General features: G+C 44.1%; 1 protein-coding gene, 1 long non-coding RNA gene and 1 pseudogene across 2 annotated transcripts; 1 reads left to right on the forward strand and 2 right to left on the reverse strand.

Moving 5' to 3' along the window:
• Positions 1-30,298: 30,298 nt before the first annotated feature.
• LOC123410653 (serine/threonine/tyrosine-protein kinase HT1) lies at positions 30,299-32,476 on the reverse strand. The gene is made up of 3 exons (XM_045103594.1): positions 31,369-32,476; positions 30,813-31,268; positions 30,299-30,699 (listed from the first exon to the last, which is right to left on the reverse strand). The coding sequence occupies exons 1-3, from the start codon at positions 31,849-31,851 to the stop codon at positions 30,448-30,450; spliced, it is 1,191 nt and encodes a 396-aa protein (XP_044959529.1). The 5' UTR covers positions 31,852-32,476; the 3' UTR covers positions 30,299-30,447.
• Positions 31,850-101,857, forward strand: LOC123409240 (annotated as a pseudogene).
• A 5,229-nt stretch (positions 101,858-107,086) lies between these two features.
• LOC123413658 lies at positions 107,087-107,437 on the reverse strand. The gene is made up of 3 exons (XR_006613793.1): positions 107,415-107,437; positions 107,216-107,265; positions 107,087-107,121 (listed from the first exon to the last, which is right to left on the reverse strand). It is a non-coding gene; the product is annotated as an uncharacterized LOC123413658 (long non-coding RNA).
• Between the last annotated feature and the right edge of the window lie 36,517 nt (positions 107,438-143,954).

The raw sequence follows: 143,954 nt of genomic DNA on the forward strand, positions 1-143,954 counted from the left end.
CCTAAGAAACTTGGTGATCCCGGAGTGCCCACTATACCTTGCTCCATTAAAGGAAACTATGTAAGAACTGCCTTATTGTTGGGGAACGTTGAATGGGAAACAAAAAATTTCCTACGCGCACGAAGACCTATCATGGTGATGTCCATCTATGAGAGGGGATTTCCGATCTACGTACCCTTGTAGATCACACATCAGAAGCATTAGTGAATGCGGTTGATGTAGTGGAACGTCCTCACATCCCTTGATACGCCCCGCGAACCGTCCCACGAACCGTCCCGCGATCCGTCCCACGATCTAGCGTCGAACGGACCGCACCTCCGCATTCAGCACACGTACAGCTCGATGATGATCTCGGCCTTCTTGATCCAGCAAGAGAGACGGAGAGGTAGATGAGTTCTCCGGCAGCGTGACGGTGCTCCGGAGGTTGGTGGTGATCTAATCTCAGCAGGGCTCCGCCCGAGCTCCGCACAAACGCGATCTAGAGGTAAAACCGTGGAGGTATGCGGTCGGGCTGCCTTTGAAAAGTCGTCTCAAACCAGCCCTAATAGCTCCATATATATAGGAGGAGGGAGGGGAGGCTTGCCTTGAGGCTCAAGGAGCCCCAAGGGCTGTGCACCAAGGGGAGGAGGAGTCCTCCTCCAATCCTAGTCCAACTAGGATTGGAAGGTGGAGTCCTTTTGTCCCTTCCCACCTCCTTTTTTTTCTTTTCTCTTTGATTTTCTATCTATGGCGCATAGGGCCTTCTTGGGCTGTCCAACCAGCCCACCAAGGGCTGGTGCGCCACCCCCAAGGCGTATGGGCTTCCCCGGGGTGGGCAGCCCCCCCCCCCCGGTGAACACTCGGAACCCATTCGTCATTCCCGGTACATTCCCGGTAACTCCGAAAACATTCCGGTAATCAAATGAGGTCATCCTATATATCAATCTTCATTTTCGGACCATTCCGCAAACCCTCGTGACGTCCGTGATCTCATCCGGGACTCCTAACAACATTCGGTAACCAACCATATAACTCAAATACGCATAAAACAACGCCGAACCTTAAGTGTGCAGACCCTGCGGGTTCGAGAACTATGTAGACATGACCCGAGTGACTCCTCGGTCAATATCCAATAGCGGGACCTGGATGCCCATATTGGATCCCACATATTCTACGAAGATCTTATCGTTTGAACCTCAGTGCCAAGGATTCATATAATCCCGTATGTCATTCCCTTTGTCCTTCAGTATGTTACTTGCCCGAGATTCGATCGTCAGCATCCGCATACCTATTTCAATCTCGTTTACCGGCAAGTCTCTTTACTCGTTCCGTAATACAAGATCCCGCAACTTACACTAAGTTACATTGCTTGCAAGGCTTGTGTGTGATGTTGTATTACCGAGTGGGCCCCAAGATACCTCTCTGTCACACGGAGTGACAAATCCCAGTCTCGATCCATACTAACTCAACGAACACCTTCGGAGATACCTGTAGAGCATCTTTATAGTCACCCAGTTACGTTGCGATGTTTGATACACACAAAGCATTCCTCCGGTGTCAGTGAGTTATATGATCTCATGGTCATAGGAACAAATACTTGACACGCAGAAAACAGTAGCAACAAAATGACACGATCAACATGCTACGTCTATTAGTTTGGGTCTAGTCCATCACGTGATTCTCCTAATGACGTGATCCAGTTATCAAGCAACAACACCTTGTACATAGTCAGAAGACCCTCACTATCTTTGATCAACTGGCTAGCCAACTAGAGACTTGCTAGGGACAGTGTTTTGTCTATGTATCCACACATCTATATAAGTCTTCATTCAACACAGTTATAGCATGGATAATAAACGATTATCTTGATACAGGAATTATAATAATAACCATATTTATTATTGCCTCTAGGGCATATTTCCAACAGTCTCCCACTTGCACTAGAGTCAATAATCTAGCCCTCACATCACCCTGTGAATTACATTGTAATAAATCAAACAACCATACAGTTCTGGTGTTGATCATGCTTTGCCCGTGGAAGAGGTTTAGTCAGCGGGTCTGTTACATTCAGATCCGTGTGCACTTTGCATATATTTACGTCCTCCCTTTCTACGTAGTCGCGAATGAGGTTGAAGCGTCGTTTGATGTGTCTGGTCTTCTTGTGAAACCGTGGTTCCTTTGCTAAGGCAATGGCACCCGTGTTGTCACAGAACAAGGTTATTGGATTCAGTGCGCTTGGCACCACTCCAAGATCCGTCATGAACTGCTTCATCCAGACACCCTCCTTAGCCGCCTTCGAGGCAGCCTCGTACTCCGCTTCACATTTAGAATAGGCTACGACGCTTTGCTTGGAACTGCACCAGCTTATCGCACCCCCATTAAGAATAAATACGTATCCGGTCTGCGACTTAGAGTCGTCCGAATCTGTGTCAAAGCTTGCATCGACGTAACCCTTTACAGCGAGCTCTTCGTCACCTACATACACGAGAAACATCTCTTCGTCAGGATATTCTTGACCGCCGTCCAGTGATCCACTCCTGGATTACTCTGGAACCTGCCTGTCATACTTATGGCCAGGCTAACGTCCGGTCTAGTGCACAGCATTGCATACATGATAGATCCTATGGCTGAAGCATAGGGGACGGTGCTCATATGCTCTCTATCTTTATCAGTTGCTGGGCACTGAGTCTTACTCAATCTCGTACCTTGTAAAACTGGCAAGAACCCTTTCTTGGACTGTTCCATTTTGAACCTCTTCAAAACTTTATCAAGGTATGTGCTTTGTGAAAGTCCTATCAGGCATTTCGATCTATCCCTGTAGATCCTAATGCCTATAATGTAAGCACCTTCTCCTAGGTCCTTCATAGAGAAAGTTTTATTCAAGTAATCCTTTACGCTCTCCAAAAACTCTACGTTGTTTCCAATCAGTAATATGTCATCCACATATAATATTAGAAACGCCACAGAGCTCCCACTCACTTTCTTGTAAATACAAGATTCTCCAACCACTTGTATAAACCCAAATGCTTTGATCACCTCATCAAAGCGTTTATTCCAACTCCGAGATGCTTGCACCAGTCCATAAATGGATCGCTGGAGCTTGCATACCTTGTTAGCATTTTTAGGATCGACAAAACCTTCGGGTTGCATCATATACAACACTTCCTTAAGGAAACCGTTAAGGAACGCCGTTTTGACATCCATCTGCCAGATTTCATAATCGAAGAATGCAGCTATTGCTAACATGATTCTGACGGACTTAAGCATCGCTACGGGTCAGAATGTCTCATCATAGTCAACTCCTTGAACTTGTGAAAAACCATTTTCCACAAGTCGAGCTTTATAAACAGTCACATTGCCGTCAGCGTCCGTCTTCTTCTTACAGATCCATTTGTTCTGAATAGCCTTGCGGCCCTCAGGTAGTACTTCCAAAGTCCGCACTTTGTTCTCATACATGGATCCTATCTCGGACTTTATGGCCTCCAGCCATTTGTTGGAATCTGGGCCCACCATTGCTTCTTCATAATTCGCAGGCTCATTGTTGTCCAACAACATGATTGATAAGACGAGATTACCGTACCACTCTGGAGCAGCACGTGGTCTCGTCGACCTGCGTGGTTCGATAGGAACTTGAATCGGAGTTTCATGATCATCATCATTAACTTCCTCCTCCACCGGCGTCGCAACGACAGGGGTTTCCCCTTGCCCTGCGCCACCATCCAGAGGGATTAGAGGTTCGACAACCTCATCAAGTTCTATCTTCCTCCCACTCAATTCTCTCGAGAGAAACTCCTTCTCGAGAAAAGCTCTGTATTTAGCAACAAACACTTAGCCCTCAGATTTGAGATAGAAGGTGTACCCAACTGTCTATTTTGGGTAACCTATGAAGACACACTTTTCCGCTTTGGGTTCTAGCTTTTCAGGCTGAAGCTTTTTGACATAAGCATCACATCCCCAAATTTTAAGAAACGACAACTTTGGCCTTTTGCCATACCACAGTTCGTATGGTGTCGTCTCAACGGATTTTGATGGTGACCTATTTAAAGTGAATGCAACTGTGTCTAATGCATAACCCAAAAGATAACGGCAAATCGGTAAGAGACATCATAGATCGCACCATCTCTAATAAAGTACGATTACGACGTTCGGACACACCATTGCACTGTGGTGTCCCAGGCGGTGTCAACTGTGAAACAATTCCACATTGTCTTAAGTGAGCACCAAACTCGAAACTCAGATATTCACCCCCACGATCAGACCGTAGGAACTTGGTCTTCTTGTTATGATGATTTTCAACTTCACTCTGAAATTGCTTGAAATTTTCAAATGTTTCAGAATTGTGCTTCATTAAGTAGACATAACCATATCTACTCAAATCGTCAGTGAAGGTGAGAAAATAACGGTATCCGCCGCGTGCCTCCACGCTCATCGGACCGCACACATGGGTATGTATGATTTCCAACAAGTCACTTGCACGCTCCATTGTTCCGGAGAACGGAGTTTTAGTCATCTTCCCCATGAGGCATGGTTCGCACGTGTCAAGTGAATCAAAGTCAAGTGACTCCAAAATTCCATTGGAATGGAGTTTCTTCATGCGCTTTACACCCATATGACATAAGCGGCAGTGCCACAAAAACATGGCGCTATCATTGTTAACTCTAACTCTTTTGGTCTCAATGTTATGTATATGTGTATTATCACTATCAAGATTCAATATGAACAATCCTCTTACATTGGGTGCATGACCATAAAAGATGTTACTCATAGAAATAGAACAACCATTATTCTCTGACTTAAAAGAGTAACCGTCTCGCAATAAACAAGATCCAGATATAATGTTCATGCTCAACGCAGTCACTAAATAACAATTATTCAAGTTCAGAACTAATCCTGATGGTAACTGAAGTGAAACTGTGCCGATGGCGATTGCATCAGCCTTGGAACCATTTCCTACGCGCATTGTCACTTGATCTTTCGCCAGCCTTCGCATATTCCGCAGTTCCTGTTTCGAGTTGCAAATATGAGCAACAGAACTGGTATCGAATACCCAGGCACTACTACGAGAGCCGGTTAAGTACACATCAATAACATGTATATCAAATATACCTGATTTTTCTTTGGCCGCCTTCTTATCAGCCAGATACTTGGGGCAGTTGCGCTTCCAGTGACCCATACCCTTACAATAGTAGCACTCTGTTTCAAGCTTAGGTCCAGCTTTTGGTTTCTTCATCGGATTGGCAACAGGCTTGCCGCTCTTCTTTGAATTACCCTTCTTCCCTTTGCCGTTTATCTTGAAACTAGTGGTCTTAATCACCATCAACACTTGATGCTCTTTACGGAGTTCAGACTCTGCGACTTCCAGCATCGCAAACAACTCGCCGGGTGACTTGTTCATCCCTTGCATGTTGTAGTTCAACACAAAGCCCTTATAGCTTTGCGGCAGTGATTGAAGAATTCTGTCAATGATAGCCTCTTGCGGGAATTCAATCCCGAGCTCAGCTAAACGGTTTGAGTACCCAGACATTTTGAGCACACGTTCACTGACAAACGAATTCTCCTCCATCTTGCAAGCATAGAATTTATCGGAGGTCTCATACCTCTCGATCCGGGCGTTCTTATGAAAGATAAACTTCAACTCCTGGAACATCTCATATGCTCCTTGACGCTCAAAGCGACGTTGAAGTCCCGGCTCTAAGCCATACAAGACTGCACATTGCACTACTGAGTAGTCCTCCTTATGTGTTAACCAAGCGTTCTTAACATCTTGGCCAGCCGTAGCGGGTGGTTCATCTCCTAGCGCAACATTAAGGACATAATCCTTCTTCCCAGCTTGTAGGATCAACTTAAGATTACGAGCCCAGTCTATAAAGTTGCTTCCATCATCTTTCAACTTATCTTTCTCTGGGAACGTATTAAAATTCAGGATGACTGTCGCGTGAGCCATGATCTACAACACAAATATATTCAAAGTGGACTTAGACTATGTTCAAGATAATTAGAGTTTAACTTAATCAAATTACTTGCTAAACTCCCACTCAAAAAATAAATCTCTCTAGTCATTTGAGTGGTTCATGACCCACTTACACTAGCTCAAGTCCGATCATCACGTGAGTTGAGTATAGTTTCAGTGGTAAGCATCCCTATGCTAATCATATCAACTATATGATTCATGATCGAACTTTCGGTCTAATGTGTTCCGAGGCCATGTCTGCACATGCTAGGCTCGTCAAGCTTAACCCAAGTGTTCCGCGTGTGCAACTGTTTTGCACCCGTTGTATGTGAATGTTGAGTCTATCACACCCGATCATCACGTGGTTTCTCGAAACAACGAACTGTAGCAACGGTGCACAGTCAGGGAGAACACAATTTCGTCTTAAAATTTTAGTGAGAGATCACCTCATAATGCTACCGTCGTTCTAAGCAAAATAAGGTGCATAAAAGGATTAACATCACGTGCGATTCATAAGTGACATGATATGACCATCATCACGTGCTTCTTGATCTCCATCACCAAAGCACCGGCACGATCTTCTTTGTCACCGGCGCCACACCATGATCTCCATCAACGTGTCTCCATCGGGGTTGTCGTGCTACTCATGCTATTACTACTAAAGCTACATCCTAGCAATATAGTAAACGCATCTGCAAGCACAAACGTTAGTTTAAAGACAACCCTATGGCTCCTGCCGGTTGCCGTACCATCGACGTGCAAGTCGATATTATCTATTACAACATGATCATCTCATACATCCAATATATCACATCACATCGTTGGCCATATCACATCACAAGCATACCCTGCAAAAACAAGTTAGACGTCCTCTAATTGTTGTTGCATGTTTTACGTGGTGACCATGGGTATTTAGTAGGATCGCATCTTACTTACGCAAACGCCACAACGGAGATATATGAATTGCTATTTAACCTCATCCAAGGACCTCCTCAGTCAATTCTGATTCAACTAAAGTTGGAGAACCGACACCCGCCAGTCATCTTTGAGCAACGGAGTTACTCGTAGCGATGAAACTAGTCTCTCGTAAGCATATGAGTAATGTCGGTCCAAGCCGCTTCGATCCAACAATACCGCGGAATCAAGAAAAGACTAAGGAGGGCAGCAAGACGCGATCACCGCCCACATAAACTTTTGTGTTCTAGTCGAGATTACATCTACGCATGAACCTAGCTCATGATGCCACTGTTGGGGAACGTCGCATGGGAAACAAAAAATTTCCTACACGCACGAAGACCTATCATGGTGATGTCCATCTACGAGAGGGGATTTCCGATCTACGTACCCTCGTAGATCGCACAGCAGAAGCGTTAGTGAACGAGGTTGACGTAGTGGAACGTCCTCACGTCCCTCAATCCGCCCCGCGAACCGTCCCACGAATCGTCCCGCGATCCGTCCCACGATCTAGTGTCGAACGGACGACACCTCCGCGCTCAGCACACGTACAGCTCGACGATGATCTCGGCCTTCTTGATCCAGCAAGAGAGACGGAGAGGTAGATGAGTTCTCCGGAAGCATGACGGCGCTCCGAAGGTTGGTGGTGACTTAATCTCAGCAGGGCTCCGCCCGAGCTCCGCAGAAACGCGATCTAGAGGTAAAACCGTGGAGGTATGTGGTCGGGCTGCCTTTGAAAAGTCGTCTCAAATCAGCCCTAATAGCTCCATATATATAGGAGGAGGGAGGGGAGGCTTGCCTTGAGGCTCAAGGAGCCCCAAGGGCTGCGCACCAAGGGGAGGAGGAGTCCTCCTCCAATCCTAGTCCAACTAGGATTGGAAGGTGGAGTCCTTCTTTCCCTTCCCACCTCCTTTTTTCTTTTCTCTTTGATTTTCTATCTATGGTGCATAGGGCCTTCTTGGGCTGTCCCACCAGCCCACCAAGGTCTGGTGCACCACCCCCAAGGCATATGGGCTTCCCCGGGGTCGGCTGCCCCCCCCCCCCGGTGAACACTCCGAACCCATTCGTCATTCCCGGTACATTCCGAGTAACTCCGAAAACCTTCCGGTAATCAAATGAGGTCATCCTATATATCAATCTTCGTTTCCGGACTATTCTGCAAACCCTCGTGACGTCCGTGATCTCATCCGGGACTCCGAACAACATTCGGTAACCAACCATATAACTCAAATACGCATAAAACAACGTCGAACCTTAAGTGTGCAAACCCTGCGGGTTCGAGAACTATGTAGACATGACCCGAGTGACTCCTCAGTCAATATCCAATGGCGGGACCTCGATGCCCATATTGGATCCCACATATTCTACGAAGATCTTATCATTTGAACCTCAGTGCCAAGGATTCATATAATCCCGTATGCCATTCCCTTTGTCCTTCGGCATGTTACTTGCCCGAGATTCGATCGTCAGCATCCGCATACCTATTTCAATCTCGTTTACCGGCAAGTCTCTTTACTCGTTCCGTAATGCAAGATCCCGCAACTTACACTAAGTTACATTGCTTGCAAGGCTTGTGTGTGATGTTGTATTACCGAGTGGGCCCCAAGATACCTCTCCGTCACACGGAGTGACAAATCCCAGTCTCGATCCATACTAACTCAACGAACACCTTCCGAGATACCTAGAGCATCTTTATAGTCACCCAGTTACGTTGCGACGTTTGATACACACAAAGCATTCCTCCGGTGTCAGTGAGTTATATGATCTCATGGTCATAGGAACAAATACTAGACACGCAGAAAACAGTAGCAACAAAATGACACGATCAACATGCTACGTCTATTAGTTTGGGTCTAGTCCATCACGTGATTCTCCTAATGACGTGATCCGGTTATCAAGCAACAACACCTTGTACATAGTCAGAAGACCCTCTCTATCTTTGATCAACTGGCTAGCCAACTAGAGGCTTGCTAGGGACAGTGTTTTGTCTATGTATCCACACATGTATATAAGTCTTCATTCAATACAGTTATAGCATGGATAATAAACGATTATCTTGATACAGGAATTATAGTAATAACCATATATATTATTGCCTCTAGGGCATATTTCAAACACTTATGTGACCTTGGAGCCGGTGTTAGTGTTATGCCTCTCTCTCTTTATCGTAGACTTGAATTGGATAAGTTGACACCCACCAAAATTTCTCTGCAAATGGCCGACAAATCAACTACTTTCCCTATCGGCATTTGCGAGGATGTGCATGTTGTGGTTGCTAACACCACTATCTTAACAGACTTTGTTATCTTGGATATTCCTGAGGAAGATGCCATGGCTGTCATCCTCGGAAGACCCTTTTTAAACACTGCAGGGGCTGTTATAGATTGCAACAAAGGTAATGTCACTTTCCATGTCAACGGTAATGAGCACACAGTGCACTTTCCGAAGAAACGATATCAAGTACATTGCATCAATGCTATCGAAAAGACTTCATCGATTCTTATTGGGAGCTTTGAATGCCCTATTCATCGTGTCAAGATGAAGTATGATTTGCTTGTTGGGGAGATACATATCCCCATTGAGGTGACTTAGTGGCTATTCGAAAATTCTCCGTTCTCTCTTGCGATTCGAGAAGGTTTTGTCATGAGGATTTGATCCCATTGATGGATTTCTTTTGATAACCATGAAATGGATGAATCAAAGAGTCACATACCTCTGTTTTAAGCTTTCACTTTCTGTTGCTTAGAAGAAAAATGATAGATTTAGTTTAGTTTTTCCTGTTTTCTGTTTTTGCGTCCCGGAGAAAAATACCCCGAAAATAATAGTTCTCCGATGGTCCTGAAAATTTAATATGATTTTTTCTGGAATATTTGAAAATTACTGGGCCTGAGAGCTGGCCTGGGGGCCAGACCAGTGGGCCACAAGCCCTGCAGCCGCCGCCCCCCTGGTGGCGGCTAGCAAGCTTGTGGGGCCCACAGGGACCACCTCCACTCATTCCAGCTCCCATCCTCTTCTTCCACCTCCAGAAAAAAAATCGTAGCTCAAACCCGTGATCTTGCTCATTTGGCTGTGATTTTCGATCTCCTTGCTCAAAGCACCATTCTCCGAACCGCTTTGGGGAAATTACTCCTTGGTAAGTGACTCCTCCATTGGTCCAATTAGTTTTTGCTCTAGTGCTTTATCCTTCGCGTATTCTTTCTACCTTGGTGACCCTGTTCTTGAGCTAGAAATGTTGATTTTAGCTGGTCCCAAGTAGTTTTAGCGCGTGATACGGTCTCTAGGCACTAGTAGGAGTAGCTGCTACAAGGTGTGGCTGGTCTTCATTCACTTTTCTCTTGAACTTTAAAAAAATTCAGCAAAAGGAAATTATGTTCAGGAGGAAGTTTCATGGTGGTTCCTCAAGTAAGAAGGGTCCCCGTCTTTCTTTTTGGGAGCCCGAACCTTATCAACTAAGGGACGCACCGGTACAACCATGTGAATGGCCTTCCGATGAGTTCATGATCGAAGCAGGTTTCAAGGATGAGTTTGATACACTTGTTTGATCTGTACGATAAATCCTACGCCATGGATTTGGAGGATTTCAATAGGATTTACAAGATACCCGATGAGGGTAGTATTAATGATCCTTCTAAGTCTTCGGTCAAGGACTTTGTCTCCAGTATAACTGTTGGAGAAACCAGAGATATCACGCAAGCCACCATGGGAAGCATCCATTTCCCTGCCTTGCACTACTTTGCCCTCTTCATAGGTAGGTGCATTAACGGCAAGGGTGCACATTGTCACCTATGAGCTTCCGACCTTAGTATCCTTAAAAGCGCAGTAACAGGTGATAGGAGCTTCAATATGGGAACTATAATAGCAAGGAGGCTTTATAATAATGCCATTGAGGGGGATTTCTTTGGTGGAATTTATGCTACACGCTTAGTAGATTTTCTTGGAGTATCCATCGTTCAGAAGACCCTCCTCTCCGTACAGCCTACCTTGATCGTGTCGCTCTAACAGGATACCAATTCCTTGAGAGGGATCATGGATCCCTCTTATACCGCTTGATATTTAACTGGCAACGTGTTTTCCATATTACCCTTCCTGCTCCGGCTTTCTTTGACTTTCAGGTAAAACGAAGATACTACATAACCATAGGAGAGGCAGAGGAGTATGAGAGGGAGGCGACGGCTGCTCGACTACGTGAGGCAGCTATTCAGGCAGTGGCTGCAGCACTCCCGTATAACACCCATTATGATTTTGGGTTTCGCTAGGACCATCCTTGGGAGTAGACCAAGCTAGGCCAAAAGCCTAAGCTTGGGGGAGTACGTGTTCTCACCGACCTTACATTCATGCTTATGCTTTCACTTTGTTAGCCGGTGTTTACACTTTGCCACTGTATTATCCATGCTAGTTTATTTTCGCTTTCTTGTTTTCTTGTTTTGTGTCCTTTTGAGAAAACCCAAAAAGATTTTTCTTTCTTCTTTTGCTTGTTGGGAGCTTTCCCGTGTAAATAGTTTTCTTTTTCTTTGGGTCAAGGTAGAAGATATTGGTTACAACGTTTAGTGGTTCTTGCATGCATACCTGCTTAGCTTTCAAAGAGCCATATTACTTTGTCTTCTCCTTTGTGTTTGCGTGCAGACTCAGCTTAGTCCATTGCACGAGCACTCTTATTTTCGTTCACATCGTTCGATTGTGCAAATGAAAGGCAATAATGATGATATATGATGAAGTGACTGAGACAGGAAAAGCTGGTATGAACTCTATCTATTTTGTTTTTGTAAATATGACTAGCTTGTCATCCCAGATTCAGCTTTGTTGTGAGAGAACCATGTTTGCAATGACAACTTAGAGATCATAGTTTCTAATGCCATGCTTAACTAGCTGAGAGCTTATAATGGTTTATCTTCAATGCCAACATAGATTTTGAGATGACTATGATGTAGTATGATAGGATGATATTCTCCTTTGAATGATTCAAGTGGCTTGACTTGGCGCATGTTCATGCATGTAGTTGAAACAAAATCAACATAGCCTCTATGATGTTCGTGTTCATGGTGATTTATATCTTGTTCATGCTTGCATTCAATGTTAGTCAAACTCATTGTATCTTGATGACTGTTGTCGCTCTCTAGTTGGTCACTTCCCAGTCTTTTGCTAGCCTTCACTTGTACTAAGCGGAATACTGCTTGTGCATCCACTTCCATAAACCCAAAAGTTTTTCCATGAGAGTCCACCATACCTACCTATTTGCGGTATCTACCTGCCGTTCCAAGTAAATTTGCATGTGCCTTTCTCTAAACCTTCAAGAAATAATCTGTTTTGCATGCCCGAACCGCTCATGTGGTGACAGAGGGCTATTGATATCTTCCATGTTAGGCGTGTCATCCTCGACATGTGTTTATTCATTGTCATTCACGAGAAAGGGCCCGGTAATTGGAATGCCCAGTTCCACGCTTAAATCGAAAACATAACTGTAAACAAGACTCCCCCCGGATTGATATTAGTATGGACGGTACCCGAGGATTCGGCTAGCCGTGGAGTGTGATTGATTGGTGGTGGGGGAGTTAAAACTTTACTTTTCTGTTTGGGAACCGCCTATAGCATGAGTAGCATGGAAGATATTGAGAACTCTTGGTCATTGCGTTGACAATGAAAGCATGCCACCCAAAATTATTATCTCTGTTTTGAAAGCTTGAGCTCTGGCACCTCTGCAAATCAATGCTTCCCTCTGCGAAGGGCCTGTCTATTTATTTTCCTGTTGAGTCATATTCCTCTTATATAAGCACCAATTAGAGAGCACCTCTGTCATTTTTATGCTTTGCTTTTGATTGATATTGAGTATGACTATGACCAGATCTTCGTTGCTATGAATTACAATGTTTAGTCAGCCCTTGATCTTTGGAAGTGCTCTGTATTTATGTTTTGCGTTCTCAGAAAGAGCTAGCGAGATACCACCTATTCATATTGCTTCATGCTTGTTTTGATTGAAGTGTTGGTATTTGAAACTCATTATTATTTGCTCGTTAGCTCATTATGCCAGTGATATTAGTTTACCGTGAGACCTTTGTGTCACTTGCTTATGTGGTTAACTTGTGATCTTGCTGAAATTCTGGTTATGAGTTAGAAATAGTTGCAACAACAAGATCAAACAGAGTTTGTCAAAGTTTTTCTTTCTCTCTCAGTTTGTTAACTGAGTTGCTTGAGGACAAGCAAGGTTTTAAGCTTGGGGGAGTCGATACGTCTCCATCGTATCTACTTTTCCAAACTCTTTTGCCCTTGTTTTGGACTCTAATTTGCATGATTTGAATGGAACTAACCTGGACTCACGCTATTTTTTGCAGAATTGCCTTGGTGTTGTTTTTGTGCAGAAATGAAAGTTCTCAGAACGTCCTGAAAATTTACGGAGAATATTTCTGCAAAATATGAAAAATACCTGCGCAAAGATCGACCTGAGGGGGTGGGCCAGTGGGCCACAAGCCCTGTAGTCGCCACCCCCTGGTGGCGGCTAGCAAGCTTGTGGGGCCCACGTGGCTCTGCCGCCCCCAATCTTAGCTGTATAAGTTCACTTTCGTCCCAGAAAAAATCAAGAGAGAAGATTTCGTCGCGTTTACAATACGGAGGCACCGCCACATCGTGTTCTTCATCTGGAGGGCAGATCTGGAGTGCGTTTTGGGCTCCGGAGAGGGGAAATCGTCGCCATCGTCATCATTAACCTTCTTGCCTCTCCAATTCCATGAAGCTCTTCATCCTTCGTGAGTAATCTATTCGTAGACTCGCTGGGCGGTGATGAGTAGGATGAGATCTATCATGTAATCGAGTTAGTTTTGACGGGGATTGATCCCTAGTATCCACTATGTTCTGAGATTGATGTTGCTACTATTTTGCCATGCTTAATGCTTGTCACTAGGGCCCGAGTGCCATGATTTCAGATTTGAAATTATTATGTTGTCACCAATATATGTGTATTTTAGATCCGATCTTGCAATTTGTAGTTACCTACTATGTGTTATGATCCGGCAACCCCGGAGTGACAATAACCGGAACCACTCCCGGTGATGACCATAGTTTGAGGAGTTCATGTGTTCACCAAGTGCTAATGCGTTGGTCCGGTTCTTTATTAAAAGGAGAACCTTAATATCCCGTAGTTTCCTTTTGGACCCCGCTGCCACGGGAGGGATGGACAATAGATGTCATGCAAGTTCTTTTCCCTAAGCACGTATGACGACACACGGAATGCATGCCTACATCACATTGACGAACGGGAGATAGCCACATATCTCTCTGTGTTATAACTGTTGCATGATGAATATCATCCAAACAAATCACCGACCCATTGCCTATGAGTTTGTCCAACTACTGATGTTACTTGTCTTGCTCTGCTGCTACTGCTGTTACTAATGTCGCTTGTTACTGTTGCTACTTGCTACTGCTGTCACTACTGCTATTCCTTGCCACTGCTATTACTCGTTACACTGCTGCTACGTGCTACAATTTTGATTCGCTGGTCGTTGATGAGAACAGACAATTTCCGTGAACGGGCAACTTCTGGCGCCATTGATACAATCATTAGGAATAGTCTGCCGTCAACAGATCGTTTCTGACACCATTGTTATCATACTACTTAGCTGATGTCTCTTTGCTTGCAAATACTAATCTTTCAGGTGCGGTTGAATCTGACCCATTCAGCTGCTAATACTTGAGAGTATCCTCTCACCTCCTATTGGCGTATCAACAAATTTGGGTCGAATACTCTACCCTCAAAAACTGTTGCGATCCCACGCGCTGGTGGGTCGTCAACAACATTCTTCTAGTTTCGTTGTCGGGGAGTGCTAGAACCATTCTTCTGGTGCCGTTGCAGGGGATGGTCTGTTGTCATGGAGTCAGGTATGTGCTTTGTGAAAGTCCTATCAGGCGTTTCGATCTATCCCTAAAGATCTTAATGCCTAGAATGTAAGCAGCTTCTCCTAGGTCCTTCATAGAGAAACTTTTATTCAAGTAATCCTTTATGCTTTCCAAAAACTTCATGTTGTTTCCAATCAGCAATATGTTATCCACATATAATATTAGAAATGCCACAGAGCTCCCACTCACTTTCTTGTAAACACAAGAATCTCCAACCACTTGTATAAACCCAAATGCTTTGATCACCTCATCAAAGCGTTTATCCCAAATCCAATATGCTTGCACTAATCCATAATTTGATCGCTGGAGCTTTTACACTTTGTTAGCATTCTTTGGATAGCCTTGCGGCCTTCAGGCCTTCAGGTAGTACTTCTTCTTAAAGATCCATTTGTTCTGAATAGCCTTGCGGCCTTCAGGTAGTACTTCCAAAGTCCACACTTTGTTCTCGTACATGGATCCTATCTCGGACTTCATGGCCTCCAGCCATTTGTTGGAATCTGGGCTCACCATTGCTTCTTCATAATTTGCAGGTTCATTGTTGTCTAACAACATAATTGATAAGACAGGATTACCGTACCACTCACGAGCAGTACATGATCTTGTCGACCTGTGAGGTCCGGTAGGAACTTGATCCAAAGTTTCGTGATCATCATCATCAACTTCCTGCTCAACCGGCGTCGCAATGACAAGGGTTTTCCCTTGCCCTGCGCCACCATCCAGAGGGATTAGAGGTTCGACAACCTCATTAAGTTCTATCTTCCTCCCACTCAATTCTTTCGAGAGAAACTCCTTCTCAAGAAAAACTCTGTTTTTAGCAACAAACACTTTGCCCTCGAATTTGAGATAGAAGGTATACCCAATTGTCTCTTTTGGGTAACCTATGAAGACACACTTTCCTGCTTTGGGTTCCAGCTTTTCAGGCTGAATCTTTTTGACATAAACATCACATCCCCAAACTTTAAGAAACGACAACTTTGGTCTTTTTCCATACCACAGTTCGTATGGTGTCGTCTCAACGGATTTTGAGTGTGCCCTATTTAAAGTGAATGCAGCTCTCTCTAATGCATAACCCCAAAACGATAACGGCAAATCGGTAAGAGACATCATAGATCGCACCATATCTAATAAAGTACGATTATGACGTTCGGACACACCATTACGCTGTGGTGTTCCAGGCGGTGTCAACTGTGAAACAATTCCACATTGTCTTAAGTGAGCACCAAACTCAAAACTCAAATATTCACCCCCACGATCAGACCGTAGGAACTTGATCTTCTTGTTATGATAATTTCCAACTTCACTCTAAAATTGCTTGAACTTCTCAAATGTTTCAGACTTACGCTTCATCAAGTAGACATAACCATATCTACTCAAATCGTCAGTGAATGTGAGAAATTACGATATCCGTCGCATACCTCCACACTCATCGGACCGCACACATCGGTATGTATGATATCCAACAAGTCACTTGCACGCTCCATTGTTCCGGAGAACGGAGTCTTAGTCATCTTTCCATGAGGCATGGTTCGCACGTGTCAAGTGAATCAAAGTCAAGTGACTCCAAAAGTCCATTGGAATGGAGTTTCTTCATGCGCTTTACACCCATATGACATAAGCGGCAGTGCCACAAAAACATGGCGCTATCATTGTTAACTCTAACTCTTTTGGTCTCAATGTTATGTATATGTCTATCATCGCTATCAAGATTCAATATGAACAATACTCTCACATTGGGTGCATGACCATAAAAGATATTACTCATAGAAATAGAACAACCATTATTCTCGGACTTAAATGATTAACCGTCTCGCAATAAACAAGATCTAGATATAATGTTCATTCTTAACGCATGCACTAAATAACAATTATTTAAGTTCATAACTAATCCCGATGGTAACTGAAGTGAAACTGTGCCGACAGCGATTGCATCAACCTTGGAACCATTTCCCATGCTCATAGTCACTTCATCTTTCGCGAGCCTTCGTTTATTCCGCAGTTCCTGTTTCGAGTTGCAAATATGAGCAACAAAACCGGTATCGAATACCCAGGCACTACTACGAGAGTTGGTTAAGTACACATCAATAACATGTATATCGAATATACCTGATTTTTCCTTGGCCGCCTTCTTAGCAGCCAGATACTTGGGGCAGTTGCGCTTCCACTGACGCGGTCCCTTGCAATAATAACACTCTGTTTCAGGCTTAGTTCCAGCCTTGGGTTTCTTCGTCGCATTGGCAACAGGCTTGCCGCTCTTCTTGGAGTTACCCTTCTTGCCTTTGTCGTTTCTCTTGAAACTGGTGGTCTTATTGACCATCAACATCTGATGCTCTTTCCGGAGTTCTCACTCTGCGACTTTCAGCATCACGAATAACTCGCCGGGTGACTTGTTCATCCCTTGCATGTTATAGTTCAACACAAAGGTCTTGTAGCTTGGTGGCAGTGATTGAAGAATTCTATGAGTGATAGCCTCTTGCAGGAGTTCAATCCCCAGCTCAGCTAGACGGTTTCAGTACCCAGACATTTTGAGCACATGTTCACTGACAGACGAATTCTCCTCCATCTTGCAAGGATAGAATTTAACGGAGGTATTATACCTCTCGATCCGGGCGTTCTTCTGAAAGATAAACTTCAACTCTTGGAACATCTCAAATGCTCCATGACGCTCAACGCGACGTTGAAGTCCCGGCTCTAAGCCATACAAGACTACACATTGAACTACTAAGTAGTCCTCCTTACGTGTTAACCAAGCGTTCTTAACATCTTGGTCAGCCGTAGCGGGTGGTTCATCTCCTAGGGCAGCATTAAGGACATAATCCTTCTTCCCAGCTTGCAGGAGCAACTTAAGATTACAAGGACTTAGGCTGTGTTCAAGATAATTAGAGTTTAACTAATCAAAGTACTTGCTAAACTCCCACTCAAAAATTACATCTCTCTAGTCATTTGAGTGGTTCATGATCCAAATTCATTAACTCAAGTCCGATCATCATGTGAGTTGAGAATAGTTTCAGTGGTAAGCATCTCTATGCTAATCATATCAACTATACGATTCATGCTCGACCTTTCGGTCTCTTGTGTTCCAAGGCCATGTCTGCACATGCTAGACTCGTCAAGCTTAAACGGAGTGTTCCGTGTGTGCAACTGTTTTGCACCCGTTGTATGTGAACGTTGAGTCTATCACACCCGATCATCACGTGGTGTCTCGAAACGACGAACTGTAGAAATGGTGCATAGTCGGGGAGAACACAATTTCGTCTTGATATTTTAGTGAGAGATCACCTTATAATGCTACCGTCGTTCTAAGAAAAATAAGGTGCATAAAAGGATTAACATCACATGCAATTCATAAGTGACATGATATGGCCATCATCTTGTGCTTCTTGATCTCCATCACCAAAGCACTGGCACGATCTTCTTGTCACCGGCGCCACACCATGATCTCCATCAACGTGTCGCCATCGAGGTTGTCGTGCCACTTATGCTATTACTACTAAAGCTACGACCTAGCAATATAGTAAACGCATCTGCAAACACAAACGTTAGTCTAAAGACAACCCTATGGCTCATGTCGGTTGCCGTAGCATCGACGTGCAAGTCGATATTAACTATTACAACATGATCATCTCATACATCCAATATATCACATCACGTCATTGGCCATATCATATGAAAAGCATACCATGCAAAAACAAGTTAGACATCCTCTAATTTGTTGTTGCAAGTTTTACTTGGCTGCTATGGGTATCTAGTATGATAGCATCTTACTTACGCAAAACCACAACAGAGATGTGCAAATTGCTATTTAACCTCTCCAAGGACCGCCTCAGTTAAAACCAATTCAACTAAAGTTGGAGAAAGCGACACCCGCCAGTCATCTTTATGCAACGAGGTTGCATGTCAATCGATGAAACCAGTCTCTCGTAAGCGTACGAGTTATGTCGGTCCGGGCCACTTCGATCCAACAATACCGCCGAATCGAGAAAATACTAAGGAGGGCAGAAAATCGAACATCACCGTCACAAAACATTTTGTGTTCTACTCGAGATAACATCTACCGTGAAACTAGATCATGATGCCACTGTTGGGGAACGTTGCATGGGAAACAAAAAATTTCCTACGCACACGAAGACCTATCATGGTGATGTCCATCTACAAGAGGAGATTTGGATCTACGTAACCTTGTAGATCGCATAGCAGGAAGCGTTAAGAAATGCGGTTGATGTAGTGGGACGTCTTCATGTCCCTCCAACCGTCCCACGAACCGTCCCGCGATCCGTCCCACGATCCGTTCCGATCTAGTGCCGAACGGACGACACCTCCGCGTTCAGCACACGTATAGCTCAATGGTGATCTCGGCCTTTTTGATCCAGCAAACAAGACAGAGAAGTAGATAAGTTCTCCGTCAGCATGATGGCGCTCCGGTGGTGGTGATGATCTACTCCTGCAAGGCTCCGCCCGAGCTCCGCAGAAATCCGATCTAGAGGTAAAACTACGTTGTATAGGTTTGAGTTGCACATGGCGAAGTTGTGTCTCAAATCAGCCCTAAACCACCAATATATAGAGGAGGGAGGGGGAGGGATAGCCTTGAGTCACAAGGCCTCAAGGGTGCGCCGGCCAAGGGAGGAGGAGCACTCCTCCTCCAATTCGGTTTGGGAAGGAAGAGTCCTCCTCTTCCTTCCCACCTCCTTCTTTCCCTTTTTCTTTTATTTTCTTTTGGTATTTTCTTATGTGGCGCCATGGGCCCCTTGGGGTGACACCACCAGCCCACTAACGACTTGTGGCGCCACCCTAATGCCTTGGGCTCACTCCCGGGTGGGTGGGCCCCTCCCGGTGAACTTCCGGAACCCATTCGTCACTCCCGGTACACTCCCGAAATTGCCCAAAACTTTCTGGTGACCAAATGAAACCATCTTATATATCAATCTTCGTTTCCGGACCATTCCGGAAACCCTCGTGACGTCCGTGATCTCATCCGGGACTCCGAATAACATTCGGTAACCACACATATAACTCAACTATACTAAAACATCATCAAACCTTAAGTGTGCAGATCCTGCGAGTTTGAGAACTATGTAGACATGCCCCGAGGCACTCCTCGGTCAATATCCAATAGCGGGATCTGGATGCCCATATTCGATCCCACATATTCTCTGAAGATCTTATCGGTTGAACCTCAGTGTCAAGGATTCATATAATCCCGTATGTCATTCCCTTTGTCCTTCGGTATGTTACTTGCCCGAGATTTGATCGTCGGTATCCGCATACCTATTTCAATCTCGTTACCATCAAGTCTCTTTACTCGTTCCATAATACAAGATCACGTGACTTACACTTAGTCACATTGCTTGCAAGGCTTATGTGTGATGTTGTATTACCGAGTGGTCCCCGAGATACCTCTCTGTCACACGGAGTGACAAATCCCAGTCTTGATCCATGCTAACTGAACTGACACCTCCGGAGATACCTGTAGAGCACTTTATAGTCACCCAGTTACGTTGCGACATTTCATGCACACAAGGTATTCCTCCGGTGCCAGTGAGTTATATGATGTCATGGTCATAGGAACAAATACTTGACACGTAGAAAACAATAGCAATAAAACGACATGATCAATATGCTATGCTCATAGTTTGGGTCTAGTCCATCACATGATTCTCCTAATGATGTGATCCAGTTATCAAGTGACAACACTTGCATATAGTCAGAAACCCTTGACTATCATTGATCAACTGGCTAGCCAACTAGAGGCTTTCTAGGGACATTGTTTTGTCTATGTATCCACACATGTATCTATGTTTTCATTCAATACAATTATAGCATGGATAATAAACGGTTATCTTTAAACAGGAAATATAATAATAACTATTTATCATTGCCTCTAGGGCATATTTCCAACACATACACGCTCCTTCGGTCCAGGAAGATCCATTAACTGAAGAACCTCCTCAGCCTGCAAGTACATCTGATCCGACTGAAGTTGAAATCCCAGCAGTTGTTGATCTGATCATGGAGATTCGAGTGGTCACGCCCGAGTGGACAGTACCCTATATTGCATACATCCTGAGGCGAGAGCTACCCGAAGATAAAGTCAAAGCTAGACAGATCGTCCACAGGTCGAAGGCCTTCACAGTGATGGGAGATCAGCTCTATAAGGAAAGTGTGACTCGCGTAGCTCAGCGGTGCATTTCCCTTGAGGAAGGCCGACTGATTTTGGAGGAAATCCACTCGGAAACCTGTGGTCATCATGCATCCTCCAGAGTCATCGTTGCCAAAGCATTCCGAGCTGGATTCTTATGGCCACGTGCGAGTGATATGGCCAAAGAAATTGTGGACCACTGCGAAGGCTGCCAGTTTTACTCCAACAAATCGCACAAGCCAGCGTCTGCTCTGAAGACAATCCCCCTCTTATGGCCATTTGTTGTGTGGGGCTTGGACATGGTCGGACCCTTCCGAACAGGACAGGGTGGATTCACTCATTTGCTGGTTGCAGTCGATAAATTCACCAAGTGGATAGAGGCCAAGCCAATCAAAAAGCTAGATGCACATACTGCAATCAAGTTCATGAGGGAAATCACTTTCAGATTTGGAGTTCCGCACAACATCATCACGGACAATGGATCGAACTTTGACTCGGATGAATTCAATAGTTTTTGCTCCAACCAAGGAACCTGAGTGGATTACGCATCCGTTGCTCACCCCCAAACCAACGGCCAGGCTGAACGGGCGAATGGACCCATACTTCAAGGATTAAAGCCTCGTCTCATGCGAAAAATTGGACACACTATAGACGCTTGGGTCACCGAGTTGCCTTATGTGCTCTGGGGACTCAGAACGACCCAGAACAAGTTGACTGGGTGGTCTCCGTTCTTTCTCGTATACGGAGCATAAGCTGTCCTTTTGAGTGATTTACTTCACAATTCTCCCCGAGTCGAACTCTTCTCAGAAGCTGAAGCTGAACAAGCTCGACAGGACGGAGTCGGTCTTTTGGAGGAGGAGCGCGAGATGGCCCTAATTCGATCGATGATCTACCAGCAAGACTTACGGCGGTTCCATTCAACACACGTTAGGATTCGGACGTTCCAAGCACGTGATTTGGTGCTCCGAGTGCATCAGCAGAGACCACACAAGTTAGCTCCCGCCTGGGAAGGACCCTTCATCGTCTCCAAGGTGATGAACAATGGAGCCTACCGACTCTACAATCTCGAGAAAAGGATCGACGAGCCGCGGATGTGGAACGGAGATTTACTTAAGAGTTTTTATGCCTGATTAGCGACTGTTTTGATGTAACGAACAAGATTCCCAAAAGAAATTTACTTGCCACAAGTTTTGATTACTTCAATATATTTGTTGATTCCGGTCTAGAAAACTTCTCTGAATGAAGAGCTACCCTCTCACTTGGGGCTTAGCCACGAACAAGATTTGCCTAAGCTAGAAAACCTCTCCGAGTGAAGAGCTACCCTCTCACTCGGGGACTTAGCCGCGAACTAGATTCGCCTAAGGTAAAAAAGTTCTCTGAGTGAAGAGCTACCCTCTCACTCGGGGACTTAGTCGCGAACCAGATTCGCCAAAGTTAAGAAACTTCTCCGAGTGAAGAGCTACCCTCTCACTCGGGGGCTTAGCCGCGAACCAGATTTGCCTAAGTTAGAAAACCTCTCTGATTGAAGAGTTACCCTCTCACTCGGGGGCTTAGCCGCGAACCAGATTCGCCTAAGTTAAAAAACCTCTCCGAGTGAAGACCTACCCTCTCACTCGGGGGCTTAGCCGCGAACCAGATTCGCCTAAGTTAGAAAACCTCTCCGAGTGAAGAGCTACCCTCTCACTCGGGGGCTTAGCCGTGAACCAGATTCGCCTAAGTTAGAAAACATCTCCGAGTGAAGAGCTACCCTCTCACTCGGGGGCTTAGCAGCGAACCAGATTTTCCTAAGTTAAAAAACTTCTCCGAGTGAAGAGCTACGCTCTCACTTAGGGACTTAGCCGTGAACCAGATTCGCCTAAGTTAAAAACTTCTCCGAGTGAAGAGGTATACCCTCTCACTGGGTGACTTAGCTACGAACCAGATTCGCCTAATTTAATAAAATTCTCCTAGTGAAGAGCTACCTTCTCACTCAGGGACTTCGCCGCGAACCAGATTTGCCTAAGTTAAAAAACATCTCAGAGTGAAGAGCTACCCTCTCACTCGGGGGCTTAGCCGCGAACCAGATTCGCCTAAGTTAAAAAACTTCTCCGGGTGAAGAGCTACGCTCTCACTCGGGGACTTAGCCGCGAACTAGATTCGCCTAAGTTAAAAACTTCTCCGAGTGAAGAGCTACCCTCTCACTCGGGAACTTAGCTGCGAATCAGCTTCGCCTAAGTTAAAAAACTTCTCCGAGTGAAGAGCTACCCTCTCACTCGGAGACTTAGCCGTGAACGAGATTCGCCTAAGTGACGAAACCGAGCCCAACTATGAATCAGACTTCGCTTAACCCCAACCCAACTTCGAATCAAGCTTCGCTTAGGTGGGAGACTTTATGTATGCCCAGAGTATCCCCAAAAAGAAAAATTCAGTCGACAAAAATGAATTCAAATTCAGTCGAAGTGAGCAAATTAACGATACCAGGCGCAGATCAAGGTTATCCGCGCAGGACAAAAGCACTCGGGTTATTACCCGAACGAAGTTTAAAGTGTTTAAAGAACCACTCGGCATACTGAGGCAAATCAAAGTTTCTTATCACGAATATTTGTCTTCCTCACGACTCACCTGGACTGGCCGGTTCCACGAAGGTGTCGAGGTCGATGACGTTGGTGATGCGCGTTGCAGTATGGATGAAGGTCTCCATGAAGTCTTCAAACCAAAGCTTTTTTGTGTTTGCAACCTGTAGCATGCCGCGGCAACAAAAGTCCTTCCCTGGCGCGTAGGAATTCTTCTTGTCACTTATGTGGTTTGCGTCGATTTTTCCCTTGAAGAGGAAAGGGTGATGCAGCACAGAAGCAGTAAGTATTTCCCTCAGTTTGAGAACCAAGGTATCGAACCAAAAGGAGGGCCTCGTCAAGTCCAAAGTACGTGCGCAAAAACAAACAAGCTTGCACCCAACGCTTGAAAGGGGTTGTCAATCCCTTCAAGATTATTTGCAAAGTGATATCTAAATGTGGAAAGTGCAACGAAGTGAGAAGCGTAAGGCTGAAAATATGGTGTGGAGTAGACCCTCGGGGCCATACTGTTCACTAGAGGCTTCTCCCAAAATAGCAAATATTACGGTGGGTGAACAAATTACTGTGGAGCAATGGATAGAACCGCGCAATGATCTAGCATATAGGCATCACGTCCGAGACAAGTAGACCGATACTTTCTCCATCTACTACTATTACTCCACACATCGACCGCTATCCAGCATGCATCTAGTGTATTGAGTTCATGACGAACAGAGTGACGCTTTAAGCAAGATGACATGATGTAGAGAGATAGTCTCAAACCAATGATGAAAACCCCATCTTTTTACCCTTGATGGGAACAACACGATATGTGCCTCGCTACCCCTTCTGTCACTTGGTGAGGTCACCGCACGGTATGAACCCAAAACTAATAACTTCTCCCATTGCAAGAATCATAGATCTAGTTGGCCAAACAAAACCCACAACTCGAAGAGAATTACAAGGATATGAAATCATGCATAAGAGAGATCAGAAGAAACTCAAATAAGATTCATAGATAATCTGATCATAAATCCACAATTCATCGGATCTCGGCAAACACACCGGAAAAGAAGATTACATCGGATAGACCTCCATGAAGATCATGGAGAACTTTGTATTGAAGATCCAAGAGAGAGAAGAAGCCATATAGTTACTAGCTATGGACCCGTAGGTCTATGGTGAACTACTCACGCATCGTCGGAGAGGTCATGGTGTTGATGGAGAAGCCTTCCGTGTCTGAATCCCCCCTCCGGCAAGGCACCAGGACGTGCCCCAGATGGGATCTTGCGGAGACAGAAGCTTGCATCGGTGGAAAAGTGATTACGATGCTCCCCTGATTTTTTTGGGAATATTTGGGAATTTATAGGCGCAAGATCTAGGTCAGGGGACCTCCAGGGGGCCCACAAGCCTGTATGGCACGACCCCCCGTGGCCGCGGGGTGGGGGCTTGTGGAGGCCCTGGGGCTCTTCTGGCTTGGCCCCCAAGCTCTCCGATCTTCTTCCATTCCAGAAAAAATCTTTTCGGGGATTTTCTTCCGTTTGGACTCCGTTTCAAAATCTCCTCCGAAAGGGGTAAAAAACATGGAAAAAACAGGAACTGGCACTTGGCACTGAGTTAATAAGTTAGTCCCAGAAAATAAATAAAAGGCATGCAAACATCCAAAGTTTGACAAGATAATAGCATGAAACCATCAAAAATTATAGATACGTTGGAGACGTATCACAGCGCCTTCAGCTTCTCCTCCCGAGTTTCCATACAATGGACCGTGACGAGTGACAAAGCCACGTCAGCCCCACACCAAGCGGCAGACTTCTTCCACGCTCGAACCCGCTGAGGAATCTGCTCCATACGAGACATTATCGCCTCCAAGTCATTCTGGAGATCATCCTCTGGCCATAGCTCCTTGTCGATCTTGATCACAGCCGCCCTCAGTCGCGTGACGTACTTCTCCACCTTCGTCAGTCGGGAGTTCACACGGAATAGATAAAGAGCTGGGCCATCACCCAGTGGAGTATTGATAGGGTCAAGCGAAGGCTCGACCTCCCCAGTTTCCTTCCCCGAGTCTTGACATAATTCTGTAGGTAAGAAATTTCAAGGTCATCATCCAAATAACACACAATCAATCATAAGATTCATTCGACAAGACACTTACCAGTGAGTAACCCCAACATCTTGGTGGCAAAGTCTCCCACGTATTTTTTTTAGCATTCGCCCTCTTGCTCATATCCTTCAACTGGTTCATCCACTTGTACCGCTCTTTCTGCATCTTCTCCACCTCCACCTGCAAGCTCTTACTGGTAGCCTCGGCCTCCACCAATGCTTTGTCCTTCTCCTCCAGCATTTTCTTCAAAGCAGCTACTTCATTTGTAACTGCCTCCAGGTTCGCAGCTAGTTGTGTCTTCTCTGCAGCCAAGGTAGCATACGCAGAACCTACTTCACAAGCTTTCTGAAAGGATCAGAAGACAAACATCAGTCGACGTATATCTCACTTCCGAGGGATATACGGTCAAAGTTAATTCACTTCGGAGTGATAAAAACTTAATTCGATTGAAGAAAAAGATATGTTTTTGATCAGACCCCTGCCGATGCAAGCACTCGACAGCGGTCTCAATGAATACACCCAGTGGGTTCACTCGGCGTGACCCCACTGGTTTATAACTCGATCAGGTCTGTCCTGACGAGCCAAAAAGATTATACTACCTCCATCACAGTTTATAAGGCGTGCACGTGTACCTAGGTTGTCAAATTGACTTATATAAAATATATTGTTTAACATAAAAATTATATCATTGGAAAATTGAACATCTAAAGTTTCTAATGATATATTTTTTGTAATATATGCCTCTTATTAAGTTGATCAAATTGACGACCTAGATACACGTGTCGGACTTATAAACTGAAACGGAGGGAGTACATTCAAGTGCTTAAGACTATTATCATTCACTACCGATTAATAATAGTCTTGGGGACTACACCCAGTGGGTGCACTTAGCGTGCCCCCACTAGATTCAACACTCAACCAGATCAGCTCTGGTTGACTGCAATCAACAAAAAAGAAAGTTTCTACTGATTAAGACCCCTGCGAGTGCAAGCACTCGACAGTGGTCTCGAGGACTACACCCAGTGGGTTCACTCGGAGTGTCCCCACTGGAACAAACATAAAACAAGGATATTTCTACAAAACCACCCATTGGGTGTGAGTCGGAATTCAAACTTACTTTCACACTTACTCAAACGTTTTCTTGGAGCACCACGCAGTTGTTATACACCGAGACGATGGCGTCATAAGCTCCTTTCGCTTGCTGCGTCATCAGCTCTGCCTCGATCATAGCCTCCTTCACGGCATCAGTCTGGTCTTCAGGAATTCGGCATGTGGTGTACACGAACGTAGGCGACATCAACCCTGAGGTTGCAGTAGAAACAACTGGAGCGCCCGACTGTAACCCAGTCGGTGTTGTGGTGACAACAACCGAACTGACAGGCGAAGCACTCATCACAGGCATCTCCGCCACAGGCACCTCAGACACAATAGGTTCCGCCTCAGCAGCAGGTTGCCTTTGATCATCTTCATTCAGTTGGATGACCTCTGTTGGCGGTGTGGATAACAGACGGAAACGCCAGAAGTTACAGCCAAAAAATTATACACATGGAAGAGTAACGCGGAGTGAAAAATAAGTTATACCTAGCTGTGAAGTGGGTGCGTTCGCGGTATCAACCTCCATGGGGTCTTTGCCCCCTCGCGGCAGCGACATCACAGAGGTAGCAGATCTGTCAATGCAATTCCACTCAGTCATCAACAACCAGAAAAGTTCACTCGGTTTAGATGGGAAGATTGAATACTTACGCAGAGGCGACTCGCACGACGATCCTCATTCTAGGCAGAGCCTTCCGAGGTTTGGGTCCGCTGGGCTTGGACACCTTTGCAGGCTGCTCCACCGGTTTGCCAGACGATCCCCTGACATGTTTGGCACTCCTGCCACTCAACGCCAAATGCTTGCTCGGAGTGCCCGCGGGGTCATGACACTGCTTGTACCAGGGCTCGTGGCGAGAAGGTGATGAGTCTTCCTCCTCGCTTTCATCTGACTCCTCCTCCTCGGTCTCCTCACTGTCTTCAACGTATTCCTCGCTCTCCACTCTGTCCTCCATGCTCCCCTCCTCGATGTTGAGTGCGTTGCTGTTCGGGACCGGAGAATACAAGTTCGTTCATGCCTACAAGATGCAACTCACAAGCTCAGTCGACAAGGAAATCGCAAGCACTCGGTCATAGTGCAAAGGTACTCAACAGAGCATAACTAGGGGTTTGAGCAGAGAAGGGGTTAGAGGGGCTGTTCCCCACTTGGCTGCACCCTAGGGCTTGGAGGGGTTGTTCCCCACACCCCAAGAGAACACATGAAGCCCTTGGCGCCTCTCTCTCTCTCTCTCCCTAGATCGATTTCTCCTCTAGATTAGTTCGGTAGAGCTCGACGAAGCCTTGCCTGATTAGTTCACCACCACCGCCACCACGTCGTTGTGCTCCAGGATAACTCATCTACCTCTCCACCCTCGCTTGTTGGATCAAGGAGGTGGAGATCGTCATCGAGTTGTACGTGTGCTGAACACGGAGGTGCCTTCCATTCGGCACTAGATCGTGATTAGATTGCGGGACGGCTTGTGATTTGGATCGTGAAGACGTTCGACTACATCAACCGCGTTTCTTAATGCTTCCCGCTTAGTAATATACAAGGGTATGTGGATCTGATCTCTCCTCTCGTAGATGGTCATCACCATGGATAGATCTTGTATGTGCGTAGGAATTTTTTTGTTTCCCATGCAACGTTCCCCAACAAAGGGCTAGTTGTATCCAATATTCACGCTTTCATTGACAATTCGCTATATGGGATAAGAAGGGCACCATTATAAATATTGCTTTCAAATGGTGTTGTCACATTGGCTTTTCCATCAATCTTCTTCCGTGTTAGAAAGTCCTTCCACATGTGCCCTCAATCCTTACAATAGTAGCATTGAAGCCCTTCTCTTTCTTGTTCGTCTTCTCCCGCTTCACATCTTGGGTGTACCTGACTGCTATGCCCACAATTTCACATGTTCAAGCACCCCTGGTAAGAGAAACTTTGATGATTTTCCCATTGCAAATTCCCGCAATACTTTCATCATGCATTGCGTATACATTGACAATGACATGGTAATCTGGCTTAAAATGTCGTGGAAAGCTGGCTTAAATTGCGAGATGATATCCCCGCCGACATCACTTCAAACGATCTCATGGGATATGAGAGTGGGTGTCAAAATCGGTGGATCTCGGATAGGGGGTCCCGGACTGTGAACCTTGGATCGATGGGTTGCAGGGGACGAATGAGATAGTGTTTACCTAGGTTCGGGCCCTCTTGAGGAGGTAAAACCCTACGTGTTGCTTCATTATATTGATATGTATGAGGATTACAGAGTCGAGCTAACTCGAGAGCGTATGAGTTAAAACCCTAGATGAGTCGACCTCTCTATATAGAAGAAACCCTCTGGTTTATATAGACATCAGGGGTCCCTAGGGTTACATACAACCGACCTCAAGTCGGGGACAGAGGCACCGACCTAGACTACTAAACTTGGATGATACATCAGTCTTCGGAGCTTTCTTTCTTGAATACGAAGTCGTCATGCAGCCGGTCTTCAATAATACGACACATATAGCCGGCCTCTAAGAAATGGGCCGACCATCCGAGGACCCCTTAGTCCATGACTCCCTCAATGACTAGTTGAATCAGCGGCTTCACCACCCCATGTGTTCTTCTCCTTCCCATGTGGACCTACAATGAAGAATCCTTGACATTCTCTTGTGAACAAACACCGCAAACCTAATTGCTTGGGTTAATGCAACCGGACCGACCCAGGCTTCTCTTTCAGTTGAACAAAGTCTTCTCCATGCTCATCGCTTGCTTCAGAACTTCGTGATCGATATTTGGGCTAGGAATTTCATGTGCTCTTTGATCCATTGTGTTTTTCTTTTTGACCTCCTAACACCCCTTCACCCACGCTTCGTACTTTGTTTCTGCCTCCTTCCTCCACTCGCTGAGTCGTTCCTACGGAAGCATGTCTTTCCTTTAGAACGTACATCACCATATTGTGTTGTTGTTGTCCTCACCTTCGTCTATATCGTCTGCACCATGATTCAATTTAAAACCTCGCTCTGAGACCATTTGTTAGACTTTACGCGGTTACATAATTGTAGAAAAGTAGAGTCAAAGACGAATATTTATCAACGAGGTTTATCGATCAACACATGCATTCTCGTGGCATGACTACTATGTCCCCCTCCCTTGCGTAGTAAAGGCATAATCAATGTCAAAACACGGACATCAAGATCGTCCTTTCGTTATCTTGTGTGTAGCCTAGTTACCACCTTCATCTACTCCCTCCGTCACGGTTTCAAAGGCATGCATGAAAATTTTCTAGAACCTGGTGGTTATTGATTGGCTGTGAAATGAGTTAAAAAAATAGCATTCATACTATGCATGCATATAGAAATAGTATAATGGAGTACTAATTACATGTTATGAGTAATGCAATGCGCCTTAAACCTTGTCTATTATGGAGATGCACCTAAATTTAACTGTGTCTTCTAAACCGTGACGAAGGTAGTAATTTATTTTTGCATTCATATATTAGGCCCATGTTTATGGGTTTGACTCAAATACACATCCATCCACATATCTGACACAAATTCCAATAGTTTCAAATGGAATCCGCCGTTTCTTTGGGTTTTAGTGAGAAATATAAAATTTACAGACTTGCCTTTGTACCTAAATAATTATAATTGAAAGAACCAAGTAGTACATTGTTGGGTCTTGATCTCCATGTGAAATTAAACCATTCAGATCGATAGCTTCTTGTCAGATAAATCGCATATTAATTAACAGCTAGCAGAAGGGCATATACATACGAGCGCATAGTTACAATGCAATATCTTTGTCTGAAACTCAGAATGCGTCTGTATTATGGATCAATGTGGTGGGAACTGATCAAGAATGCACCGGTATGGACAAGTTGTTGGCGATGCACCCCATCCTGAAGATCTTGGCGAAGGAGCTCCATATCCTGAGCTCCTGGTGCACCATCATCGGTGTCCCATCCTTGACGCAGTGGTCGTACTTGTCCAGCACCGACACGATGTAGCTGAACTCGGGCCGCCTCGCCGGGTTCGCCGACCAGCACCTCTTGATCAGGTTGTTCAGCAACGGCGGGCACGAGCTCGACAACGGCGGCCTCAGGTTCTGACACACCGATCACCGCAGACACAGACAAGAAATTGTCAGATTCATTTCAGAGTGGCATATCGAGTGGAGCATGCATGGGAGAGACGACCGGAATATGTGGACGGACGGACCTTCTCTGCGGCGGCGTAGGCGGCCTGGACGGGGGTCATGCCCTGGAAGGGCAGGAGGCAGGTGGTGAGCTCCCAGAGCACGATGCCGAAGCTGTAGACGTCCACCTTGCGGGTGTAGGGCTTCTCCTTGATCATCTCCGGCGCCATCCAGCGGTAGGTGCCCTTGTTGCCCTTGGTGGCCTGGCACCGCGTCTCCAGGCAGGAGGTGCCGAAGTCGGCCACCTTGACCCGCATCTCGTCGTTGAGCAGCAAGTTCTGGGACTTGAGGTCGCGGTGCATCACGCCCTGCGCGTGCAGGTACTCCATCCCGCGCGAGATGTCCAGCGCCAGCTTCAGGATCGTCTCCGGCGACAGAGAGTAGGGGTCCTTCTTGTTCAGGTACATCCGCAGCGTCCCCTGCGACATGTACTCCGTGATTATGCAGTACACCGGCGGCTTCTTGCACGCCGCGATGAACTGCAACAGTCAGATCAGATTCATCTCCAGTGTAAGCTATCCGATGATCATTCCGATGTACAGTACAGTATGTATGAGAGGAAGAAGGAGAGAGATGGACCTGGACAATGTTGGGGTGGTAGAGGCGGGAGAGGAAGGCGACCTCGGAGTTGAACTGGTCCTCGAGGACGGCGCGGCGGGCCTCGTCGCGCTCGGGGATGCGGACCATCTTGACGGCCACGGCGCGCTGCTTGTAGATGCCGCGGTAGATGCGGCTGTTGGCGCCGGCGGCGAACTTGTTGCCGATGAAGAGGTGGGAGAGGTCGGCCATCCACTCCTCGCGGCGGCCGCTGTCGCGGGACGAGCCCTCGCCGCCCGAGGAGGCGCCCATGGCCGTGTCCAGTAGCATGGACCACGACTCCATGCTGTCCCAGCGCTTCTTCTCCATGTCGTCCGGCTCCGATGGCCACGGGTTCTTGCCCGACGTCGACGGTGACGACGCGAACAACAGGCCGGTCGCGAACGGCAGTGCCGGCCGCCGGGTCGACGCGCCCTCCTGGCTCGCGTCCCCTGCCGGCCGCGGCTGCCGGAAGCAAGAAAGCATGGGCGTGAGGGTTATCAAGACTCGCACGACGACCAGCAGCAACACCTCATCCCAGCAGCAGGGAGCACGCAGCCTCGCCGGCGACGGAGCGACGACAGCACGCCGGAGCAACCCCGAGCCACGAGCATTGCTTGCCGTACGTACCAACCGTAGACACTTACGAGCTTGTACTATATGACACGATCCGAGGCAAGGTATCCGTGCCCATGAGTGAAACCTCCCTCCCTACGGCCTACTCTCGGTGTAGTCTGTACGATACCTTATCCGAATGATGCACCTAACCTACACCGAGAATACAATAGCCGATGCTCCTCGCACGACACAAATGGCAAAAACTAAAGGCGATGGAGCTCACGATCGAATGACTCCTTCCTCCTCTCCTCCGTCCTTGCTCTTACCAGCTAGACCAGCAGGTACGGTGCCTAGCTAGCCAGTGCTCTCGGGAAGCAAAGTGAGACGCCGGCGCTTCTGACAGTGGAGATAAGCCATGGACGGACGGAGGAGACTAATTAAAGGCGCTCAAGGATGTCTCGTGAAGAAGCAGTTCAGGAAAAGGCGCCAGTTGCATGCAGGAGTGGTAGCTAGGCCAGGCATGCATGCATGCACGCTCCCCGGATCGAGGGAGGGGATGAGGCGCGCACCTACAATATCTGTATCTGTAAAAGAGAAAAGGTTTCGTGTGACATGACAAGCAGTGAGACGGATGGATATTAGGGGGGAGGGAAAGGTGTGTGGCGTCTGAAAGTTACGGGTCCATGCATCAGGGGCTGTGCACTTTTACGCTTTGTTTGGGAAGGGGGGCGTTTCTGTGGTGGTGGTGGTGCCGTGGTGGTGGTGGTGGTGTGTGTGTGTATGAACGGGTGATCGGGCCGCCGCCGCCGGTGTGCGTCTACTGGTATGGTATGACATCACCAGCTGCGTCATTTTTAACCCGGAAATCGGTTGACGGAGGTTGAAGAGGCTGAAATGTATGCACGGGGTTGGCTGAAATTCCACTGTATGGCAGGGCCGATTTGTTTTGGGTTGTAAGAGCATGGTTAATAGTATAGCCAACTGTTGGCTATAAACAGTCTTATAGTCCATTTTATAACTAGCTTCTATAATAGTTAGCTATAAAAGAGTATTACTTTATCATATAAGACCCACCTTTCATTCTCACAAAGCACCTAGAAGCACGTGCTAGAGCTGGCTCTTCACGAAGAGCCCGCTTCCCTTCTCTCTTCTCATCTCTCTCATCCAACTCAACAAAAATATAACATTTTAATCCTTACAGCCTGTTGATTGTATTTTATTGTACTTGCTCTAATAGGCCAGAAAATCTGCCGACAATCTTGCCTAACACTGGCCCAGTTTCCACACGTGAATGGCTCCCAAATTTTTTGCGGCGATTTGGCTCAAAAAAAAATTACTAGTAGATAGAACACAAATGAATCGAACAAATGATTAAGATTGTCTTTGGGCCATGGAGGGAGGGGGAGGGGGGAGGTGGGATTGGCCTTCGCCAGCGGGAAGTACTCTGTTCTCGTTTTTATTAGGATCAGTGTTTTGATTGGGGTTGTATGACATCAGCGATGTCTCTGAGTAGGAACAATGTCTCCCATGTGGTCCATAAATCGCAACTCTTTGTTTAGACTGGGAACCCTATTGGCGAACTTCGTCCAAACCCTGCTAGGCAAAGAAAATGATTACTTGATATCAGGAAATTGACGAAAGTTGCATACCGATATGGTCTTTGTATATTGACTGAACTTACTTCTTGAGCATTACAGTAATGTCCTCACAATCCTCTTCGGCTTTACGTCTCGAGTCTAAGACATTTACTAGTGCCCTGCCAACGTCAATGGATAACAGAATAAAGTGGTCTCTGCGCACGCATATATAACTCATCAATTACATTACTTAATTAACCTCGAGTAAGCGAAACCGACTTTACAGAGAAGACAGTGTTGGAAATATGCCCTAGAGGCAATGATAAAATAGTTATTATTATATTTCCTGTTACAAGATAATCATTTATTATCCATGCTATAATTCTATTGAATGAAAGCATAGATACATGTGTGGATATATAGACAAAACAATGTCCCTAGTAAGCCTCTAGTTGACTAGTCAGTTGATCAAGGATGGTTAAAGTTTTCTGACCATATGCAAGTGTTGTCAGTTGATAACTGGATCACATCATTAGGAGAATGATGTGATGGACAAGACTCAAACTATGAACATAACATGTGACCGGGTCATTTTGTTGCTATTGTTTTCTGCGTGTCAAGTATTCATTCCTATGACCATGAGATCATGTAACTCACTAACACCGGAGGAATAACTTGTGTGTATCAAACGTCACAACGTTACTGGGTGACTATAAAGGTGCTCTACAGGTATCTCTGAAGGTGTCCGTTGAGTTAGCATGGATCAAGACTGGGATTTGTCACTCCGTGTGACGGAGAGGTATCTCGGGGCCCACTTGGTAATACAACATCACATATAAGCCTTGCAAGCAATGTGACTCAAGTGTTAGTCACGGGATCTTGTATTACGGAACAAGTAAAGAGACTTGTTGGTAACAAGATTGAAATAGGTATAGGGATACCGACGATCAAATCTCGGGCAAGTAACATACCGAAGGACAAAGGGAATGTTATACGGGATTATATGAATCCTTGGCACAGAGGTTTGCTACCTCTTGAGCATGCGTTGGTTTTTCCCTTGAAGAGGAAAGGGTGATGCATCACAGTAGCAGTAAGTATTTGCCTCAGTTTGAGAACCAAGGTATCAATCCAGTAGGAGTATCAAGATGAAGCACCGATGTACCTGCGCAAAAATAGCAAACTTGCACCCAACGCTACAAAGGGGTTGTCAATCCCTTCACGATTGATTGCAAGGTGAGATCTGAAGGCGGAAAGTGCAACAAAGTAAAAGTGTAGGGCTTAAAATATGATGTGAAGTAGACCCGGGGGCCATAGTGTTCACTAGAGGCTTCTCTCAAAATAGCAAATATTACGGTGGGTGAATGAATTACTGTCGAGCAATTGATAGAACCGCGCAAAGTCATGACGATATCTAAGGCAATGATCATACATATAGGCATCACGTCCGAGACAAGTAGACCAATACTTTCTGCATCTACTACTATTACTCCACACATTGACCGCTATCTAGCATGCATCTAGTGTATTGAGTTCATGACAAATAGAGTAACGCCATAAGCAAGATGACATAATGTACAGGGATAAATTCATGCAATAGATATAAACCCCATCCTTTTACCCTTGATGGCAACAACACGATGCGTGTCTCGTTACCCCTTCTGTCACTGGGTGAGGTCACCGCACGGTATAAACCCAAAACCAAGCACTTCTCCCATTGCAAGAATCTTAGATCATGTTGGCCAAACAAAACCCACAACTCGAAGAGAATTACAAGGATATGAAATCATGCATATAAGAGACCAGAAGAAACTCAAATAAGATTCATAGATAATCTGATCATAAATCCACAATTCATCAGATCTCGACAAACACACCGCAAAAGAAGATTGCATCGGATAGATCTCCATGAAGATCATGGAGAACTTTGTATTGAAGATACAAGAGAGAGAAGAAGCCATCTAGCTACTAGCTATGGACCCGAAGGTCTATGGTGAACTACTCATGCATCATCGGAGAGGCAATGGTGTTGATGAAGAAGCCCTCCGTATCCGAATCCCCCCTCCGGCAGGGCACCAAAACGTGCCCCAGATGGGATCTTGCAGAGACAGAAGCTTGCGGCGGCGGAAAATTATTTTCGTGGATCTCTCCCGTGGTTTTGTATTTTTTGGGGATTTATATGCGGAAGAAGTAGGGCAGACGAGCCACAGGGGGCCCACAAGCCTGCTAGGCACGGGCCCACCTGGCCGCACCTAGGGGGCTTGTGGCCTCGCCTGGTGGCCTCTGCCTTGGTTCCCAAGCTCCCTGCGTATCTTCTGCTCCGGAAAAAATATTTTCGGAGGTTTTATTCCGTTTGGACTCCGTTTAATATTCTCCTCTGAAAAGGGTCAAAAACACGGAAAAAACAAGAACTGGCACTTAGCACTGAGTTAATAAGTTAGTCCCAAAAAAGATATCAAAGGCATAAAAACATCCAAAGTTTGACAAGATAATAGCATGGAACCATAAAAAATTATAGATACGTTGGAGACGTATCAAGCATCCCCAAGCTTAACTCATGCTCGTCCTCGAGTAGGGAAGTGATAAAGACTGAATTTTTGATGTGGAATGCTACCTAGCATATTTGTCCTTTGTAACTTCTTTCATGTGACATGAATGTTCAGATCTGTAAGGTTCAAAACAATAGTTTGCTATTGACATGAAAACAATAATACGTCAAGCAAACTAGCAAGGTAATCATGAACTTTCAAAATAACAAGGCCAAAGAAAATTATCCCTACAAAATTGTATAGTCTGGCTATGCTCCATCATCCCCACACAACTAATTTAAATCATGCACAACCCCGGTATTGGCCAAGTAATTATTTTCGCACTCTTACTTTCTCAAACCTTTTTCAACTCTCACGCAATACATGAGCGTGAGCCATGGATATAGCACTATAGGTGGAATAGAGTGTGGTGGAGGTTGTGAGACAAAAAGGAGGAGATGGTCACATCGACTCGGCGTATCAAAGGGCTATGGAAATGCACATCAATAGATATCAATGTGAAAGAGTAGGGATTACCATGCAATGGATGCACTTAGAGATATTAGTATATGAAAGCTCAAAAGGAGAACTAGTGGGTGTGCATCCAACTTGCTTGCTCACGAAGACCTAGGGCAATTTTGAGGAAGCCCATCATTGGAATATACAACCAAGTTATATAATGAAGATTCCCACTAGCATATGGTGGTGACAAAACAAGAGACTCTCAATCATGAAGAACATGGTGCTATTATGAAGCACAAGTGTGGAAAAAGATAGTAGCATTGTCCCTTCTCTCTTTTTCTCGCTTTTTTTTGTTTGGGCACTTTGGCCTCTTTCCATATATTTTTTTCCTTTTTTGTGGGCAACTTTGGCCTCTCTTTTTTTTATTTCCTCACATGGGACAATGCTCTAATAATGATGATCATCAACACTTTTATTTACTCAAAGCTCAATGCTTAGAATGATGATGACTCTATAGGAAATTCCTCCGGCAGTGTACCGGGATGTGCAACGATCTAGCTTGGCGTATGTCGTTGAAACATCTCGCTAGCTATCTTACGATCATGCAATGGCAATATGCAAGTGGCTGCACAAGTCATGAGAAGGAACGGTGGGAGTTGCATGGCAATATATCTCGGAATGGGTATGAAAATGCCATAGTAGGTAGGTATGGTGGCTGTTTTGAGGAAGGTATATGATGGTTTTGTGTACCGGCGAAAGTTGCGCGGCACTAGAGAGGCTAGCAATGGTGGAAGGTGAAAGTGCATCTATACCATGGACTCACATTTGTCATGAAGAACTCACATACTTATTGTGAAATTTTTATTAGTAATTGAAACAAAGTGCTAAACACATACTCCTAGGGGAAGGGTTGGTAGGTGTTAACTATTGCGCGATGCCGACCACAACACAAAGGATGACAATCAATTAATAAATTATGCTCTGACTTCCTAACATAGCGGTTCACCATACGTGCATGTTACGGGAATCACTAACTTCAACACAAGTATTTCTAGATTCACAACACCCTACTAACATAACTCTTAATATTACCAAATCCATGTCTCAAAACTAATGAGAGGAATGAAACTTCTCTTTCTAATCAATGCACAAGAAATTGGAAGTTCTATTGTATCCTCTTTGGGCGCCTATCATCTTTGGGACTACTTTCATAGCACAAGCGAACTACCAAGTTACTCAGAGAGAGCACTCTCAAAAAGATATAAGTGAAGATCAAGAGTTCTTATTTCTCCAAAATATGACACCACCGTGCTCTAAAAGATCTAAGTGAAGCACTTAGAGCAAAGTTATCTAGCTCAAAAGATATAAGTGATGCACATGTGAGCTAAATTGCCTAACTCAAAACATATAAGCGAAGCTCAATGAGTATTCTAGAAAATTCACGATGAGTGCATGTCTCTCTCAAAAGGTGTGCAGCAAGGATGATTGTGACACAACAAAAAGAAAAGACTCCTACGATACAAGACGCTTCAAGCAAAACACATATCATGTGGTGCATAAAAATATAGCTCCAAGTAATGTTACCGATGGATTGAAGACGAAAGAGGGGATGCCTTCCCGGGGCATCCCCAAGATTAGGCTTTTTGGTGTCCTTTAATTTGTCTTGGGATGCCTTGGCAATCCCCAAGCTTGAGCTCTTTCCACTCTTTATCCCTTTGTCCATGAGAACATCACCCAAAACTTGAAAACTTCACAACACAAAACTTAAACAGAAACTCGTGATATCATTAGCACTAGAAAACAAACTATCACCTCTTTAGGCACTGTCGCAAACTTGATTTCTATTTATATTGGTGTTAGATTACTGTATTCTCACTTTTCCAGGGCTAATCCTGTTGGGGAACGTCGCATGGGAAACAAAAAATTTCCTACGCGCACGAAGACATATCATGGTGATGTCCATCTACGAGAGGGGATTTCCGATCTACGTACCCTTGTAGATCCCACAGCAGAAGCGTTAGTGAATGCGGTTGATGTAGTGGAACGTCCTCACGTCCCTCGATCCACCCCGCGAACCGTCCCACGAACCGTCCCGCGATCCGTCCCACGATCTAGTGCCGAACGGACGGCACCTCCGCGTTAAGCACACGTACAGCTCGACGATGATCTCGGCCTTCTTGATCCAGCAAGAGAGACGGAGAGGTAGATGAGTTCTCCAATAGCGTGACGGCGCTCCGGAGGTTGGTGGTGATCTAATCTCAGCAGGGCTCCGCCCGAGCTCCGTAGAAACGCGATTTAGAGGTAAAACCGTGGAGGTATGTGATCGGGCTGCCGTGGTAAAAGTTGTCTCAAATCAGCCCTAAAACCCCACTATATATAGGAGGGAGGGAGGGGAGGAGGCAGGCTCAAAACCTAAAGGTTTGGCCGAAATTGGAGGTGGAGGATTCCTACTCCAATCCTACTTGGAGTAGGATTCCACCTTCCCACTTGGAAACTCTTTCCACCTTGTGTTTTTCCCTTCTCAAACCTTATGGGCCTTAGTGGGAACTTATTCCAACCCACTAGGGGCTGGTTTATCTCTTCCCATAGCCCATGAGACCCCTTGGGGCGTGACACCCCTCCTGATGGTCCCCGGCACCCCTCTCGGCACACCCAGTACACTACCGATGAGCCCGAAACTTTTCCGGTAATGCACGAAAACCTTCCGGTAACCAAATGAGGTCATCCTATATATCAGTCTTCGTTTCCGGAGCATTCTGGAAACCCTCGTGATGTCTGTGATCTCATCCGGGACTCCGAACAACATTCGGTAACCAACCATATAACTCAAATACGCATAAAACAACGTCGAACCTTAAGTGTGCAGACCCTGCGGGTTCGAGAACTATGTAGACATGACCCGAGAGACTCCTCGGTCAATATCCAATAGCGGGACTTGGATGCCCATATTGGATCCTACATATTCTACGAAGATCTTATCGTTTGAACCTCAGTGCCAAGGATTCATATAATCCCGTATGTCATTCCATTTGTCCTTCGGTATGTTACTTGCCTGAGATTCGATCGTCAGTATCCGCATACCTATTTCAATCTCGTTTACGGCAAGTCTCTTTACTCGTTCCGTAATACAAGACCCCGCAACTTACACTACGTCACATTGCTTGCAAGGCTTGTGTGTGATGTTGTATTACCGAGTGGGCCCCGAGATACCTCTCCGTCATACGGAGTGACAAAGCCCAGTCTTGATCCATACTAACTCAATGAACACCTTCGGAGATACCTGTAGAGCATCTTTATAGTCACCCAGTTACGTTGCGCACACAAAGCATTCCTCCAGTGTCAGTGAGTTATATGATCTCATGGTCATAGGAACAAATACTTGACACGCAGAAAACAGTAGCAACAAAATGACACGATCAACATGCTACGTCTATTAGTTTGGGTCTAGTCCATCACATGATTCTCCTAATGATGTGATACCGTTATCAACTAACAACACTTGCCTATGGCCAGGAAACCTTGACCATCTTTGATCAACGAGCTAGTCAACTAGAGGCTTACTAGGGACAGTGTTTTGTCTATGTATCCATACAAGCATTGTGTTTCTAATCAATACAATTATAGCATGGATAATAAACGATTATCATGAACAAAGAAATATAATAATAACTAATTTATTATTGCCTCTAGGGCATATTTCCAACAGTCTCCCACTTGCACTAGAGTCAATAATCTAGTTCACATCACCATGTGATTTCAACGAATCCAACACCCATATAGTTCTGGGGCCTGATCACGTCTTGCTCGTGAGAGAGGTTTTAGTCAACGGTTCTGAAACATTCAGATCCATGCGTTCTTTACAAATCTTTATGTCATCTTATAGATGCTGCTACTACGTGCTATTCGGAAATGCTCCAAATATCTACTCTACTATACGAATCCGTTTCACTACTCATAGTTATTCGGATTAGTGTCAAAGCTTGCATCGATGTAATCCTTTACGACGAACTCTTTAACCACCTCCATAATCGAGAAAAATTCCTTAGTCTATTTAGTTACTAAGGATAACTTTGATCGCTGATCAGTGATTCAATCCTGGATCACTCTGTGTACCTCTTAACAGACTTGCTGCAAGGCACACATCAGGTGCGGTACTCAGCATGGCATACTTTAGAGTCTACGGCTAAGGCATAGAAGACGACCTTCTTCTATTCTCTTTATTCTGCCGTGGTCGGGTTTTGAGTCTTACTCAAATTCACACCTTACAACACAGTCAAGAACTCCTTTTTTGCTGATCTATTTTGAACTCCTTCAAAAACTTGTCAAGGCATGCATCTTGTTGAAACTTCTATTAAGCGCTTTTGATCTATCTCTATAGATCTTTGATGCTCAACGTTCAAGTAGCGCATTCCAGGTATTCCTTCGAAAAACTCCTTTCAAACAACCTTGTATGCTTTACAGAAATTCTACATTACTTCTGATCCATGATATGTCAACCACATATTCTTATCAGAAATTCTATAGTGCTCCCACTCACTTCTTTGGAAATACAAGTTTCTCATAAACCTTGTACAAACCCAAAATCTTTGATCATCTCATCAAAGTGTCTATTCCAACTCCGAGATGCTTGCACCAGTCCATTGAAGGATCACTGGATCTGGCATACTAGCTAGTATCTTTAGGATTGACAAAACCTCCTGGTTGTATCACATACAATGTTTGCTCAAGGAAACCGTCGAGGAAACAATGTTTTGACATCCTACGTGCAATATTTTGTAAATAATGCAGCAACTACTAACATAATTCTAACAGACCTTTAGCATCTCTACGAGTGAGAAAGTCTCATCATAGTCAACTGTTTGATCTTGTCGGAAACATCTTTGCGACAAGTCGAGCTTTTCTTAATAGTGACTTATCACCATCATCGTCTGTCTTCCTTTTAAAGATCCATCTTTACTCAATAGTCCTATGACCATCAAGTAGTTCTTCCAAAGTCTACACTTTGTTTTCATACATGGATCCTCTCTCGAATTTCATGGCTTCCAGCCATATGTCGGAATCTGGGCCCACCATTGCTTTCTCCATAATTCGTAGGTTCACTGTTGCTCAACAACATGACCTCCAAGACAGGGTTACCGTACCACTCTGCAGTAGTACACGACCTTGTCAACCTACGAGGTTTGTAGTAACTTGATCCGATGCTCGATGATCACCATCATCAGCTTTCACTTCAATTGGTGTAGGCGCCACAGGAACAACTTCTTGCGCCCTGCTACACACTGGTTGAAGTGATGGTTCAATAACCTCATCAAGTTCTACCACCCTCCGACTCAATTCTTTCGAGAGAAACCTTTCCTCGAGAAAGGATCTGTTTCTAGAAACAAACACTTTGCTTTCGGATCTGAGATAGGAGATGTACCCAACTGTTTTGGATATCCTATGAAGATGCATTTATCCGCTTTTGGGTTCGAGCTTATCAGACTGAAACTTTTTCACATAAGTGTCGAAGCCCCAAACTTTCAAGAAACGACAGTTTAGATTTCTCTAAACCTCAGTCTATATTGTGTCATCTCAACGGAAATACGCGGTGCCCTATTTAAAGTGAATGCGGTTGTCTCTAATGCATAACCCATAAACGATAGTGGTAATTCGATAAGAGACATCATAGTATGTACCATACCAAATAGTGCGTGGCTATGACGTTCAGACACATCATCACACTATGATGTTCCAGGTGGCATGAACTGCGAAACAATTTCCACATTGTCTTAACTGCATACCAAAACTCGTAACTCAGATATTCATTTCTATGATCATATCGTAGACAGTTTATCCTCTTGTTACGATGAACTTCAATCCTGAAACAAAATTGAACTTTTCAATATTTCAGACTTGTGATTCATTAAGTAAATACTCTTGTATCTACTCAAATCGTCATTGAAGTAAGAACATAATGACATCCACTGCGTGCCTCAGCACCCATTGGACTGCATACATCAAAATGTGTCACTTCCAACAAGTTACTATCTTATTTCATCTCAATGAAAACAAGGCCTTGCTCATGTGGTATGATTTGCATGTCACTAGTGATTCAAAATCAAGTGAGTATAAAGATCCATCAGCATGGAGCCTCTTCATGCAATTTATACCAACATGACTCAAGCGGCAGTGCCACAAGTAAGTGGTACTATCATCATTACCTCGTATCTTTTGGCACCAATATCATGAACATGTGTAACACTACGATCGAGATTCAATAAACCATTGAAGGTGATTATTCAAGCAAATAGAGTAACCATTATTCTCTTTAAATGAATAATCGTATTGCAATAAACACGATCCAATCATGTTCATGCTTAACGCAAGCACCAAATAAAAATTATTTAGGTTTAACACCAATCCCGATGGTAGAGGGAGCGTGCGACGTTTTGATCATATCAATCTTGGAAACACTTCCAACACGTATCGTCACCTCGCCTTTAGCTAGTCTCCGTTTATGCCGTAGCTACCATTTCGTGTTACTAATCACTTAGCAACCGAACCGGTATCCAATACCCTCATGCTACTAGGAGTACTAGTAAAGTACACATCATGTATATCAAATATACTTCTTTCGACTTTTGTCAGCCTTCTTATCTACCAAGTATCTAGAGTTGCTCCGCCTCAGTGACTGTTCCCCTTATTACAGAAGCACTTAGTCTCAGGTTTGGGTTTAATCTTGGGTCGCTTCATTTGTGCAGCAACTGTTTTGCCGTTCCACGAAGTATCCCTTCTAGCCCTTGCCTTTCTTGAAACTTAGTGGTTTTACAAACCATCAACTATTGATGCTCCTTCTTGATTTCTACTTTCGCAGTGTCAAACATCGCGAATCGCTCAAGGATCATTGTATCTATCCTTGATATGTTATAGTTCATCACGAAGCTCTCACATCTTGGTGGCAGTGACTTTGGAGAACCATCACTATCTTATCTGGAAGATCAACTCCCACTTGATTCAAGCGATTGTCGTACTCAGACAATCTGAGCACACGCTCAACGATTGAGCTTTTCTCCTTTACTTTGTGGACAAAGAATTTTGTCGGAGGTCTCATACCTCTTAACAAGGGCACAAGCATGAAATCACAATTTCATCTCTTTAGAACATCACTTATGTTCCGTGACGTTTCAAAACGTCTTCGGCGCCTTGCTTCTAAGCCATTAAGTATTTTGCACTGAACTATCGTGTAGTCATCAGAAACGTGTATGTCGGATGTTCACAGCATCCACAGACGACGCTCGAGGTGCAGCACACCGAGTGGTGCATTAGGGACATAAGCCTTTTGCGCAGCAACGAGGACAATCCTCTGCAAAGTTTGCTACTATCAACTTTCAACTAAATTTTCTCTAGGAACATATAAAAATAGTAGAGCTATAGCGCAAGCTACATCGTAATTCACAAAGACCATTAGACTATGTTCATGACAGTTAGTTCAATTAATCATATTACTTAAGAACTCCCACTCAAAAAGTACATCTCTCTAGTCATTTGAGTGGTACATGATCCAAATCCACTATCTCAAGTCCGATCATCACGTGAGTCGAGAATAGTTTCAGTGGTAAGCATCTCTATGCTAATCATATCAACTATACGATTCATGCTCGAAATTTCGGTCTCATGTGTTCCGAGGCCATGTCTACACATGTTAGGCTCATCAAGCTTAACCCGAGTGTTCCGCGTGTGCAACTGTTTTGCACCCGTTGTATGTGAATGTTGAGTCTATCACACCCGATCATCACGTGGTGTCTCGAAACGAAGAACTGTCACAACGGTGCACAGTCGGGGAGAACACAATTTGGTCTTGAAATTTTAGTGAGAGATCACCTCATAATGCTACCTTCGTTCTAAGCAAGATAAGGTGCATAAAGGATTAACATCACATGCAATTCATAAGTGACATGATATGGCCATCATCATGTGCTTCTTGATCTCCATCACCAAAGCACCGGCACGATCTTCTTGTCACCGGCGTCACACCATGATCTCCATCAACGTGTCGCCATCGGGGTTGTCGTGCTACTCATGCTATTACTACTAAAGCTACGTCCTAGCAATATAGTAAACACATCTGCAAGCACGAACGTTAGTTTAAAGACAACCCTATGGCTCCTGCCGGTTGCCGTACCATCGACGTGCAAGTCGATATTAACTATTACAACATGATCATCTCATACATCCAATATATCACATCACATCGATGGCCATATCACATCACAAGCATACCCTGCAAAAACAAGTTAGACGTCCTCTAATTGTTGTTGCATGTTTAAGGTGGTGACCATGGGTATCTAGTAGGATCGCATCTTACTTACGCAAACACCACAACGGAGATATATGAATTGCTATTTAACCTCATCCAAGGACCTCCTCGGTCAAATCCGACTCAACTAAAGTTGGAGAAACCGACACTCGCCGGTCATCTTTGAGCAATGGAGTTACTCGTAGCGATGAAACCAGTCTCTCGTAAGCGTACGAGTAATGTCGGTCCGAGCCGCTTCGATCCAACAATACCACGGAATCAAGAAAAGACTAAGGAGGGCAGCAAAACGCACATCACCGCCGACAAAAACTTTTGTGTTCTACTCGATATTACATCTATGCATGAACCTAGCTCATGATGCCACTGTTGGGGAACGTCGCATGGGAAACAAAAATTTTCGTACGCGCACGAAGACATATCATGGTGATGTCCATCTACGAGAGGGGATTTCTGATATACGTACCCTTGTAGATCGCACAGCAGAAGTGTTAGTGAACGCGGTTGATGTAGTGGAACGTCCTCACGTCCCTCGATCCGCCCCGCGAACCGTCCCATGAACCGTCCCGCGATCCGTCCCACGATCTAGTGCCGAACGGACGGCACCTCCGCGTTCAGCACACGTACAGCTCGACAATGATCTCGGCCTTCTTGATCCAGCAAGAGAGACGGAGAGGTAGATGAGTTCTCCAGTTGCGTGACGGCACTCCGGAGGTTGGTGGTGATCTAATCGCAGTAGGGCTCCGCCCGAGCTCCGCAGAAACGCGGTCTAGAGGTAAAACCGTGGAGGTATGTGGTCGGGCTGCCGTGGCAAAAGTTGTCTCAAATCAGCCCTAAAACTCCACTATATATAGGAGGGGGGAGGGGAGGAGGCAGCCTCAAAACCTAAAGGTTTGGCCGAAATTGGAGGTGGAGGAGTCCTACTCCAATCCTACTTGGAGTAGGATTCCACCTTCCCACTTGGAAACTCTTTCCACCTTGTGTTTTTCCCTTCTCAAACCTTATGGGCCTTAGTGGGAACTTATTCCAACCCACTAGGGGCTGGTTTATCTCTTCCCATAGCCCATGAGACCCCTTAGGGCGTGACACCCCTCCTGATGGTCCCCGGCACCCCTCCCGGCACTCCGAGTACACTATCGATGAGCCCGAAACTTTTCCGGTAATGCACGAAAACCTTCCGGTAACCAAATGAGGTCATCCTATATATCAATCTTCGTTTCCGGACCATTCTGGAAACCCTGGTGACGTCCGTGATCTCATGCGGGACTCCGAACAACATTCGGTAACCAACCATATAACTCAAATACGCATAAAACAACGTCGAACCTTAAGTGTGCAGACCCTGCGGGTTCGAGAACTATGTAGACATGACCCGAGAGACTCCTCGGTCAATATCCAATTGCGGGACCTGGATGCCCATATTGGATCCTACATATTCTACGAAGATCTTATCATTTGAACCTCAGTGCCAAGGATTCATATAATCCCGTATGTCATTCCCTTTGACCTTCGGTATCTTACTTGCCTGAGATTCGATCGTCAGTATCCGCATACCTATTTCAATCTCGTTTACCGGCAAGTCTCTTTACTCATTCCGTAATACAAGATCCCGCAACTTACACTAAGTCACATTGCTTGCAAGGCTTGTGTGTGATGTTGTATTACCGAGTGGGCCCCGAGATACCTCTCCGTCATACAGAGTGACAAATCCCAGTCTTGATCCATACTAACTCAATGAACACCTTCGGAGAGACCTGTAGAGCATCTTTATAGTCACCCAGTTACGTTGCGACGTTTTATACACACAAATCATTCCTCCAGTGTCAGTGAGTTATATGATCTCATGGTCATAGGAACAAATACTTGACACGCAGAAAATAGTAGCAACAAAATGACACGATCAACATGCTACGTCTATTAGTTTGGGTCTAGTCCATCACATGATTCTCCTAATGATGTGATACCATTATCAACTAACAACACTTGCCTATGGCCAGGAAACCTTGACCATCTTTGATCAACGAGCTAGTCAACTAGAGGCTTACTAGGGACAGTGTTTTGTCTATGTATCCACACAAGTATTGTGTTTCCAATCAATACAATTATGGCATGGATAATAAACGATTATGATGAACAAAGAAATATAATAATAACTAATTATTATTGCCTCTAGGGAATATTTCCAACAAATCCCCCGCCCCCCGATACTATCCATAGTTTCATCAAAATAAGAATCAACACTACAAAAACAGAATCTGTCAAAACAGACCAGTCTATAGCAATCTGTATACTTTGTATACTTCTGGTATCTTAAAAATTCTGGAAAATTACGACAGTTTGGGAAATTGGCATATCAACCAGAAGCAAAAGGAATAAACTCAAAATCTCTTTCTGGACAAAAATGAAAAATAATTTCGTGAGCGAAAAGTTTTTGTCTTTTTCGAGCAGGATCAAACAACCATCAGCAAACTAGTCATAAAGGTTTTACTTGGCTCAAACACAAAAAACAAAATCATAATAGAATTATGACAGTGTCGACACAACAAAACATAAAGCAAAAAGGAAAGATAAATTCATTGGGTTGCCTCCCAACAAGCGCTACTGTTTAACGCCCTTAGTTAGGCATTGATAATTCAATGATGCTCACACAAAAGACAAGAATTGAACCACAACGAGAGCATAATAAAGCATGATAAAAACATATCTAAGTCTAACATACTTCCTATGCATAGGCATTTTATAGGAAAACAAATTGTCAAGACAACCAATAGTTACCATATGCAAGGAAGAAGAAAGAGACAATATCAATGTCAACAAAATGAGAGGTAATTTAGTAACATGAAAGTTTCTACCACAATATTTTCCTATCTCATAAAAATTACATGTGGGATCATATTCAAATTCAACAATATAACTATCACAAAGGATATTCTTTTCATGATCCACATGCATGCAAAGTTGACGCTCTTCAAAAATAGTGGGATTATCATCAACTAAAGTCATGACTTCTCCAAACCCACTTTCAATATCATTGCAAACATCATATTCATCATGAGGCTTGAACAAATTTTCAAGATCATATGAAAAATCATCACCTCAATCATGATCATTGCAACCAGTAGTGGACATAGCAAAACTAGCATCCCCAAGCTTAGGGTTTTGCATATTTTTAGCATGATTGGCACTAATATAATTCATAGTGAAACCATTGCAATCATGCTTTTCATTCAAGGATCCCTCGTGAATCACTTCATAAATTTCTTCCTCACAATTTTCAGATTCACGCATCTCAAGCAAAACTTCATAAAGATAGTCAAGTGCACTCAACTCACTAGCAATTGGATCAACATAATTGGATCTCTTAAAGAGATTAGCAAGTGGATGAGGATCCATATCGATAGATTTTCAGCAAGCGAAGATGCAAGAATATTGAAGGCACATAGCACACAAGCAAAGGAAAGGCAAACGAAAAAGACAAATATTTTTTGTAATTTTTGTTTTTCAGAAGTGGGGGAGAGGAAAACGAGAGGCAAAAAAGGTAAATGCAAGAGATGAGTTTGCGACAGTTACTTGGATAAGCTTCACTTAGGACAGTCCCCGGTGCCGGAAATTGACACGTTGAAGGAAGACTATTCTTAACTTGATGCTCCCCGACAACGGCACCAGAAATTCTTCTTGCTACCTCTTGAGCATGCGTTGGTTTTTCCCTTGAAGAGGAAAGGGTGATGCAGCACAGTAGCAGTAAGTATTTCCCTCAGTTTGAGAACCAAGGTATGAATCCAGTAGGAGTATCAAGATGAAGCATCGATGTACCTGCACAAAAACAGCAAACGTGCACCCAACGCTACAAAGGGGTTGTCAATCCCTTCACGATTGATTGCAAGGTGAGATCTGAAGGCGGAAAGTGCAACAAAGTAAAAGTGTACGGCTGAAAATATGATGTGAAGTAGACCCGGGGGCCATAGTGTTCACTAGAGGCTTCTCTCAAAATAGAAAATATTACGGTGGGTGAACGAATTACTGTCGAGCAATTGATAGAACCGCGCAAAGTCATGACGATATCTAAGGCAATGATCATACATATAGGTGATGAACCACAAGTATAGGGGATCAATCGTAGTCCTTTCGATAAGTAAGAGTGTCGAACCCAACGAGGAGCAGAAGGATCTGACAAGTGGTTTCCAGCAAGGAAATATGTGCAAGCACTGAAATTGTCGGTAACAAGTGATTGTGTGGTGAGATGATTCGTAGCAAGCAACAAGTAACAAAAGTAGTAACGATCCAGCAAGGTGGCCCAATCCCTTTTGTAGCAAGGGACAAGCCTGCACAAAGTCTTATAGGAGGAAAAACGCTCCCGAGGACACACGGGAATTTCTGTCATGCTAGTTTCATCATGTTCATATGATTCGCTTTCGTTACTTTGATAGTTTGATATGTGGGTGGACCGACGCTTGAGTATTGCCCTTAATTGGACAAGCATCCCACTTATGATTAACCCCTCTCGCAAGCATCCGCAACTATGAAAAAAGAATTAAGACAAAGTCTAACCATAGCATTGAACTAGTGGATCCAAATCAGCCCCTTACGAAGAAACGCATAAACTAAGGTTTAAGCTTCTGGCACTCTAGCAACCCATCATCTACTCACTACTTCCCAATGCCTTCCTCTAGGCCCAAATAATGGTGAAGTGTTATGTAGTCGACGTTCACATAACACCACTAGAGGAAAAACAACATACAACATATCAAATTACCGAACGAATACCAAATTCACATGACTACTATTAGCATGACTTATCCCATGTCCTCAGGAACAAAAGTAACTACTCACAAAGCATAATCATATTCATGATCAGAGAGGTAATGAGTAGCATCAAGGATCTGAACATAAACTCTTCCACCAAATAATCCAACTAGCATCAACTACAAAGAGTAATCAACACTACTAGCAACCTTACAAGTATCAATCGGAGTCGCGAGATGGAGATTGGTTACAAGTGATGAACTAGGGTTTGGAGATGAGATGGTGCTGATGAAGATGTTGATGGTGACGAGTCCCCTCCGATGAGAGGAGTGTTGGTGATGACGATGGCGACGATTTCCCCCTTCGAGGGGGGGGAGTTTCCCCGGCAGGATCGTCCTGTCGGAGCTCTAGATTGGTTCTGCTCAAGTTCCGCCTCGTGGCGGCGGCGAAACCACGAAAAAGCTCCTCTGTGATTTTTTTCCTGGACGAAACCCTCATATAGCAAAAGAGGGGGGCCAGTGGGCTGCCCATAAGCCCCCATGGCGCGGCCTGGGGGGTGGCCGCGCCGTGCAGGCTTGTGGGCACCCCCTGATGCCCCTCTGGCACTTCTTCGGCCCAGTATTTTTGATAAATTGGGAAAAAAATCCTCGTTGATTTTCACGGCGTTTGGAATTGCGCAGAATAGGTATCTAAACTTTGCTCCACTTTCGGGCTAGAATTCCAGTTGCCGGTATTCTCCCTCTTCATGTAAACCTTGCAAAATAAGAGAGAAAAGGCATAAGAATAGTACCGTGAAGTGATAAATATCAACATGACAACATGATGCAAAATGGACGTATCAACTCCCCCAAGCTTAGACCTCGCTTGTCCTCTAGCGAAAGCCGAGCTCAATAAATATGTCCACATGTTTAGGGAGAGAGGTGTCGACAAAACAAGATACAAACATGCATGCATCATGATCAAGATCAGAACAGCAATACCAACATATAATCTCTCATGCTAAAGTGATAATTCCTTCACAAAGTAAAGCATGGATCAAGAATCTTACCGAGAAGTAACAACCGATAGCCTTTAGTCACTGAAGCAATTGCAATTTATCACAACATCAGAAAGAGTCAGATAAGAGCTTGTAAAGGAAATCCACATACTCAATCATTCTTTCGTTCTCTACAATTGCAACAACTCACGTGGTACTCATGAGATCAAAGTTTCAGCTGGACACAGAGAAAGATAGGGGCTTATAATTTTGCTTCCCAACTGCTTACCTCAAGGGTGATGTCAACAGTAATAATTCATGAATACTTACCTCCAAGTTGACATATGAATATAGACATTTCCCAAGCATGTCACGGTAGCCAAGACAAAGGCAAAATAAGGAATTGGTGAAGATTACCATGACTCTTTCAAGGGCAAAAAGTAAAGGTACAAGATAGGCCCTTCGCAGAGGGAAACAGAGGTTGTCATGCGCTTTTGAGGTTTGGATATGTGTCCTCTTAGTGCGGAGGAACATCACTTTACATTGCCTCCTGTGATAAAGAACTTTATTATGCAGTCTGTCGCTTTTATGTCTTCCTCATTACAGGTTTGTATAAAGCTTATTTTCCACACACTAATAGATCATACATATTAGAGAGCAATTTTTATTGCTTGCACCGATGACAACTTACTTGAGGGATCTTATTCAATCCATAGGTAGGTATGGTGGACACTCATGGCAAAACTGGTTTGAAGGTTTATGGATGCACAAGTAGTATCTCTACTTGGTGCGGGAGTTTTGGCTAATATGAGGTGGAAGCAATCGTCACATGCTAAGGGATCTATAATCATATAACATTGTTCAGAGCCAAGCAAACACAATTCATTATGTTTTCTTCCTTGTCCAACATCTACTTCTAGGCATGCAATAGTTTGGTGAGTGTTCACAATCATAGATGGTGTCAGAGATGATATATTTATATGTGAACCTCTCCTTCCTTATCACTTCCTATTAATTGCAACAATGACCAAGGTCTACGTTTGCCTACCCTCAATAAGTTTCAATCCTCATTCTTTTTATATGTGAAGCCATCACTTCCCATAAGATCATTACATGATCTTTCATGCTTTTGTTCTATTCTCACTCTTTTGATCATAGCAAGAGGCAAAGCCCTTCAACTAAGACACTCTTTATTATATGGCTCACGAGCAAGAATACATCGGGAGTGACACAAAGAAAAACTCAAAACTAAAACACTAAGACTTTTAAACTACTAGAGAAATAGAAAACTGAAAAGGAAAACTAAAACAAAGGTAAAGGCAAAAGATGTGATGGTGATACGATACCGGGGCAACTCCCCCAAGCTTGGCACAAGCCAAGGGGATTTCCAATACCAATGCTTAGTTGTCTTCCTTTTGTGGTGATGGTGGAGTTGTTGCAGCATGAGTTTGATCCTCCGTCTTCCAAGGCATAGGTGCTCCATCATGGAAAGATGCAACCAACCGTATTGATTTAAATATATACTCATACTCACAGTTTTGGTTCTGCAAGTCATAGATCTGGGCCTGGAGTTGATCAATCCTGTCATAGAGCCTGGAGAGATGCTTCCCAATGTCATTGGCATAAATCTTGTGCTTGTTGGTGAACTCCGTGATCATCATGTAGTTGGCATTGAGTCCACGCTCCACCATTCCTTGGCACTTGAAGACTTCTTGCTCCATTTCTTCGAGCCTCGTCTCCACGCTTCCGGTCTTCTTAGGCCCCTCAACATCACGGATGTGCAACATCCCCTCACACATCTCGATAGATTGAGGGTGTTGCAGCACTTCCGTGAGGTAGGGATTGATGGCCTTCTCGAAGATCTTGTCCTTAGGAGCTTTTGGGGAAGTCATGGCGATCTAGATCTACAACAGAAACATGATCGAAACGAAAAACACAGGAAATCTGCATGATGCAGGGATCAGACCAAATGGAACTATATTTAATGATTTTTTCCCGACCAAAAGGAGTCCCCTGCACGAAAAAGGTGGCCACAAGACCTCACGGCGTGGCCAGGGGGTGGGCCCGCGCCGTGCAGGCTTTTCGCCTCCTCGCGCACTTTCCGGACTACTTCCAATTTTTTTATTTTTTCAAATATTCCAAAACGGAGAAAATATCCTACTAGAAAAGTTTTGGACTCTATTTTCTTACCGAATCACATACCTCTTCGTTTTCGGAGTCTGAAACAGGTTGACAAATATCCCTTAGGTATTCTTCCGGAGTTATGGTATTGATGATATTGCTTTCAACATTTATGGGAGTACCTGAGATATAATGCTTGATTCTCTGCCCATTTACCACTCTCGGACAATTACCTTCCATGTTGTTGATCTTGATAGCACCGGAATGATATAATTCCTCAACAACATAGGGACCTTCCCATTTAGAGAGAAGCTTGCGTGCAAAGAATCTTAAACGAGAGTTATATAGAAAGACATTGAACTCATGCTTTTGTATCCTCTTATCATGCCACCTCTTAACCTTCTCTTTGAACAGCTTGGCATTCTCATATGCTTGAGTTCTCCACTCATCAAGCGAGCTAATGTCAAATAACCTCTTCCCACCAGCAAGTTTGAAATCAAAATTGAGCTCTTTAATTGCCCAATAAGATTTATGCTCTAGCTCAAGAGGTAAGTGGCATGCTTTACCGTACACCATCTTGTACGGAGACATGCCCATGGGATTCTTATAGGCAGTTCTATAAACCCACAGTGCATCATTGAGCTTCTTAGACCAATTCTTTCTAGACCTGTTGATAGTCTTTTGCAGAATTAGTTTAATCTCTCTATTACTTAGCTCTACTTGACCACTGGACTAAGGGCGATAGGGAGACGCAATTCTATGGTTGACATCATACTTAGCAAGCGTTTTACGGAAACCACCATGAATGAAGTGTGAACCACCATCGGTCATTAGATATCTAGGGACTCCAAATCTAGCGAAGATAACTTCTTTCAGCATCTTGATAAAGGTGTTGTGATCAGCACTACTAGTGGGGATAGCTTCTACCCACTTAGTGACGTAATCAACAACAACTAAGATGTGAGTATACCCATTGGATTTTGGAAAATGTCCCATATAATCAAAGCCCCAGACATCAAATGGTTCAATAACAAGTGAATAGTTCATAGGCATTTCCTGACGTTTGCTAATATTACCTATTCTGTGACATTCGTCACAAGACAGGACAAACTTACGGGCATCCTTGAAGAGAGTGGGCCAATAGAAACCTGATTGCAATACCTTGTGTGCAGTTCTATGTCCCGCATGGTGTCCTCCGTAGGCCTCGGAGTGACACTTCTGTAGGATCTGTCCCTGTTCATGTTCAGGTACACAACGTCTAATAACACCATCTACTCCTTCCTTTTAAAGGTGAGGATCATCCCAAAAGTAGTGTCTCAAGTCAAAGAAGAATTTCTTCTTTTGCTGGTACGTGAAACTAGGTGGTATGTATTTGGCAACGATATAGTTTGCACAATCAGCATACCACGATGCACTATGGGAAGTATTGATGACATTCAGTTGCTCATCGGGAAAGCTATCATCAATAGGTTGTGGGTCATCAAGAATGTTCTCCAACCTAGACAAGTTATCTGCTACTAGGTTATCAGCACCCTTTCTGTCGACAACGTGCAAATCAAATTCTTGTAGCAAGAGAACCCATCTGATAAGTCTAGGTTTAGTGTCCTTCTTCTCCATGAGGTACTTAGTAGCAGCGTGATCAGTGTGAATAATGACTTTGGAATCAACTATGTAAGACCTGAACTTTTCACACGCAAACACGGCTGCTAAAAATTCCTTCTCCGTAGTAGCATAGTTTCTCTAGGCACTGTCTAGAGTTTTACTAGCGTAGTGAATAACATTCAACTTCTTATCAACTCTTTGCCCTAGGACAGCACCAACAGCATAATCACTAGCGTCACACATGATCTGAAAAGGCAAGTTCCAATCAGGTGGTTGAACAATAGGTGCAGTTATCAAAGCCCTCTTAAGTATTTCAAAGGCTTCCTTACAATCATCGTCAAAGACAAAATGAATATCCTTTTGCAAGAGATTGGTAAGAGGCCTAGAAATCATAGAGAAGTCTTTGATGAACCTTCTATAGAAACCAGCATGACCAAGGAAACTTCTTATACCCTTGATATGTGTGGGGTATGGCATTTTCTCGATTGCATCAACCTTAGCCTTATCGACTTCAATACCTCTTTCAGAAATTTTATGTCCTAAGATCATGCCTTCATTAACCATAAAGTGGCACTTATCCCAATTCAAGACAAGATTGGTGTCTTTACATGTCTGCAAGACTCGATCAAGGTTGTTGAGGCAATCATCAAAAGAAGACCCGTAAACGGAAAAGTCATCCATGAAAACCTCGACAATCTTTTCACAAAAGTCAGAGAATATAGCCATCATACATCTTTGAAAGGTGGCAGGTGCATTACATAAGCCAAAAGGCATACGTCTATAGACAAAGGTACCGAAGGGGCAGGTGAAAGTGGTTTTCTCCTGGTCAGATTGTGCAACTGGTATTTGGGAGAAACCAGAATAACCGTCTAGAAAGCAGAAGTGTGTGTGTTTGGACAACCTTTCTAGCATTTGGTCGATAAAAGGCAAAGGGTAATGATGTTTCCTAGTGGCTTTATTCAACTTCCTAAAATCAATCACCATCCTATAGCCAGTAATAATCCTCTGTGGGATCAATTCATCCTTATCATTAGGGACAACGGTAATACCTCCCTTTTTAGGGACGCAATGCACCGGACTCACCCAATCGTTGTGAGCAACTGGATACATGATACCCGCTTCCAGGAGCTTTATTATTTCTTTTCTCACTACTTCTTTCATCTTAGGATTCAATCTCCTTTGATGATCATCAACTCGTTTGAAGTCAGGATCAGTTTTAATCTTGTGCTCGCATAGAGTAGGACTGATGCCCTTAAGATCATCAAGAGTATATCCAATAGCAGCACGGTGCTTCCTCAGAGTTTTTAGTAACTTCTTTTCTTCATGCTCCGAGAGGCTAGTGCTTCTGATGTCAGCTGTGCTTCCCTTGCAACGGCGCCAAGAATAGTCATGTCGACGGCACCAGGAATCCTTCACCTGCGGCTACGCCTTAAGGGACTTTCTAGGCAAGTATGCAAAGGATTTCCCCCGTGGCCTTGGAGCCTTGCGTTAGTGTTCCCTCGAAGCAGAAAGGGTGATGTAGCACAGCGGTGGTAAGTATTTCCCTCAGTTTGAGAACCAAGGTATCAATCCGGTGGAGGAGTATCACAAGATCCTGCACAAACACAAAAGCTTGCTCCCAACGCTATGAAGGGGTTGTCAATCCCTTATAGATTGTTTGCCAAGTGAGAACTGAAAGCAACAAAGTAACAAAGCAAAGTAAAAGCGGAGGTGTAAACGACGGATGTGAATAGACCCGGGGGCCATAGTGTTTACTAGTGGCTTCTCTCATGAAAGCAAGTAGACGGTGGGTGAACAAATTACAGTCGAGCAATTGATAGAACCGCGCAAAGTCGTGACGATATCTATGCAATGATTATATCTATAGGCATCACGTCCAAAACAAGTAGACCGATACTTTCTGCATCTACTACTATTACTCCACACGTTGACCGCTATCCAGCATGCATCTAGTGTATTAAGTCCATAAAAACAGAGTAACGCCTTAAGCAAGATGACATGATGTAGAGGGATAATCTCAAACCAATGATAAAAACCCCATCTTTTTACCCTTGATGGCAACTAATTGATGTGTGCCTTGCTGCCCCTACTATTACTGGGAAAGGTCACCACATGGTAGAACCCAAACCAAGCACTTCTCCCATTGCAAGAATCATAGATCTAGTTGGCCAAACAAAAGTCAAGACTCGGAGAGACTTACAAGGATATCAAATCATGCGTATAAGAAATCAGCAAAGACTCAAATATATATCATAGATAATCTAATCACAAATCCACAATTCATCGGATCTTGACAAACACACCGTGAAAGAAGATTACATCAGATAGATCCCCATGAAGATCATGGAGAACTTTGTATTGAAGATCCAAGAGAGAGAAGAAGCCATCTAGCTACTAACTACGGACCCGTAGGTCTGAAGTGAACTACTCACGAGTCATTGGAGGGGCGATGATGATGATGAAGAAGCCCTCCAACTCCAAAGTCCCCTCCGGCAGGGCACCGGGAAGGGTCTCCAGATGAGATCTCGTGGAAACGGAAGCTTGCGGCGGCGGAAAAGTATTTTCGAGGCTCCCCTGATTTTTTGCTGAATATTTGGGAATATATAGGCCAAGGATCTAGTTCAGGGGGCGGCCAAGGAGGCCACAAGCCCTGACACCGCCGCCTCCCCCTGGTGGCGGAGTGGGGGCTTGTGGGCTCCCTCGAGCCCACCTGGCTTGACCCAAAGGCCCCCTGATCTTCTTCCGTTCGGGAAAAAATCATTTCGGGGTTTTTATTCCGTTTGGACTCCGTTCCAAAATCAGATCTGAAAAGAGTCAAAAACACAGAAAAAACATGAACTGGCACTTGGCACTGAATTAATAAGTTAGTCCCAAAAAAGATATAAAGGTACATAAAACATCCAAAGAAGACAAGATAACAGCGTGAAACCATCAAAAATTATAGATACGTTTGAGACGTATCAAGCATCCCCAAGCTTAACTCCTGCTCGTCCTCGAGTAGGGAAGTGATAAAGAATGATTTTTTGATGCTTTCATGCTACCTAGCGTAGACGTCCTTTGTAACTCCTCTTATGTGACGTGAATGTTCAGATACATTAGATTCAAAACTATAGTTTGCTATTGACGTGGAAACAATAATAATTCAAGCAAACTAGCAAGGTAATCATGAACTTTCAAAATAACAAGGCCAAAAGAAAGTTATCCCTACAAAAGCATATAGTATGGCTATGCTCTATCATCATTGCACAACGAATTTAAATCATGCACAACCGCGGTATTGGCCAAGTAATTGTTTCACACCTTTACTTTCTCAAACCTTTTCAACTCTCACGCAATACATGATCGTGATCCATGGTTATAGCACTATAGATGGTGTGGAGTGTGGTGGAGGTTGCAAGACAAAAAGGAGAAGATAGTCACATTAACTAGGCATATCAATGAGTTGTGGAGATGCTCATCAACAGATATCAATGTGAATGAGTAGGAATTGCCATAGAAATGATGCACTAGAGCTACGAGTATGTGAAAGCTCTTAAAGAAAACTAGTGGGTGTGCATCCAACTTGCTTGCTCACGAAGACCTAAGGCAATTTTGAGGAAGCCTATCATTGGAATATACAAGCCAAGTTATATAATGAAAATTTCCCACTAGCTATATGGTGGTGACAAAATGAGAGACTCTCAATCATGAAGATCATGGTGCTTAATATGCACAAGTGTGGAAAAAGTGGTAGCATTGTCCCTTCTCTCTTTTTCTCTCATTTTTTTTGGTGGGCTCTTTGGCCTTTTTTTTGGTGGGCTTCTTTGGCCTCTTTTATTTCCTCACATGGGACAATGCTCCATTAATGATGATCATCACACTTTCAACTCAAAACTTAGAGCAACTATGACTCTATATGGACTGCGTTCGGTAGTGTAATGTGGCAATGGTCTAGCATGGCATAGACATCAATGGAAATATCATGCTGGCTATCTTACGATCATGCAATGGCAATGTAGGCGTGGTGGCACATGTCATGGTGGTAGTTGCATGGCAATATATCTCGGAATGAATTTGAAAAAGACATAGTAGGTAGGTATGGTGGCTGTTTTGAGGGAGGCTAATGGTGGGTTTTGTGCACCGGCGAAAGTTGCACGGCACTAAGAAGATTGTGATGGTAGAAGGTGAAAGTGCATCTAAACCATGGACTCAACATTAGTCATGAAGAACTCATATACTTGTTGCAAAATATTTATTAGTAATCGAAACAAAGCATTCAATGCATACTCCTAGGGGAAGGGTTGGTAGGTATAAACCATCGCGCGATCCCGACTGTCACGCAAAGGATGACAATCAATATACTAATCATGCTCAGATTTCATCACATAGCGGTTCACCATACATGCATGCTACGGGAATCACTATCTTCAACACAAGTATTTCTAGATCCACAACACCTTACTAGCATGACTTCAAAATTACCATAACCACAACTCAAAACTAATTGAGATGAATCAAACTTCTCTAACTATTCAATGCACATGAAGGTGGAAGTTTTCGTATCCCTTTGGATAACTACCCCTTTTGAGACTACTTTCAAAGCATAGATCAACTACCAAGCCACGCACCGCTGTGCTCTAAAAGATATAAGTGAAGCACATAGAGCAAAAGTATCTAGCTCAAAAGATATAAGTGAAGCACATGTGAACTAAATTGTCTACCAAAAGATATAAGTGAAGCTCGACAAAATCACGGTGAGTGCATGTCACCCTCTCTAGGTGTGCAGCAAGGATGACTGTGACACAAAAAAAAGACTCCTGCGATACAAGACGCTCCAAGCAAAAAACACATAACATGTGGTGAATAAAAATATAATCCCAATTAACGTTACCGATGGATTGAAGACGAGAGAGGGGATGCCTTCCCGGGGCATCCACAAGCTTAGGCTTTTACTACATCCTTGAAACTCTTGGGGTGCCTTGGGCATCCCCAAGCTTGAGCTCTTGCCACTCTTTAATTCTTTGTCCAAAAGAACTTCACCCAAAACTTGAAAACTTCACAACACGAAACTTAAACAAAAACTCGTGATAACATTAGTACAAGAAAGCAAACCACCACTTCCTTAGGTACTGTAGCAAACTTAAATTCTACATATGCTGATGTTGGGTTACTGTATTTTCAATCTTCCATGGCTAATACCCCCCGATACTATCCATAGTTTCATCAAAATAAGCAACCAACACAACAAAAACAGAATATGTTAACAGCAGACCAGTCTGTAGCAATCTGTATATTTTGTATACCTCTGGTACTTCAAAAATTCTGAAACATTACGACAGCCTGGAGAATTTGCGTAGCAATCAGCAGCAAAAATAATAAACTCAAAATCTCTTACAGAAAAAAGATTAAAATTCTTTTCGTGAGAAGAAAGTTTCTGTCTTTTCAAGCATGACCAAATGATCATCCCCAAAATTAATCATAACGGTTTTGCTTGGCACAAACGCAAAAAGAAACACAAAAAACACAATCATAACAGAATTATGAAAGTGTGGAAAACACAAAACAGAAATAAAAAGGATAGATTCGTTGGGTTGCCTCCCAAAAAGCGCTTTTGTTTAACGCCCTTAGCTAGGCAAAAAGTGATGGAATCACGTATAGTCATCTTTGGTGCTCAAACCATAGGTAGTGTGATCATTTATCATCTTAAGATTTTCATCTTTATTAGATGACTCACCACTAGCTTTAGGAACAAAAACAGGCTTGACGTTCTTTTTGAGAGTAAGATTTGGAGTACTTTGCACATCGGCAAAAGCGGAACCCAAGTTGGTTATGACATCTTCTAATTTGCCAATTCTAGAAGAATCATTAACTATAAGTTCCTTCTCCTTTAAATTTTTCAAAAAGTTTCCCACTTTGGATCCATACTGAGTAATTTGATTGTGGATCTTTCTATCCAAACCCTCAATAAGTTCAACTGTGGCAATTTTGTTTTCAATAGCGTCAAGCCTTTGCATCACGTGTTCCAAGGTCAAGATAGTTCCATTAACCATGAGCGGGGGTGAGCCTACCAAATTAATGATAGCTCTATAGGAGTCAAAAGTATGGCTCCCCAAAAAGTTCCCACCTACAATGGTATCAAGGATATACCTATTCCAAGGAGAAATTCCAACATAGAAACTGCGAAGGAGGACGGTAGTGGATTGCTTACGAGTAGATCTACTTTGAGCATTGCAAATCCTGTACCAAGCGTCCTTCAATTTTTCTTCCTCATTCTGCCTGAAATTGAGAACTTAATTTTCAGGGGTGTCGTTTGGAGTGGTGGGTCTAGCCATTGATGGACTATCTCACGCACAAACGAGCAGGAAGAGAGAGTGAAACAGGCAAAAGAAAACGGCAAAAAGGCAAAAGAAAACGGCGAAGGAGAAAGGCAAATGAAAACGGCAAATGTGAAGTGGGGGAGAGGAAAACGAGAGGCAACTGGCAACAAATGTAAATGCAAGAGAAGAGTTTGTGAGACCTACTTGGATAGATCTTGATTTCTCCTCCCCGGCAACGGCGCCAGAAATGCTTCTGATATCAGCTGTGCTTCCCTTGCAACGGCGCCAAGAATAGTCGTGTCGACGGCACCAGGATTCCTTCAGCTGCGGCTATGCCTTAAGGGACTTCCTAGGCAAGTATGCAAAGGATTTCCCCCGTGGCCTTGGAGCCTTGCGTTGGTCTTCCCTCGAAGCGGAAAGGGTGATGTAGCACAGCGGTGGTAAGTATTTCCCTCAGTTTGAGAACCAAGGTATCAATCCGGTGGAGGAATATCACAAGATCCTGCACAAACACAAAAGCTTGCTCCCAACGCTATGAAGGGCTTGTCAATCCCTTATAGATTTTTTGCCAGGTGAGAACTAAAAGCTACAAAGTAACAAAGCAAAGTAAAAGCGGAGGTGTAAACGATGGATGTGAATAGACCCGGGGGCCGTAGTGTTTACTAGTAGCTTCTCTCATGAAAGCAAGTAGACGATGGGTGAACAAATTACAGTCGAGCAATTGATAGAACCGTGGAAAGTCGTGACGATATCTATGCAATGATTATATCTATAGGCATCACGTCCAAAGTAGACCGCTACTTTCTGCATCTACTACTATTACTCCACACGTCGACCGCTATCCAGCATGCATCTAGTGTATTAAGTCCATAAGAACAGAGTAACGCCTTAAGCAATATGACATGATGTAGAGGGATAATCTCAAACCAATGATAAAAACCCATCTTTTTACCCTTGATGGCAACTACTTGATGTGTGCCTTGCTGCCCCTACTATCACTGGGAAAGGTCACCACATGGTAGAACCCAAAACCAAGAACTTCTCCCATTGCAAGAATCATATATCTAGTTGGCCAAACATAACCCAAGACTCGGAGAGACTTACAAGGATATCAAATCATGCATATAAGAAATCGGCAAAGACTCAAATATATATCATAGATAATCTGATCAAAAATCCACAATTCATCGGATCTCGACAAACACACCGCCAAAGAAGATTACATCAGATAGATCTCCATGAAGATCATGGAGAACTTTGTATTGAAGATCAAAGAGAGAGAAGAAGCCATCTAGCTACTAACTACGGACCCGTAGGTCTGAAGTGAACTACTCACGAGTCATTGGAGGGGCGATGATGATGATGAAGAAGCCCTCCAACTCCAAAGTCCCCTCCGGCAGGGCGCCGGGAAGGGTCTCCAGATGAGATCTCAGGGAAACGGAAGCTTGCGGCGGCGGAAAAGTATTTTCGAGGCTCCCCTGATTTTTTGCTGAATATTTGCGAATATATAGGCCAAGGATCTAGGTCAGGGGGCGGCCAGGGAGGCCACAAGCCCTGACACCGCTGCCTCCCCCTGGTTGCGGAGTGGGGGCTTGTGGGCTCCCTGGAGCCCACCTGGCTTGGCCCAAAGGCCCCCTGATCTTCGTCCGTTCGAGAAAACATCATTTTGGGGTTTTTATTCCGTTTGGACTCCGTTCCAAAATCAGATCTGAAAAGAGTCAAAAACACCGAAAAAACAGGAACTGGCACTTGGCACTGAATTAATAAGTTAGTCCCAAAAAAGATATAAAAGGTACATAAAACATCCAAAGAAGACAAGATAACAGCGTGAAACCATCAAAAATTATAGATACATTTGAGACGTATCAGCTAGCACTAATAATGACAGGATATATCTCCCTTTCATCAAGATAGGCATACTTAAGAGTGCCAGGCAACTGTTTAAGATCAAACACAAGATCACCCTTTGGTGGGGGTGGATCCCCAAGCAGTTCAACAGGCAAGTTATTCTTAAGGATAGGATATTGTTCTAAGACAACTCTATCTATCTCATCCCTTTCATCCATATGCATATCATTTTCATGCTCAAGCAAGTATTGCTCTAAGGGATCAGTAGGAGGCACGGCAATAGAAGCTAAGGCAATAGTTTCATCCCTACTAGGCAACTCCTTTTCATGAGGTTGTCTACCAAACTTAGAGAAACTGAACTTATGTGACACACCTTCAAAGCCAACAGTGACAGTTTGCTTCTCACAATCAATATGAGCATTGACGGTATTGAGAAAAGGTCTACCAAATATGATGGGACAAAAGCTATCTTGTCCGGTATCAAGAACGAGGAAATCAACAGGATACTTCGTTTTACCACACAAGTCTTCAACATCCCTAACAATTCCCACAAGGCAGATAGTATCTCTATTGGCAAGCTGAATAGTGACATCAATAGGTTCTATCTCAATAGGTGCAATCTCATCTTTGATTTCATCATATAGGGATTGAGGTATTGCACTAACACTAGAACCCACATCACATAAACCATGATAACAATGATCTCTTATCTTAACAGAAACCACAGGCATGCCAACAACATGCCTATGTTTGTCTCTAGCGTGAGGTTTAGCAATTCTAGCAGCATCTTCGCAGAAGTGAATATTGTGTCCCTCAACTTCTTCAGACAAAAGATCTTTGATAATAGCAATGCTAGGTTCAACTCTAATTTGCTTAGGGGGTGTAGGTGTTCTAATGTAGCCTCTACGTATCATAGTTGAAGCTTTAGAATGATCCTTTATCCTAGCAGGGAAAGGTGTTTTCTCAATGTAAGCACTCGGAACAACAGGATCACTATAGGCAATGAATTTCTCTTCAACAGGAGTGGGTTTAACTACATTGACTTCTAAAGGAGGATCATATTTGAACCACTTCTCTTTGGGGAGATCAATATGAGTAGCAAAGGATTCACACAATGAAGCTACTATCTCAGAGTCAAGTCCATACTTAGCGCTAAAGTCACAAAAAGTATTTGTCTCAATAAAGGATTTAACGCAATCAAACGTGAAATTCATACCTGACTCCTTACCTTCTTCAAGCTCCCAATCTTCAGAGTTGCATTTAATTCTCTCCAATAAATTCCATTTGAAGTCAATATATCTCTTCATAAAAGAACCGGTACAAGAAGTGTCAAGCATGGTGCGATCATCATGAGAAAGACGAGCATAGAAGTTCTGAATGATAACTTCTCTCGAGAGCTCATGATTGGGGCATGAATATAGCATTGATTTAAGCCTCCCCCAAGCTTGAGCGATGCTTTCTCTGTCACGAGGCCAAAAATTATAAATATAATTCCGATCACGATGTACTAAATGCATAGGATAAATATTTTGATAAAATTCCAATTTCAACCGATTGTAGTCCCATGATCCAGTATCATCACATAGCCTATACCATGTCAATGCCTTATCCTTCAAAGATAAAGGAAAGACCTTCTTCTTGACCTCATCCTCGGGCACACCTGCAAGCTTAAATAAACCACAAACCTCATCTACATAGATTAGATGCAACTCTGGATGTGAAGTTCCATCTCCTGTAAAAGGATTAGCCAGCAGTTTCTCAAGCATACCCGAAGGAAATTCAAAGAAAATATTTTCAGTAGGTGCAGCAGGTTGAGGAGCAACTCTTTGTGCTTCCATTCGAGGTGAAGATACCCCGAACAAGCCCCTCAAAGGATTAGTATCCATAGTGACAAGTGACAATAAATTTCAGCACACTATATGAATGTTTCCTTACCAAGTTCCACTTACCAAAGGCGCTTCACTCCCCGGCAACGGCGCGAGAAAAGAGTCTTGATGACCCACAAGTATAGGGGATCAATCGTAGTCCTTTCGATAAGTAAGAGTGTCGAACCCAACAAGGAGCAGAAGGATCTGACAATTGGTTTTCATCAAGGAAATATCTGCAAGCACTGAAATTGTCGGTAACAAGTGATTGTGTGGTGAGATGATTCGTAGCAAGCAACAAGTAACAAAAGTAGCAACAGTGCAGCAAGGTGGCCCAATCCCTTTTGTAGCAAGGGACAAGCCTGGACAAAGTCTTATAGGAGGAAAAACGCTCCCAAGGACACACGGGAATTTCTGTCATGCTAGTTTCATCATGTTCATATGATTCACATTCGTTACTTTGATAGTTTGATATGTGGATGGACCGGCGCTTGGGTACTGACCTTACTTGGACAAGCATCCCACTTATGGTTAACCCCTCTCGCAAGCATCCGCAACTACGAAAGAAGAATTAAGACAAAGTCTACCCATAGCATTAAACTAGTGGATCCAAATCAGCCCCTTACGAAGCAACGCATAAACTAGGGTTTAAGCTTCTGTCACTCTAGCAAGCCATCATCTACTTACTACTTCCCAATGCCTTCCTCTAGGCCCAAATAATGGTGAAGTGTTATGTAGTCGACGTTCACATAACACCACTAGAGGAAAAACAACATACAACATATCAAATTACCGAACGAATACCAAATTCACATGACTACTATTAGCATGACTTATCCCATGTCCTCAGGAACAAAAGTAACTACTCACAAAGCACAATCGTATTCATGATCAGAGAGGTAATGAGTAGCATCAAGGATCCAAACATAAACTCTTCCACCAAATAATCCAATTAGCATCAACTACAAAGAGTAATCAACACTACTAGCAACCTTACAAGTACCAATCGGAGTCGCGAGATGGAGATTGGTTGCAAGTTATGAACTAGGGTTTGGAGATTAGATGGTGCTGATGAACATGTTGATGGTGACGAGTCCCCTCCGATGAGAGGAGTGTTGGTGATGACGATGGCGATGATTTCCCCCTCCGGGAGGGAAGTTTCCCCGGCAGGATCGTCCTGCCGGAGCTCTAGATTGGTTCTGCTCAAGTTCCGCTTCGTGGTGGCGGCGAAAGCACGAAAAAGCTCCTCTGTGATTTTTCCTGGACGAAACCCTCCATATAGAAAAAGAGGGGGCTAGTGGGCTGCCCACAAGCCCCCATGGCGTGGCCTGGGGGTTGGCCGCGCCGTGCAGGCTTGTGCGCACCCCCTGGTGCCCCTTTGGCACTTCTTCGGCTCAGTATTTTTGGTAAATTGGGGAAAAAATCCTCTTTGATTTTCACGGCATTTGGAGTTGCGCAGAATAGGTATCTCAACTTTGCTCCACTTTCATGGCAGAATTCCAATTGTCGGTATTCTCCCTCTTCATGTAAACATTGCAAAATAAGAGAGAAAAGGCATAAGAATAGTACCGTGAAGTGAAATAACAGCTAAAGAAGCGATATATATCAACATGAAAACATGATGCAAAATGGACGTATCAATAGGCATCACATGTGAGACAAGTAGACCGATACTTTCTGCATCTACTACTATTACTCCACACATCGACCGCTATCCAGCATGCATCTAGTGTATTGAGTTCATGACAAACAGAGTAACGCCTTAAGCAAGATGACATGATGTAGAGGGATAAATTCAAGCAATAGATATAAACCCCATCTTTTTACCCTTGATGGCAACAACACGATGCATGCCTCGCTACCCCTTCTATCACTGGGTGAGGTCACCGCACGGTATGAACCCAAAATTAAGCACTTGTCCCATTGCAAGAATCATAGATCAAGTTGGCCAAACAAAACCCACAACTCGAAGAGAATTACAAGGATATGAAATCATGCATATAAGAGATCAGAAGAAACTCAAATAAGATTCATAGATAATCTGATCATAAATCCACAATTCATCGGATATTGACATACACACCGCAAAAGAAGATTACATCGGATAGATATCCATGAAGATCATGGAGAACTTTGTATTGAAGATCCAAGAGAGAGAAGAAGCCATCTAGCTACTAGCTATGGACCCGAAGGTCTATGGTGAACTACTCACGCATCATTGGAGAGGCAATGGTGTTGATGAAGAAGCCCTCCGTATCCAAATACCCCCTCCGATAGGGCACCAGAATGTGCCCCAGATGGGATCTTGTTGAGACAGAAGCTTGCGGCGGCGAAAAGTATTTTCTTGGATCTCTCCCGTGGTTTTGGATTTTTCGGGGATTTATAGGCGGAAGAAGTAGGGCAGACGAGCCACAGGGGGCCCACAAGCCTGCTAGGCGCCCCCTAGACTTCCTAGGGGGCTTGTGGCCTCCCCTGGTGGCCTCTGCCTTGGTTCTCAAGCTCCCTGCGTATCTTCTGTTCCGGAAAAAATATTTTTGGAGGTTTTATTCCGTTTGGACTCCGTTCAATATTCTCCTGTGAAAAGGGTCAAAAACACAGAAAAACAGGAACTCGCACATGGCACTGAGTTAATAAGTTAGTCCCAAAAAGATATAATAGGCATACAAAACATTTAAAGTTTGACAAGATAATAGCATGGAACCATCAAAAATTATAGATACGTTGGAGACGTATCAAGGTTCAACCGATAAGATCTTCATAGAATATGTAGGATCCAATATCGACATCTAGGTCCCGCTGTTGGATATTGACCGGGGAGTGCCTCAGGTCATGTCTGCATAGTTCTTGAACCCGCAGGGTCTGCACACTTAAGTTTCAGTGATGTTTCGGTATAGTTGAGTCATAGGTGTTGGTGACCGAAGGTTGTTCGGAGTCCCGGATGAGATCACGGATGTCATGAGGGTTTCCGGAATGGTCCATAAATGAATATTGTTATATAGGATTGTTTCATTTGGTCTCCGGAAAGATTTCGGGCATTACCGGAGTGTACCGGGAGTGACGAATGGGTTCCGGGTTTTCACCGGCAGGGGCCCATCCACCCGGGAGTGAGCCTAAGATCCCAAGGGTGGCGCATCAGCCCTTAGTGGGCTGGTGAGGCCAGCCCAAGTGGGCTATGTCGGCTAAGGAGAAAAAACCAAAGAGAAAGAAAAAATAGGGAGGTGGGAAGGAAGGAGGGGGCTCCTCCTCCTCCAAACGGAATTGGAGTTGGAGTCCTCCTCCTCCTCTCTCGGCCGGTGCCCTTGGGGCTCCCTTGAGCCCCAAGGCTAGCCCCTCCCCTCCTCCTATATATACTAGAGTTTTTAGGGTTTTTGAGACAGAACTTTGCCACGTGCAACTCAAACCTCTACTTCGTAGTTCTTCCTCTAGATCGGTTTTCTGCGGAGCTCGGGCGGAGCCCTGCAGGAATAGATCATCACCATCACCGGTGCATCGTCACGCTGTCGGAGAACTCATCTACTTCCCCGTCTCTCTTGCTGGATCAAGAAGGCGGAGATCGTCATCGAGCTGTACATGTGCTGAACGCGGAGGTGATTTCAATCACAAAGCTTTACCACTACATCAACCGCGTTTCTTAACGCTTCCCGCTTATCGATCTACAAGGGTATGTGGATCCGATCTCCCTCTCGTAGATGAACATCACCATGATAGGTCTTCGTGTGCGTAGGAATTTTTTTGTTTCCCATGCAACGTTCCCCTACACACAACAACACTCACTTGAAGTTGTAAGGAAAGATTTTTTTTTATGTATAAGGAACGAGTTTAGCAAGTTCTCCTCGGTCTCTTTGATTGAGTTTCGTACCGTCAATTTATTTACGACATTTGGTCTAATGAACCCAATGTCGACGATTCCTGCGTTTTTTAATTCGACGATCTTCAATCTGCATAATATATATAGTGATGATAATTATATATACATGCAATGAACGAGCTGAGCTAGAGACTTAACTATAGAAGTAATACTTATAGACAGTAAGAAGCCATGAGTTGTTTGTCGAGGACCAGTTGATTGTATAACTGAAATAACTCTTCAAATTGAATAGTACTCATGGGAAGTCCAATGAATTTGTGCTCTGGTTTCACTGTCACATACATAGCATTTTCCCATACTCCATGCAGGTTTTCATGTACCACTCATGCAATCTGTGCATCATCATTGTTAGAGCAGGATTACGAGGTTTAACGAGAGGCTTCCCGTGCACGTATTTATATTGTTCTTTTGTTACATCATCCCCAAGTAATCATCAGGATTGGTACTGGGCACCATCTCCAGATGATTGGCAACGACGATAATGAGTTAATATATGTACATATCTTTGGGCTTAATTAATATATATACCTCGCCGGACTTTGCAACATCTCCCTCCTCCATTCGGTCACCAGAGTCGTCATCATGGTCTCCTTCTTCGTCCGGCCTTCGGTCACCGGAGCCATCATGATCATTTCCTTCCTCCTCCATTGTTCGATCATCCGACTGTTATCCTGTCCTTCCAGACCATCGGTGTCGTTGAGATACGACAAATAATCACCGAGCATTATGTCCCCCAACGACTGTTCTCTTTGATCCATATAGTTTCTGCAAATATTTCAGCTCATTGTATGAATAACCGAATTACACGAACTTCTATGTTTTAAACATGCACAAAAAAAATTTATATTTCATTTCCAAATGTTGAATAGTTCATAGATGTACGTTATGATATATAATGCAATAGATCTCAAGAGGCAAAAGGTTTTCTTCCAGTTAGAAACAATAATCAACTTAATACATCTCGAATTAATCTCGAATACATCTCTAGTATAATCTATATATGAACAAAGTTTGTATCAACAACAATATGCAGGGGCGGCGGCGGTGGCAAGCAGAGCACGCAGAGGAGGAGCTCACTGGTGCCGATGGGCTTGGGGCGGCGACAACGACGGGCTAGGGGCGGCGACGACAACGGGCTCGGGGGCGGTGATGATGACGTGCTCGGGGCATCGACGGTGGCGAGGATGACTGGATCGGGGGCGGCGGCGACGACGACGTGCTTGGGGCGACGGCGACGGGCTCAGGGACGGCGACAACGAGGAGGAGGACTGGATCGGGGCGGCGACGACGAGGACTGGCTCAGGGGGCGGCGGCGAGCAATGGGGGAGTTTTGGGGGAAATTTCGAGAACTCCCGCCTATATGCGACAACTTTCTATCCGGGTTGGTGGTCCGAACCGGCACCAATACCACCCTTTCGTCCCGGTTGACTCAGCAAACTGGGACTAAAGGTCAATTTTCAGCAGCCCAAATGGCGGGAAAGAAGATACCTCTACTTCCGGTTTACGGAACCAACCGGGACGAAAGGGGGCCATTTGTCCCGGTTTGTGCCACCAACCAACACTAAAGTCTCTCTCTGGTCCCGTTTTATACCACAAACCGACACGAAAGGCCTGTGTCTGACACACCACGGTGCGGTTAGATGTTTAGTCCCACCTCGCTAGCCGAGAGAGAAGTGTAGTGGTTTATAAGTGCTTGTGCACACACAATTTCGAGCTCCTCTCATATGCAAGCTTCCGGGCCTAAACTTTCACTAGTTGTTGGGCCTTCTGCGGGCCTGAATCCTGGCCCAACAATGTAGTTGGGTTTCTAGTCGTATTCACGCCGTGGTGGCCCATTAATTGACATTTGTTTTTAAAGAATATAGTTTTTTGTTCCTACTTACTGGTTTTTAGTGATTCTTTATAATTTTTTTATTTCATTTGTTACTTTATTTATTTTATTTTGATCCGACTTACTGTTTTTTAGTGATTTTTTTGCTTTTAGGTCACAAAAATTATTATCACGGTTTCATACGAAAACTCATATGTTACAAAGGGATTTCATGTTTTGGAATTATTTGAACTCCACACTTTTTGTGTGTTCAAAATGCACCATTCAAAGCCACATCATCAATTTTCAACTATTTCTAACTTCATTTGGTATTTTTCATGCATTTATTGATTTTTTGAGCTAAAGGACCCAGAAATAGAAAAGCACTACAAATGAACTCTGAATAGGTTGAAAATTGGCATGGTATCATCATTTCACCCACATAGCATGTGCTAAAAAGATGAGAGGGTGGCGGCAAAAACTGGATGCACTTCGTGTACAAATCAGACAAACTCTTTCGAAGTATCACGGTTTCATACGAAAACTCATCTCTTACAAAGGGATTTCATTTTTTGAACTTATTTGAACTCCAGACCTTTTATGTGTTCAAAAAGCACCATTCAAGGCCACATCATCAATTTTCAACTATTTCTGACTTCATTTGGTATTTTTCATGCATTTACTTTTTTTTTGAGCTAAATGACCCTTAAATTGAAAAGCACTACAAATGAACTCTGAATAGGTTGTAAGTTGGCATGGTATCATCATTTCACCCACATAGCATGTGCTAAAAAGTTGAGAGGGTTGCGGCAAAAACTGGACGCACTTCGTGTACAAATCGGACAATCTCTTTCGAAGTATCATGGTTTCATACAAAAACTGATGTGTTACAAAAGGGATTTCATTTTTTTGAACTTATTTGAACTCCACACCTTTTGTGTGTTCAAAATGCGCCATTCGAGGCCACATCATCAATTTTCAACTATTTCTGACTTCATTTGGTATTTTTCATGCATTTGCTGATTTTTTGAGCTAAATGACCCAGAAATTGAAAAGCACTACAAATGAACTCTCAATAGGTTGAAAGTTGGCATGGTATCATCATTTCACCCACATATCATGTGCTAAAAAGTTGAGAGGGTTGCGGGAAAAACTGGACGCATTTCGTGTACAAATCGGACAATCTCTTTCGAAGTATCATGGTTTCATACGAAATCTCATCTGTTACAAAAGGGATTTTATTTTTTTGAACTTAATTGAACTCCAGACCTTTTGTGTGTTCAAAATGCACCATTCAAGGCCACATCATCAATTTTCAACTATATATGCCTTCATTTGGTATTTTTCATACAGTTACTTATTTTTTGAGCTAAATGACCCAGAAATTGAAAAGCACTACAAATGAAATCTAAATAGGTTGAAAGTTGGCATGGTATCATCATTTCACCCACATAGCATGTGCTAAAAAGTTGAGTTGGTTGCGGAAAAAACTGGAGGCACTTCGTGTACAAATCGGACAATCTCTTTCGAAGTATGATGGTTTCATACAAAAACTCATGTGTTACAAAAGGGATTTAATTTGTTGAACTTATTTGAACTCCAGACCTTTTGTGTGTTCAAAATGCACCATTCAAGGCCACATCATCAATTTTACTATTTCTGACTTCATTTGGTATTTTTCATGCATTTACCAATTTTTATAGCTAAATGACCCTTAAATTGAAAAGCACTACAAATGAACTCTGAATAGGTTGAAATTTGTCATGGTATCATCATTTCACCTACATATCATGTGCTAAAAAGTTGAGAGGGTTGCGGAAAAAACTGGACGTACTTCGTGTACAAATCGGACAATCTCTTTCAAAGTATCAGGGTTTCCTACAAAAACTCATTTGTTACAAAGGGATTTCATTTTATTGGAATTATTTGAACTCCACACCTTTTGTGTGTTCAAAATGCACCATTCAGGGCCACATCATCAATGTTCAACTATTTCTGACTTCATTTGGTATTTTTCATGCATTTACTGATTGTTTAAGCTAAATGACCCTTAAATTGAAAAGAACTACAAATAAACTCTCAATAGGTTGAAAGTTGACATGGTATCATCATTTCACCCACATAGCATGTGCTAAAAAGTTGAGAGGGTTGCGGCAAAAACTGGATGCACTTCGTGTACAAATCGGACAATCTCTTTTGAAGTATGAGGGTTTCATACGAAAATTCATCTGTTACAAAGGGATTTCATTTTTTTGGAATTATTTGAAGTCCAGACCTTTTGTGTGTTCAAAATGCACCATTCAAAGCCACATCATCAATTTTCAACTATTTCTGACGTTTTTCATGCATTCACTGATTTTTTGGAGCTAAATGACCCAGAAATTGAAAAGCACTACAAATTAACTCTGAATAGGTTGAAAGTTGGCATGGTATCTTCATTTCATCCACATAGCATTTTGTGTTTGCGCCAAGTAAGACCTTTGGGATGGTCTACGGTGTTTGCAATTTAATTTTGCTGAAAAAACAGAAACTTTCGACCTCAGTCCAGGAATTTTTTAAATTCAGTGGAACGTGCTTTTGATCTCAATTTTTTACACAAGATTCATATACAATTTACCCAGATTGTCTTAATTTTCCATAATTTTTGGAGTTACATAAGTATCCAAATTATACAGATTACTTTCGACTATTTTGTTTTTGACAGATTCTGTTTTCTTTGTATTGCTTGCTTATATCGATGTATTTATGGGTTGTATCAGGGGGTATGAACCATGGAGAAGTTTGAATACAGTAAATATTACACCAATATGAATAAATAATTAGTTCACAACAATACCTAAAGTGGCGATGAATAAAGACAGGGCTAAACCATTCAAATTTGGAAACTATATAATGGCACAAACACAAACTAGATATATATAAATTGGTCCAAGAAGTACATAATAATACATGCAAGGAGTACATAATAATATCTAGCATACATATATATACAAGTGTTCGCCGTTGTGAACACTACTCGTCTGAATCTGAATCTGAATCTGAATGTCCCAAAGCTGGTGCTGCGAGGTGACGCTGGCCATAGTTCACGATACTAATCTTGCGGTACAACTCGTATGCAATGTATGCATCTTTTTATGCATATTGAACGTTGATAGGGTCAAGTGGGGTATTCCCCCACTTCTTGTGCTGAGACTTCGAAAATGAAGTCTTCATATCATGGTACTCCTCATCGATCAAGGCAACTGCCATATCAGCCATCGAAGTCCTCTCATATTGAAGCTGGAGTAGGCCTTGGAGATCAATGTGGCACTCAGCTGGTATCTCAATACCAAAGCTATGCCTCATATTTGGCCCGTCGTTCGTTATGTCAACGCTAGCGAAACGTATGCCGCTGCGAAGGAAGTCCATGAGTTTTGGACAATGCTTGTCACTACTGCAACATCAACAAATTAAAATGGAACAAATGTTACATACTGCTGCAACAAGGAAAAATGTTTCAATACACCTAAAGAGAACGATTCGAATGGAACATATTGCCATACTATGCAATTTTCATATCCTATGAATTGATCTTTATAGGATTCCAATATTGTAACATATTGCTATCCGATGCAATTTTCATATCCTATGAATTGATCAAGAAACCCTCAATTAACTATCCAATGGAACATATAAAGAAACTGCATATTGTTATCCAATCGAACCTAGAGACATCAGTATATGCAATTTTCATAACCTTTGGATCAAAGAAAGCCTCAAAACTTACCAATGAAAAGCTGTTTCACTACAACTAAAGAGAAATTAATCTTTATAGGATTCCAATATTGTAACATATTGTTATCCTATGCAATTTTCATATCCTATGAATTGATCAAGAAACCCTCAATTAACTATATATCCAATGGACCATATATAGAAACTGCATATTGCTATCCAATGGAACCTAGGGAGATCAATATATGCAATTTTCATAACCTTGGATCAAAGAAAACCTATGTTGTAATATATTCAATGGAACCTAGGGAGATCAATATATGTTATCCAATGGAACCTAGGGAGATCAATATATCCAATGTTGTAACACATATTGCTTTCCTATGCAATTTTCGTATCCTATGAATTGATTAAGAAACCCTCAATTAACTATCCAATGGAACGTATATATAAACTCCATATTGCTATCAAATGGAACCTAGAGAAGATCAATACATGCAACTTTCATAACCTTGGATCAAAGAAAGACTCAAAACTTACCACGCCCATTGGAAGATCAAGACATAATGTTTGAAACACAGCTGGATGACGGCAACACCTTGATGGTCGGTCGTGTACTCCAGATCAAGCCCCAAGAACGCCTCATGCTCCGGCGCGGCGTCAACCCACTCCCGGAACCGTCTAAGAAAATTTGGCACCTCCGTGCTCTCGTTCGTGTACCCGACCCTGAGTTGGGTCGTGCCATGTGCGCGCACCATTCCGGTTTCATATGTCATGGTGGAAGAAGAATGGAAGAAGAGAGGGGAAGAAGAGAGGAAGAAGAAGAACAGATGGGAGCGCTACAGGGGAAGCACAGAGGATGGCTATAGACTCTACTTCGGTTGCAGTTTTCATCGCTGGAAACGACGTGGGAGGGCGAACCGTTTGGACCTTTAGTCCCGGGTTGGACGACAAACCGGCACTAAAGGGGTGATTCGAAGGGCCGCCACCCCGGTTTGATCCAACAACCGGGACTAAAGGAGGATATGAACGGTTGTACGAACGCCCACCACCACACCTTAGTCCCGGTTTGACCCACCAACCGGGACTAATAGGGATACGAACGGTTGCCGGCCTATTAGTCCCAGTTCTTGACTAGAACCGAGACAAAAGGGGTGAGACGAACCGGGACCAATGGCCCACGATGCCCGACCGGCGCTCTGGCCACACGAACCGGGACCAATGTCACCATAGGTCCCGGTTCGTATGCGAACCGGGACTAATAGGATTTCAGGACCTGGACAAAAGCCCTCTTTTCTACTAGTGATGTCTACAAACATGGGCGAAGTGGGCACACACACCTCATCGCTGGCATGTTTTCCTTCATCACTACACTTGTCACCCAAACCAGCCTGCAACCTAAGATGGTGAGTTGGACCAAGTTATCCTATACACCCTGTTGATCAGGGGTTTTCCTCTCCACTTCCTGTAATCAAGACATTAGTTCCCCCAAAATCATAAATAATCAGATCGAAATGTCCATTGCATTGTACATGCAGATGTGGCATGCAAGGAGAGTGCATGCACTATTCAACATCAAATAGTAGAGATAAAAATAGATCCATACGCATGCATAACTCTTGCAGCATGCACATGTGTTTTGACTTTTGATGATCTTGATTTTATTGTTATCCTTGCATATTAGATTTGTTGGGTCAAAAGTAGAACATACAAGTCAATAACCATTGTACCTCTGCCAAATAGAGGTAATAAGAGTTACAAATTAGCAAGAAAAAAAGACTATGCAAAGAGATGAATAAGAAAGAAACAATCCTTAATATATGAAGAGCACGTAGGTTCAAATATAATTAGAGCGCCAACCTCAATCTTACTATAGCTCTGCTCTCCTGCCACCAAGCTTGTAACAATATCCAAGTACAAAGGCTTTCATATGATAAGTTGCAAATTGTCATTCTCCAAGAACAATCTGATTGCTTTATTCCAACTAGGTAAGATTATGATCTGCTACAAAAAAAAATAAGATTCAGAGTGTCCCTACAGAAAAACCAAGAATCAAAATTGTGAGCACCACTATTATGTGTGTATCTTTACGTGTATGTCCTAAAACAATGGCATAGTACTTACCAAAGCCCTCCTTGTTCCTCTTCACAAATTTTAACTTGTCCTTATCCATCAGAACATCATCATAGCTGAAGTAGTCTACACCTACAATTTTGGAACATTATATATGATATCGTGTTTCCGTTTGCATTCTTTCTCGTTAACCAAACGCACTCTATATGTAACTTCATCCCAACCCAACGATCCATTAGTCTGTCCCTTTAAAGTTTAAGTGGCATATGTAGGCATTCTGCACAGGCTTAGACTACTTCAGACCTCTCAAGAGATTGACAAAGATGCATCTCAGCTCACCGCAAACTTGGATCAGTATCCAAATATTAGAAGCAACACCAAGTTAAGAAGACACTCACATGTGTTCAATCATCCCTTACCCACAAAAAATAAGCATCACCAATTGGCCCTCACCACACTTCCGGGACGAATGCCCACCTCATGTGGTGCTACCAATCATGGCCAACACTCATCTATTTGTAGGCTTAGCTACTTGCATAAGTCTCACCCCACTAAGAAATTTTGCTAACCTATCTAGATTGTGTTATTGATATTAGATTGCCAGTTGTATAACTCAAACTGAAGTTCCAGGTTATATACTTGCACCAAACTACCAAGAAAGTCTCTATCTCAATTAAAAATTTCTTACAAATCAATTCCACTCTTTTTTTAGCCATGTGTCAACAGATAGTTATAGTTAAGTCGACATTTGCTAGTTAAATGTCCATGTTTGCATAGACATTTCCACGGGTTAAAATATTTTTTGTAGTTCCTTTGTAGCCCCTAATTCTGCTGGTTGCGACCATTCTCGACTGAGAAAGAATTACAGAGCTACAGTCCATATGCATCTAGTCATACGAACAAAATTCAAAATACATACTTAACTTTGTATTAGTCTAGCCACAAACACCATCAAAAATTTAAAACACATACTTCAGTTAAGATTTGTTACCTTGATTACTACAAATTACCACACTATACTGGAATAAACCTACAATACGAAAGTCAAAATTAAGATTTCACACATCAAGTTAATAATCATGGAGAATTAGCATATCTTTGTAGATTTTCCATGGTGGAATCAAATTAAATTTTGTTATAGAATGACACTGACAAAACAAACACATTTTCTAAAAGTGTAATCTTGATAGTGAAAAACATCACAAATGTCATTAGGCATGTAAGTAGTTTAATTAGTCCTAGCAAATCTGTAACACAAATAGTTTTCAAATTAGTCCTAGCAAATTTAGATTGACACTAAACCTTCTACTAAAAATGTCAAACTAAACATGAACTTTGCATCATTTGGTCACTACGTGTACAATTCGACATGATTGCTTAATTAAGTTGGCATGGTTTTTTCTTCTGAAAAGAGAGTTGGCAGATCTTAACTTGCAACAACTAATATATGTTTGTAGCATGCATGCACACCAAGCTAGCTTCTTGCTAATGGTGAACGACTAATAATCAAATGAAGACCCACACAAAGATATAACCAGATTTTTAGTGGATTATCTAGAGGGGAAATAAATTAGATTTTTAGTTGTCTTCTAATTAGCATGTCTTTGTAGATTGTTCAGTGTGGAATCAAATTAGATTTTGTCATAGATTAACATTAACAAAACAAACACATTTTCAGCTAAGGCGTATTGAACAAAGATATAAATCTGGAAACAATTAGGACCATGTCTTGTGATGTTCTTTTACTATATAACTCAAGAATAAGAAGAAATTGCCACCAAAAGCCAAATCGTGCAACCTAAAAATCTTGAGCAAATGTGGTCACGAGTGAAACCAAAAATCTTGTGATCTCTTAGTTTGCTCTCCTCTCTGACGCAACAAACAAGCCTCTGAGAGGGGAATCTCTACTACCTAGTGGATAGTGGTTTGTACCTGATGGATCCATATGGCTCTCGCGGCTCGCGGATGGATGGATTGGCCAGTGAAATACATGTTTCCCTCATAGTGTGGGTGTTCTCCAACTTGCATGAAGAAGAAACCTGTAGGAGAGCTTTGCAGCAAGAACACGCCGTGGAGCATGTATCCTATGCATCCTTCATCATCTCTTTCTTCGAGGAAGATGGGCATCCCTCGCGCATGTCAGCGATGGTGGGCGACGATGAAGCGGTGATGGTGGAGGTAGTAGTTAATCCCGTATATCTCGAGCGTCCTCGATGGACGTCTTCCGCGCTGAAGAGCCGATCGAAAGGGAGAAGTGGAGTCATGGCGGCCTAAGGCCGAAGTAGTCCACGAAGCGGGCGACGATGTGGGAGAGGAGACCATTTATGTGCAACAGTGTGGTGAGGATCCACTCCAGTGCGAGTGAAGGAGGAAGGACGCGGGTCAGGACGATGAGCTTCCATGCGGCAGCAATGCAAGGAGCCCTAGGTGCGCGAGGGTAACCAAGGAGAGGAGGGGATCACGAGAGGAGAGAAAGGATAGTGGCTGGCTAGCTAGGGTGAAGCGTTTTCTTTTGCGGGAGAGGATAAGAAACAATCGGTGCGAGAGGAGAAAACCGAGCAAGAGAGATGGGACAAAAAATAACGAGGCAAAAATAATTAATTTCCTTAAAATCCATTCTTTGTTTCGTGAAAATCTGTTATTTGTTTCCTAAATCAAATTACACTAATGAGAGGGATCGGTTGGTGTGAATAAGTTAGGAAAGTTAGATTAAAATCGGTTATTCTTTCCCTAAATTTGGTTATTTGTTTCCTAAAACATATTGCATTAATGAGAGGGATCGATTGATTTGGGTGACTTAGAGAAGTTAGATTCATGATTTGTTATACTTTAGGAAAGAGTTGGTTTGTGATAAAAGAGTGGAGAAAAAATAAATTGATGGACCAGGGTGGGAGGTGGAGGTGGGAGGAGAGACAAAAAAACCAGTCGATGATGGGAGGAGAGATGAAGAAAAAGGTGAACGTCGGCGACGAACTGCTCCCTTAGGAGTAGAGATGATGTTGGGAGGAGGGACGAAAAAAATCAGACGAAGGTTTGGGAGGAGAAATGGAAAAAACAAACAAAGAAATTTTAATTAATATAATTTGGTGATGTATGCAAATATTAATTAATGTGATTGAGCGACTTATGGAAAGGTTTATTAATTCAGATATGGTCTTTAAAAATTCATTAGAAATTAATCTTGATTGACTCTTTCACATAAATACATTACTAAATATATGATGATGGAAGAAGGGACAAAAAGAACCTCATCTATGGAAATATTAATTAATGTGATTGAGCGACTTATGATAAAAACTAATTAATTCAGAATTGGTCTTTAAAGATTCATTAGAAATTAATTTTTATTGATTCTTTCACATAAATACATTACTAAATATATGGTGATGGGAGGAGAGACGAAAAGAACCTCGTGTATGGAAATATTAATTAATGTGATTGAGTGACTTATGATAAGATTAGTTAATTCAGATTTTCTTTTTAAAGAATCATTAGAAATTAATCTCGATTGATTCTTTTACATAAATACATTATTAAATATATGATGATGGGAGGAGGGACAAAAAATAGAAGAAATAAAATCGGACGAAGGTGAAATGGAGACGGAAAAAAAACAAGACAAAAACTACCAACTCCTCCTTTAGGAGTAGAAAAAAAAGTCCAATAGAGTTGATTTTTTAACATAGTACATACGCATACGCTCCATAAGCACAGCCAATAAAGTAGAGCAGATATGCTATCATGTGGTTGTACCAATGTATGATATGACAAAAAACACCAAAGACGGAAGCACCACCTATTCATTAAGAAGGGAGAAATACAAAAAAATTACAGGGAGGGACACATGTTTTAAATAGGAACATACAAAAACCTTAAAGAAAGAGGACTACTCACCCCCAAAATGAGTCCCCGATAAAGGCCTCTATAAGCTAATGCTTGCGTCCTAATGTCCAAAAGCAAGGGGACGACGTCTTAATGTATGTGAGTCACTTTCCAGGTGTTGCACTCTTTCAGATGTTCCATATAGTTTAGATATTGTGACCAGTGAACTAATGTTGCCTCTCTTTTGGTACAACTCATTTAAACGAGGGGTGAATGAGCGACGACAAGATGGTCTGGTTCTTGGTAGTCCATAGACACACAAGGTTCCATGGTTCCTTGGCAAAGGAGCACTCCATGGACAAGTGGGTTGTTGCTCATCTGATAGGTGGCATCAAGCACACAACTCATGATGACAAAATGGCTCGATGTGAGGGTTATGCCATGTAAGTTGAGCCAAGGAAAGATGCGGGGGCTCGGCATGCACCTTCGAACCTTGTGTGACCGAAACAAGTTCCATGAACCGAGGGGGAGAGGTCAGCATGGTGACCGCCCAGATGTAGGTATAATTATTCAATTCCTTCATAGACATGTTATTTCTAAGTTACGATCTTGTACAATAGGGGTATAACAATATAAACCGAAAGGATACCCATGCCACACCAATTGTCAGGCCAGAAAGCCATCTTTTACCCATCGCCCATTGTTATCACCGTTGAAGCCTTGAAGAAGGTCCACATTTTCCTTGTTGCTTGGAAGATTTGAGACAGCCCATGGGAAGTCAAGGCTAGTTCATCACAACCAGGGTCATTGGAGGAGAATTGCACATATGATGGCTCCAATGTGGGTGATACCAAGGGCCTTGGGGACTTGAGGCGCCACACTATCTTCCGGTTGACAAGAGAGTGACCACCATTTGCCTACTTGTTTTCCATGGGGTATGAGATGAAACCCTTGCAAATATTGTATAACTTACCCTATTTAATTGCGAGGGTTGAAACCCGAATCCCACAAACCAGAAAATTACGCTCGAGAGAGCCGTATTGGATCAAATATCAATACATGTATAACCCTAGCCGCTTGAAAAGAACAAACCTGATTTCTGCAATTCTACTTGCACTTGGTTGTCCTATTTTGCATTAGAGGATGAAGGGAACCACATAATAAAGTTTAGAAATATATTTCAATTTTCTCTTGTCATGTATCTGTGTCTTTGAAGGTGGTTTCTTAATTGTAGAGAAAATGTCACAATAAAAATATCAAGACTCTATCCCAGTCTTTTCTGGTGAACACTTGGAAACATGGGGAGTTTTGGTCTAGTGTATCGTCGACTATCGATTTCAAAGGGTAGCCGTTCGACACTTTAGCCCCTCTTGGCGGTGGTGGTAGTGGTCATGGCATCAAATGTGTTCTTGTCGGTGATGCCCTTGTTTTGTATTTTCACTCTCTATTGTTTCTTCTTCAAGAACATTGTGCCTTGTTCGTATATGACCATGGTGTATATAACGATCTTAGGTTCTCGCCCAAAGATGTGGTGGTTTATGCGACTATTTTACACTTTAACTTTGAGGTTCCTTCACTTTGTGTTGGTTTAGTATGTTATATTTTATCCATCATAATTATGACAGAATGTCGAGATGCGGAAGACAAAAGTATAGATGATGACTTTGAAAAATCTTGTGATCACTTGTCAGCCACGTATTTTCTATCTCTGTTTTCCATGTGATGTATTTTTCAATTTTCTAATGTTGTCGGATCTTTTCACTACAGGAATCTGCTTCTTTGCCGTCTCCCATGGCGGACGGCAAAGGGCCACTTCACGGATGGCCGACGGACGGCAAAATTTCCACGTTAGCTTGCGCCGGTAAATAGGTCCTTTGCCATCTACCGAGCGACAGCGGACCGCAAAGATCTTTGCCATCAGTTTCCATGGCAAGATGACGGCAAAGGTAGCTAGATGGCAACCGATGGGAACGACTCTGTTAGAATGTTAACGGGGACTTTGCCGTCTGCCGACCCCCCCCCCCCTGCGGCCTTTGTCGGTTGCCGCCTCCCTCACGCGCGGCCTTTGTCGGCTGCCGCCTCCCTCACGCGCGGCCTTTGCCGTCTACAGCACGTGCCGCCCTCCCCCCGTGTGTGACCTTTATCGTGTGTCGCCACCGGCCTTTGTCGTCTGCCGCCCGTCGTCCTTTGTCGTCTGCCGCCCACCGGCCTTTGTCGACTGCCGCCTGCCGGCCTTTGCAGTCTGCCGCCCACCGGCCTTTGTCGCCTACCGCCTGACGGCCTCTGCTGTCTGTCCCCGCGCGCCTTTTCTGTCTGGCGCAGATGGCAAAGTGACCATATAGGTTCGGCGTGCTACTAGGTTGCACAGGTTTGCGCCACATGGCACCTCTGCCATCAGCTGGCGGACGGCAAAGGCCTTTGTCGTTCGCTCGCAGTTGGCAAAGTGCATCTATTGTCACTTTTCTATTTGTTTTAAGTTATTTCCCTGCATTTTCACATTAATTATATGATATATATAATTCCAAACATCACATGTAGATTCAGACATTATAGAAGAAGCATAGGCCATGTATCCAACATCATCGTGAAAATATTGATCAAGACAAAAATTTGTTCACATAATTCATCCATATATACACATAGTTTCAAACATCCCACTATCGTCCATACAAACCGAAACAAAAAGAAACCGGCAGCAGCCCATCAATGCCATCTTCCTTTGAAGTGAACGAAATCTGCAAAATGAGAATAAGAAAGTTAGAAGAAGAAGAAGGAGGAGGAGGACAAGAAGAAGAAGAAGAAGAAGAAGAAGAAGAAGAAGAAGAAGAAGAAGAAGAAGAAGAAGAAGAAGAAGAAGAAGAAGAAGAAGAAGAAGAAGAAGAAGAAGAAGAAGAAGAAGAAGAAGAAGAAGAAGAAGAAGAAGAAGAAGAAGAAGAAGAAGTAGGAAAAGAAGAAGAAGGAAAAGAAGAAGAAGGAGAATAAGAAGGAGGAGAAAAAGAAGAAGTAGGAAAATAAGAAGAAGAAGAAGAAGAAGAAGAAGAAGAAGAAGGAAAAGAAGAAGAAGGAGAATAAGAAGGAGGAGGAGGAGGAGAAGAAGGGGAAGGAGGAGAAGGAGAAGGAGAAGCATGAGAAGGAGGAGAAGGAGAAGGAGAAGAAGGAGTAGAATGAGGAGGAGAAGGAGAAGAAGAAGAAGGAGAAGGAGAAGGAGAAGAAGAAGCAGAAAGACAAGATGATTACAATACTTATCTTATTTTGAGCTTATTAGGTCAATTAGGAGGAAGATAAGCTAAGTATATGACATGTATGAGCTAACCAAGGTTCTTATGCTATTTCTAGCCTAACTAAGCTAATTATGTCATAAATGAACTAAATAAGCTAATTATGTCATTTAGAGGATAACTAGCTAAGTATATCTTTCTTGGGGAAAATAAGATAAGTATGTCGCATAATAGGGCTAACTAGCATGTACGAAGCTTAATATGCATTTGTTAAGCTTATAATTTACCGCCGTCGTCATCAAGGATGCCCTGGAGAAGGGTCGTGCGATGCAGCTCGGGAGTTATTCTACACCAAAGATATTTTTGCAATGTATTGTTAGCACGATGACACCCAAACGTTAATACGAGTAACTAATGACCATTCAAATGAAACTCACCGTTCCAACCGCAGAAATGTCTGGCATCGGCACAGGGGTCTAAGCTGTCTTCTCCCACATAGACTTCATATTTGGTTTTAAAGAGTCAGTCATATTAGTTAGTAACGAAACGAACATTACATGCATGATTTGGCTAACGTAAAAAAGAAACTTACCACAACGAGCTCGCACATGACCAGGTGAGCCGCCTCATTCTGTGCCCTCTCCTTCTCCAACAACCGAGTTGTCTACTCCTTATTTGCTCGAGCTATCTCCGCCGCCGTCCGGTCGCTCTCCTGCAGAAGCTCCTGAATTGTTGCTCTCTCTCTCTCTGAAGAGCAGCCTGCAACACCACTCCTCGTTAGCATTGTAATCATCGATGGACGCAAGTTTTCTGTGTCCGTATAACTAACCTCGATGGTGAGATCAACTGGCCGTGTACGAATCCTTATCTCAAGACAAGAGCTCGTCTGGCGCGCATTGATCTCCGGGAGAGTGGGAGGACAACATATCAGCCCATCTCCAATGGCTATCGAGCCATGGGGCCTCCCGCCACCAGATATCATCACCAGCTCTGGATCGAAAGGTTCCTGGCTCGGGTTAAAGTCCTCCCCTTTCCTCGCCTTCCCCTCCTGCTTGTATCTCACGAGCTTGTGGTGGGAGTAGATGTTGGTGAACTTAGCTAGATGATCAAGGTCAAACTCAGAGAATGCCTTGACCTTCTTATAGGAGGCAGTATGGGCCATGCCATAGAGGTCGTACACATGTGTCACCTCTGTTTTATTGAGATGTGCCTATAAGAGAGAACAAATTATTAGTAAGGGGCTCAAGCCAGCATGAAGAATGAATTGCATGAATCATGAAGCAAACCAAAAACCCAGTCTCTGTCCAAACTGAAATAAGTAGGTGCTGCCTTGATGGTGTGGCACACCAACCATTTGGGCACGCCGGTCCTTCGCATTGTCGTGGATGGCTCGCCATTCGCTTGTGCACCACTCATCCACCAGCACCTCCCAACAATACATCTTAGCCACACACCATCTCGGGGGCAACTATAAGTTAGTAAAGATAAATTTGAGTGCTACGCCTATGAATCAAATCAAGAAAACTAAGTACAAGGCCTTAAGAATGGGTAATTTCCTTCATGTGACAAACCCTGGGAAATTTTGCCGGCAAAGCACACCAATGATGGTGTTTGGCTTGCGGACTCCAAGGGGGTGATCCCAACCCCTGCAGTATGAGAAGGTGAACACATTAGATATTTGAATAAACTGTAAGGCAAAAGGCACAAAAAGAGTAAATGCACTTACTTTCCCCTTTAGACCTAATCACCGGCCTCTGCTTGCTAGTTGCCGGCATGGCCAGGAGATGTGTGCTACCACGCTGGTACACGGTGACCCCCTCAACCACCTTGCCCTTAGTATGAGTAGACTCATCCCCGCCACCATTAGCATGGCCACCCGGCCCCTCGATTTTATCCGGCCAGGTACCCCATCCGGATGAAGCCTCTAGGCGACAGTCTCTTGGGACGTAGCCCTTGGGGTCTTGTGGGCTGAAGCCTCTGGAAACGGAGTCTCATGGGTCGAAGGCCCATCGACTCGAGGCACCTGGTTCGGAGTACCCGTAGCCTCCAACTCAAACGCATCCACCCTAGTAGTCTGGTGCTCGGGTGAATGAGCTAGGGGTGGCAGCGAGGATGGCATAGAAGTCCGACTACCTCTCCCGCGGCCATGTCCTGTAACCTTTGCCTTCTTCCCAACCAGACCTCCTCTCCCGATGGGAAACGACGCCGACGAAGAAGCACCAACGGGTGTCCCAAACTATCTGCCAAGACTCTACCGAGATAGGGGTGAAATGGAAGGACCCCTCCCGTGGGCCGCCCACAAAGTACCCGTCGAGCGATCTGGACCCGCGCCAACCATCTTTCAACACCTGCCATGACAAAGAGTAAAATAAATTATTACAACATAAAAAAATACCTCACATGAATAATAATATGTACATATATAATTTAAGTTGGGATGCATACCAACTAATAATAGTCTGGATCATCTATATATGCTTCGGGATCAATAAATGCATCATGATCATCACTATCATGAATGACGTGCTCATCGGGTTCACCGCCATCAACATATGGAAGGACTTTCTGTAATCGTTATTAATTCAGTGTCAAGTGTCAGTTCTTGTTTTTTCTGTGTTTTTGGCTCTTTTCAGATCTGATTTTGGAACGGAGTCCAAACGAAATAAAATCCCTGAAATAAAAATTTCCCGAATGGAAGAAGATCAGGGGACTTGAGGGCCAAGCCAGGAGAGCTACAGGGGGCCCATAAGCCCCCTAGCCGCCACCAGGGGGCGGCGGCTAGCAGGCTTGTGGCCTCCCTGGCTGACCTAGCTCCTTTGCCAATATATTCCCTAAAATACAGGGGGAAAATCAGGGAATCCATGAAAACGCTTTTCCGCCGCCGCAAGCTTCCGTTTCCGTGAGATCTCATTTGGAGACCCTTCTCGGTGCCCTGTGAGAGGGGACTTTGGAGTTGGAGGGCTTCTACATCAACATCATCGCCCCTCCAATGACTCGTGAGTAGTTCACTTCAGACCTACGGGTCCGTAGTTAGTAGCTAGATGGCTTCTTCTCTCTCTTGGATCTTCAATACAAAGTTCTCCATGATCTTCATGGAGATCTATCCGATGTAATCCTCTTTGGCGGTGTGTTTGTCGAGATCCGATGAATTGTGGATTTGTGATCAGATTATCTATGATATATATTTGAGTCTTTGTTGATTTCTTATATGCATGATTTGATATCCTTGTAAGTCTCTCCGAGTCTTGGGTTTTGTTTGGCCAACTAGATATATGATTCTTGCAATGGGAGAAGTGGTTGGTTTTGGGTTCTTACCGTGTGGGGACCTTTCCCAGTGACAGTAGGGGCAGCAAGGCAAACATCGTGTAGTTGCCATCAAGGGTAACAAGGTGGGCTTTGTCGTAGATATGAGATTGTCCATCTACATCATGTCATCTTGTTTAAGGCGTTACTCTGTTCTTTTGGACTTAATACACTAGATGCATGTTGGATAGCGGTCGACGTGTGGAGTAATAGTAGTAGATGCAAAAAGTATCGGTCTACTTGTTTTGGACGTGATGCCTATAGATATAATCATTGCCATAGATGACATCACTACTTTGCGCGGTTCTATCAATTGCTCGACAGTAATTTGTTCACCCACTGTCTACTTGCTTTCATGAGAGAAGCCACTAGTGAATACTACGGCCCCTGGGTCTATTCACACCTATCGTTTCCACTTTCGCTTTTACTTTGCTTTGTTACTTTGTTGCTTTCAGTTCTCACTCGGCGAACAATCTATAAGGGATTGACAACCCCTTCATAGCGTTGGGAGCAAGCTTTTTGTGTTTGTGCAGGCACTTGAGATACTCCTTCACTGGATCGATACCTTGGTTCTCAAACTGAGGGAAATACTTACCACCGCTGCCCTACATCACCCTTTCCGCTTCAAGGGAACACCAACGCAAGGCTCCAAGGCCACGGGGAAATCCTTTGCATATTTGCCTAGGAAGTCCCTTAAGGCGTAGCCATAGCAGAAGGATTCCTGGTGCCGTTGCTGAGGAGTATCAAGACAAGAACAGTCTCCCGTCAGCACGTTTCTGGCGCCATTGGAAGGTCTTTTGTTGCAGTAGCAGAAGTATTTCTGGCGCCGTTGCCGGGGAAGGAGAGATCTATCGAAGTAGGTCTCACAAACTCATCTTTTGAATTTACTTTTTTGCCAGTTGCCTCTTGTTTTCCTCTCCCCCACTTCACATTTGCCGTTTTCTTTTGCCCGTTTCACTCTCTCTTCCCGCTCGTTTGTGTGTGAGATAGTCCATCAATGGCTAGACCCACCACTCCAAATGATACCCCTGAGAATGAAGTTCTCAATTTCATGCAAAATGAGGAAGAAAAATTAAAGGACGCTTGGTATAGGATTTGCAATGCTCAAAGTAGATCTACTCGTAAGCAATCCACTACCGTTCTTCTTCGCAGTTTTTATGTTGGAATTTCTCCTTCGAATAGGTATATCCTTGATACCATTGTAGGCGGGAATTTTTTGGGGAGCCATACTGTTGACTCCTATGGAGCTATCATGAATTTGGTAGGCTCACCCCCGCTCATGGTTAATGGAACTACCTTAACCTTGCAACACGTGATGCAAAGGCTTGACGCTATTGAAAACAAAATTGCCACAGTTGAACTTATTGGGAGTTTGGATAGAAAGATCCACAATCAAATTACTTAGTACGGATCCAAAGTGGGAAATTGTTTGAAAAATTGAAGGGAGAAGGAACTTATAGTTAATGATTCTTCTAGAATTGGCAAACTAGAAGATGTCATAACCAACTTGGGTTCCACTTTTGCCGTTGTGCAAAATACTCCAAATCTCACTCTCAAAAAGATCGTCAAGTCTATTTTTGTTCCTAAAGCTAGTGGTGAGTCATCCAATAAAGATGAAGATCTTAAGATGATAAATGATCACGCTACTTATGTTTGAGCACCAAAGATGACTATACGTGATTCCATCAGCTTTTGTCTAGCTGAGGGCGTTAAACAAAAGCGCTTGTTGGGAGGCAACCCAACGAATCTATCCTTTTTCTTTCTGTTTTGTGTTTTTCACACTTTCATAATTCTGTTATGACTGTGTTTTTTGTGTTTCTTTTTGCGTTTGTGCCAAGCAAAACCGTTATGATTAGTCTTGAGGATGATCGTTTGATCATGCTGGAAAAGACAGAAACTTTATGCTCACGAAAAGAATTTTCATTTTTTTTCTGTAAGAGTTTTTGAGTTGATTCTTTTTGCTGCTGATTTCTACGCAAATTCTTCAGTCTGTCATAATTTGTCAGAATTTTTTAAGTACTAGAAGTATACGAAGTATACAGATTGCTACAGACTGGTCTGCTGTTAAGAGATTCTGTTTTTGTTGTGTTGGTTGCTTATTTTGATGAAACTATGGATAGTATCGGGGGGTATTAGCCATGGAAGATTGAAAATACAGTAACCCAACATCAGTATAAGTAGAATTTAAGTTTGCTACAGTACCTAAGGAAGTGGCGGTTTGCTTTCTTATACTAATGTTATCACGAGTTTCTGTTTAAGTTTCGTGTTGTGAAGTTTTCAAGTTTTGGGTGAAGTTGTTATGGACAAAAAGATAAAGAGTGGCAAGAGCTCAAGCTTGGGGATGCCCAAGGCATCCTAAGAGATTCAAGGATGCCGTAAAATCCTAAGCTTGGGGATGCCCAGGGAAGGCATCCCCTCTCTCGTCTTCTATCCATCGGTAACGTTACTTGGGGCTATATTTTTATTCACCACATGTTATGTGTTTTTTCTTGGAGCGTCTTGTATCGTAGGAGTCTTTTATTTTTATTTTTTTGTGTAACAATAATCCTTGCTGCACACCTAGAGAGAGAGACATGCACTCACCGTGATTTTGTCGAGCTTCACTTATATCTTTTGGTAGACAATTCAGCTCACATGTGCTTCACTTATATCTTTTGAGCTAGATACTTTTGCTCTGTGTGCTTCACTTATATCTTTTAGAGCACAGCAGTGCGTGGCTTGGTAGTTGATCCATGCTTTGAAATTAGTCTCAAAAGGGGTAGTTATCCAAAGGGATACGAAAACTTCCACCTTCATGTGCATTGAATAGTTAGAGAAGTTTGATTCATCTCAATTAGTTTTGAGTTGTGGTTTTGGTAATATTGAAGTTATGCTAGTAAGGTGTTGTGGATCTAGAAATACTTGTGTTGAAGATAGTGATTCCCGTAGTATGCACGTATGGTGAACCTCTATGTGATGAAATCTGAGCATGATTAGTATTTTGATTGTCAACCTTTGTGTGGCGGTCGGGATCGCGCGATGGTTTATACCTACCAACCCTTCCCCTAGGAGTATGCGTTGAATGCTTTGTTTCGGTTACTAATAAAACTTTTGCAACAAGTATATGAGTTCTTCATGACTAATGTTGAGTCCATGGTTTAGATGCACTTTCACCTTCCACCATCACTATCTTCTTAGTGTCATGCAACTTTCGCCGGTGCACAAAGCCCACCATTAGCCTCCCTCAAAACAGCCACCATACCTACCTACTATGGCTTTTTCGAAGTCATTACGAGATATATTGCCATGCAACTACCACCATGACATGTGCCACCACTTATACATTGCCATTGCATGATCGTAAGATAGCTAGCATGACGTTTCCATTAATTATTATGCCATGCTAGATCATTGTCACGGTACACTACCGAAGGTATTCCATATAGAGTCATCTTTGCTCCAAGTTTTGAGTTGAAAGTGTGATGATCGTCATTGATGGAGCATTGTCCTATGTGAGGAAATAAGAGGCCAAAGATGCCCACCAAAATAAATAAAAAGAGGCCAAATAGCCCATCCAAAAAAGAGAGAAAAAGAGAGAAGGGACAATGCTACCACCTTTCCACACTTGTGCATATTAAGCACTATGTTCTTCATGATTGAGAGTCTCTCGTTTTGTCACCACCATATAGCTAGTGGGAAATTTTCATTATATAACTTGGCTTGTATATTCCAATGATAGGCTTCCTCAAAATTGCCTTAGGTCTTCGTGAGCAAGCAAGTTGGATGCACACCCACTAGTTTTCTTTAAGAGCTTTCACATACTCTTAGCTCTAGTGCATCATTTGTATGGCAATCCCTACTCATTCACATTGATATCTATTGATGAGCATCTCCACAGCTCATTGATATGCCTAGTTAATGTGATTGTCTTCTCCTTGTTTTTCTTGGAACCTCCACCACACTCCACACCACTTATAGTGCTAAAACCATGGCTCACACTCATGTATTGCGTGAGAGTTGAAAAGGTTTGAGAAAGTAAAGGTGTGAAACAATTACTTGCCCAATATCGGGGTTGTGCATGATTTAAATTCATTGTGCAATGATGATAGAGCATAGCTAGACTATATGCTTTTGTAGGGATAACTTTCTTTTGGCCTTGTTATTTTGAAAGTTCATGATTACCTTGCTAGTTTGCTTGAATTATTATTGTTTCCACGTCAATAGCAAACTATTGTTCTGAATCTAATGGATCTGAACATTCACGTCACATAAGAGGAGTTACAAGGGACATCTATGATAGGTAGCATGAAAACATCAAAATTTCATTCTTTATCACTTCCCTACTCGAGGATGAGCAGGAGTTAAGATTGGGGATGCTTGATACGTCTCAAACGTATCTATAATTTTTGATGGTTTCATGCTCTTATCTTGTCATCTTTGGATGTTTTATGTACCTTTTATATCTTTTTTGGGACTAACTTATTAATTCAGTGCCAAGTGCCAGTTCCTGTTTTTTCTGTGTTTTTGGCACTTTTCAGATCTGGTTTTGGAACGGAGTCCAAACAGAATAAAATCCCGGAAATAAATTTTTCCCGAACGGAAGAAGATCAGGAAGCTTGAGGGCCAAGCCAGGAGAGCTACAGGGGGCCCACAAGCCCCCTAGCCGCCACCAGGGGGCGGCGGCTAGCAGGCTTGTGGCCTCCCTGGCGCCCCCTGACCTAGCTCCTTCGCCTATATATTCCCTAACATACAGAAAAAAAATCAGGGAATCCACGAAAACACTTTTCGGCCGCCGCAAGCTTCCGTTTCCGCGAGATCTCATCTGGAGACCCTTCCCGGTGCCCTGTCGGAGGGGACTTTGGAGTTGGAGGGCTTCTACATCAACATCATCGCCCCTCCAACGACTCATGAGTAGTTCACTTCAGACCTACGGGTCCGTAGTTAGTAGCTAGATGGCTTCTTTTCTCTCTTGGATCTTCAATACAAAGTTCTCCATGATCTTCATGGAGATCTATCCGATGTAATCCTCTTTGGCGGTGTGTTTGTCGAGATCCGATGAATTGTGGATTTGTGATCAGATTATCTATGATATATATTTGAGTCTTTGCTGATTTCTTATATGCATGATTTGATATCCTTATAAGTCTCTCCGAGTCTTGGGTTTTGTTTGGCCAACTAGATCTATGATTCTTGCAACGGGAGAAGTGCTTGGTTTTGGGTTCTTACGGTGTGGTGACCTTTCCAAGTGACAGTAGGGGCAGCAAGGCACACATCATGTAGTTGCTATGAAGGGTAACAAGGTGGGCTTTGTCGTAGATATGAGATTATCCATCTACATCATGTCATCTTGCTTAAGCCGTTACTCTGTTCTTTTGGACTTAATACACTAGATGCATGCAGGATAGCGGTTGACGTGTGGAGTAATAGTAGTAGATGCAGAAAGTATCGGTCTACTTGTTTTGGACGTGATGCCTATTGATATAATCATTGCCATAGATGACGTCACGACTTTGCGCGGTTCTATCAATTGCTCGACAGTAATTTGTTCACCCACCGTCTACTTGCTTTCATGAGAGAAGCCACTAGTGAATACTACGCCCCCCGGGTCTATTCACACCTATCGTTTCCACTTTCGCTTTTACTTTGCTTTGTTACTTTGTTGCTTTCAGTTCTGACTTGGCGAACAATCTATAAGGGATTGACAACCCCTTCATAGCGTTGGGAGCAAGATTTTTGTGTTTGTGCAGGCACTTGAGATACTCCTTCACTGGATCGATACCTTGGTTCTCAAACTGAGGGAAATACTTACCACCGCTGCCCTACATCACCCTTTCCGCTTCGAGGGAACACCAACGCAAGGCTCCAAGGCCACGGGGAAATCCTTTGCATATTTGCCTAGGAAGTCCCTTAAGGCGTAGCCGTAGCAGAAGGATTCCTGGTGTCGTTGCTGAGAAGTATCAAGACAAGAACAGTCTCCCGTCAGCACGTTTCTGGCGCCGTTGGAAGGTCTTTTGTTGCAGTACCAACAGGTCATCGGCAGCAGTAACCTCTTCTAGTTCCGGCTATACTCGTTCTGGCTCAGGGGTGAAGTCGGATTCACCATTGCTGTCTACTTCCATGTTCTGGGGTGAAGTAGAGCGGTTCTTGAAATGTTTCTTGGAAATACGTGTTTCTTGAAAGAATTCTTTGTCATATGTGTATGGGTTAATGTGAGGTTCGTAATCCTCTTCATTTGGGGGAGGTGGTCTAGCATGTGGCGGCACTTCATAAACAACATCCCAACCATTCAGATTCTTATTAGTTTGGCAGGCCCACGGTAGATACAAAACTTGGGTCGCGTGTTGAGCTGTAATATAGACATCGGGAACATCTAAATGGGTACTTTGATTGATTTCGACTAGCCCTATATGTTCATGAGTCCTTCTAGTCTCCTTTGGCTGGAACAAATAACATTTGAAGACAACGATCGACGGGTTTTCACCATAGAATTGAAGTTCATAAATTGCTTCAACTCTTCCATAATACTCGGTACCTCCTTCACCGACAGCAGAGACACCACAATTTGTAGATTTCCGGTCGGGCATAGATAGCTCTTTGCCAAAGGTACAAAAGTGATACCCGTTGATGTTGTATTTCTCAAATGAACGAACCTTATAGTCAAAACCTTTAGCGGCTTGTCTCAATTTGGCGTCCATAGACTCTAAATTAGCCTACAAGTTTAATACGAAATGATTGTTTCATTAGCCACAAATTAGACCAAGAAATGAAATGGTCCATTATTGATAATTACCGTTTGTTTGAACCAAGAGATGAAGCCGGGATAGCCACCTCAATGCTTCGCGAGAAGCTCATACTCTTTAGATTCGCTGCATACCCATCACGGAACGTCAAGTACATTTTGACCCACAAGATAATTTCCCTCATAGATGGCCTTCCAAGAGTGAACTAGCACTTTGGCTTCGACCCGTTCTGCTTTCCTTTTGATAGTCGCATGTTTTGTAATGGTCTATGACATAGAGTCTCTTGGTTGACTCTAGCCTTAGGATTATCCTTTGACTTCCCGTCTATGCCGAACAATGTACCAAAAATGGCATCTCCGATATTCTTTTCAGTGTGCACCATGTCAATGTTGTGTGGAAGAAGGAGGTCCTTGAAGTAAGGCAGGTCCCAGAAGCATGTCTTGTGAGTCCACGTGTGTTCTGAATTATACCCCTTGAAATACCATGGAAGCTCTAGATCAGGCTCGAGAGCGTTTAACTGATCCAGGATCTGTTGGCCTGTCAACGCAGATTGTGCCGAGTTTTTGACAACTTTACCTTTGGTAAAGTTCTTCTTGTATTTTTTAAACTGATGGTCAGGATCCAGGAACTGTCTATGCAAGTCAAAGCAAGAATACTTACGACCCCCCTGCAACCAATGAAACTAAAGAGCTGCCTTGCATTTGGGACACGGGAACCTTCCATGCACACACCAGCCAGAGAATAACACATACACCGGCAAGTCATGCATCGAGTACATGTACCAGACATGCATTTTGAAGTTTCCTTTTCTAGCGGCGTCATATGTCTTGTCCCCCATTATCCCAAGCTTCTTGCAATTCATCCTTAAGAGGTTGCATGTACACATTCATATTCTTCCCCGAATAGTTGGGCCCTGGGATTATCAACATCAGGAATATGTTCATTCTTTGCATTATCTGTCCGGGGGGAGATTGAGTGGAATGACAAATAGAGGCCAACTACTGTATTGGGTTGCTGTCATACCAAAGGGATTGAACCCATCCGTTCCAACGCAGACTCAAGGATGCCTTGGATCTGCCGCTTTATCCGGCTGTAATGCATTGAAGTGCTTCCATGCTTCGCCATCCGATGTGTGTTCTGCCATCTTATTCCCATCTACATCTAGTTCGGTTCTTTTGCCCAATTTGTGCCATTTCATCTGTCTGCCCGTCTCTTCGATCATGAAAATATGTTGAAGCCTTGATAGAATTGGCATGTACCGAAGAACATTAGCTAGGATTTTGGTCTGGCTCTTCTCACCCATACCGTTGTCTACCACAACATACCTGGAAAACTTGCAAACGGGACAATAGCCCATGTCTGCATACACGTTCCTAAATAAGGCACATCCTTTCTCACAGGCATCTTAAGTACACGAAGTATTTTGTCTGACTCATACAGGTTTACAGGCATGACATGGTCTTTGGGTAGAAAACGTCCAAATAGTGTCATCATCTTGTCTTAGCATTCTCTTCCCAAGTTGAATTGAGCCTTCAGAGCCATTACTTGTGCAATGGCATCCAGCTGACAAAGCTTAGTATGCTCATGGAGAGGACGTTTTGAAGACTCCAACATTTCTTAGAAGGCCTTTGCAGATTCGTCCATCTCATCGTCCGAATCCCGAGCATCCTCAGAGTCTTGCACCATCTCTTCGATCCCGGTACCATGCTCGTCGGTGCGACAATGAACCACCTCAGCTCTAGTGCGTTGGGCAGACTCGCCATGAAATGTCCACACTATATAATCAGAAGTAAAACCCCTCATGTGCAGGTGTTTAGCCGTTTCAGAATATGTCCTCTTTTCATAGTTGTCGCATCCACGCACGATCACTCATCTTGCCTAGCTACTAAACACACAAGATATATATATATATATATATATATATATATATATATATATATATATATATATATATATATATATATTCAGCATATATATTCATCAGTTAATCAAGTTTGTATATATATATATATCAGCATATATATTCATCAGTTAATCAAGTTTGTCAGTTTTATTACATCCATGCAACCGACACGCTAATAGGTAAAGATAGGTCATAATCCCACTCGAGTATGTGTAGATTTGGTTCGTTTTCCCATGCTCTGCTCCAAATCCGACGTAAAATTTCGGCAGCACCTCCCCGCTATTCTCCTGATACACGTCTCGGCAACAAACAAAGAGGATGTGTATCCCAAGAACAATAGGGAGGCACTAACGAAATTATGCATCAGATTCGGAGAAGAGCATATGAAAAAACAAACCCAATCTACACATACTCGGGTTGTCGATAGATAACGTTGGACAATTCGGAAGAATCACGGTTATAAATATATGCAAATGCATGCATATTTATAATTGTAACCCTTGAGAACGGAAGATGCATACTGGTCACGCATACTGATAATTAAATGTACCTATATCTAGCAAGTTTCATCGGCACGAAGACCGATTCAAAGAAAATGAAGGGGGGAGGAGGAGATGTCATTTGTGCTCACCCACAAACGCACGGGCGGAGCTCGTCGAACGCACGGGGAGGTCTTCAAACAGCAGACCTCGCAGCGATGAAACAACTGCAAATGTAAATTCACCCGATCAACACAAATATTTTGTGTTTTATAATAAAATCAAAAAATATATGACCTAACTCATAATTTACAAAACTATCATTTATGCCTTCGCTCCTTTGGTGTCGGGGTGTCGTCTAAGGGTGTCGGAAAATATTTTGTTTTTTCTCTTCTTCTTCTCCTCCTCTCATCTTTTTCTTCTTATTATTTTTTCTTCTCCTCCTCCTCTTCTTGTTCTGCTTCTACTCCTCTCTTCTTTTTCTTCTTCTTTTTCTCCTCTTCTCTTCTTTTTCTTCTTCTTCTTTTCCTTTTTCCTCTTATTCTTCACGCTGTCTCCTCTTTTTTTCTTCTCTTACTCCTCTTCTTCTCCTTCTTCTTTTCCTTCTTCTTTTCTTCTTCTTTTCTTTTTTTCCTTTTTTCCTTTCTCATTTTTTCCTTCTTCTTTTTTTCTGCTAACCTAACTAACTACTCCCTCCGTCCTAAAATTATTGTCTTACATTGGTCTAGAAATAGATGTATCTAAATACTAAAATGTGACTATATACATTCATATCTAGACAAATTTAAGAAAAGAATTTTGGGACGCAGGGAGTATAACCTAACAAACTAATTACCATGAACCTAAAGATAAAAAAAATAGAAAAAAGCAGATTTGTGAGCATTAGTTTTAATAGTCATGAAATTTTAAACTCCACGGTCATTTGTAAAATTATGTGAACAATTTTAAAAAATACGGATCTTTCAAAAATTGAACGTTACTTAATGAAAAAAAAGATAGCCTGGTTTTTCTAAGCCAGCAGTGGAGCAGCGAAAAGAAAACAACAGAAGCAAGGAGCTGAGCTAAGCAGCGGCTTCACGGGCTGGCTCATGTGAAAGTTATAGCAACAATATCATAGTTTCGGATCGTGGAGTAGAAACGGCTTTCCTGTTTGGCGTCATAGACATGAGTTAACATGCATTTTTGTTAAATGATGCCTGTGGCGTTCGTAAATGCGCCAGCCCATCCTGGTATAGGCTCATGATTTTTTATTTTTTAAAATTCTATGGACTTTTTAAATATTGAGAACTTTTTTAAATTTTAAATAATATTTTATAAAATTGATGAACTTCTCTGCGAAAATCTATGAACCTTTTCTAAAATATTAAAATTCTTTGATTTGTTTTGAAAATTCATGAACCTTTTCGAAATTTGATGAACATCATTTAGAAGATAAAGGAATTTTTATCAAAAGTGGTAAAATTTGTAAAATTTATGAACTTTTTTTAACAATAAATGAACTTTTCTTGATTTTTTATGAAGATTCTTCAAGTTTAATGAACGTTGTAAAAGTTTAATGTATTTTTCCAAAGTGGATGAACTTCAATAAACTTTTTTAAAATTGAAGAACTTTTTCAAAATTGATGAACCTTTTTAAAGATATGATTTTTTTTAAGTGAATGAACCTTTTTCTTTAAATCTGTAAACCCTTTGTAATTTCATATTTTTATTTTCGTAAAAAATAGAAATCCGGACATTTTTTCTACTGGATTAACAGAAAAAAAAAGATACAAAAACTGAACAACACGCTAGTGGGTCGGGGCATGCGAGCGACCCTGCAGGTGCTGGATCGTCTTCCAAAAGGAATTTCCTATTTTGCGCACGTTGCGTCAAAGTGTGGACCTATCGCAAACCCCTTGTGCGTAGTTGGGCCAGCCCTTTCTCCAGTTTTTTTTTTCTAGCGACCGATTCTGTTTCTTCTCCTCCAGATTCTTTGTCATTATTCCTGCTCCTTCTCCTGCTTCTTCTCTCTCGGGAGGCAGATGGATCTTTCTCTTCTCCTGTTGATCATTATCTTCTTCACTAGGCTTTTAGGCGGTGCGGTGATTCTTTTTTCCTCCCATGTGGTTTCCTATTTCCTCTCACACGAGAAGTAACACATGGTTTGATTCGTCCCTTTTTCTATTGGCAGATCACGTTTGGCATGTTAATCCTGATGAACAATGCTGCTGATTTGTGATACTCCCTTCATTTTTAAATATAAGTCTTTTAAGAGATTTAAAAATGAACTGTATACGGATGAATATAGACGTATTTCAGAGTATAGATTCATTTAGTTTACTTTGTATGCAATCTATATTAGAATCTTTAAAAGACTTATATTTAAAAACGGAGGAAGTAGTTCCTATGGTTGGTCAGATCTGTTGGCGTCCCTCTAGTTTCATGCTTCCCCTCGTTTTTGAGGTTCCTACTTGTGCCAATCTATCCATCTTGTGATGTTTTTCTTCATGTGTACACGCGTGGTCCAGATGTAGCACACAAGAGGTTTGATTTTGAATCCTACAGGGTGAAGGTTAAATGTTGCAACATTATCTCTTCATCTTTGGCTCATATTTTAGTGCTGGAACTCATTCATATGGTGTATTGTTTGGTATTTTATCAATTATGTTTTGCTTATGGGGAAAGCAACATGATGTGTTATAGTGTTAGTTACAAATTAAGCATTTGTGTTCTTGTTGAATTGTGTCATAGTGGTAGCTAGTACCCCGCTGAAGCTACTTGTCTTATTTTCAACAGTACATACTATGGATGTGCGCACCCCTATTTCTTCCCAATAAAACTTATGAGGAGTTGAATCACCCTTACAAATGTTTTGCTCCCCTTAAATCTACAGATTTTCATAGGCTAGCACAAATTGACATAAATCATACAGCAATTTGTTTGAATGATTGGCATATAAGGAATGCCATTTTTTATTTGAAAATTTACACATAAATGACACTTTATCATAGTGGCGTGTAAATTTTGGTGAGATCCCTAGATAGCCTCAATGAACATATGCCTAGGCGCCTAGCCATTTGTATTATCTTGACGTACATCCCTAGCCATGTTCAATTCTCCCCAGAATAGCAATATTGGATAAGTTAAACACTAACATAACATATATGAGACAAAATATGTGAACATATTTTTAATTCCAAGAACATTTATTTGTAATTCCATGAGGTTTATTTGAATGCCGTAAACATGTTCTGAATCCAGGAACAATTTTTGAATTGATGAACATTATTTGCAATGTAAGAACCTCTTTTGAAATCCATGAACATTTCAACTTTAATTCAATCGACAAATATTTCTTGAATTTTATATTCATTTTGTTGTTTGACTTGCACATTATTTCGAACTAATGATTTTTTTAATTCCAAGAACATTTTTTCAATTCATGATTTCTTTAATGCCTTAGCATTATTTGAATAACAGGACCATATTTAGAACCAATGTGCATTTATTTTATTCTGACGAAAATTGTTGTGTGATTGTAGCATTTTTTGAATGTGTGAACAATTCTTGAAGACGAAGAACACTTTTTGAATCGACGAATTTATTTATGCTTCAAACATTTTTTTAATATAAGAACGTTTTTTGGAAATACCAGAAACAATTTCAATGCCATAAAAAAATTTGAATCCATGATTTTGTTATTCCAAGAATGATTTTTAATGTGTTAAATATTTTTCAATCCACGGACATTTTTTATAGTAAAAAACAACCTTGAAATTTAAAAAACAATTTTGAATGCCTTCAATATTTTTCCAATGCAAGCACAAATTTTCAAATACCTAGAACATTTTTTGAATCCATGGACAACTTTTCAATTCCAGGAACATTTTCTGAATGGCTTGATCTATTTTCAATGCGTTGAGCATTTTTTAATCCAATAACAGGTTTTGAATGTCAGGACCATTGTTTAGTCCAAGAAAAAAAAATTCAAACAACATTTTTGACTTAATGAAGAATTTTATGGATGCCTTGAACATTTTGTAAATCTAAGAAGACTTTTCGAATGCCTGGAACACTTTTTTGAATATGTTTCAGTTCCAAGAACATATTTTCAATGTCTTGAACATTGCTTGAATCCAAGAATATTTTTTCAATGTGTTGAACTTTTTTTACTACAAGAAGATTTTTCAATGTCAAAGAGAAATTTTTGATTTGCTGAACAATTTTTGAGTGTCTTGAACATTTGTTCTGAATCCAGGAACAATTTCCTGAATGACTCGAACATTGTTTTTGAATCTATGACCAACTTTTCAATTCCAACAACAGTTTTTGAATGCCTTGAACATTTTTTGAATTCAAGAAAATTCTTTGAATGACTTGAACTTTTTTGAATCCAAGAACATCTCCAATTATTTGAGTTGATGAACAATTTTGAACTGCCTTGAACTTTATTTTAATCCAAGAACTAGCTCTGTGTTTCTTACAGCAACGAAACAATATCAAGTACCAGATTTATGTTTCTGTTTCTATTTTCTATTTCGGTTCCTGTATTGTGGTATTTTATGGAAGAAAAAGGAAAAATTCCTAGTGAGCATCAAAGCACTGGAAGTTTTTTTCTTGTTTGAGCGGTATGCAGTGGAAGAAATAGGCTACTAGGTTTTGTGCATTTCACAAGAAATAGGAGCAGTTAGCAGTCAACCCAGGAAACCGAAACAAAAACAGCTACTAGTCAAACCAAAAAGAAAAACAAAGAAAACCGAAAATCGAAGAAAGAAGTATCGTTTTTATCCTCAAATACACTCCAATGTCTTCATAACATCCTAAAGTCGATTTTTGTCTGATTTGGATCCCAAAAATGTCAATACCGGTTTAATTTATCCCTAAGCGGTTCAGCGTCACATCAAGAGTGGTTTTGCGTCTGGTTTTCGTCTATTTGATGATGACTTGGCACTGATGTGGCAAACCTTGTTTCCCCGTCGGCAAAGGTGGGTGATTGAAGTGGAGCCTTATCTCTATTATTAAAGGGGATCTGCCGTCTGTCGTGATGGTTCGACCTTCTTCGATCTCCCCCTTCCAACGCTAACGCTGGCTACCCTCCCACCCACCCCCTCCCCCAATCGATTTTTATTCAACCCTTCAAAAACCAGTCGGTTTAATTAAAAAAATCTCCGTCCACGCCATCCCTTCGTCTCTACAAATCGCTACTTCCTGAGAAAAAACCGAGAGAAAAAAACCATCGTAAAAAAACCACACGGGACAATCTGAAAAAGACGGCATCTTGCGATCGTTATTCCATCGTATACGAGGAAACAACTGCCCCCTAACGCACGATCGCACGCTCGGTCACCCCTCGCTCCCGTCTGTATCGCGTAAAAAGCTTCCAATCCGCTACCACACATGTCCAATCAATGTCTTTCGTCGCCGCTCCCATCCTCCTCGGCCTTTTGTAGCAGGGGGCGTCGACTCGTCCGTCCATCCATGGAGGACGCCACACCGCCACTTGATCTCCTCTACGCGACGAGTGCAGCCGGCGACCGACGGGAACGACGAGGAGCTGGCGGTGCCGGCGCACTTCCAGTGCTCGATCTCTCTCGAGCTGATGAAGAACTCAGCCACGACGCCGACGGGCATCACCTACGACTGCGAGAGCACGGAGGGGTGTCTGGAGCCGGGGCGCGACACGTGCCACGTCATCGGCGGCTCCGTGCGGCTCGCCGACCTCATCCGCAAACATGCCACGCGCCGCATGATCCACGACAGATGCGTCGCCAACAGAGCCGAGAGGGTGCCCACGCCCAAGGTACCAGTCGCCAAGGTGCTCGTTGTCGTGTCCGCCGCCACGCGGCACGGGAACATTGTCGCCTGCGGGCCGGTGGTGTAAGGGTCAGGGCCATCCAGAAGGAGAGCGACCGCAATCGCCGGTGCCGCCCGCCAGCTCGCCTGGGCTTTCCAGAGCCTCACCCGTGAGCCCGAGCTTGGCACCACAACGCCACACTATTTGGTTTGCTGGGGAAGATCTTGGCAGCCCTTACTGTTCTTTCCGCTTAACGACTAGGCTTGCCTCCCCGTCTTCACGCAAGACCCTCGTCTCGGCGCTCTCTCACGGTGATGTCACCGCGCGGGCCAGCGATGCCATCATCCTCCACGATCTCGCCTCGTCCATCGACCAGCACACTGTCGACGTCATGTCGAGGATGCCCGGCATGTGCAGCGCACTCATCGGCCTCGTCAAGAACCCCATGTCCCCGCAGGCCACCAAGGCCACGCTCGTCACAGCCTACTACCTTATCTTCGGCTGCGAGCGCATGGCTGCCTGCTTGATAGTGTCTGTTGTTCCGGATCTTCTCGTGGACGCTGACAAGGAGGCGAACGAGAAGGTATTGGTCGTGCTCAACAACCTCCCGTGCGGTGTGCGCCGTCCTCGAGTCCGCGCATGCGCACACGCTGGTCATGCCGGTTGGTCGTGCAGGTGCTGGTCAAGGAAGATGTTCCGTGTGTACAACATGGCCATGGAGTTTGCCGTCTCGTCCCGCGGACACCGGCGCCGGCACGTGCTGTGTCGAGGAGCTGCGTGTGGGTGCCTTGCAGAAGCTGCTCTTAATGCTCCAGGTTGGCTGTGGCAGCGTGACCAAGGATAGGGCCAGCTAGCTGCTCAAGCTGCTAAATGGATTCAGGGGCAGCGTAGGGTGTATGTACATCTAGACGGTGGACTTCATGGTACTCAAGAGGCCATTTTGACGGGTGATGCTGAATTTTTTAGTGTCAGCTTTCACGCTTGTTTAAATTGTTTTAAGAGTTACATTAGATCTACCAATAAAACATACTCCATGATGGCAACATTATTTTTTAGACCGTAAATCAATACTCGTATACAAAATGATCAACACAAAAAAGAACTGAACATTGTCCAATTGTTGTCATGTTTATTTATCTTCAGAATTTGAAAGTTATTTCGTGTTATTTCCGATTTTGAAGTGATCCTCACATTACAGAATTTCTCAAGAATTGGGAAGCATAAGTCTATTTTTGGGGTCATCATCATTTCAATAAACTCCTTATGCCTCTTTCTCCGAGTAGTATGCTCCAATTTTTGGGGGCATTATGTATATTGCTGGTTGAATCATATTTAGTTCCCAAAACTCTATAGGCTTGGAAATGGTTCATGGATATCAATAATAGAAAAATTATTTTTAATTAAGATGTTCATAAAAAAGGTTTTGTTGTGAATATTTGAATAACTGAGCAAGATATGTACCCTTGCCTTCTCCGTGAAGAAATGATGCCTTTTGTGAATTAGGTCAATCTCCAACACCATATTTACTATTTAGTAGACCAACAGCATCTCTTATCAAAGTTTGATGGGGTGAACAAATTGCATGTTAAGATAAATGAGATAATGAGGATATTGAGATGGACACTTTGCATGTCAAGAGATGTTGGGACCAACTTCCTAAGACTGTAAGATTTGTGTATCCTTACTATATATTTTTATTAAAGAAAGGTTACAAGTATGATGATGAGAGTGAATTGCGAAAAACCACCACATTGAAGCGTGGTTTTGCAGAAAAGACTCTTTTACAAAATCTTTGCAGATAGCACGCCGTCAGAAAACGGGCCCACCTGTCATAATAGAGGTTAAAAGGGGAGAAGAGGCGATTAGGTGTTTTTTGCAAATGATTAGGACAAAAATCAGTGCTATCTGCAAAGATTTCGTAAAATAATCTTTTCTGCAAAACCACGCTTCAATGTGGTGGTTTTTCGCAATTGACTCATGATGATGAAGAGCTTCAAATATATGTTGTGTGTACATATTCACCCAGTGTTGCACCTCTTTTCTCTTGTACTCAACTCACTTTTTTGTCACAGAGGCTCAACCAGGAGAAGGAACTTGGCGTGCCACTCATGGGCATACTCGTTGATGCATATCAGACGCACCAATTACCCTCCTTCAACAAAATGATCATCGTAGGACGTTGGAGCATTTGTAATCATGGAAATATCTTCATGTTTGATGAAGACAATATTAGTTCAACTAGTTCGTTGCCCGTGCGTTGCCACGGGAAAACAACAATTACTGATGCATTTTAAAAAAAATCGACGTGTAACAAATTATATTTTCACTTTTATGTTGAGTAGAGCACCATTATGATTTTATGATGTTACATGCAATGGAGTAGAGCTATGTAATATGTTGCTCACAGGAGATGTGCCTAAGGAGAGATGCTGCTCACAACAGCTTATTTCAGCACCACCTTTATCTGAAACCTGCACATAATAAGGGTATAAACTATGGAAGCATCACCATTCGGTGGTTTCATGTCCCCCACGTAGGCTTGTATCCGTGAAGCCGTCGTTTTGCACAACTTTCACCCAACGGAAGCATCTGCAGCATGTGGGTCCCATGTTTCTTCCCCTCTCTTACTTTCCCCACCTATTTCACTTTCCCCTCCTCATGCATTAACGAGAGGCAAACAATGACCTATCGTTGATCTTCCTTTTTTCCTTTTTCTTGGGCTTTTTCCGAGTATCCGCCTCTTCTGCAGGCCACAACAGTACACTACGAGGCACCCATACCTGACACTCGAGCGGAGTTGGCCTGCGGGGCATCTGGTTCAGGTGACGCGTTGGACATGCCCTAAGTAACTTCCTCGCTTCTGGATGGACGCGAGCTCCTGTCAGCTTCCCCGCAAGGGTCAACCTCCAAAGTCATCATTATTACACAGGTTTCCGATTCATATATGAGGTTACACAGGGGTCAACTTCCTGGCTTCTGCACATAAGTAATGTCCAAAATATATGCAATTAGTACCACTGCATCCAGTCGTCGTCATTACACAGGTTTCTGATTCATCTACGAGGTTGCACGTTCTCTGAATCTGTAAACTTGCATTTCTTGATTAAAACATATGCTTATAGTTCACATGCGCTTATATTAATAGTTACCGGGGAAGCAAGGAACTTCTTGATTAAAACATCATCACAATTGATGAAAAATAATGTAGATTAGACTTGTATCACATAAAAAATTCACACGTATAGTATTCCCAAAAAATAATATACCACTTCGAATTTAGATGTGTTCCAAGAAAAGCTATACTTCAACATTGTATGCAAATAAAAAAACTAATTATATCCTAGTAAGCTATAGATGATCTGTGTGACTATGCTTCCATGTACAGTTTAATAGTAGAGATGTTCTGCAGGTTGAACAAAAAGTCTCCACAAAGGAGATTTCTTAATCAGAACCTAGGCTATCATTCTGATCACCTGAATTATAACAATTACAAAAGGCACCGAATACGAACTTCAGGAACCTCCAATATATGGACCAAATAATTGAGTCGTCAAACAAGAGATACACAGAGTAGGAGGGGTAGAGGGTGAAATGAGCCGTCAAACAACTTCAGGAACCTCCAATATATAGCCAAGTTCTACCCTCTGTAAACGCGAGAGGGGTCGGCGTTTTGGACGATCCAGGGGTGCTCCAGAACCTTGTGGAGGGGTAGGCCATGAGCTGAGTTCTTTACAAGCATCTGCAACAAGACCAGAACAAATAGACCATTTGTAAGATAGACACATTTTCAGCACATGACATGCCACATTAACTATTTTCTTGTTGTAATCATGATCAGAAGTGAGTTACCTGTGAAATGAGGTCCTTCGCAGGAGGAGATACAAACTGTTCCAAAATAATCAATGGGCGCATTGCTAACTAAGCCTGAATTGCTAACCAACATGTGTGTCTTCTATGAATATGAAACAAACCAACGTTCTTCATCAACCATAAAGGAAATTAAAAAGATGATAGGATCTACCTCCAAATGAGTTTTTTTTTCACTCTCCGGTGTATACCTGAAAAAATAAGACATCATAGCACACTGCATCAGCTTGAACGAAGGAAATTAAACATGAACATAATTCAAAATCTGCACCATAACAGAGACTATCATTGGTTGATCATACAGAGGTGGCACACATGCCGACCCAGGTGCGCCCTATGTATGTGAAACTGAAGCAATGGAATAAAAGAACATGCATGCCAGGGATATCACGGGAGGGTTTCATTGATCCGAAGAAGGATTTGTGCCCTTTGTTCTTATTTAAAGCTTGCATCTCTTGCATTGTCCATACAAATACTTTCCAGAAATCCAGCTAGAACTGAATGAATTAACGACGGGCAGAGGAAGGAGGAAGCACCTTCGTGGCACTGCTGTTGGTACTTGCTATCTCCCCAACTTAAAATGGTGTGGCTGCCTCATGGCGAGCCGACTTTGCCGCTCCACCGCTGAAGAGGGGCATGGACGGTGGGCTGCCATGCCATTGATGCTCGTCAGCCACCATTGAGCCTATAAAAAATATGGAGATATGAGCATATCACTGCTTGATATAATCACAAAATGATGGCTATAAAGTAGTGGAGTAGTTGATGATGTCAAAACTCAACCATTATCTATTAGCCTTGGTGGATTTCCCTCTATATTGGCACTTGCTTATTTGATGATTCTTGGACAGACTAATTCTGCAAGACACAAATCAAGCACGACATGTTATATTAGAACAATCAAAACATGTTATATTAGGACAAGCTTGTTCGGATGAGTATTAGATCACTACTCTACTGCAACAACACAATCGACATTGATGTCGTCATCAGTCAGTCTTGATGCAATCACCTACCACCACCATGCTCAGCATATGATATGAATATGGTTCCTGTTTGGTCGATGATATTATCCGGCTTTAGTGTTGTTCAGAATTCACTACACACCCCTTGCAATCTCTCTCGACCAACACATTCTAACTAAACCAAAATTCTATCATCACTGAATCTAGTCGAGAGAGAAGCACGCCTTTTCTTCCCTGTTGTTATCTTCTGGTAGAAACATCAAACCAATGCAATGTTATATGGTGTGAATGAAATAGACATTGTTAAGACGTAAAGGAAGCACATATAATGATGATGCTAATGACATTGCCAAAATCATTTAAGAATGAAACAGAAAATCAAGAAAACAACACACGTATATTTTTGTAGTTAGGTGTGCAAGGAAATGTTGGTACCATTATTTCATCACTTGGCCTATGTCTAGTAATACTTAGTGCAATAGTTGAAGCATAAGGAAGCAAGTGATCAAGGATGTACATCTCCTTCAGGTCGCATGATGTGAGAAATAAAAAATCAAAGATCCAAGTGTCCTTACATAAATGAAATAGACCTTTGTGCAATAAACTTCAATTCGTACCACTAAGAAGGCGTGAGGATCCCTTGCTCCTGCAAGCATGTCCTCCCGTGCACCGCTTTCTCAACTGAGAACCAATCCTAGCAAGTTGCCTTTTGTAAAAAAAAATAACAGCGCGACCTTTGAGGCAATGTATTTACATGATGTATGCAGCCTATTTAGTTTGCTAAAAACTTGCATATCAGTGTTTATCTTTGCCACATAACATATTTTTAGGCAATGCAACAAAGCAATTTTGGTCGTTCTACAAATGATGAAAGAAGTACTCACATCTTCTATTTTACTTTCGGAATCTGCACATGATAGCATTATGTCCATTCAATGACTTCCAGCGTAGCAAAGCTCCTTCGGGTTTACAAATTCGAACACCTGAACATGAAGATGCAAGGAGAACACCACCAATTCTCTTTCTTTCTAGGATTGCTTTGACACAAATTCATCGGTCAGAATCTGGTGAGCTCATCGGCACAATCATAGAGTACTCAAGTGCGGCTGTTAAGGCATGCTTATGGTTGGAAGAAACCAAGTGCAGTTCTCTAAGTTCTTCAACGTTCTCAGGTTGTTTTAACTCTACATCATTATCTTTCATATTATTCTTTTTTTTCACAGTCGCAAATAATAAACCACTCCTAAATAATAAGTCCGAAGTGCAGCAGTCATAGCCCAAATCCTGATGACGAAACCATGTAAGCGGTTACAACTTACTACCTGCTGTCGGGGTCTTCAAGCTCTTTCTTCACATCTTCAGGAAGGTTTGCAACTCTGACACACAACAAACAAGGGATATCCGAGACGCGTTCATACGTTTCGGCACAGAATCCTGCGCTGAACTGAGGCGAGAGAGACACAAGCATACCTCGGCGCCAAGCGCAGGAGCGTTCTCCTCAGAGCTGGGAAATCCGGCACCTGAAGGCAAAAAGGCAAAAAGGCACGCTTAAAATCCAGTTTGGCTGAAGAAAGGGGCCTGATGAGGCCATGACTTGGCTCTGTCAGAGGCCATTTGTACGCAATCGCAAGAGACGCCGGCGACGGCGCAATCCGGATAGGGCACTCACGTCGGAAATGGAGATGATGCCGAAGTCCACCGCCTCGAACCCCAGGTTCCTCCAACTCGACACCACCAGCGTGTTGTACAGCTGCGCCACCCCGTGCTCCGCTGCAGTACCCGCTCCGCCGTTGCCGGGAGCTAGCAGGTCGGGCACCCTTTCCTTCGCGCGCTGGATCAACCTCGCCACGTCCGCGGCGGTGCCGTGCGCCACCGCACCGCGCGTCGCCGTCAGCGACTGCACCACCATGCAGTTGCCGTAGTACCCGTGCCTGGCGCCCACGAGCCGGCGCACGTTGGCCGAGAACGACAGCGCCACGGGGGGCTCGTCGGACACGGAGACGATGGCCGCGCGAGTCCGGCACTGCCACAGCACGGCTGCGACGGCCTCGAACACCGTGCACGGGTCGCCGAGCCCGGCGGCGTCGAACTCGGCCCTGACGCGCCCGATCAGGCCGGCGGGGACAGTGACGTCGAGGAGCCCCAAGTCCCCGTTGAACAGGCAGCTGAGCGCCCGCTTCTGCGTGGCGACCATCGAATGCGGGAGGCACGGGAGCGAGCCGTCGTCCGCGCGGAGCGGCACGACGGACGGCGTGGGCGACGCCCCACGCGCGAACTCGCCGACGACACCCATGTGCTACGCCATGCCCTCTCCGTCGGTCAGCACGTGGTTCCACGTCCCCGCGACGGCGACCCCCCGCAGGCAAACTCGGTGACCTGCACAAGCAGCAGCGGGTCGGCGTGGCGGCAGATCCCGCCAGGGTACCGCGCGACGAGGCCACCGAGCAGCGGCGCCGTGACGTCCGCCAGCGCGTAGCCCACCGACGCGGTGACGAACATCACGCCTGCCGCGCCCTCGATGCGCAGGAGCTCGCCATCGCCCTCGGCTGCGAGGCGGCCGACAACGGGGCGGTAGTGGGCGAGCGCGAGGAGGACGAGGGATGGGCGGCCGGCAACGGGGCGGTAGTGGGCGAGCGCGAGGAGGACGAGGGATGGTCCGTCGGTCAGCACGTGGTTCCACGTTCCCGCGACGGCGAACCCCCCGCAGGCGAACTCGGTGACCTGCACAAGCAGCAGCGGGTCGGCGTGGCCGCAGATCCCGCCAGGGTACCGCGCGACGAGGCCGCCGAGCAGCGGCGCCGCAACGTCCGCCAGCGCGTAGCCCGCCGACGCGGCGACGAACATCACGCCTGCCGCGCCCTCGATGCGCAGGAGCTCGCCATCACCCTCGGCTGCGAGGCGGCCGGCAACGGGGCGGTAGTGGGCGAGCGCGAGGAGGACGAGGGATGGGCGGCCGGCAATGGGGCGGTAGTGGGCAAGCGCGAGGAGGACGAGGGATGGTCCGTCGGTCAGCACGTGGTTCCACGTCCCCGCGACGGCGAACACCCCGCAGGCGAACTCGGTGACAGGCACAAGCAGAAGCGGGTCGGCGTGGCGGCATATCCCGCCAGGGTACCGCGCGACGAGGCCGCCGAGCAGCGGCGCCGCGACATCCGCCAGCGCGTAGCCCGCCGACGCGGCGACGAACATCACGCCTGCCGCGCCCTCGATGCGCAGGAGCTCGCCATCGCCCTCGGCTGCGAGGTGGCCGGCAACGGGGCGGTAGTGGGCGAGCGCGAGGAGGACGAGGGATGGGCGGCCGGCAACGGGGCGGTAGTGGGCGAGCGCGAGGAGGACGAGGGATGGGCGGCCGGCAACGGGGCGGTAGTGGGCGAGCGCGAGGAGGACGAGGGACGGTGATGGGGAGAGATCTGGAGACGGATGAGAATCGTGGGAGAAGTGGACGATGTGCGGGGATGCTTTGGATTTCGGTGGACCACTTCGGTTTTTGGAGGGATGTAACTTTGGTTTTCGGAGGGATGTAAAAAATCGGAAGGGGGAGGGGGTGTGACGTGGGTGCCTATTCTAAAGGGGGATTGCTGGTCGAACCATCACGACGACGGCAGATCCCCTTTAATAGTAGAGATACATGTTTCACGCTGGATTGTTTATACACGTGGTTATCCCATATGAGATATACAAGGGAAGTTTGTGATCATATGTTCCTTTGTTAGTAGGTCTTCGTCCCTACTCATTGTTCCTTTCAATACATATGCATCATTTTATAGATCTTCTAATATTTTGAAGAAGTGGCCAAGCGATAGTTAGGGCAAAATACACAACATTTGAATCGAAAACAATGATAGAACAAAGATGGATGAATTCCATGGATGTAGAGAGGGAGAACAATGGGGACAAAGCCATTTTTTCTGGATGCAACAAAGGTAGTGAAAGAGACGGTGACATGAGGAATTAAGGACACAACCTTCTAATTCGTAAAAAATACATGAAGGGCCTCCCCTACTATTTCACGTTAAAAAGTGAGGCATGACAGAAAAAGAATTGGAAGAAAGAATTGGTGATTACCGTTATATGGTGAATATCCATCATGTTTGAGATACACATCCGAAATAAAACAATGTCTGATGTATTTTTTATGTTCCGTAGCAACGCATGGGTATTTAACTAGTAAGGAATGGAGGGAGTACCAAAGATGAAACATGCAAAAACACGAGGACTACACATCAAGGCAGTCTCCAGTTCTTCATTCATACGGAGTATATCCAAACCTGGGGCGGTGCCCCTAGCATCGCACTAAGAGCATCTTCAATAGACGGTTCAAATGTAAAAATACCTAACTTTTGGATCGTCTGAGGCAAAAAACAATTCTCCAGCAGACGGTCCATATGTAAAAAAATTGGACCGCGGCCTACTCGTGATGTAAAATGCAACACCTCGCGGTGCAAATTTACATCACGAGGTGCATCTGGTCCAAAACCAACCGCCGCCCGCGAACGCCCAACCATCACTTCATTTCCCTTCCCGCCCGCCCGCCCGCTTCCCGCCCGCCCACTGCCGCCCCCCGTCGTCCGGCGCCGTCATGGCCGAAGGCGACGACCCCGCCGCCTTCTCCGTCGCTGCCGCAGTCGGTGGGCTGCCCCACGTGGCCACCGCCGCTGCCATCTCGCCCGCAACCGCTGCCATGCCGCCGCCCCCCGTCCGCCGGCCCGGATTAGCTCTGCCCCGGCCGGTGGCCACCGCACCGGCGGCGAAGCCGGGGAAGGGACGAGGCGGCGGAAAATGGTCGGCCAACCGCAGCCGCAACCCGACCGACAGTTCTATGCGGCCGGTGAAGCTCTTCAAGGCGGTCGCGGCGGCTCGGGGTGACTAATCGCAGCCGATGCGTCGGCGGCCTCCTCCAGCAGCCCTACATCCATTTCTCAACCTCCCCCGCCGCCACCGCCGGCCGTGTAGGACGATGTGGTGAAGATGATGATGGTACCACGGTTCACAAGGCCGGTGGTGTTGATGACCCGCATGAGTAATATTCATGTGCATTTCAATTTCTAGGGCGAAAAACATTGATTGAGACGATGTTCTTTTGCTAGAGGGATTTGATACTATGATGGTGATGTACTTTTGATTGAAACTATGATGATGATGTACTTTATTTTCAAAAAATTTATGCTAGTTCAATGCAAAACCGTGGCTGAACAGTGGCTGACAGCAGACACGCGATCGTTTTTCAGATTTTTACATCTTTAGTTCGGACCATCTATTGAAGTTGCTTTTTTGAACCATCAATTTGTATCATCTGTTGAAGTTGAGCATTTTTCAAAGCTCCAAAATACACTTTTTGACGGTTTAAATTTTACATCTTCAGTTTTAAACCATCAAAATTTGAACCATTTATTGAAGATGCTCTAAGCTCCGTCAGTGTGCTGCTCTGCTCGCAAACTATCGGGAAGAAACAACATCTTGCCCGAAATCTGTTTCTTTCAACTGCACTCTTCTACTGTCAGTTTCAGAGTCAGACGCCGCGAACAAAGGCGGCCCCACGAGTCACCTGTGACACACTCGGGGAGAACGACGAATCCAGGACAGATCTGTCACGCGGAGGCCGAGCCCACATTCTTCCCACTACACGGGCCGACAGCCCATCCCCATCGTCACCCAAAAAATCCAGACCGTCTGCTCCTACTGCGGATCCATCTCGCGGCTCCACGTGTCCCGCCTCCAGCCGCTCCGGAACCGTCGGCAGCAGGTGCCGCGCACACGTCGGCTTACCACGCTACGGCACCTGGAAACGCGACGCGCTAAGCCATCACACGTGCGATCGCTTTTGCCGCTAATGCTGTGATTATCTCACGCTCCACGGCCCTCCACTTGTGCAGAGTATCTATGCTGGAGCTGCAATCTCGACTGGTTTATGCATACGATTATGCAGCGAGTGCATTAATTAAATATATCGCTGTCACGTGGGAAATCAACGAGGCAACCGGCCAGATATATGAAATCGTCCGAATGATATATTTTTTGACATGTCCTAGTGATCTTGACGTAGATTGAGCTGCAAACTGGACAAAACACGACGGTTTTCATTAGAAAATTAAAGGCAAAGGTGGCTGATTGAAGTGGGAAGACACATCCTCGTTGTCGACTGATCTCTGGCTGACGGTTTAGGCACCGGAAACGGAATCTTAGATTCATGCCGCACTGTACTTGGAAAATGCATGCAGAAGTTTAAAGGAGGATGCAACGTTTCGTTTCTACTAGTAGAAAAGATGTAATCAATCGTAAAGCTTATCCGTACTGGATGCAGATGCTTAGGAACGTTCGAGGGTTGTGTGCTGGCAATGGTTGGGGAGAAGCATAGATACTGCAGAATAGAAAGATGTGTTCGTCCAAAAATAATGGAGAGTGTGATTGGTGTCCTCTCGCTTTTTTATATATGAACCCGTTATCTTTCTTGGACATCACTAAACAGCGGCACCGCATTGCGGTGCGGCGGCTTAGTTAATCATTTTTCAATGTAAAAAGTAAGACTCTATTAATCACTCATCTAATGTAAAATTAGTGTGTGCGTGGAGTATCTCTCATGTATGCATGCATCAATGATATCATAATGTATAATGAAAACTCCTACATGCATGCAAGGATGTCATCAAGATTCTCTTTGATGTTTGAAATTCAAAAAGTTTTATCTATAAAAACATTAATTTAATCGATGATCTGCTTTCATCATTGACTTTCTCGCGACGAGTTCTTCAAAACTAGATCTCATGTTGACATGTTCCGTCAACTTTTTTTCCGATCATACTTGCCACATTTTTTGACCCACTTGTCATATTATTAACCACTTATTTGCGTGAGAAAAATAACTTAATTAACACTTTTTGATGTTGTTTCGTACAAAGCCTTGTAACCGTTTTCATTATACATGATACAAAAACATGTCATAGGTTGTGTTTATCAATTTAAATATGCTAACTTGTCATATTTACATGCAACTTTACCAGAAAACTATTTTGTGTGTTTGTTAGTTTAGCTATGCCGAGTTGTCATATTTATAAATGATGACCAAAAACAAATTTTTGTGGTTACCGGTTTTAAATATGTTGAGTTGTCACATTTTTGCGTGTAATCGCCTAAAAAAATTGTTTGTGCTTACGATTTTGATTATGTCGAGATGTCATATTTATACATAATTTCTAAAAATTTGGTGATTAAGTTATTTTTTATCAGACAAGTAAGTACTTACTAATATGACAAGTAAGTGCAATAAATGTAGTAAGTACGAGGAAAAAAAGTTGTCGAAACATATCGACATGGGATCTAGTTTTGAAGATTTCGTTGAAACAAAGTCAACGGCGAAAACGGATCATCGGTCGAATTAACGGTTTAAGAGATAAAAAAAAATTAAATCCAGTAATTTATAACGAATTTGATAACATCATTGAATGCATGCATGCATGCATGACGAAGAAAGCCGCCGCACGGGATATGGATGATGGGGTGCTTCTCGATAGAATTTCCCATCTTTCTTTGTACAACTTGTTAATACTTTTTGCTAATTTACTTCTTAAACATTCTCTTCTCTAAATTAATGGAAGTATTAGTGTTGCATTTTTTTCAAAAATAAAATAAGGAACAACTCGTTCTCACCTCTTTGGACTACTACCCCAAAAAAACTAAGCTGCTACTCAACTCGATGAAAATCTTATGATTAATTATGCTATGCAACCTGCGACAGAAAGTACTAATATATTGAGTGCGTTTCATCGAGAATTCGTAGTGAAAAATTATTAGGCATATGAAAGCTAAAATGAATATCATGTAAAATATAATGTGGTACGCATATTTTAAAAGGTCGTCGAAATTATTTTGCAACCATGCATATAATATGGTCGAAATATAGTTGATTCATATGCTCTATAAAACCTAAATTGGATCCAAGTCCTGAGTGCACATAATTACATAAGTTGTAGCGAAAACATTAGAAATGGATGAAAGTAGAATATCAAATACAAAGAACCCATAGACCGATGGGACACTAGTGTAGGTGCTTACTATGGTTCCGCGTCCCGCCTGCCCGCAAAACGCGTTTGCGGGTCGCGCAAAACAGCTTTTGCGGACCAGCTTGGGCTGGCACAGATGCAGACCTCCCAAACGGATCCGTAAAAAAAATATTCATGGAATATTCCTTTTTACGGGTCGGCTTTGCGGGGTCTACTCTTTGCACCGCTGCTTCCCACATATCATCAGCCCGCAAATATCAAGTACAACATAATTCAACAACCAAAAACAAACTGAATTATTCAAATCAAACACAATACAATAATCATCCGCATTACAAATAATTATTCAAAACTTGTCATGAATACAAATACAAATGAATACAAAAATAAGTTACTGTCCAGCCCTTTGCCAATGGTGTTCGATGAGATCTTTCTGAAGTTGACAGTGTGTGTGTGGGTTTTCAATCTCCTTGTATGTCTGAAGAAAAGCTCTAATGCGGTTTGGATCTCTAGCTGGTTTGACACGGCTACCCACATTGTCGTAAAAGAATTCTAAGTTCAATCCTCTCTCATCTTCAAGAATCATATTGTGCAGGATAACACAGCATGTCATGATGTTCTTCAAGGTTCTCTTATCCCAAAAACGAGTAGGACCAGGGACAATGGCAAACCTAGATTGCAAAACACCGAATGCTCTTTCAATGTCTTTGCGGGCTGCCTCTTGCACCTTTGCAAATTCACATTTTTTTTTAAACTTGGGTTCTTTGATGCTCTTGACAAATGTGCACCAAGGAGGGTATATACCATCTGCAAGGTAGTACCCCTTTGTGTATTCATGCCCATTGATAGTGTAGTTGCAAGCAGGAGCATCACCACTAGCAAGCCTAGCAAAGAAATCATACCGTTACAACACATTGATATCATTGAGAGTGCCCGGCATACCAAAAAAGCAATGCCAAATCCATAAATCCTCGCATGCTACGGCCTCTAGCACAATTGTTGCATCACGAGACTTGCCACAATACATTCCTTGCCAAGCCTTGGGGCAATTTTTCCAATTCCAATGCATACAATCAATGCTACCTAGCATGCCAGGCCAACCTCTCCTCTCATTAGATGCCATCAATTTCTTTATGTCATCTTCATTGGGTGCCCGAAGATACTCAGGACTGAACAGACGGATGATCACTTTCGCAAATCTACGCACAAACTCAATTGTGGTATCTTCACCAATGCGAAGGTACTCATCGACATAGTCAGCCGAAACGCCATATGCAATCACCCGCATAGCTGCGGAGATTTTTTGATATGCACTAAATCCCTTTAAGCCGCGGCATTCCTTCTTTGAGTAAAATACCGGCAATTTTCCTCGCAAGCTTGAACAATTTTCACAAAGAGGGATTGGCGCATTTGGTACCTTCTCCAGAAGAGGTGTGGAGGATATGTAGGATTCTCCGTGAAATAGGCTTGCATCAACATCTCGTTCCCAAGATGGCGATTCCGAGGAATGCACAAACACCCGCCAGCTGATCCTCGCCTCCTCTTCCGATTCTCGTCTTCATGCTCCTTCACAGCGAGTGCCATGACTAATGTTTGCTGACGAAAGGTCGCAAGCAGGGTCTCAACATCCGAGCCGTCTGAATCAGACAAATCGGATAGCAGGAACTTCTCGCACGGGATCAACTCCATCTTCTCGGGTAGTTGGCGGGAGGATAGTAGGAACCACAAAAAGGTACTAACCGGCGGCGGCGAGGAGGCGGTGGTCGATCCCCGGCGGCGGCGGCGACGACGGCGGGAGGCGGTTCTTCTCGCTGGATCCGGAGGGGCGGTGCAGCGGCTCGCCTGCAGACATGGCCGGAGGGGCGGGCGGAAGCAAGGGCGGGGCGGCGGCGGAAGGGAGGGAAAAATAGCGCGGGCTGAAATGTCCCTCCCGCCAACTGCTTCTCTGTTATGCAGGGCACCGCAGCCGCGAGGGGGAAAACCCGCGTTTTCCCAGGTTGGGGTCGGGAATTTGCCGCGTCTCCTAAAAATTTTTATGGACCGGGGCGGGATGCGGGGTCTGATCGGGCAGGCTTTTTCGCCCCGATCCGCATTTTGGCGGTTATTTTAAGATGCGATCCTACTAGATACCCATGGTCACCACGTAAAACATGCAACAACAAAATTAGAGGACGTCTAACTTGTTTTTGCAGGGTATGCTTGTGATGTGATATGGCCAACGATGTGATGTGATATATTGGATGTATGAGATGGTCATGTTGTAATAGAAAATATCGACTTGCACGTCGATGGTACGGCAACCGGCAGGAGCCATAGGGTTGTCTTTATAACTAACGTTTGTGCTTGCAGATGCGTTTACTATTTTGCTAGGATGTAGCTTTAGTAGTAATAGCATGAGTAGCACGACAACCCCGATGGCGACACGTTGATGGAGATCATGGTGTGGCGCCGGTGACAAGAAGATCGTACCGGTGCTTTGGTGATGAAGATCAAGAAGCACGTGATGATGGCCATATCATGTCACTTATGAATTGCATGTGATGTTAATCCTTTTATTCACCTTATTTTGCTTAGAACGACGGTAGCATTATGAGGTGATCTCTCACTAAAAATTTCAAGACGAAATTGTGTTCTCCCCGACTGTGCACCGTTGCTACAGTTCGTCGTTTCGAGACACCACTCGATGATCGGGTGTGATAGACTCAACGTTCACATACAACGGGTGCAAAACAGTTGCGCACGCGAAACACTCGGGTTAAGCTTGACGAGCCTAGCATGTGCAGACATGGCCTCGGAACACATGAGACCGAAAGGTCGATCATGAATCATATAGATGATATGATTAGCATAGGGATGCTTACCACTGAAACTATGCTCAACTAACGTGATGATCAGACTTGAGCTAGTGTAAGTGGATCATGAACCACTCAAATGACTAGAGAGATGTACCTTTTGAGTGGGAGTTTAGCGAATAATTTGATTAAGTTAAACTCTAATTATCTTGAACATAGTCTAAGTCCACTTTGAACATATTTGTGTTGTAGATCATGGCTCACGCGAGAGTCATTCTGATTTTAATACGTTCCTAGAGAAAGCTAAGTTGAAAGATGATGGAAGCAACTTTGTAGACTGGGCTCGTAATCTTAAGCTAATCTTACAAGCTGGGAAGAAGGATTATGTCCTTAATGCTGCGCTAGGAGATGAACCACCCGCTACGGCCGATCAGGATGTTAAGAACGCTTGGTTAGCACGTAAGGACTACTCAATAGTTCAATGTGTAGTCTTGTATGGCTTAGAACCGGGACTTCAACGTCGCTTTGAGCGTCATGGAGCATTTGAGATGTTCCAGGAGTTGAAGTTTATCTTTCAGAAGAACGCCCGGATCGAGAGGTATGAGACCTCCGATAAATTCTATGCTTGCAAGATGGAGGAGAACTCGTCTGTAAGTGAACATGTGCTCAAAATGTGTGGGTACTCAAACCGTCTAGCTGAGCTGGGGATTGAACTCCCGCAAGAAGCTATCACTGACAGAATCCTTCAATCACTGCCGCCAAGCTATAAAGGCTTTGTGTTGAACTACAACATGCAAGGGATGAACAAGTCTCCCGGCGGGTTGTTTGCGATGCTGAAAGTCGCAGAGTCTGAACTCCGTAAAGAGCATCAAGTGTTGATGGTGAATAAGACCACTAGTTTCAAGAGAAACGACAAAGGCAAGAAGGGTAATTCGAAGAAGAACGGCAAGCCTGTTGCCAATCCGACGAAGAAACCCAAAGCTGGACCTAAGCCTGAAACAGAGTGTTACTATTGCAAGGGTATGGGTCACTCGAAGCGCAATTGCCCCAAGTATCTGGCTGATAAGAAGGCGGCCAAAGAAAAATCAGGTATATTTGATATACATGTTATTGATGTGTACTTAACCGGCTCTCGTAGTAGTGCCTGGGTATTTGATACCGGTTCTGTTGGTCATATTTGCAACTCGAAATAGGAACTGCGGAATAGACGAAGGCTGGCGAAAGATGAAGTGACGGTGCGCGTGGAAAATGGTTCCAAGGTTGATGCAATCGCCGTCGGCACAGTCTCACTTCAGTTACCGTCAGGATTAGTTATGAACTTAAATCATTGTTATTTAGTGCCTGCGTTGAGCATGAACATTATATCTGGATCTTGTTTATTGCGAGACGGTTACTCTTTTAAGTCAGAGAATAATGGTTGTTCTATTTCTATGAGTAACATCTTTTATGGTCATGCACCCAATGTGAGAGGATTGTTCATATTGAATCTTGATAGCGATACACACATACATAACATTGAGACCAAAAGAGTTAGAGTTAACAATGATAGCGCCATATTTTTGTAGCACTGCCGCTTAGGTCATATTGGTGTAAAGCGCATGAAGAAACTCCATGCCGATGGAATTTTGGAGTCACTTGACTTTGATTCACTTGACACGTGCGAACCATGCCTCATGGGCAAGATGACTAAAACTCCGTTCTCCGGAACAATGGAGCGTGCAAGTGACTTGTTGGAAATCATACATACCGATGTGTGTGGTCCGATGAGCGTAGAGGCACGCGGCGGATATCGTTATTTTCTCACCTTCACTGACGATTTGAGTAGATATGGTTATGTCTACTTAATGAAGCACAAGTCTGAAACATTTGAAAAGTTCAAGCAATTTCAGAGTGAAGTCGAAAATCATCGTAACAAGAAGATCAAATTCCTACGGTCTGATCGTGGGGGTGAATATCTGAGTTTCGAGTTTGGTGCTCACTTAAGACAATGTGGAATTGTTTCACAGTTGACACCGCCTGGAACACCACAGCGTAATGGTCTGTCCGAACGTCGTAATCGTACTTTATTAGAGATGGTGCGATCTATGATGTCTCTTACCGATTTGCCATTATCATTTTGGGGTTATGCATTAGAAACAGCTGCATTCACTTTAAATAGGGCACCATCAAAATCCGTTGAGACGACACCATACGAACTGTGGTTTGGCAAAATGCCAAAGTTGTCGTTTCTTAAAATTTGGGGATGTGATGCTTATGTCAAAAAGCTTCAGCCTAAAAAGCTGGAACCCAAAGCGGAAAAGTGCGTCTTTATAGGTTACCCGAAAGAGACAGTTGGGTACACCTTCTATCTCAAATCTGAGGGCAAAGTGTTTGTTGCTAAAAATGGAGCTTTTCTCGAGAAGGAGTTTCTCTCGAGAGAATTGAGTGGGAGGAAGATAGAACTTGACGAGGTTGTCGAACCTCTCATCCCTCTGGATGGTGGCGCAGGGCAAGGGGAAACCTCTGTCGTTGCGACGCCGGTTGAGGAGGAAGTTAATGATGATGATCATGAAACTCCGGTTCAAGTTTCTGTCGAACCACGCAGGTCGACGAGACCACGTGCTGCTCCAGAGTGGTATGGCAATCCCGTCTTATCGATCATGTTGTTAGACAACAATGAACGTGCAAATTATGGAGAAGCAATGGTGGGCCCAGATTCCAACAAATGGCTAGAAGCCATGAAGTCCGAGATAGGATCCATGTATGAGAACAAAGTGTGGACTTTGGAGGTACTGCCTGAGGGCCGCAAGGCTATTCAGAACAAATGGATATTTAAGAGGAAGACGGACGCTGACGGCAATGTGACCGTTTATAAAGCTCGACTTGTGGCAAAGGGTTTTTCACAAGTTCAAGGAGTTGACTACGATGAGACATTCTCACCCGTAGCGATGCTTAAGTCCGTCAGAATCATGTTAGCAATAGCTGCATTTTTCGATTATGAAATCTGGCAGATGGATGTCAAAACGGCGTTCCTTAACGGTTTCCTTAAGGAAGAATTGTATATGATGCAACCCGAAGGTTTTGTCGATCCTAAGGATGCTAACAAGGTGTGCAAGCTCCAGCGATCCATTTATGGACTGGTGCAAGCATCTCGGAGTTGGAACAAACGCTTTGATGAGGTGATCAAAGCATTTGGGTTTATACAAGTGGTTGGAGAATCTTGTATTTACAAGAAAGTGAGTGGGAGCTCTGTGGCGTTTCTAATATTATATGTGGATGACATATTGTTGATTGGAAACAACGTAGAGTTTTTGGAGAGCATAAAGGATTACTTCAATAAAAGTTTCTCTATGAAGGACCTAGGAGAAGCTGCTTACATTCTAGGCATTAAGATCTATAGGGATAGATCAAAACGCCTGATAGGACTTTCACAAAGCACATACCTTGATAAAGTTTTGAAGAGGTTCAAAATGGAACAGTCCAAGAAGGGGTTCTTGCCAGTTTTACAAGGTACGAGATTGAGTAAGACTCAGTGCCCATCAACTGATGAAGATAGAGAGCATATGCGCTCCGTCCCCTATGCTTCAGCCATAGGTTCTATCATGTATGCAATGTTGTGCACTAGACCGGATGTTAGCCTGGCCATAAGTATGGCAGGTAGGTTCCAGAGTAATCCAGGAGTGGATCACTGGACGGCGGTCAAGAATATCCTGAAGTATCTGAAAAGGACTAAGGAGATGTTTCTCGTGTATGGAGGTGACGAAGAGCTCGCCGTAAAAGGTTACGTCGATGCAAGCTTTGACACAGATCCGGACGACTCTAAGTCGCAAACCGGATACGTATTTATTCTTAATGGGGGTGCAGTAAGCTAGTGCAGTTCCAAGTAGAGCATCGTAGCAGATTCTACATGTGAAGCGGAGTACATGGCTGCCTCAGAGGCAACTAAGGAGGGTGTCTGGATGAAGCAATTCATGACGGATCTTGGAGTGGTGCCAAGCGCACTGAATCCAATAACCTTGTTCTGTGACAACACGGGTGCCATTGCCCTAGCAAAGGAACCACGGTTTCACAAGAAGTCCAGACACATCAAACGACGCTTCAACCTCATCCGCGACTACGTCAAAGGGGAGGACTTAAATATATTCAAAGTGCACACGGATCTGAATGTAACAGACCCGCTGACTAAACCTCTTCCACGGGCAAAGCATGATCAACACCAGAACTGTATGGGTGTTAGATTTATTACAATGTAATTCGCATGATGATGTGAGGGCTAGATTATTGACTCTAGTGCAAGTGGGAGACTGTTGGAATTATGCCCTAGAGGCAATAATAAGTATAGTTATTATTATAATTCCTGTATCAAGATAATCGTTTATTATCCATGCTATAATTGTATTGAATGAAGACTCATTTACATGTGTGGATACATAGACAAAACACTGTCCCTAGCAAGCCTCTAGTTGGCTGGCCAGTTGATCAACGATAGTCAGTGTCTTCTGATTATGAACAAGGTGTTGTTGCTTGATAACTGGATCACGTCATTAGGAGAATCACGTGATGGACTAGACCCAAACTAATAGACGTAGCATGTTGATCGTGTCATTTTATTGCTACTGTTTTCTGCGTGTCAAGTATTTATTCCTATGACCATGAGATCATATAACTTACTAACACCGGAGGAATACTTTGTGTGTATCAAACGTCGCAACGTCACTGGGTGACTATAAAGATGCTCTACAGGTATCTCCGAAGGTGTTCGTTAAGTTAGTATGGATCGAGACTGGGATTTGTCACTCCGTGTGACGGAGAGGTATCTCGGGGCCCACTCGGTAATACAACATCACACACAAGCCTTGCAAGCAATGTGACTTAGTGTAAGTTGCGGGATCTTGTATTGCGGAACGAGTAAAGAGACTTGCCGGCAAATGAGATTGAAATAGGTATACGGATACTGACGATCGAATCTCGGGCCAGTAACATACCGAAGGACAAAGGGAATGACATACGGGATTATATGAATCCTTGGCACTGAGGTTCAAATGATAAGATCTTCGTAGAATATGTAGGATCCAATATGGGCATCCAGGTCCCGCTATTGGATATTGACCGAGGAGTCTCTCGGGTCATGTCTGCATAGTTCTCGAACCCACAGGGTCTGCACACTTAAGGTTCGACGTTGTTTTATGCGTATTTGAGTTATATGGTTGGTTACCGAATGTTGTTCGGAGTCCCGGATGAGATCACGGACGTCACGGGGGTTTCCGGAATGGTTCGGAAACGAAGATTGATATATAGGATGACCTCATTTGATTACCGGAAGGTTTTTGGAGTTACCGGGAATGTACCGGGAATGACGAATGGGTTCCGGGAGTTCACCAGGGGGGGGGCACCCACCCCGGGGAAGCCCATAGGTGTTGGGGGTGCCGCACCAGCCCTTAGTGGGCTGGTGGGACAGCTCAAAAGAGGCCTATGCGCATTGGGAAGAAAATCAAAGAGGAAAAAGGAAAAAAAGGGAGGAGGTGGGAAAGGGAAGAAGGACTCCACCTTCCAAACCAAGTAGGACTCGGTTTGGGAGGGGAATCCTTCCCCCCTTGGCTCGGCCGACCCCTTGGGGGTTCTTGGACCCCAAGGCAAGGCTCCCCCCTCCCTCTCCTATATATAGTGGGGTTTTAGGGCTGATTTGACACAACTTTGCCACGGCAGCCCGACCACATATCTCCACGGTTTTACCTCTAGATCGCGTTTCTACGGAGCTCGGGCGGAGCCCTGCTGAGACGAGATCATCACCAACCTCCGGAGCGCCGTCACGCTGCCGGAGAACTCTTCTACCTCTCCGTCTCTCTTGCTGGATCAAGAAGGCCGAGATCATCGTCGAGCTGTACGTGTGCTGAACGCGGAGGTGCCGTCCGTTCGGCACTAGATCGTGGGACTGATCGCGGGACAGTTCGCGGCGTGGATCGAGGGACGTGAGGACGTTCCACTACATCAACCGCGTTCACTAACGCTTCTGCTGTACGGTCTACAAGGGTACGTAGATCACACATCCCCTCTCGTAGATGGACATCACCATGATAGGTCTTCGTGCGCGTAGGAAAATTTTTGTTTCCCATGCGACGTTCCCTAACAACTTTGCCACGTGCAACCCTAAACCTCTACTTCATAGTTCTTCCTCTAGATCAGATTTCTGCGAAGCTCGGGCGGAGCCCTGCAGAAATAGATCACCACCACCATCGGAGCGCCGTCACGCTGCCGTGGAACTCATCTACATCCCCATCTCTCTTGCTGGATCAAGAAGGCGGAGATCGTCGTCGAGCTATACGTGTGCGGAACGCGGAGGTGCCATCCGTTTGGTACTTGATCGGGAAGGATCGTGGGACAGATCGTGAGACGGTTCGTAGGACGGTTCATGGGGTGTATCATGAAGACGTACCACTATATCAACCGCGTTTATTAAACACTTCCCGCTTAGCGATCTACAAGGGTAGGTATATCTGATCTCCCTCTCGTAGATGATCATCACCATGATAGGTCTTTGTGTGTGTAGGAATTTTTTTGTTTCCCGTGCAACGTTCCCCAACAGTGGTATCAGAGCTAGGTTCATGCGTAGATGATATCTCGAGTAGAACACAAAAGAGTTTGTGGGCGTTGATGTTCGATTTTCTTACCTCCTTAGTCTTTTCTCGATTCGGCAGTATTTTTGGATTGGAGCGGCCCGGACCAACCTTACTCGTACGCTTACGAGAGACCAGTTTCATCGACTAACATGCAACTTGTTGCATAAAGATGACTGGCGGGTGTCTGTTTCTTCAACTTTAGTTGAATCAGATTTGACCGAGGCGGTCCTTGGAGAAGGTTAAATAGCAAATTGCATATCACCGTTGTGGCTTTGCGTAAGTAAGATGCGATCATACTAAATACCCATAGCAACCATGTAAAACATGCAACAACAAATTAGAGGACGTCTAACTTGTTTTTGCAGGGTATGCATGTGATATGATATGCCCAAAGACATGATATGATATATTGGATGTATGAGATGATCATGTTGTAATAGTTAATTATCGACTTGCACGTCGATGCTACGGCAACCGGCACGAGCCATAGGGTTGTCTCTAAACTAACGTTTGTGCTTGCGGATACGTTTACTATATTTCTAGGTAGCAGCTTAATAGTAATAGCATAGATAGCACGACAACCTTGATGGTGGCACAATGATGGAGATCATGGTGTGGCGCCGGTGACGATGAATATCATGCTGGTGCTTTGGTGATGGAGATCAAGAAGCAAAACATCATGGCCATATCATGTCACTTATGATTTACATGTGATGTTAATACTTTTATGCACCTTGTTTTTCTTAGAACGACGGTAGCATTATAAGGTGATCCCTCACTAAAATTTCAATATAAAATTGTGTTCTCCCCGACTGTGCACCATTGCGACAGTTCGTCGTTTCGAGACACCACGTGATGATCGGGTGTGATAGACTCAATGTTCACAAACAACGGGTACAAAACGTGATGATCGTTGTGCATCGGGTGTGCATCGTTGCGACAGTTCGTCATTTTGATACACCACGTGATGATCGGGTGTGATAGACTCAACGTTCACATACAATGGGTGCAAAACAGTTGCACACGCGGAACACTCGGGTTAAACTTGACGAGCCTAGCATGTACAGACATGGCCTCGTAACACAAGAGACCGAAAGGTCGAGAATGAATCATATAGTTGATATGATCAACATGGAGATGTTCACCACTGAAACTATACTCAACTCACGTGATGATCGGACTTGAGTTAGTGGATTTGGATCATGCGCCACTCGAATGACTAGAGGGATGTCTATTTTGAGTGGGAGTTATTGGTAATATGATTAGCTAAACTCAATTATCAAGAACATAGTCAAAAGGTCTTTGCAAATTATGGTGTAGCTTGTGCTATAGCTCTACTATTTTTTAGATATGTTCCTAGAGAAAATTTAGTTGAAAGATGATAGTAGCAATTATGCGGACTGGGTCCGTAATCTGAGGATTGTCCTCATTGCTGCACAGAAATCTTATGTCCTTAATGCATCGCTCGGTGTGCTGAACCTCGAGCATCGTCTGTCGATGTTGCGAACATCTGACATACACGTTTTTGATGACTACGTGATAGTTCAGTGTGTAATACTTAACGGCTTAGAATTGAGGCGTCGAAGACGTTTTGAACGTCACGAAACATATGAGATGTTCCAAGAGATGAAATTGGGATTTCATGCTCGTGCCCTTCTTGAGAGGTATGAGACTTTCGACAAGATTTTATTTGTCTACAAATTAAGGGAGAAAAGCTCAATCGTTGAGCATGTGCTCAGATTGTCTGAGTGCTACAATTTCTTGAATTGAGTGGGAGTTAATCTTGCAGATAAGATAGTGATGGTTCTCCAAAGTCACTGCCACCAAGCTACTAGAGCTTCGTGATGAACTATAACATATCGAGGATAGATATGATGATCCTTGAACTATTCACGATGTTTGACATCGTGAAAGTAGAAATCAAATAGGAGCATCAATTGTTGATGGTTGGTAAAACCACTAGTTTCAAGAAGGGCAAGGGCAAGAAGGGATACTTCATGAAACGGCAAACCAGTTGCTGCTCTAGTGAAGAAATCCAAGGTTGAACCCAAACCCGAGACTAAGTGCTTCTGTTATGAGGGGAACGGTCACTGAGGTGGAACTACCCTAGATACTTGGTAGATGAGAAGGCTGGCAAAGTCGACAAAAGTATATTGGATATACCTGATATTGATGTGTACCTTACTAGTACTCCTAGTATCACCAGGGTATTAGATACCGGTTCAGTTGCTAAGTGTTAGTAACTCGAAATTATAGCTACAGATTAAATGGATACTAGCAAGGGTGAGGTGACGATGTGTGTTGGAAGTAATTCTAAGATTGATGTGATCAAACATCGCACGCTCCCTCTACCATCGGGATTAGTGTTAAACCTAAATAATTGTTATTTGGTGTTTGCGTTGAGCATGAACATGATTAGATCGTGTTTATTGCAATAAGATTATTCATTTAAAGAGAATAATGGTTATTCTATTTTCTTGAATAAATACCTTCAATGGTTTATTGAATCTCGATCGTAGTGCTACCCATGTTCATAATATTGATGCCAAAAGATACAAAGTAGTAATGATAGTACCACTTACTTGTTGCACTGCCGCTTGAGTCATGTTGGTGTAAAATGCATGAAGAAGCTCCATGCTGATGGATCTTTGTACTCACTCATTTTTGAAACGTTTGAGACATGCAAACCATACCTATTGGTATAAACGCATGAAGAAACTCCATGTAGATGGATCGTTTGGACTCACTTGATTTTGAATCACTTGAGACATGCAAATCATACCGCATGGGCAAGATGACTGAAGGCCTCTTTTTCCAGTGAGATGGAACAAGAAAGTAACTTGTTGGAAGTAATGCATTTTTATGTGTACAGTCCAATGAGTATTGAGGCACGCAGTGGATATCGTTACGTTCTTACTTCACTGACGATTTGAGTAGATACAGGAGTATTCACTTGATCAATCACAAGTCTGAAATATTGAAAAGTTCAAAGCTATTTGAGAGTGAAGATCATCGTGACAAGAGGATAAAATGTCTACGATATGATCATAGAGATGAATATCTGAGTTGCGAGTTTGGTACACAGTTAAGACAATGTGGAAATTGTTTCGCAATCTCATACCACCTAGAACACCATAGTGTGATGGTGTGTCCGAACGTCATAGCCGCGCCCTATTTGATATGGTGTATACTATGATGTCTCTTATCGAATTACCACTATCGTTTATGGGTTATGCATTAGACATAACCGCATTCACTTTAAATAGGGCACCACATATTTCCGTTGAGATGACACCGTATGAACTATGGTTTGGAGAAACCTAACTTGTCGTTTCGTAAAAGTTTGGGTCTGTGATGCTTATGTCGAAAAGTTTCAGCATAATAAGCTCGAACCCAAAGCGAATAAATGCATCTTCATACGACACCCAAAATAGTTGGGTATACCTCCTATCTTAGATCCGGAAGCAAAGTGTTTGTTTCTAGAAACATGTCCTTTCTTGAGGAAAAGTTTCTCTCGAAAGAATTGAGTGGGAGGGTGGTGGAACTTGATGAGGTTATTGAACCGTCACTTCAAAAAATGTGTAGCAGGGCGCAGGAAGTTGTTCTTGTGGCACCTACGCCAATTGAAGTGGAAACTGATGATAGTGATTATTAAGCTTCGGATCAAGTTACTACAAACCTCGTAGGTCGACAAGGTCACGTACTCCTATAGAGTTGTACGATAACCCTGTCTTGGAGGTCATGTTGTTGAACAACAATGAACCTACGAGCTATGGAGAAGCGATGGTGGGCCCAGATTCTGGCAAATGGCTGGAGGCCATGAAATCCGAGAGAGGATCCGTGTATAAAACAAAGTGTAGACTTTGGAAGAACTACTTGATGGTCGTAAGACTATTAAGTACAGATGGATCTTTAAAAGGAAGACAGACGATGATGGTGAAAAGTCACCATTAAGAAAAGCTCGACTTGTCGCAAAGATGTTTCCGACAAGTTCAAAGAGTTGACTATGATGAGACTCTCTCACTCGTAGCGATGCTAAAAGTCTGTTGAAATTATGTTAGCAGTTGCTACATTATTTATGAAATATTGCACACAGGATGTCAAAACATTGTTTCCTCGACGGTCTCCTTGAGGAAAGGTTGTATGTGATACAACCAGAAGGTTTTGTCGATCCTAAGGATGCTAACAAGTATGCAAACTCCAGCGATCTTTCTATGGACTGGTGCAAGCATCTTGGAGTTGGAATATACGCTTTGATGAGATGATCAAAGCTTTTGGGTATAGACAAGATTTATGAGAAACTTCTATTTCCAAAGAAGTGAGTGGGAGCACTATAGAATTTCTGATAAGTATATGTGGTTGACATATTGTTGATCGGAAGTAATGTAGAATTTCTGGAAAGCATAAAGGGTTGTTTGAAAGGAGTTTTTCAAAGGAAAACCTGGATAGAGCTACTTGCACATTGAGCATCAATATATATAGAGATAGATCAAAACGCTAAATAGAACTTTCAATGAAATGCATGCCATGACAAGTTTTCGAAGGAGTTGGTTGTGTTGGGTAACGTAGCATAAATTCAAAATTTTCCTACGCATATTCAGATCTTCCTATCGAGAGACCAGCAACGAGAGAGGGGTAAGAACATCTTCATGCCTTTGAAGACCGCTAAGCGGAAGCGTTGCTAGAACGCGGTTGATGGAGTCGTACTCGCAGCGATTCCGATCTAGTGCCGAACTACGGCACCTCCGCGTTCAACACACGTGCAGCCCGGTGACGTCTCCCGCACCTTGATCCAGCAAGGAGGAGGGAGAGGTTGGGAAGAACTCCAGAAGCACGACGGCGTGGTGTCGATGGAGAGACGAGGTCTCCCGGCAGGGCTTCGCCAAGCACCGGCAGAGAGGAGGAGGAAGAAGGGCAGGGCTGCGCCGAGGGAGAGGGAGAAGTCTATCTCCCAAGGGCCAAAACCCCCTCTCTATTTATAGGAGGAAGGGGAGGGGGTGCGCCACCCCTAGGGTTCCCCCCTAGGTGGTGCGGAAGCCACTAGATGGGAAAGGGGGGGCGGCTAGGGTGGGAAGGGGTGGCGCATCACCTGGTGGGCCTAAGGCTCACCTGTGCCTAGGGTTTGCCCGCCCCTTCCCTCTCCCCTGCGCATTGGGCTGAGTGGGGAGGCGCACCAGCCCACCTAGGGGCTGGTTCCCTCCCACACTTGGCCCACCTTACCTCCCGGGGTCGTTGCCCCCCTTCGGTGGACCCCCGGGCCACCTCCGGTGGTCCCGGTGGTCCCGGTACGTTACCGGAGATGCCCGAAACACTTCCGGTGTCCGAAACCATCCGTCCTATATATCAATCTTTACCTCCGGACCATTCCGGAGCTCCTCGTGACGTCCGGGATCTCATCCGGGACTCCGGACAACTTTCAGTAACCTCATATAACAATTCCCTATTACCCTAGTGTCACCGAACTTTAAGTGTGTAGACCCTACGGGTTCGGGAGACAGACAGACATGACCGAGACACCTCTCTGTCCAATAACCATCAGCGGGATCTGGATACCCATGGTGGCTCCCACTTGCTCCACGATGATCTCATCGGATGAACCACGATGTCAAGGATTCAATCAATCTCGTATACAATTCCCTTTGTCTGTCGGTATAGAACTTGCCCGAGATTCGATCGTCGGTATACCAATACCTTGTTCAATATCGTTACTGGTAAGTCTCTTTCTCGTTCCATAGCACGTCATCGTGTGACTAACTCCTTAGTCACATTGAGATCATGATGATGTTCTACCGAGTGGGCCCAGAGATACCTCTCCGTCACACGGAGTGACAAATCCCCATCTCGATTCGTACCAACCCAACAGACACTTTCGGAGGTACCCGTAGTGCACCTTTATAGTCACCCAGTTACGTTGTGACGTTTGATACACCCAAAGCACTCCTACGGTATCCGGGAGTTGCACAATCTCACGGTCGAAGGAAAAGATACTTGACATTAGAAAAGCTTTAGCATACGAACAATACGATCTAGTGCTATGCTTAGGATTGGGTCTTGTCCATCACATCATTCTCCCAATGATGTGATCCCGTTATCAATGACATCTAATGCCCATGATCAGGAAACCATGATCATCTATTGACTAATGAGCTAGCCAACTAGAGGCTTGCTAGGGACACATTGTGATCTATTTATTCACACATGTATTACTGTTTCCTGTTAATACAATTATAGCATGAACAATAGACGATTATCATGAACAAGGAAATATGATAATAACCATTTTATTATTGCCTCTAGGGCATATCTCCAACAATCTTCCAGTTGCACTAGAGTCAATAATCTAGTTACATTGTGATGTATCGAACACCCATAGCATTATGGTGTTGATCATGTTTTGCTCGTGGAATAGGTTTAGTCAACGGGTCTACAATATTCAGATCCGTGTGTACTTTACAAATATCTATCACTCCACTCTGGACATGGTCCTGTATGGAGTTGTAGCAGCGTTTGATGTGCTTCGTCTTCCGGTGAAACCTGGGCTCCTTGGCTATGGCAATGGCCCAGTGTTATCACAGAAGAGTGTCATTGGACCCGACGCGCTTGGAACCACTCCAAGTTCGGTGATGAGCTCCTTCATCCAAATTCCTTCATGAGCCGCTTCTGAAGCAGCTATGTACTCCGCTTCACATGTAGATGCTGCCATGACTTCTTGCTTGCTGCTGCACCAGCTCACTGCCCCACCATTCAACACATATATGTATCCGGTCTGTGACTTAGAGTCATCCGGATCTGTGTCGAAGCTAGCATCGACGTAACCCTTTACGACGAGCTCTTCGTCACCTCCATAAACGAGAAACATTTCCTTAGTCCTTTTCAGGTACTTAAGGATATTCTTGACCGCTGTCCAGTGTTCCATACCGGGATCACTTTGGTACCTCCCTACCAAACTTATGGCAAGGTTTATATCAGGTCTGGTACACACCATGGCATACATTAGAGAACCCACGGCTGAAGCGTAGGGGACAGAACTCATCTTCTCTCTATCTGCTGCCGTGGTCGGCGACTGAGTCTTACTCAATCTCATACCTTGCAAAACTGGCAAGAACCCTTTCTTTGAGTTTTCCATATTGAACTTCTTCAATATCTTGTCAAGGTATGTACTTTGTGAAAGACCTATGAGGCGTCTTGATCTATCTCTATAGATCTTGATGCCTAATATGTATGCAGCTTCTCCAAGGTCCTTTATTGAAAAACTCTTGTTCAAATAGGCCTTTATGCTCTCCAACATCTCTATATTATTCCCCATCAATAATATGTCATCCACATACAGTATGAGGAAAGCTACAGAGCTCCCGCTCACTTTCTTGTACAGACAGGCTTCTCCGTAAACCTGTATGAACCCAAACGCTTTAATCACCTCATTAAAGCGAATGTTCCAACTCCGAGGTGCTTGCACCAGCCCATAGATGGAGCGCTGGAGCTTTCACACTTTGTTAGCACCCTTAGGGTCGACAAAACCTTCTGGTTGCATCATATACAACTCTTCCTTAAGGTTCCCGTTAAGGAACGCTGTTTTGATGTCCATTTGCCAAATTTCATAATCATAAAAGGCGGGAATTGCTAACATGATTCGGACTGATTTCAGCTTCGCTACGGGAGAGAAAGTCTCTTCATAGTCAACTCCTTGAATTTGTCGAAAACCCTTTGCGACAAGTCGAGCTTTGTAAACGATTACATTACCGTTTGCATCAGTCTTCTTCTTGAAGATCCATTTATTTTCTATGGCTCGCCGGTCATCGGGCAAGTCCACCAAAGTCCATACATTGTTCTCATACATGGATCCTATCTCGGATTTCATAGCTTCAAGCCATTTGTTGGAATCCGGGCCCGCCATCACTTCTTCATAGTTCGAAGGTTCACCGTTGTCTAACAACATGATTTCCATCACAGGGTTGCCGTACCACTCTGGTGCGGAGCGTGCCTTTGTGGACCTTCGCGGTTCAGTAGTAACTTGAACCGAAGCTTCATGATCATCATCATTAACTTCCTCTTCAGTTGGTGTAGGCGCCACAGGAACAACTTCCCGCACTGTGCTACTATCCTGTTCGAGAGGGGGTGTAATTACCTCATCAAGTTCTACCTTCCTCCCACTTACTTCTTTCGAGAGAAACTCTTTCTCTAGAAAGGATCCGTTCTTGGCAACAAAGGTTTTACCTTCGGGTCTAAGATAGAAGGTATACCCAATAGTTTCCTTAGGGTATCCTATGAATACGCATTTCTCCGCTTTGGGTTCGAGCTTTTCTGGTTGAAGTTTCTTCACATAAGCATCGCAGCCCCAAACTTTAAGAAACGACAACTTAGGTTTATTGCCAAACCATAGTTCATACGGTGTCGTCTCAACGGATTTAGACGGTGCCCTATTTAAAGTGAATGCTGCAGTTTCTAATGCGTATCCCCAAAATGATAGCGGTAAGTCGGTAAGAGACATCATAGATCGTACCATATCTAATAAAGTGCGATTACAATGTTCACACACTCCGTTGCGTTGCGGTGTGCCAGGCGGCGTCAGTTGTGAAACGATTCCACACTTCCTTAGGTGTGTGCCAAACTCGTGACTCAAATATTCTCCTCCACGATCAGATCGTAGACACTTGATTTTTCTGTCACGTTGATTCTCGACCTCACTCTGAAATTCCTTGAACTTTTCAAATGTCTCAGATTTGTGTTTCATCAAGTAGATATACCCATACCTACTCAAATCATCGGTGAGAGTAGAACATAACGATAGCCACCGCGAGCTTCAACGTTCATTGGACCACACACATCAGTATGTATTATTTCCAATAAGTCGGTTGCTCTCTCCATTATACCTGAGAATGGAGTCTTAGTCATCTTGCCCATGAGGCACGGTTCGCATGTGTCAAATGATTCAAAATCAAGAGACTCTAATAGTCCATCAGTATGGAGCTTCTTTATGCGCTTAACGCCGATATGACCAAGGCGGCAGTGCCACGAGTATGTGGGACTATCATTATCAACTTTACATCTTTTGGTACTCACACTATGAATATGTGTAACATCACAATCGAGATTCATCAAGAATAAACCATTCACCAGCGGAGCATGACCATAAAACATATCACTCATACAAATAGAACAACCATTATTCTCTGACTTAAATGAGTAGCCGTCTCGCATTAGGCAAGACCCTGATACAATGTTCCTGCTTAAAGCTGGTACTAAATAACAATTATTAAGGTTTAAAACTAATCCTGACGGTAGATGTAGAGGTAGCGTGCCGACGGCGATCACATCGACCTTTGAACCATTCCCGACGCGCATCGTCACCTCGTCCTTGGCCAGTCTCCGCTTATTCCGCAGTTCCTTCTTTGAGTTGCAAATGTGAGCAACAGCACCGGTATCAAATACCGAGGAGCTACTACGAGCGTTGGTAAGGTACACATCAATAACATGTATATCACATATACCTTTAACATTGTCGGCCTTCTTGTCTGCTAAGTATTTGAGGCTTGGGTCCGTTCTTTTTCTTCTTCCCGGCATCTGGCTTACCGGGCGCGGCAAAAGCTTTGCCGTCTTTCTTGAAGTTCTTCTTACCCTTGTCTTTCTTGAAACTAGTGGTCTTGTTGACCATCAACACTTGATGCTCTTTCTTGATTTCTACTTCTGCAGACTTGAGCATCGAGTACAACTCGGGAATGGTCTTTTCCATCCCTTGCATGTTGTAGTTAAGCACAAAGCCTTTGTAGCTTGGTGGGAGAGACTGGAGGATTCTGTCGATTATAGCATCATCCGGAAGTTCGACTCCAAGTGAAGTCAGACGACCGTGTAACCCAGACATTTTGAGTATGTGCTCACTGACAGAACTGTTCTCCTCCATCTTACAGCTAAAGAACTTGTCGGAGACTTCATATCTCTCGACACGGGCATGAGCTTGAAAAACTAGCTTTAGCTCCTGGAACATCTCATATGCTCCGTGTTGCTCAAAACGCCTTTGGAGCCCCGTTTCTAAACTGTATAACATTCCACACCTAACCAGAGAGTAGTCATCACTCCGCGTTTGCCAGACGTTCAGAATGTCCTGGGCTGCTGCGGGACCGGGAGAGTCACCTAGCGGCGCATCAAGGACATAAGCCTTTTTAGCTGCTTCAAGGATGAGCTTCAAGTTGCGAACCCAGTCTGCATAGTTGCTACCATATTCTTTCAGCTTGTTTTTCTCTAGGAATGCGTTGAAATTGAGGTTGACGTTGGCCATCTACAATATTTATAAAGACAACTTTTAGACTAAGTTCATGACAATTAAGTTCATTTAATCAAATTAAGTATGAACTCCCACTTAAATTGACATCCCTCTAGTCATCTAAGTGATACATGATTCATGTTGACTAACCCGTGTCCGATCATCACGTGAGACGGACTAGTCACCATGGTGAGCAACTTCATGCTGATCGTATTCAACCATACTACTCATGTTCGACCTTTCGGTCTCTTATATTCGAGGTCATGTCTGTACATGCTAAGCTCGCCGAGTCAACCTAGGTGTTTCGCGTGTGTAAATCTGGCTTACATCCATTGTATGCGAACGTTAGAATCTATCACACTCGATCATCACGTGGTGCTTCGAGACAACGAACCTTCGCAACGGTGCACACTTAGAGGAATACGTTCTCGAAATTTTAAGAGGGATCATCTTATTATGCTACCGTCGTTCTAAGCAATAAGATGTAAAACATGATAAACATCACAATGCAATCATATAGTGACATGATATGGCCATTATCATCTTTGCTCTTTCGATCTCCATCTTCAGGCATCGCATGATCATCATCGTCACTGGCGTGACACCATGATCTCCATCATCGTGTCTCCGTGAAGTCTTCACGCCAACTACTACTATCACTACTACTATAGCTAACCGTTAGCAATGAAGTAAAAGTAGTAAGCACATGGCGTTGCATCTCATACAATAAATTAAGACAACTCCTATGGCTCCTGCCGGTTGTCATACTCATCGACATGCAAGTCGTGAAACCTATTACAATAACATGATCATCTCATACATCATACATGCAACATCACAACTTTGGCCATATCACATCACATGTCAAACCCTGCAAAAACAAGTTAGACGTCCTCTAATTGTTGTTGCAAGTTTTACGTGGCTGATTTGGGTTTCTAGCAAGAACACCTTCTTACCTACGTGACAGCCACAACGATGATATGCCAAAGCTATTTACCCTTCATAAGGACCCTTTTCATCAAATCCAATCCGACTAGAGTAGGAGAGACAGACACCCGCTAGCCACCTTTATGCACGGTGTGCATGTCTGTCGGTGGAACCAGTCTCACGTAAGCGTACGTGTAAAGTCGGTTCGGGCCGCTTCATCCCACAATACCGCCGGAAAAGAATAAGACTAGTAGCGGCAAGAAAATTGACAAATCATCGCCCACAACTTTTGTGTTCTACTCGTGCATAGAATCTACGCATAGAAAACCTAGCTCGGATGCCACTGTTGTGTAACGTAGCATAAATTCAAAATTTTCCTACGCATATTCAGATCTTCCTATGGAGAGACCAGCAACGAGAGAGGGATAAGAGCATCTTCATACCTTTGAAGATCTCTAAGCGGAAGAGTTGCTAGAACGCGGTTGATGGAGTCGTACTCGCAGCGATTCCGATCTAGTGCCGAACTACGACACCTCCGCGTTCAACACACATGCAACCCGGTGACGTCTCCCGCACCTTGATCCAGCAAGGAGGAGGGAGAGGTTGGGAAGAACTCCAGCAACACGACGGCGTGGTGTCGATGGAGAGACGAGGTCTCCCGGCAGGGCTTCACCAAGCACCGGCACAGAGGAGGAGGAAGAAGGGCAGGGCTGCACCGAGGGAGAGGGAGAAGTCTATCTCCCAAGGGCCAAAAACCCCTCTCTATTTATAGGAGGAAGGGGAGGGGGTGTGCCACCCCTAGGGTTCTCCCCTAGGTGGTGCGGCAGCCACCATATGGGAAAGGGGGCGGCTAGGGTGGGAGGGGGTGGCGCATCACCTGGTGGGCCTAAGGCCCACCTGTGCCTAGGGTTTGCCCCCCCCCTTCCCTCTCCCCTGCGCATTGGGTTGAGTGGGGAGGCGCACCAGCCCACCTAGGGGCTGGTTCCCTCCCCCACTTGGCCCACCTTACCTCCCGGGGTCGTTGCCCCCCTTCGGTGGACCCCCGGGGCCACCTCCGGTGGTCCCGGTACGTTACCGGTGATGCCCGAAACACTTCCGGTGTCCGAAACCATCCGTCCTATATATCAATCTTTACCTCTGGACCATTCCGGAGCTCCTCGTGACGTCCGGGATCTCATCTGGGACTCCAAACAACTTTCGATAACCTCATATAACAATTCCCTATTACCCTAGCGTCACCGAACCTTAAGTGTGTAGACCCTACGGGTTCGGGAGACAGGCAGACATGAACGAGACACCTCTCTGGCCAATAACCATCAGTGGGGTCTGGATACCCATGGTGGCTCCCACTTGCTCCACGATGATCTCATCGGATGAACCACGATGTCAAGGATTCAATCAATCCCGTATAAAATTCCCTTTGTCTGTCGGTATAGAACTTGCCCGAGATTCGATCGTCGGTATACCAATACCTTGTTCAATCTCGTTACCGGTAAGTCTCTTTACTCGTTCCGTAGCACGTCATCGTGTGACTAACTCCTTAGTCACATTGAGCTCATGATGATGTTCTACCGAGTGGGACCAGAGATACCTCTCCGTCACACGGAGTGACAAATCCCGATCTCGATTCGTACCAACCCAACAGACACTTTCGGAGGTACCCGTAGTGCACCTTTATAGTCACCCAGTTACGTTGTGACGTTTGATACACCCAAAGCACTCCTACGGTATCCGGGAGTTGCACAATCTCATGGTCGAAGGAAAAGATACTTGACATTAGAAAAGCTTTAGCATACGAACAATACGATCTAGTGCTATGCTTAGGATTGGGTCTTGTCCATCACATCATTCTCCCAATGATGTCATCCCGTTATCAATGACATCTAATGCCCATGATCAGGAAACCATGATCATCTATTGACTAACGAGCTAGCCAACTAGAGGCTTGCTAGGGACACATTGTGATCTATTTATTCACACATGTATTACTGTTTCCTGTTAATACAATTATAGCATGAACAATAGACGATTATCATGAACAAGGAAATATGATAATAACCATTTTATTATTGCCTCTAGGGCATATTTCCAACAAGTTGTACCTTTCTTGTCCTCTAGTCATAGCATTTTGCGTTGCTGGTTGTAGCTTCTTCACGCGCCGATCGGAGCCCCAACTTTCACCAGCAAAAATTGACGTCGATTGTAGCATTCTCGACCGTCGATCATAGCATTTTGGGTGTTGGTTGTAGCTTCTCCGCGCGCCGATCGCAACCCCGCTTTTCAATGGTTGCTGCAGAAAAATGACTTCGGTTATACCTTTCTTGACCGTCGGTCATAGCATATTGCGGTGCTAGTTGTAGCTTCTCCGTGCACCGATCGCAGCCCAAACTTTCACTCGTTGTAGCAAAAAATGGCATCGGCCGTACCTTTGTCGGCCACCGGTCGTAGCATTTTGAAGTGCTGGTTGTGGCTTCTCCGCGTGCCGATCGCAATCCCAACTTTCACTGTTTGCAGCAAAAAATGGCGCCGGTCGTAGCATTTTGCGGTGTTGGTTGTAGCTTCTTAGTGCACCGGTCGCAGCCCCAACTTTCATGGTTGCAGCAAGAAATGACTTCAGTCATACCTTTCTCGGTCGTATCATTTTGCGGTGCTGGTTGTATCTTCTCTATGCGCCGACCGGAGCCCCAACTTTCACTAGTTGCAGCAAAAAATGGCGTCGGTAGTATCTTTCTTGGCCGCCGGTCGTAGCATTTTGGGGTGTTGGTTGTAGCGCCTGCATGCTCCGGTGACAGCCCCAACTTTCACTGGTTGCAGCAAAAAAAGACGTCGATCATACCTTTCCCAACAGTCGGTCGTAGCATTTTGGAATGTTGGTTGTAGCGTCTGCGCGCGCCGGCCGCAGCCCCAACTTTCACTGGTTGCAGCAAAAAATGGCGTCGGGCGTACCTTTCCTCGCCACTGGTCGTAGCATCTTGGGGTGTTGGGTGTAGCGTCTGCGTGCGCCGGTCGCAACCCCAATTTTCACTGGTTGTAGCAAAAAATGACTTCGGTTGTAGCTTTTCCGATAGGCGGGCGTAGCATTTTTGGGTGTTGGTTGTAGCGTCTTCGTGCACCGATCGCAACCCCAACTTTCACTGGTTGTAGTAAAAATGACGTCGGTTGTAGCTTCCTCGGCCAGCAATCGTAGCATTTTGCGGTGCTGGTTGCAGCTTCTCCACGCGCGGTCGTAGCCCTAATTTTCCCTAGTTGCAACAAAAGATGATGCCACAAGTAGCAATTGGCACACTAGTTACAGCTCCACTGTGTGTCACCGTGTGTCGGGCGCAGCTCTACCGTAGCCGGTTGCATTGGGAGCATCCGATCGGGATGCTACGACCGATGATATGTGCTGCACAAACCAAAGTTTTTTTTTGCTGGAACACTATTAAGAATGTTACACTTGTGAGGTGATCTTGTAGGTGCAATTGAGTGATTGAAACGTCACATGCTTGTTTGTAAACAAAAAAAATGTGTTTGCAGTCCGTTATCCTGTGTGAACATATTACCAAGACTAATCCAAAATATATATGTTTCATGATGTTGTTCATGAAAATACAACAACAGAATTCCCGTAGCAAGGGTTATTTTCCTCTTAGGCGATCCCGATCGCCTTTGAGTCTACAGCATCGACAGCCCGCAGGCTTCAATCTCCCCTACGATCTCCTGCTTTTCCTAGGCGTTCGTTCGCCCTAGCGGGATGGTGACCGTCTCGGATGGCCTCTGCACGACGAGCGGCGACCGGGGTAACAGCGGCGGCGATGGTGGCGAGCAGATTACCACAAGGACAGATCTGGAAGGATTCTTTGATCAGTTAGACATCAATGAGGAAGAGTTCGAGGATGTGTTCATCGATGAGGAGGATCCAATGATGCAGGAAAGTGTAAGGTGGCTAGCCCTAGCTAGGGTTCATACCGAGAAAACGTTCAGTCAAGGTGCGTTCTATAAGGACATGAGAGCTGCGTGGAATCCGGCGCAGACCGTACGGCTCCGGCGAGTAGGACCCAATCGATTTGTCGTTCAAGCATCTTGTTTGGGGGATTGGGATCGAATCATGAAGCATGGTCCTTGGCTGTTTCACAATTGGGCAGTATTGTTGGTTCCATATGATAGGTTCAGTAAGACGGAAGATATTAATACTTTCCACATGCCTATATGGCTGCAAATTCACAAGTTGCCGGAAGCATATTGCAAGGACCATATTGTGAGAAGCTCCTTAAGAGTGCAGGCGAGATAATGGAGATGAGGCTGAACGGCAATATACGAGGAGATTAAGTTAGGGTCAGGGTGAATCATGACATCCGTGAACCCCTAACAAAATATGTGAGCATTGTTCATGGGAAGGAACGGAAAGTTTATTTTGTTCGGTATGAGAAGTTGGCAAAGTTCTGCAAATTTTGTGGCTTGGTCGGCCATGATTACAAGGAGTGTGGTACCGGCATCCATGAGGAGAAGAGCTTGAAATTCGGGGACTGGTTATATGCTGATGCACCAAACAAACCGAGAGGTGATACCCAATCTGCACATACCTATAAGGGATCGATACCAAGAGAGCAGCAGCAGCAGATGCCAATCAAAGGGGGGCCTGCCACCAAAGCTAAGGAGCCTGTAGGCCCTGTTACTATGGACATAGCTACCTGTCCGGTGATACCACTGGGCTGCTCATCATCTGGAGAGAAGGAAACTAGGAAGCGGTTGAATTTGGATGTAGCTAATGGTGTTGGCACGACCACGACTCCACCGGTCCTACTGGCTATCACGGATGGCACGGGGATGGACCTGAAGGAGACTAGTTCTCCTACAAGTAGCAACAACAGCAAACGGGCAAAGATGTCAGCGGAAGTTGAAACAAAAGAGATATCGGCGGCCTCCCTCGGGATGGACCGCCGGACACAATGAATATTTTAGCATGAAACTGCCGGGGTGGGGGGAACCGCCGGACAATTCATGAGGTTGTGGCCCTCTCAAAAGCCAATAACCCCAAGCTTGTTTTCCTTTGTGAAACCAGGCAAGCGTCGAATAAAGTTGAGAAGCTAAGATGGAGACTTGGTCTGAAGGGTTTCCATGGTGTTTGCAGTGATGGTCGGAGTGGAGGTTTGGCGCTCTTTTGGGACGAATCCCTCTCTGTTACCGTCTTGGATTCTTGCAATAGATACATTGATGTTTCCATGTCAGATAATGGTGCTAGTACTTTGTGGAGAGGAACTTTTGTTTACGGGGAACCAAGAGTTGAGAACAGGCAAAATATGTGGGATCACTTAACCAGTTTACGGGCCACATCCCTGGATCCTTGGTTTGTATGTGGTGATTACAATGAGGCATTATGGCAGCACGAGCATCTCTCGAGAACGATGCGATCTGAGTCACAGATGGCAGCCTTCAGAGACTGCCTAATGCTATACGAGCTTGATGATCTTGGGTTTAGTGGTATCCCCTACACATACAATAATGGGCAGGATGGCAATCGCAATGTGCAAGTGCGCCTTGATCGTGCTTGTGCGGATGAATCTTGGAGAGAGTTATTTCCAGCTGCTAAGGTTTTTCACCTTGCCTCATCATGTTCGGACCATAGCCCGCTCCTGGTGCAGCTTGAGGGGGTTCAAGGAAACCGAAGGGGGTGTGCGAGCCCAAGATATGAGATAATGTGGGAGAGGCATCATGCGCTTCCGGAGGTGATTGCAAAGTCTTGGGCTGCTAGTAAACCAAACGGGAATCTGAGCTCGGTAGCAGCAGCACTCAAGAAACTATTGGCGGATTTAAAGCAATGGAGTTTGGCAAATTTCGGTAACGTTCTAAAGGAGATAGAGCAGCTACGTTCTCAGCTTGCAGACCTGCAGTTTTCTGGCGCTGATCATGCTCAAGTTCAGGCGAAAATGAATCAGCTAGATGAGCTATTATACAGAGAGGAAATGTTGTGGCTGCAGCGATCACGTATCACATGGTTGAAGGAGGGTGAACGAAATACCCAGTACTTACACCGGCGGGCTGTGTGGAGAGCTCGGCGAAACCACATCCAATGCTTGATGAAAGCGGATGGTTCCTGGTGTTCCGTGCCCACGGAGATGGAGAGGATGGCGTCCTCCTATTTTAAGGAGGTCTATACCAAGGACCCTACTCTGGTTGCAAATGAGGTTCTTCAGTGCATAATCCCAAAAGTTACTTTGGAGATGAATGAGGCTCTGTGCAAGCCATTTTCAGAGCAAGAAATATCTGATGCGCTCTTTCAAATTGGCCCCTTGAAGGCCCCTGGTTGTGATGGACTCCCTCCTCATTTCTATCAACGTAATTGGTCTGTACTCAAACCTGAAATTACTGTAGCAGTGCAAGAGTTTTTTAACACAGGGAATATGCCGGAGGGTGTAAACGACACATCTATTGTGTTGATTCCTAAAGTTCCACATCCAAAGGAACTGAAGGACTTTCAACCAATTAGTTTATGCAATGTGGTGTATAAGATTGTATTAAAGTGCATGGTGAACATATTGCGCCCGTTTCTTACTGAACTTATATCAGAGCATCAGAGTGCTTTCATTCCAGGGAGACTCATCTCTGATAATTCTATCATTGCCTTCGAATGTATACACCATACTCAGTCCATGAAGGAGAATTCACCGGCCTTGTGCGCTTATAAGCTGGATCTCTCAAAGGCTTATGATCGTGTGGATTGGGATTTTCTAGTGATGGCCCTTATGAGATGGGGTTTCTCACAAACTTGGATCTCACGAGTAATGGCTTGTGTTACTTCTGTCAAATATTCAGTGAAGTTTAATGGCAAGTTATTGGAGTCATTTTCCCCCTCGAGGGGGCTCCGACAAGGTGACCCATTGTCCCCCTTTCTATTCTTATTTGTTGTTGATGCCCTTTCTGCTTTGATCAGTAAATCTATGAGGGAGGATGGTCTGCAAGGGGTGAAAATTTGTCGTGGGGCACCTGAAATTTCTCATCTACTTTTTGCGGATGATTCACTCTTATTATTCCATGCAACAGGACAGCAGGCGGTACTGGTTAAAGGTTTGTTGAACACCTTCGCATCGGCCACGGGTTAGTTGATAAATCCCTCGAAGTGTTCCATTCTTTTTTCAGATCATTGCTTGCCATCTGTTGTTACTCTTATTAAGAGTGTGTTGGAGATAACTCAGGAATTTTTGAGCCTAAATACTTGGGACTACTAGTACCGGAAGGAAGAATGCACAAAGGCAAATTTGAAACCGTTCAAGAACGTCTAAGGAAGAGACTAATCGATTGGAGTGAACAATATATGTCGTCAGGTAACAAAGAAGTCTTAATTAAATCTATCGCTCAAGCTATTCCTGCATATGTTATGAGTGTGTTCAAGCTCCCTGCCTCGGTTTGTGATGAGCTCACCCGCATGATGCGCCAATATTGGTGGGGAGTAGAGAATGGTAAGAAGAAAATGGCATGGATGAGTTGGGACAGAATGAGACTTCCTAAATCCATGGGGGGTATGGGCTTCAGAGATATGAGAGCTTTCAACCAAGCGTTGTTGGCTAAGCAAGCTTGGAGACTTATTGATTCTCCTGACAGCCTATGTGCGAGATTATTGAAGGCAAAGTATCACCCTCATGGTTAGTTGTTGGACACCGTGTTTCCAAACACTGGTTCTGCAGTGTGGAAAGGTATATTGCATGGGTTGGAACTGTTGAAAAAAGGAGTTATATGGCGGGTGGGTGACGGGGAGCACATTCGTACTTGGCGTGATCCCTCGATTCCGTGGCCGTCCTCCTTCCGTCCAGTCACCCCGAAGGGCAATTGTCGTTTGAACCGTGTTTCAGATTTTCTGGACGCCAATGGGGCATGGAGGGCTGATCGTCTTCGTGAATACTTTTGGGAGATGGATGTATTACATATTCTCAAGATACGTACCTCTCCAAGGCAGCGTTCTGATTTCATTTCATGGTTCCCAGAAAAGAGTGGAATATTTTCAGTAAAGAGTGCTTACAAATTAGCCACATGTGATCATGACACAACTTTTTCTGGAGGGGCCTCAAGTGCGGCGGCAAATGGTTCTCGCTCTCTTTGGAACTGTGTTTGGCAATCCTCGGTTCCGCAGAAGATGAAGATAACTGCTTGGAAAATTGTTTCTGGAGTGCTACCGACACAACAATGTAAAGTGTTACGACATATATCCACAAGTTCAACGTGCCAACTTTGTGGTCTGGAGGAGGAAGGTACATATCATGCTTTGATCGCATGCATTCGTGCGAGAGAGGTTTGGCTGAATATGCGTACAAGATGGCCCCTACCTCCTGATGATCTCCTAGTTGATAATGGTAGGGAATGGCTTATGCACCTCTTATACAGGTGTTCAGATGATGTGCGTGACATGATTATCATGCTAGTATGGCGCATTTGGCAGCTACGCAACGACCAAACTCATGGTAAGGAGATACCGCCAGTTTCTTCTCCGGTGGAATTCCTGGACAGTTATTATAAATCCATTAAGTTAGCAGGACGTTATTCGGTGGATGACATTCTGAAAGGTAAAATGCCATCTTCGGCAATTCAGATAGTTCTGCCCAGGAGGGAGGCTCCTTCCTTGCCTTGGTCGGCGCCGAGTCCAGGATATGCTGCTCTGTCAGTTGATGGATCATTTCAGGAGTCAGATAGCTCGGCGGTCGCCGGTATGGTTCTGCGAGATCATGAGGGACAGATCATTTTTGCTGCATACCGGGTCCTGTTTTATTGCAACGATGCCCTGGAAGCTGAAATTCATGCGCTGATGCAAGGTATGGCCTTGGCAATCCAACACACGGATCTTCCAGTCGTCGTCCAGTCGGATTCTTCAGAAGCCTTAGCGAGCCTATCGAGCAATGCTTTAACTCGCTCAACTTATGGTCATTTGGTCCGAGAGATTAAGGAGTTGATGAGTAACAGGGAGTTTGTACCTCAGAAAATTTATCGCACTCAGAATAGAGTTGTCGATCGGTTGGCCAATTATAGCCGTTCTGAGCGAACTACAGTTGTGTGGTTGCGTTCGGTTCCACCTTGTATTGAGGGTTTGTGGCCTCTCGACTGTAACACTATGACATCTTAATAAACTCCCTTTATCCCGCAAAAAAAAAAAGAATTCCCTTAGCAACATGTGGATTAGTGGATACCGGAAATGGAAGGTACAAGGCCGACAGAAATTTGCAGAATAACATCGTATCTCGCGTGTATGTCCTTTTTGCACGCGTGTAAGAACATCTCTAACAGAGGCATTAAATAAATCACGTGCTTAAAATACATGTTATATGACGTACCTACGGACGAAACCAACGCTCCAGCAGCCATGTAATAATGTCACGCGCGGTAAAAAACGTGTCAACATGCTGGGAAAAACTGCATCACGCATGGTTTACTTGTTACGTCCGTTTCAGCATGGTGGACAAACCAAACTTGCGCGTGAACCACCAACCACCGGATCTGAAACATCTCGGTGTCAGCGCCTCCACCCGCTCTTCCCGTCGGTGCTTTCCTTGCCTCTTTCCAACGCGCCGCCGCCCCCGCTGCCGCTCCTGGTGGTCGCCGTTGCTTGCTCTGCCTATTCTCCTTGTCGTCGTCCATTGAGTGCTCCGTTCCTCCACAGAACGGTGCCCGATG

This window comes from Hordeum vulgare, chromosome 7H (assembly GCF_904849725.1).
Source record: "Hordeum vulgare subsp. vulgare chromosome 7H, MorexV3_pseudomolecules_assembly, whole genome shotgun sequence".
Taxonomy (NCBI): Eukaryota; Viridiplantae; Streptophyta; class Magnoliopsida; order Poales; family Poaceae; genus Hordeum; species Hordeum vulgare.

Bases quoted from the DNA above. Each gene is read 5' to 3' on its own strand.
- LOC123410653 (XM_045103594.1), bottom strand. From the start codon at position 31,851: ATGCTTTCTTGCTTCCGGCAGCCGCGGCCGGCAGGGGACGCGAGCCAG. The intron at 31,269-31,368 runs GTCCATCTCTCT...TGACTGTTGCAG, and splicing joins ACCACCCCAACATTGTCCAG to TTCATCGCGGCGTGCAAGAA. The intron at 30,700-30,812 runs GTCCGTCCGTCC...TCGGTGTGTCAG, and splicing joins CCTACGCCGCCGCAGAGAAG to AACCTGAGGCCGCCGTTGTC.